This window comes from Drosophila arizonae, chromosome 3 (genome assembly GCF_054131065.1).
Source record: "Drosophila arizonae isolate 15081-1271.41 chromosome 3, UAZ_ARI_1.0, whole genome shotgun sequence".
Lineage (NCBI taxonomy): Eukaryota > Metazoa > Arthropoda > Insecta > Diptera > Drosophilidae > Drosophila > Drosophila arizonae.
This window is the reverse complement of record NC_142923.1, coordinates 1336565-1459170: the sequence shown is the minus strand read 5'-3', so window position 1 is coordinate 1459170 and position 122606 is coordinate 1336565. Positions and strand designations below refer to the sequence as shown.

The 122606-nt window shown below is 37.6% G+C and overlaps 3 protein-coding genes, 1 long non-coding RNA gene and 3 other non-coding genes across 9 annotated transcripts; 4 read left to right on the top strand and 3 right to left on the bottom strand.

Moving 5' to 3' along the window:
- The first annotated feature begins 7572 nt into the window (after positions 1-7572).
- Positions 7573-58760, top strand: dpp (decapentaplegic morphogen). Of its 3 annotated transcripts, none has more exons than XM_018004752.2 (3): positions 7573-8563; positions 52502-53386; positions 56701-58760. In XM_018004752.2, exons 2-3 carry the CDS (start codon positions 52516-52518, stop codon positions 57585-57587), a joined length of 1758 nt encoding a protein of 585 aa, XP_017860241.1. In that variant the 5' UTR covers positions 7573-8563; positions 52502-52515; the 3' UTR covers positions 57588-58760. The 3 variants fall into 3 exon arrangements, with proteins under 3 accessions (XP_017860241.1, XP_017860240.1, XP_089319554.1); XM_018004751.2 differs by lacking the exon at positions 7573-8563 and adding an exon at positions 47079-48952; XM_089463428.1 differs by lacking the exon at positions 7573-8563 and adding an exon at positions 51863-52394.
- Positions 58761-58886: 126 nt separating this feature from the next.
- Positions 58887-58979, top strand: TRNAY-GUA (transfer RNA tyrosine (anticodon GUA)). The gene is made up of 2 exons: positions 58887-58923; positions 58944-58979. It is a non-coding gene; the product is annotated as a tRNA-Tyr (tRNA).
- A 435-nt stretch (positions 58980-59414) lies between these two features.
- Positions 59415-59514, bottom strand: TRNAY-GUA (transfer RNA tyrosine (anticodon GUA)). The gene is made up of 2 exons: positions 59478-59514; positions 59415-59450 (listed from the first exon to the last, which is right to left on the bottom strand). It is a non-coding gene; the product is annotated as a tRNA-Tyr (tRNA).
- Positions 59515-60256: 742 nt separating this feature from the next.
- On the bottom strand, positions 60257-63132 carry LOC149269576 (uncharacterized). Its single transcript, XR_016269012.1, has 4 exons — positions 61836-63132; positions 61114-61474; positions 60740-61032; positions 60257-60657 (listed from the first exon to the last, which is right to left on the bottom strand). It is a non-coding gene; the product is annotated as an uncharacterized LOC149269576 (long non-coding RNA).
- A 255-nt stretch (positions 63133-63387) lies between these two features.
- Positions 63388-63484, top strand: TRNAY-GUA (transfer RNA tyrosine (anticodon GUA)). Its single transcript has 2 exons — positions 63388-63424; positions 63449-63484. It is a non-coding gene; the product is annotated as a tRNA-Tyr (tRNA).
- A 46128-nt stretch (positions 63485-109612) lies between these two features.
- Positions 109613-112146, bottom strand: Slh (sec1 family domain containing Slh). The gene is made up of 5 exons (XM_018004445.2): positions 111956-112146; positions 111729-111888; positions 110953-111644; positions 110181-110890; positions 109613-110101 (listed from the first exon to the last, which is right to left on the bottom strand). The coding sequence occupies exons 1-5, from the start codon at positions 111981-111983 to the stop codon at positions 109772-109774; spliced, it is 1920 nt and encodes a 639-aa protein (XP_017859934.1). The 5' UTR covers positions 111984-112146; the 3' UTR covers positions 109613-109771.
- A 172-nt stretch (positions 112147-112318) lies between these two features.
- On the top strand, positions 112319-121285 carry oaf (BRICHOS-like domain-containing protein out at first). Its single transcript, XM_018004446.2, has 4 exons — positions 112319-112826; positions 116398-116511; positions 116606-116924; positions 117967-121285. Exons 1-4 carry the CDS (start codon positions 112590-112592, stop codon positions 118263-118265), a joined length of 969 nt encoding a protein of 322 aa, XP_017859935.2. The 5' UTR covers positions 112319-112589; the 3' UTR covers positions 118266-121285.
- The last annotated feature ends 1321 nt before the right edge of the window (positions 121286-122606 follow it).

Genomic DNA, 122606 nt, shown 5'->3' with positions numbered 1-122606 from the left:
CTTTTTTTTCCTCTTTCGCCTCGCTTTTGAATACCCTCACTGAGAGTATGCGACATATGTGATGGCGTATGTGCATGTAGTATACAAAAAGGGACGAAATATAAGCAATAAAAAATATATATAATATATTACAAGTTAAAATGGGATTCAAATTCATAAAATAGATTAAAAAAAAAAAAAAAAAATGAATAAAATAAAAAAATATATATATATATATTTATAAAAAGAAATAATAAAAAAATAAAAGTAAATAGATTATTTTTTTATTTTATTCAAGATTCAGAATAGTTAACATAAGTATAACATATGTATAACATAGCAACTATAACCAGAATAGTGAACATATAAAATATAATTTTTTATATAATGTAATTTGTAAAGCTTTAGAGAAGTCTAAAAAAAGTCTATTAAATAGGCATATTAATATATTAATAGTATAATAAAATATTTCAAATCTAAAGTATATCAAACTGTTATCGAAAGTGAATCGCTAAATTTTTTTATGAATACTAAATCAAATACAAATATAATAGCAATCAATGAAATACTACATGTATTATAGCAACAATCGACAAAATTTAAATAACAGTTCTGTTTTTCACATTTGTCGCATGTTCTCAATTAGCAATTTATAGTTATTCGCTTAAGATTTGCTTCCTTATGGTTCGATCATGTGGAATACAATCGCAGCATATTATTTAGTTGGCATTCAAACGTTGTCTTTATGCACCACATTCGACATTCCACGTTCGTCTGCTGAGCAGTTAGAGTATTCACGCGTCGTTAACAACCAGACAGGCTGTTCGCTCTGTTGTTCTCTATTTTCTTTCCATTTCATTGTTTTATACACAATAGACACTATTTGTTGCTGCTGCTGCTGTTGCTGCTGCTGTTGTTGTTGTTGTTGTTGTTGCTATTGTTTATTATTGTTGTTACAATAATTATTTTGCCGCGCATTTGGCACAATTATTAAATAATCACATTCGCCTTTAGTATCTCAGTTTTGTGCTATTTTCATTTATTTTGCATTTGATTAACTTTGTTATTAACTATATAAATGCTTGTACAAAAATAAACAACAATTACAACTACAACAACAACAACTATGAATTGCAGCTGCTAAGTGATGACTAAGTCTGCAGTTCTTTCGAATAAAATATGACTTGATAAATCGCACTATCTAATTACAGTTCATTAAGACACATTTTTCATTCAAGCAAAACTATTTTTGCTTTTTTTATTACCTTTTTTTCTTTGTAATATTTAAGGAATGTGATGATGCTGATATAGCTTAGAATAGAGCTAAAAATAAAAATTATATCTATATATATGTATATATATATATATTTTTTTTATTTATTTATTTTTTTGTAATATAAGACTAAAGATGAGTAAAGATGAAAAGTGAGTAACAACTAAATATAGTTAAATAAATATAATTAAATTAATTTTTTTTTAAATGTACATATATTAATATAAATAGATTTAACTAATTATATGCAAAGCATTTTTATATTAATTATTGTAATTTTTAAATTATTATATTTAAGTTTCAATTCTTAGCCTTTTTATATATCTTAACCTATTTATTTATTATTTTACCTATTTATATATTTTTAAATATTTTATTTTTGCATTAAAAGAGCAAACGATATGTATAGAATATTCATTTATTATATTTTTGAATTATTCATCGAACAAATTTAAAGTTAAATAATGTGAATATCAATTGGCAACAGTTTTTCTTCTCTTGTATTTTCTTGATAATTATCCCCATATTAATGCTCATTAAGGCATTGCTTCGAAAGAAGCTGAATTGAAGCTAATCTGTTTTAAATGAGCGAGCGAGAATTAATGAAATTAAACGCCTGCCCGCAGCTTAGGGCCGGAGCCCACGCGCAGATCTATGAGCTGCGATTAGAAACGTTTCCGTTTCCGTCCTAGCTGTGGTCAGCTGCTATATTTAACACTAAACGAGAAGAGCGGTGGGGGAGGGGGTCGGAAGTGGCGCTTGGTCTGTCAACCCTCGCGTCGAGGCGAAGGCAAACTTTGACAGCAGCTGCTGTGGAATGTCGCGTCAATTTGTCTGCCTTGTTGGCAACAATCTCAGAGCGAGTTGAACATCTGCTTCGATGATGATGATGACGATGATCGCGATGATCGTGATGACTATGAAGATCGTGTTGAAGTGATTGTTGTTGTTGTTGTTGTTGTTGCTGTTGCCGTTGAGTGCAAGTGTCGCGTTGATTTATTAATTAAGCATTGGAGAGCTGCGCGTGGCAACTGCGTGGCTAATGAAGTACTCGGACTTGGTACTCGCATACGCTGGCAATTTTAATTAACGATCCGATCCGATCAGATCAGATCTTTGTGTGCACACACACACACACACACACGCATACGCACAGGCACACGCACATACACTCTTGTATTTATACATATATCAAATAGACTTTTGGGGCAGCTGAGTTGTTGACTTATGACATCACATCCATTTGGACAGCAGCTGTGCCCAGACAAGCTGACGACGCCACACACACAGACACACACACACATACCACATATTGCGTACACACACATTGCGCATACGCCACGTGGCCGGGCCAGCAGCTTGAGACATAAAATTCTGTGTAAATTGCGCTCGCTGCGCATCCCCACAATTTGTGAGGCTGTGCTTAATTTGTCTAGACAATGGCAAAGTTCATGCCGAGTGCCAAATGGAATCATATTCGTATCTATGAGCACATTGCCTAAGCAATCGCATCGCATCGCACTCGCACTCGCATTCTCACTCGCAAGTTCAATTAATGTTTTTTTTTTTTTTGTCACATGTCTCTTCTCTGCAATTTGCATACAATTATTGCTCTGGCTTGGCCATGATTCATGCCCGTTCCAAGATGTGCCAATGGAATGTCTTAATTTGAAGCATCTGTCGGGGGTTGGCAGCCCCTGTTTCCATATTTGGGAAATAAACGAAACCGAAAAAAAAGAAACCCCCATCGCATCAAGTGCACTGAACTGCTACCCAATTCCACTGAAAACTCCGATCAAATCGATGTGACAGACTCACAGTGGGCAGGAGCTGGCGCATATCAGAAGTGAGAAATCTGTGCTTAATCAAGTTTAAACATGCAATATGCTAAAGAGCGTTGCGCGGCTTTCCATGGACTCCAATTTCCTACACACCGAAGGCAGGGCTTAAAAGGATTCCTGGTTTCGGTATGTGGAAAATTTCAGTTGACGAATATTTTCAAACTCTATTTGCAGCTCAAATTACACTTTTATTATTTATCTAGCATTTTAAATAGTAAAAAAAAGCTTTAAATTATTTTAATTAAAAAAAATAAAAAATTAATAAATTTTTATCTCAGAAAAAGAGTTCTAAAAAACTTAATTTTATTTAACTTAAAATGATACATCTTGTTTTTTATTTTTATTTTATTTTATTTTTTTTTTAATATAAATTTTATCATAACTGTAATGGGTTTGTAAAATAAAAATGTATTTGTATTTTTTTATTTCATTTTTTACATTTTTTTTTTTTTTTTTTTTTTTTTTTAAATAGCTAAAGTAAATTTATTCTAATTAATACGTCATATATATCTTATTAGTTTATAAATTTTGAAGACTACCTTTGTATGCATATTTCAATTCATTTAAAAGAAATATTTAATGCAATAAAGCAGATTTTTTACGACCTTAAATTAACGCACAGAGGCACTTCAAGTTATGCAATAAAGTTTGAGCAGATGAATAACCATGAAATGTAATTGAAATTAATTTTTAGAAACCATACTTGCCTTTCTCCTCCATTTGTAATCAATTAAAGAGCCTTTTGCGCTGATTAGCGCAGCTGAGCTTCAAGAGCTTCAGATAGTAAGCGAAGAGCAAATGGAAATGGACGAGGCATGGGAATGGGATGGGGAGTAAATCATATGCATTTCATCTAACGCCATTTGGCAACGCACCAATTAACGATTTATGGATTATTAGCGTGGTACAGCTGGGGCAGTGTTAATGTGCAGTCTGCCATTTATCAAATGCATCTGCTTCATGGCCAGAGACAGAGCCGCAGTCGGAGCCAGAAGGCAGCTTAATGTCAATCTGTTGGCTTGAGCTGAGCTGCAATTGCTGCTGCTGTTGTTGCCTCTTGGCTATTAATGCATTACAAATAGGTGCGCCACAACAGCAGCAGCAGCAGCAGCAGCAGCAGCCGCAGCCGCAGCCGCAGCAGCAGCTCAGAGAAGAAGATGCAACCACAACTGGCAACATGGCCATAGACGCGTCGGTGCCGTTGACCAATGTGACTGAAGCTGTGGCAGCAACTCAGACATAGTCTCTGTGTGCGTGTGTGTGTGTGTGTGTGTGCCTAGCAGACGACCTCAAGTGTTGGCAACAATCGCGTTTGCCTGCTGCACGCTTGGCCGCAATACCCGCACTTAAGTGCAGCAGCAGCAGCAGCAGCAGCAGCAAGCGGCAGCAGAAGCAGTTCAAGTTTGCGTTGAGGAATTCCTTGCCGCTGAAATAATTAAGCATTGCAACATTGTTTATTGTGGTTGTTGTGGTTGTTGTTGTTGTTGCTGTTGCTGTTGCTGTTGTTGCTGCTGTTGTTGGGGTGTTGCAGGCTCGTTTAACAAGGCAGTCATCTTAACAAGTGCCTAGCCGAGCTGTTCTACAGCTTTTTTGCGCGCCTGCCTGCATTTTGTTTGCAATCTGCTCTTTGCCAAGGAATTTCCATTTTATTTACATTAAAAAAATCTACGGCAGCAGCAGCAGCAGCAGCAGCAGCAATGCGAAAAAAATGTGACGAACGAAGCGGCTTTCGATTTGGCCCATTTGCATGCCTAGCGCTAGCAACATTGTTGCCAGCAACATTGCTGCCAGCAGCATTTGATCTTTTTTTGTTTTAGTTCGACTTTTGCTGTTTATCAAATTGGTTAACACACTCAAAAAAGGAAAAAAAAAAAAAAATAGCCGAAAAGAAGAAGAAGTCTTGCTGCTGATTATGAAAACGCACAGGTTATAAGCCAGGCATAAAAACTTATAGTGCCAGCATAATAATTTAATTAAAGCAAAAAGTTGTTTTTCCGCTTTGTTTGTTTGTCTCTGCGCGTTGGAAGGCAAAGCAGCTCATAAAAAATTAATTTAAAAAAATAATAATAAATACATGTATATATAGAAAATATGTATATAGAAAAAGCGAACAAAATTCAAAATCGTTTTTGCCTTAATTTGCCAGATATATATAAATATATACATATACATAAAACTGTCTATATATATATATATATATATATATATATATATATATATATATATATATATATATATATAAATATATATATAAATTGCATAATTATAGGCAGTAAGCTCTAGTTGGTCGGCCGGCTTGCAATATTACTTCCTCGGAAGCATTGGCTGTCCGGAAATGCAATGCGTGAAAGTGTTGCAACTACTTGTTGTTGTTGCTGTTGCTGCTGCTGTTGCAGCTGCAATTACGTTGCTGCTGTCAACGGAAAAACTTTGCCATAATCTCAAAGTTGGCTTAAGGCAGAGTCTCTGCGCTGGCTGGCAGCTGTGTGCCACAGCCTGAGCACACCTGCCGCCCCTTTTGAGAGCATCTTCGCACCACCGCTGCCTCCCCCCTCTGTGCAGTGAAACAGCAGCAACAACACAATGTGTTGTCCGCGTTTATTGATTTATTAGAAAATTCCAATGAACAAGTTTTAATACAAGACACAGCGTTCAGTTTGGATGTTTTTGTGCTGTGGCTAAAACAAAAACTACAAAAACAATGCATCGGAAAGAGCATGGCAAGACTACAGCATCATGCAACAGCAACAACAGCAACAGCTGCAGCTACAGCAGCAACGACAAGCGCAACACGCAGCACTGGCGCTGGCAGAAGTAACAAGTGCAATATTTTAATTATGCTGCCAACAGCAACGGCAGCAGCAACAGCAGCAACAAAGACAACTATTTCGGCCAACAGCGTTGCCAGATGGCCAACAGTGCTTGCCTGCCAACAGGGCGTATGGACAATGCTTGAGTGGAAATCGCATATAATAAATTTATGTCGAATATAAATTATCAAAAGTCTAAAAAGAATATATTTTATTTATGTTATGTCAATAATATGAAAAAAAAAAAACACATAGGAAATATATAACTAAAGTTATTTAATTAGGCAAACATTTAAAAAGTAAATTATTCACATTAAAGAAATGGTTTATAAAAATAAATAATAATAAATAAAATTTAAAATAAAAACATTAATAATTAATAAACATGAACATATGGTATCAATCAATAAAATTATAAAATTTGCTAAAAATATTATTTATTAAAATTATTATATTTTTATGGATAAATTTGTCATTAAAATTAAATATTTATATATTCATAATAAATGTTTTTAGACTTATTTTTCTATATATAAAATATTAAATTAATATTTTTAATTATTATTATTAAATTATATAAGCATTAATAAATATTATTCATACAAATATAAATATTTATTACATTTTAAATCAATTAGATTTATTATTATATTAAAGACAGAAATAAATAAAAAAAAATAATAATAGATAAAGAATTAATAAACATTTTCAGAATATGGATATATGTATAACAATTTAAGCACATTTTATATATACTTTTTCTTAGAATTGTGAAATATTTTATGAATGTTCCTTATTTATTATTTGTATTTTTATACCCTGCTTTTTTTTATATATACATATATTTTTAATTTAACTCGGCCATTTTTAAATTTCTGACAAGCTTCCCTTCGCTTTTCAGAAAACGCTTAAAATTGTCACATTGTATTTAAAAAAGAAAACACAGTCTGGCAACGCTGTTCGCTTCAATTCACATGGCGTATAATGAATACGCTCGGTCTTAAGCATTTTGCAATCAATTTAGATTTACATTTGCTGCACTGCGCCGTGAATGCGGAGACTCAGACCAGTTGAGATGCCGATTTCGGTAACCAAATCAACAAAAACAACAACAACAGCGGCAGCAGCTAGCAACAGCAAGAAGAAGAAGAAGCAGAGGGAGAAGTCAAGCGGAGAGCTCTGGCAAAGAAAGTCGCGCAGCTGAGCTCAGCCATGCTGAGAGAGTTGAATATTTGTAATTGTCGTATGGCTGGACAGTCGGACTTGTTTGTTTGTTTATTGTTGTTGTTGCTTTTTGGGCTTTATTAATAATTAATCGCACAGGCACAGCCACAGACACAGACACAGGCACAGGCACACGCACAGACACACAGCTACATACATAGTAGAGGCAGAGCCGCACACACATGCAAATCGCTGCTTGGTTTTAATTACTCAACTTAAATGGCGCTTGAGCTTGAGCGATTTAAACAAGTTGTATGTGTGTGTGTGTGTGTGTGTTTGTGTGTGTCGATCGACTCTCACTACTACGCGCTCAAACTAAGTAACTAACTAGCTCGACACAGCTGCTGCTGCTGTCGCCGCCGCTGCTGCTGCTGCTGCTGCTGCTGCTGCTGTCTCTGTGACTCTGCGGCTCTGTGCCGCCTGTTTGCCTTGCCCGGCCGCTTTGGACGCTCATTCAGTTTTTTGCGCTCAGCGCTCGTTGTACGGAACCGAAAGATTCGTCGTTGTCGCCAACTCGAAAGCTCGATCAAAAAATAATTTATATATATATATATATATGTGTGTGTGTATATATGCATATGTATATATAAAAACATAAAAAAAATTTACAATTTACAACAAGCTGCGGCGGCAGCTTGTCATAACTTGATCTAACTCGTTAAGGCAGACCCAGCACATAAATCTGCATATCTGGCCAACGTCTATATAGATACACACACACACATGTGTACATAGATAGATGTGTGTGTATATAAATTTAAACCTCTTTTTTTTTGGGCTGTAATATTTCGCTTGCTGTAAATAAAGTTAAAGCTGTGCAGCAGCAACAACAACAACAACAACAACAACAGCAGCAGCAGCCGCAGTCACAGCCCCAGCAGCAGCAGCAGCAGCAGCAGCAGCTATTGTAGATAGCAGCTGAGCTCAAGAACTGTAAACAACTTCCAAGACTCGAAAGCTCCCTCGACCCCGACCACGCCCCACCAGCCCGCGCCTCCTCGCCTCGCCTCGTCGCCGCGTCGCGTTAGTTCCGCGATTGTGAGCGTCGCTCAATGCCGATACCGATAACGATAGCGCAATCGATTACTCTGCGCGTGTGTGTATTAATGTGTGTTTGTGTGTGTGTGTGCAGCCCTCTGCCATTAGCCATTTGAGCCAAAAAGCCCACTGTGCAGGCAACATGTGAAGTGCAAGTGTTGTAGAAATATTAAGCATGCATTGATAGCAGATATGTATATGTATATGTGTGCATCTATAGCATATATCTGCAGCAGTTTCGGAGCAGTTATCGATAACAGCATTCTATGCGCATGTGTGTCCAGCCGAATATAATGTATGCAACGTTCGTGAATTGCCAGAATTGGTTGTTGTTGCACTTGCAGCCAAAGGATTTGTGGATTTTGAAGCGTTTCTAAGACGTGCAGCAGGTGCACCAGGTAAGATCGCACTCTCTACATAGCTGTGTATTATATATTATTATCGTGCGGTATGTGTATATCATATATTTGTATTATATTGCCAAGCTGCTTGTATATCTGTATAATGCGCATACGACATGGTGGCTGCGTATCTAATTTGCATATCCATCTTACGTTAGGTGAAACCCTTGACTTTTCATTTCGTGAACAAAGAAACAGCTGTTGCAATGTTTAGCAAACGTTTTAATCTTTTACGGAGCATCAGCTCAGCGTAGAGCATTCGAAACGAGCTAAGAATTTTGCCAAAGCTTTGATTTATGCCAAAAAATCGGACTTCTTACCCACAGTGCAAAAGTCTGTAGGAAAAGTGTTTAACATTTGTTCCGATTTACTAAGATTTATTGTCAGTGCCTAGAACTGGTTTTCTGTTACTTTCTACAACAACTATATATGTGAATATATACAATCGTATTATATATATTCATATAAAATATTGCATATTATCATATATGCATGTATGGATGTACATATTTTTATTTGGTGTTTGATATATTTATTTTAGTTCTTAGGATTTCTATAAAGTCAGATTCAAGGCTGAGCATCATCATATTTTTTTGTTTGTTTGAATCTGCAATTATTTGAAAATCTAGTTGCTTGTCTTTTCTATATTAAATATTATGTATATTATGCAAGCAAGATACTAAAATATTTTTTTCCATTATTTATAAAGCAAAATAAAAAAACTTTTAGTTTTCTTTAAAATTGACATTTAATTTTTTTTTTTTTAATATATATATATTTTTTAAAATATTAAATTCTAAATTCCTTTTAAAAATAAAAAAAACTTTCTTTTCTTCACTATATGAAGGATAAAACTCTATTTCTATTTTAATTAATTCAATACCATTCGTATAAGTTCGTTTTCCTTGAGAGAGAGAGAGAGATAGAAACAGATATACGAAATGTGTCCAGAATTAATTTGTAATATTTAAATACAAATATTGCAAAGTTTATTGAAATAAATTTTTATAATTTCGAATTGGTATTTCAAGTTCCGGGCTTTGATTGATGTTCCGAAATATCATAAATTTGCAACTTGGATTTGTATATATAAATTAAATACGAAATCGGAATATACTTAAGAACTAGCAGCTCTCAGAAATGCTTTTAGCAGAAACTTGTATTGAGTATGTTGCTTAATTGTTTTTGGAATTCCGTTAAAAGGGATTTTATTTATTACTTAATCGCTTTGTGGTTTTGTAAATCAAGTGTCATAAGCGAGCTGCATATTCATAAAGTGCGACATTCCTCAATTGTCAATTGGCCAATTGTTAGTTGAGAGGGCGATTGCTAACTGGGCTGGGTCTATGTAGAGCTCTTACACTGGGGGACTGGGCACGTAGGTAACGATCGGCCCTAGCCAGATAGTGTCAGACGGTGTCGTAGTGTTCGATAGACGCGATAATTTATGACGCTATTTGGTTAATTGAATAATTGCATGTGACTGGCTGGCGTTTGGGCGTGTGTGTTTATTGGTTTATTGTAAATCGGTTTATTTATGGATTTGCCAACGCCTCGAGAGAGAGAGAGAGAGAGAGAGAGAGAGAGAGAGAGAGAGAGGGAGAGATCAAAGCCCCAACTGTCTCTCGATTAGCATTGCATAAGCCAGCTAGCCCAGCCAGCCCCGCTCCGCTCAGCTCCGACATCGGGCCATGGGCCATGCTCCACATTTTGTCGACTCACTGAATCGATGGCCCTATCGTATTACCCCGATATTTGCGATGCTAATCGCTGTACGCCTTTGACATTTATTAAGTGCTCTTTCATTTATAACTGTCATTATGCATAAAGAGAGACGGACAGAGACGCAGAGACAGAACGAGAGCGAGAGAGAGAGCGCGAGAGAATTTGTTTGCTGGCTTTGATTATTTGGCCAACAGAGATAGAGAGAGGGAGAAAAAATACGCACACATTTTTAGAAACTTGTTGGCTTAGGTGTGAAATTGATAGCCACAAATGAAGCTGACGCGTAGAAGAAGAAGGAGGAGGAGAAGCAGGAGGAGGAGGAGGTGGAGGAGGAGGCGGCAGCGACGTGAGGTGCTGGGAGGTAGGAAACTCCGCAAACCTGATAACAAACTAAGCAGCAACAACAAGTGGCAAGCGGCAACAACGAAGGTCTTCCACTTTCTGAAATTCGACAAAAACAACAACAACAACAGCCACGAAAACTAAAAAAAAGAAACAACAACAAAATTGTGAAGCGGGTTTCTCGCTCTGAATTGTGGCTCGAATTGTTGATGTGGCTCAGGCAAATCACAAGGCGATGCGATGCTATGCGATGCGATGTGGTGCGATGTGGTGCGGCTACTGCGAGTTACTCCGCTGCTGCGGCTGCTGCTGCCTCTGATAACAACAAGCCAGCAATGCGGCAATAATTTGCTGCAGCTGTAAGTGGCTACTGGTCATCAGCAACAGCAGCAGCAGCGGCAACAGCAGCAGCAGCGGCAGCAGCAGCAGCAGCAGCAGTAACTGGCTTAGGCCAGTCCAACATTTTATCAAAAGTGGAGGCATTAGCTGCCCCACACGCAAACTGGTCACACTGCACACACACACACACACACACCTGCTCACACATGCACACCTGTGACGAGCTAGAGAGACAGGCGCACAGCGGCAACAGCTTCCAATAGTTTCACTTATTTTTACACACATTTTCTTAACGATAAAATAAATTCCACAAGCAGATGCGGCTACCGCAGCCAACCAAGCCGAAACTGGCCTGCACCAACACCGACAACAGCAACAACAGCAACACCAGCAACAACAACAACAACAACAACTTTTGCTATCACGTTTCCATGCAATGCAAAAAAACAAAATAAGATTTTTGCAAGTTGCATGCCGCATGTACTTGAATTAAGCAAGCCTCGCCTGGCTTAGGGCTGAGCAGGCGCGGGTGTTGCCAGTGCGATTTCATTTATTGCTCCACATCTATATATAAATTGTATGTATGCATGTGTCACACAAGTGAACTGGCACTAGTTCCGGTTGAAAGTGCTGAGAAAATGGTCGAGTTCGACTGGAAATTGTGGGGCAGTGCATAAGGTGGCAACGCTACAGCAGCTTTTTATTTATCTTTGATAAAAATTCTCTCAGAGCGATTTAACTAAATTATACTACATGATAAACATAATATATACATAATATTTACTATATCATATTATTATCCATATAATTATTCAAAAAGTCGTATATGGAAAAATATTCCACAAAATTATTTCTTAAAGGACTACAGAATCGTTTAAGATATAAGGTGGCAACGCTCAAGCAATTATTATATTCTGTATATGTTTGCATATGTATGCATGAGGGTACAGCACTGTATTATTTCATTTTAGCTATTCATATATAAAATATACATATCTCATCGATTGATAAACTAAATGGTGATAATTCCCTTTAAAAGTATCGAAAAACACTTCAGTTTTAACGCACACATACATATGTATATCCCAGAATCATAGACCAAAGTATATGATACAAATGACATAAAGTGGCAACGCTGCCCCACAATTGGGTCACAATTGATAGGGACTAGTGCGAAAAGTGTTGTGAAACTCTTGAAGTGCTGTGAAACGTATCTCTGACAAGTGATTCACTTGCTGATTCACTCGGCTCGACAAGTCAAGTCATATCTGCTGTATTTCAACGACCTTCTGCATATAAGTAAATAGCACTGCTAATTAATGCAAAATTTACACACACGATAAACCTAAACTTAGATATAAGAATCGAATAGAATTTCGACTGAGTGAAGGTCGTTTGCCTCTAAGACATTTAGTTCCTCAAAAGCGTGATCTTTTAGCATCAAAACTTTCAAAGTTGAATTTGTGAACAAGTCGATATCTAGTTTTTTATAGAGAATATACGCATATGTATAAATAGTATAATGGATTTTCCATTTCTTAGTTACTCGGATTTATTATTAGAGAATTTCCCATATAAGTCGCCTTTGTTATTCGTGTCATAACATAACAACTCAGATATCAATTGTTTGTATGTAACTATGTAACTATGTTTCATAGAAATTAAGAGTCGTCTTCTTAAAATAACTATCATACTTGTATTTAAACTGAGACTCGGAATGTGGGATTGAGTAACTCGATATTTGATAAGTTCTTTTAAAAAAATTTGTTTAAAGAAGTTTCTAGATATCTATGATTAAGTGCAACGATCTCTGTGTTATTAGACGTTAGATTATACAAATGCCGTCAAAGAACTTTTTCGACAGTCTGTCCCACTGGAGGTTCTATAAGATTTATGACAACTTTTAGCATTACCAGCAGCCAAGTTATCATTTTATCATTATATAAAGTAGATCCTCATTCTCTCATAATTTGATATCTTAGAACTCATTCCTAACTTAATCGATTTTTAATTGATAATATATAATTAATTTCCATATACATATCTATATATTCTAATCTTAATCAAACTTCCGTAATTTTCCGCTCCCTTCTATAGATTATTGATTTGCTAGTTACCAGGTCATATAATGCACGCTAATCACACAGTTACAGTTACTATCTAAAATTGTGGCTGCACTAACGGTGCCAATGTTCTTCTTCATCATCATTATCGTCATCATCATCATCTTCTACTTAGCTAATAGCAGCTCAGATTCCAAACCTCAACCTCAAGCCAATGTGGCTGTAGCAAGCGAATGGCCTTCGAGTGTTTCACTCGCGCTCGCGTTCGTTTTCCTGTCGCCTGTCGATTATCATACTTATATATACATATATATTATATATAGATATAGTATATATGTATATGTAAGTAGTACAAACTACGCTGAACTAAATTCAGCCACGAAGAAAGAAATGTAACTGTGGCAACTGAGGTGCAGGGGGCAGAGGAGCAGCTGGACAGAGCAGACGGGGCATTGGAAACTTTGAGGGTCCACTGTGGAGGCTGTGCTGATTAAGTGTCGCCTGCTTCTAACTATTCAGAGAGTCAGCCAAAGAGCGAGAGAGAGCGAGAGAGAGAGACTAGGAGAGCGAGTGAGAGTTTAGTTTTTATCAATTTGCTGCGGTTTTTTATAAAGCGAATTTCAAGTTCGTTATACGAAATCGCAGTCAACAGCTGATTTTGATAGTTGTTCTAGCATAGCGTATAGATAGACTTTCAGCGTATACTGTGTGTATATATGTATGTGGTATAACAGTAAATGTAAATTGTGTCTCCATTTGAAGCTTATCGAAATGAACGCGCGCAAAAAATAATGCATAAATAAATAATTAATAAGAAGTATACAAATACATACATATGCATATACATAAAAATATATACATATGTGTATGCATGTATGCGTGTGTGCCAAGTGATTTGAACTTTGAAGGCAAGACAAGTTGAGTTTGAGTTATGAATTTATCTAAAATCACAGCATGTAGTCGCTATCGATGTTGTTGTTGTTGTTGTTGTTGTTGCTGTTGTTCCCATTGCCCCGGCTACATTTGACAAGTGGTTTGGCCCAAGTGTCAGACATGATAAATCATATTTGTATATATAATAGATGCAGACGTACACCAGTCTATCTGCATATCAATATGATCGCCATGGCGCGGAGAAATGGCACAAGCGAACGCAACGCCCAACTGACCCAAAACTATATCAAGTTCATATTAAGCATACGCAGCGTATACGTTCAAGAATTTATTCTAGATAAAATAAAAAGAACTAGTTTGCTTGACAACTGATGTTCTTATATATATTACATTCTTTTTTATTTACTTTTAATTGACTGCCAAATAATTTGTCACCTTGAGCTGAGTTCATTCAGCCGCAGTGACAAAATATGTGAGCACATCATTAAAGCCATTAAATGTGAACAAAAGCACTTAACAGCTTTTATCGTTGTTATTATATAATTGTTCGCGAGACACAACACATTCTTCAATTCAAATCTAAGTATATATATATATATTTTATTTTTTTCATTTTTATGTGAGTTTATAAATATATTTAACAATAATTTAAAATTTCTATTAGTTACGTATGTTTAAAAAAAATAAGTTAATTTTTAAATATTTATTTTTTAGTATTATTTCTATTTTTATTGGTTGCTAAATTATTTACATGTATACATATTTTTTTTTAATTTTTAAATATGTTTTATGTTGATTATAAAAGTTTTTAATATTTATGAATCTATTAAAATTTAGATCATTAATTTAAAAATTTACCTTTCAAAAAAATTCTGATGCTTTCATTTTATTTATTAAATATACATAGAATTTTTTTAAGACAGCTATAAAAAAATACCTAAAAATAAATAATATTTTAGAACGTAAAGGAAATACATTAAAATAAATTAGTAAAAAACGAAAAAGTGTTTAAAACCAATTTTAAAACATTTGTTCATATTAAAAATATATTAGCATATTTATAGCACAAATCAATGTTAATTTCTTCAGCTGCGCTGCTAGACAGCTTTTCAGTTTCATTCTATTACAATTTTTAACATCTCTCGATAAATAATCAATAACATGCCTTAGACAATTAGCACAAAAACTCAAAAAAAAAAAAAAAAAAAAAAAAAGAAAAAAAAAAATCAAAAATAAATAAATAGAAAGAAAAACGAGCTCTTCATTTGCTTCATATATTGGATTACAAGAAATCGACTTTGAAAACACGTTTACAAGCAGCTTGAGTTGTTGTTGTTGTTGTTGTTATTGTAAGTGACAGCGTTACAGTTTATAAAGCGTAACCCTCACAGTTAGTTAGATACGCCAGTTCGAACCACTTTCGGTTGGATTTAAAGAGTTGAAACTAGGTTTTCGGAAATGAGAAAATGACAGTCATATTTATTTTCAATGCGACCACAAATAAATAAATCAAATATCATGTTTTTGCTATAAAATTGAAACTAAAATAATATATTTTATGGAAACTATTAAATGGAATATGCAGAAAGAGTTTCAGTATAAGAAGCTGCAGCATGAATTTCATTATTGTAATTATCATAATTACCAGCCCCTCTCCATCTCTCTGTCTTACTCACTCACGCATATACAATGTGAGTGTGAGTGCGAGTGCGAGTGTGAGTGTGAGTGTGCGTGACAAGTCAACATCCTTTGGTGCATTCACTCATCGAGAGGAGAGCAAAGCTCTAAAACGTTCCATTTTCGTTGATGCAAATCGCTTATCAAGACAAGAAAGTGCCACGCACAGCCTCCACTCCACTACGTGTGTGTGTGTGTGTGCGTGTGTATGTATGTGTGTGAGTGACTAAGTTAGTGACACACGTTGCAGCCACTGAGAGCTATCACTGCAGTTGAGTTCAGCGCCAGCCTCGCAGTCTCCCGCCGGCGACGAAGACGAAACTGCAACTTGGCCCCTGATAAGATGCCGATGCCAGCGTCGCTGCCGGCGACGCTGCTGCAGTCGACGTCAGCGTTGTCGCTGCAAAAGGTCTTCTTTGTTGCCCAGCGAGATGAAAAAGCAGCACGAGGTTTGTTGAGGCGGCGCCGTTTGCAGCAGCAATTTACAAAAACAACTGCGACCACTATGCATATAGCAACAACAACAACAACGAGCGGCATCGACAACGACAACGACTACTCCACAACAACAACAACAGCAACAACAACGACGTTGATTGCCCCGGAATGCCGTCAAACAGGTTAAAAATGTAGGTAGAAATTCAATTAAAAATTGGTTATTTATTTATTTAGCTTGCAACGAGTAGTAGAGCTACCCGCTCCCCAGCTCCCCAGCTACCCAGCTCCCCAGCTCTCGCCTCGTCTCCCTAACCCACCCTGCTCAAGCTCCTTCCTTTAGCATAATCTAACTAATTTAATTAAATTTCATTTATGTGTCGCCTGTCAAAAACAAAACGCTAAACTCACGACTGTCAATCAAATGGCGAATTTGAAAGTGAAAACTTCGTCCACCCCAAGTCAACCCCTGCCCCTGCCCCTACCCCCACCTCTGTCTCACGGCGTGTGCTAAACTGTATATGAATGTTGACTACGAATATGAATATTCATAGTGCCTGTAGAGTGCAGTCGAGTTGGGCTGCAACTGCAGTCAACAGTTCGTTTTGCCAAAGAAAATGCAATAAAAACTAATGTGGCAGCAAATTTGCATGGAAATCAATCAAAGTGTGTGGCGGGGCGAATGCGAGGGAGGAGTCGACTGACAAGTACCCTGTAATAGGAAAGACATTTATATGACAATAGCTAGCTAATATGAAAGTCATAAAATGGCAACAAATACTATATGTTAGTTAACATTATAGAGACATGTTAATAACAGCATTTTGCAGCTGAATAACATTTATAGAGTAAATCCGCAGCTGATAGGTATTTAATTGCTAAAAAAAATATTCATTACTTATTTTATACATTTTAAAAATATATAAATAATAATATGAAAAATAAAAATAATATTTAATATAATAATTTATGAAATGAAAAAATTATCTTTTATTTATTTTAGTATATTTCTAAAAATAAATGCTAGATTTTGCGCTTTTTAAATATATACTCAAATATAAATAAATAGCTCGAAATATTTGAAGAGTATTCAAGTATGCAATAAATTTAAATATTTACATAAATCAATAAAATTTAAAATGAATAAAGAATTTTTATTATATTACTCGCTCGAGCGACAGCTTTGAAGAATGTCGTTTAGGAATCTTTATGGATATAAACAAGTTGAGTGAGCGCAGCTACCCCATGGACTGGATTATAAAAAAATAAATGTGAACAATTTATAAGCACTTGCACCAGTTAAATCCGATTGCATTTGCTTCTATATTAATGCACATTTTGCTGGTGAACCGCAAAAAGTTAATTTTAGCATTGCTATAAATAAAATACCTTTGCGTCCCACTAACAAATGATCAAGCGATCGAGCAAATGAGCGAGCGAGTGAGCGAGCGAGCCTTATACGATACGATACGATACGATACGTAAGCCCAGATATAGTTACCACCCAGACCCGACTGGCTGGCTAACTGGTTGCCATCTCCCTCGCTCTATCGGTCTGTCCCTCTCGCTTGCCAACTGATATTTATTTGATGGATCGTTGCAATTTGTGGCCGTGACATGCATGATAAAGATACTAATACGATCGATTTGAAGATCAGCTAAAGCGGCTGCCGTTCATCAGCCCGAAGGAAGCTGTCAGCCAACTTCTGTGCAGAAGAACCTTGTTCCACAAATCGAAGAAGAAGAAGAAGAAGCAGCAACAGCAGCAGAAGAAGAGAGTGTGTGCTCAGTGAAAACGAAAATAAAAATTCCTACTCACAATTTCAGCTGAAAATCATTTGTGTTTATCCATTCGGCAAATACAATATTGTATTATGGCCAATTGCAAGAGAAATTTGCCTTCCAGGAAGCCATTCATACTATCTTGATGGAAAACTTTTAGAGTACATCTAGCTGGCGAATTTTACGATATGCGGGGTTTTCTTTCCAATTCGCAAAATGAAAATATTGATTAAATGTACGAAATCCAATTCAATGAACTACGATGACAAGCACTTTTCCTTAGCGGTAAAAATTGTGAAATCAAAAGTACTTTGAAAATATGGCAATAAATATGTGGATGAAGGCATGAAACTCTACGATTTATAGCAAAAATCTGTTGATTTTATAGCACATTCTAGAAGCGAAAAATTATTAATTTAAGATGAAATTTTTGAAGTTGGAAATATAATAATTCTCTATATTTTCTGGTAAATTTATATGTTATTAAAATTGAGCTGAAGGTTGATATTAATAATAGAATTAAACAAATAAAAATTCTTGAATATATAATTACATAAATTAAATCTATGGTTAAACAGAAAAACATGAAATAATATCTGAAAAAACCAAGCCAACTAAGTATAGAACACTTTTTATAGCTATTATATCGACACACCATCTACATGGTTCAGTGAAGGTTTTTCGCCCAGGTAAATGAACTTTTGGCCAGCTGTGCCGCGTGCTCCAGCCATGACCACCAAATGGAACTATTATATCGGGCGAACCAAAAGTTCACCTTGGAATTTTCATGCAACTTTCAGGTGTAAATTAATTGAGTCATAAAAGTCAATTTCGAGCCAAACAAAATAAAACGCAGCACAAGAAACTTAAACTGAATTTATATATTTACATACATATCTATAAATATATTTTTGATGAATAAATAATTTTATTCTTTTCTCTTATCACTCGAAATAAAAATAAAAAATAAAGTGGCCCATATAAATAAATAAAAATAAATATATTATAGCTGATTTCTGATTTTCTTATCACTCGAAATAAGAAGAAGAAGAATTATTAAATATTATTATTAAATATTCGACTGTGCTTTCGGGCAGTGTATTGGAAATGTGGCAAATCGTTTATGACCTTATAGCTGGATGCTGGCTCTCTCAGTTGGCTGGCCATTAAAAACTTATCGATGGCCAAATTCACGGATAAATTATAATAATTGAAATATGTACTTTGAAATGTTAATTGCGCTATGCGATTTGCGCTTGTTAATGCTAATCGCCAAACATAAATTCAGGCCATAAAACACGCAGCTTCCCAAACCAGATCGATCGATATAACTATATATGCATACATATGTAGAATATATATAAGAAAGCTTTTGCCGGCCGGCAAGGCGCGCATATGTATGCAATATGTTTTTTCTTTTTTTTTTCTTTTTTGCTTTTTGGTCAAGGTTAGTGTCGAAGCGAGAAGCGAGAAGCGAGAGCAAACAGCTTTTAATTTCCATGAGCGCGTTTTCGGTGGGGCAACAAATCAAAAAACAGAATACGAAAAGTTTGCATTTAGAGGAGCTAAATATTTAGACAGAGAACCGTTTACAGGTGGCCAAGTGGCCAAGTGGCAAGTGGCAAGTGGCAAGTGGCTGGCAAACTTGCAACATCATCATTATGTAGACACATACAGACACAAGTGTGTGTCTCTGCCTCTGCCTCTGGCCGTCCAGCTGGGCAGTGGTCAAGGTTAAGCAAACGAGCCACAGCAGCTGTATCTTTGTATCTGTATCTGTATCTGTTGCTGTGGATGTATCTGCATCTGTATCTGCTCGCTGCGCCGCAGGACATCATCAACGAGCCGCTGTTCGACAGGCGCGCGCACTTTTAACGATTTCGACACAAAAATTATTTTGCTTTCTGCGCTGCTCATTAATTCGTTTCGATTAAAAATTGATTTTTTCTCGACTTTTGCTTTTTTTTTTTTGTTTGTTTTTTTTTTTTTTGCATCATTCTGCAGCTTGTTGTGCATAAAAATCACAGCAAGAGCTCAGCGCTATATAGCTATATAGACAGACGTACTTACATATCAATTTATACATATATATTTATATTGTTTTATCTACATATATATATACATGTGTCTGTGTGTGTGTCTGTGTGTTTGTGCCTGGCGTTTTTGTCTAGCGGTAGAAAAACAAGTTGCTGTTGATTCGAGTAGCTCTGAAATTTTTATGGCTGCCCTCCCCTCCGCCTCCTCGCCACTCCACACACTGCCTGCCCCGTCCTGCCCACCCCGCCGCGCCCCCTGTTGGCTTCGCTTTGTTTATGTTTTAAGTACGCTATGTGCAATTCTTTTGGCAGTTCGGTTTGTTTATTGGAAGACCGCCGCAGACTTCCCTGTTTGCCACTTGTTCGAACGATTTTGACTTTATTACATATTCTTATTTTCATTTTCATTTTTTTTTCGCTCAGTCTGCTTCCACTTATGTTTTCCCTTTTGTTGTTTGCCGTTTGCTTGTAATTGTATATGTATGTACAATTCGAAAAAGATATACATATATATGCTCATAATATGGCAACACACTTATCCATTACTGCAGCTAATTAGTTTATAATTTGGACTAAATATAGTCATGTAGACTATCAACGACTAAAAATATTCACACAGTAGATACATATGTCTATGCCTCAAAGGCGGCATGGCAAATCGAAAATATACAACAATATATTTTACACTGTTTTCGAGTCTTCGGACATTGAATAGTATTTTGATCTTAGAGTTCTGTAGGCTTATTAGGTTTTGTTTTTTGTAGACTTATAAATTATATGATAATATATTTAATATATTTAACAGTGTTTGGAACCTAAGAAACTCTCGCATTTTGTATTTCTTTCTAAAATTTGCGGTCAGATCTTTAAATAATTTTCTAGACTAATTTTGGGATTCCGAATAAAATAAATACTAAATTTTAGACAGCTAAATTTATAAACAAAACTTAATATGATATTATAAACATGATTTTGGATTTTCTTTTCACTTTGTATATATAGAAAATTAAGATGAGCAAGATATAATTTCAAATTAGTATATACGATATGTGTGATTATATTACATCGAAACCGATGTTATCGATAAGTTATGAGAGTAGACCAAACAAGCTACACAAGTCAGGAATATGAAGGTATATCTGGTAAAATTCAAAGATTACAATGGAATAGAGGTAATTATTATACCCTGAACCCATTGAAAATGGGAAATCAGGGTATAATGGTTTTGTGAAAAGTATGTAACAGGCAGAAGGAATCATCGCAGACCCCATAAAGTATATATATTCTTGATCAGGACGACGAGCTGAGTCGATATAGCCCTGTCCGTCTGTCCGTCCGTCCGTCCGTCCGTCCGTCCGTCCGTCCGTCCGTATGAGCAAAAGGATCTCAGAAGATATAAGAGCTAGAGAGCTGAAATTTGGCAAGCATACTCGTGTATACCATAGGCAGTACAAGTTTGCTTTATTTTTTCGATAACTCATCCGATAACTTTTTTATCGAGAATAATCGAAAAATCGACAATGTTTTTTCAGCTTATTTTGAACACTTTTAGACCTGGAGACTTCAAATTTGCGTTGTATATAAAGTTAATGGATACAAAGATTTTGTAATTTACAGATTTTGGATACCACGCCCCCTTCGCCCCCAATTTGTAAAAAACGCATTTCAAGTACTAGAGACTTGTGCTTTGAAATGTACACACATTTAAGCCATATGATTACGCTCTAAAAGTTTCATTAAGATCGTATGTCTACAAAAGAAATTATTCAACAAATAAATTCTCGTTATATTGCCCACACTGCAGTGCAGCCCAAGCGCAGCCGCTGCTAGCTGCGCAGTTTGCAAAGCGCGTGCTTATACGTGCATGTGTATGTATGTGTGCATAAAAGAAGTCCAGAATGATTAGAATATCAGTTTGGAGGGTTCAGGGTATCTCCTAGTCGAGCAGTCTCGACTGGAGCCTTCTTACTTGTTTTTAACATTTTTTGTCGACATTTTATTTTATAAATTACAAATAAAACATACATACATAGAAATGGATCATGCAAATATTAAATATTTAAATACTTTTAAAAATAACTGAAAAAATTTATTAAAAAATTATATCTACAAGATTTACTCTAGACTTGACCTATAAAACAAAAATAATTTTAGATGCTTCTGGAGTCTATGAGTGAAATATTTATGCCGAAAGAAAATCTATGCAAACATAATAAATATTTGTTTAGTTGAGATCTTAAATTTCTAGAAGATTTAGATTTCTCAACAATTTTTTAAACCATTTTTTGTGTGTGTTTGTTTGTGGACTTCAGATTTTATTTTTTGGTCCGTGGAATTCTTAAACAAGATTTGGCAATGTGTGTAGCACACGCCTCTATCCAAGACTTCTGGGCACTCTCTCACGTAGGCATTGCAAAAATTTAGCAATGATTTTTTTTTTTTTTTTCTGTTTGTATTTAGATTTTTTTCTTCTTTTTTGATGTGAGGAAATTAATTTCACAAGTAGCTGTGAGTATGCAAAATTGAGTGCGATTTGTAGGTGGGTGTAGCTGCTGCTCTTCTTTTTTATTTTCGGGTGTGCTTTGCGGAAAAACTGGCAATGCGTTAATATAATTAATATTGCCTGTTCTCAGAACCTGCTCAGTAAACAAACAGCGTTGTCTACGTGTCCCAGTCTAAGAATTTAGAATTTTGAATGTTTCAAATATTTTGGTTGCTTTTCAGGCGAAGTTGTCGAGTGAATTGATGTTTTGTATTCACTAGAAATCGATCAAGTGGGCAACAAGACGTGGGTGGAGCACTTCAGAACTATTTATTTGACAGATATGAGCGATAAAGATTATTTGGAGCTGCCTTAGCTATGCATAAATTAATATCGAAATGAGGCAGATAGAATCGTAGAACTAACAAGTTGAGTGCCTGTTGAGAATTCCACACAAAGTTCAAAGTTCAGATTCATTCATGATTTTTCTCTGTTAAAAAAGTGTTGCGAATTTTGATTTGCGATTATTATAATATTTAATTCAATTTATCAATTTAACTGTAGCCTTATATGTTTTGAATATATTATTATTTTATATTTTATAATTTAAATTGAATTCGATATTGTCTAAGCTGAAGCAGAATGAGCTACTATTGCCCATTTCTATCAATCGGAAGTCAACTTATCACTCTGTCATTTCAAAATCTTCCTCATTATACCCTGAACCCATTGAAAATGGGAAATCAGGGTATAATGGTTTTGTTAAAAGTATGTAACAGGCAGAAGGAGGCGTGGCAGACCCCACAAAGTATATATATTCTTGATCAGGGCGACGAGCTGAGTCGATTTGGCCCTGTCCGTCTGTCTGTCCGTCCGTCCGTCCGTCCGTCCGTCCGTCCGTCCGTCCGTCCGTCCGTCCGTCCGTCCGTCCGTATGTATGAACGCGTCGATTTCAGAAGATATAAGAGCTAGAGACTTCAAATTTTTTTTAAAATGTCCGTAATTACAGCGCGCATATCAAGTTTATCATTAAAAATCGATAACTCATCCCGATCTTTTTTTATCGATAAAAAACCTTATCGAAAACCAGTTATAAAATTATATCTTCTACACCCTTATTGCTAGAGTCTCCAAATTTTTAATGTATGCTTATATGCAATTTATACAATTTCGGTTTTTGTTAAAATTTACCCGCCACCCTTAAATTCACCCCCTCACCCTCACTTTTGTAAAAAGCGTATTTCAAATACTAGAGACTTGGGCTTTGGAATATACACACATATTCACCATATGATTACGCTCTAAAAGTTTCATTAAGATCGTATGTCTACAAAAGAAATTATTTAACAAATAAATTATCATAATATTGCCCACACTGCAGCGCAGCCCAAGCGCAGTCGCTGCTTACTGCGCAGTTAGCAGAGCGCAGGCTTATGCGTGCGTGTGGATGCATGTATATGTATGTGTGCATAAAAGAAGTGCAGAATGATTAGAATATCAGCTTGGAGGGTTCAGGGTATCTCGTAGTCGAGCAGTCTCGACTGGAGCTATCTTACTTGTTTTGAAATCAATTCAGTCGGACAACTATCATGGCCAAGTTGTTTGTACAAAGTCCATTGATGACAGAAACCCTCTTCTCACCACGAAAAGAAAGTCAAAAGCCAAAGTGTTGGCCACTTACTTAGAGCCGTCGATCCGCACTCAAAGGCCGATCGATTGGCATAACAAATATCACGCATACGCCGCATCTGCCGGCACACACACTTTCGACAAACACACGGCCCAAATGCATTTAAAAGCTCATTACCAATGCTAATTGAGTGGAGGCTGCAGCCAAAACTGATGCATTTTTTACACACTTCTTCTCGAGTTCATTTCGCCTTGCTCGAACGGGCCCCGCTCAGTGTTTGTTATTATCCAAGTGGCCACACGTTAGCCGGCCGCGTCTTACATAAATTATTAACAGCTAAAAGCAAATAAATAAACAAACAACGACCAGAAGCAGCAGCAGCAGCAGCAGCAGCGGCAGTCGCACTTCTGGGCCATCGTTGCTCATTGGCAACGGCAGCTAAAGCTGTCATCATTCATAAGCGAACGTGGCCAAAGTTCGGGCACTGGCCCTGGCATTGGCCAGCACAGAGATTATTGCTATGGCTGCCAATGCAATGCAATGCTCCTCCACGACTTAACAGCAAATCACTAAACATTCTCAAATATTTTGCTGCGGCAAAACTACAAAACATACGCACGTCTCCAGCACCAGAGCCTTGACAAAAGAAATGAACTGTTTTAAAGTGCTCCCATAGCAGCAGCAGCAGCAGCAGCAGCACCAACAGCAACAACAGCAACAGCAACAACAAACAATAAAACCAGCGGAAAACTACAAAACCCAAATTGAAAAATCATCAACCTCATCAGCTTCAGCTGCCCTCGGGCGCTACTGCCTTCTGGCTACTACCTTCTGGGCAGCAGCTTCTGGCCGGGTCAATATTTGGCTAAGAAATTTTTCACATTACCAGCAAGGCGAGAGGAGTTGAGCGTCTTGTTGAATATACCCTATCGCTGGTGTATGCATGACGGGGTATATTAACTGATCGATGAGGCCGACAACACTTTGAAATGAGCAGAATGAGGAATGTTTTATTGGCATGAAATGAAACATTGTTATAATTAAATATTGTTTTAATTATATAAATCACTTTGAATTATTATTGATGTACTAAATCCATTGAAAATGGGAAAAACATCTGTCCGTCTGTCCATCTCTATTTATGAATGAATGTATTTATGAATGAATGTGAGTTAGAGGCTTGAAATATTTTAGAAAAAGTTGTAATAAAATCTAATGTAAATTATTTAATCATTATTTTAATTATGTTGTTAAATTTATTATGTTCTACCTACCATTTATAGATCATGCTCTTAGAGTCTCATAGTTGCGCATTTAATTTCAGGTATATTTAATAAATTTCTTCATATTTTTTGTACAGTTGAGTCGTTCTACATACAAAATCACAAAATCGAAAAAAAAGCGATCCTCTTGAAAAAAAAATCGTTCTCGATAATTCTCTCTAATTGGAATTTCTGTGTAAATCGAAAATTAAAAAAATGATCTCCTTGTCCCTTCGAATTATCGGGACACGACTGTACTACAGTTTTCTCCCTGCAAATTTCGGAGATCTTGATATAATATGCTTCGAAAATATGTTTCTTCCATTTTAAGAAATTTTAATTTTTAATACAATTCTTTGTACAGAGACAAATTTGCAATTTTCTCATATTTTCAAGGGCTGCCTGAACATAGATAAAAAAAAAATTGAAAAATGATTAAATATTATAAATAAAATATATAAATATTTACCACAAACTTGTCATATGAATTGGAAGCTTCTTTATTTCTTCATATATCATCCTCTCTTACATACATGCATATATTCCAGGGTATTTGTTGATCGAGCTTGCTTGGAGTTCTGCTGCGCTCTTGTTAGGCTGCGCCTTGGTGTGTCTCGCATGTTGAGTGAAATGTTAGCAATACACACACATGTACACACGCATTACTTGCTCACACACACACACATACACGCATACACGCATACATGCACACTTGCCTTGTAGCCTAGCATTGTTTGCATAGCATCGAGCTCGACTCCGTTGCCCCGATCTTGGACAGCCTCTGGTCAACGTTTTGTTTGATGTCGGCCTCGTTAAGAGCCAACGAAGCCAACGAGTTGTGGCCATGTTAAATGTTGTTGTTGCTGTTGTTGTAGCTGTTGCCTGCGCTGTTTGCTCGATGAACAGTTGAACGCTGTTGTTGCTTGTTGACGTTGTTGTTGTTGCCGTTGTTGTTGTTGTTGCCTTTGCTGCCGCTTACTTTGCATTAAGTTATTTTCATTTTCAATAGGCCATGGCTAGGAGGCTGACGGGCGGCAACTCCTCCAGTAGCAGCAGCAGCTCCTCTCTCGATTTGCTCCTCTTTCCTTTCTGCTATTCTACTCCTATCTAAAACGAAAAACGAAAAAAAAAGAAACCAAAACATAACTAAAACTCCGTAAGCCTCCTGGCATGGAGTGTTTTCTTTCGTTGGCGCATTCGAGTGCTCTCCAAACTGTTGAACTTCACTTGTTTTCTCCAGCTATTAAGCCACTTGAGCGTTCCATCTTTCTCACAAATAGTTGCCTTGGGCCTATAAGACAAATTTTTCTCTTTCCTGTAAATTTTTACATATAAATTTTTTTTTTTTTTTGTAATCTTTTCGGGCACGACCAACAGCGTTTTCACGGGAATTATGCAAATTTGGTCTGGTCGGCGGGTCGATGAGCGTGTGATTTATGCCTATAAATCGCTCTATCTGCTACTTCTGATTGCATAATTAATGATTCAGGCTCAAGAGCGAGCAGCAGCAGCAGCATCTCCAGACGCTGCTCTGTGTGGGAAAAGTCTCTCTCAAGTATCGAGCACTTCTTGTGTGAGAGTGTGCGTGTGTGTGTGTGTGTGTGTGTGCGTGTGTGTGTGTATCTAGAAGTTGCCCGCACTCGCATTTGTTTATTTATCTTTGGCTAAGCGCTCTCATCATGTAGCAAAGTTGCAAAAATTGATTTGGCCAAAGGCACACACACACACACACACACACGCACAACAAATCAGCGCAATTATCAAAAATTTTCTATCAGCTGCTGCTGGCCAAACCATAAATTACCAATTAAATGAGCTTGTGCTGAGAAAAAAAAAAAACACACACACACACACACACACACACAAAAAAAACACCAAATTTTCTAACTAAATATTGAAACGCAAAAAGCCAAATTAACCAAAAGAATACAAATGCGTTTTTGGCTGGAGCAAACACATAAACACACACATACAGTAACACAGCGTTACAGTGGGTCAGAAAAATATACATACGTCGCAATTGAGAAATGCGCATTTTATGTTTGATGCATCGCGTTTAAATTGGCTCTCATTAGCTCTCGCTCAGATCGTTAAGAGAGATTATATAGGTTTCAGGCTGATGGAAATTGATTTATGTTCCAATAATTATTAAATGCAAATACCCTGGAAATATTCATATGTGCATGCTGATCGATTTATATAGTATAAGTCGATTTAACAAAATTCATTATGCATTAATGATGGTATAATAAAAATTCGATATTCGATAGAGAGCTTAGTTTCTAGGGGTAAATAGAATAGAATAATTATACTGAGAATGTTCAATTGAAATATTGGACGTAAATACTTCAAGATTAACAGTTGACGTAAGTTGACCCACAAAGAATTCAGCATCTAATTGGGGAAAGTTATTTTGTAATGTATGTGCAGTCACTGTCTTCATAGTACTCCGTTTTCTTTATTCTCTATTTGCCTTTATCATTCTTACGATATCTATCTTCTTCTTCAATCTACCTATTTGCCTATATCTCTGACTTTTGCGCGCTTTCTCTCTTAATCTGTCTCCTTCCCTAGACTTACTTGAATTTTCTTCTCTCTTTCTTTCGCTGTGTCACTCTCTCTTCTTTCTCTCTCTCTTCTTTCTCTCTCTCTCTCTCGCTCTCTCTCTCTCTCTCTCTCTCTCTCTCTCTCTCTCTCTCTCTCTCTCTCTCTCTCTCTTGACATTCTCTGGCCTCCGTCTCTCTAAATCTCTCTCTAGTTTCCTGTCTCAATCTCTTCCACTCTCTCCCTCTCGCTCATTCACTTTGGTTCTATTGTCTATTGTCATTCTCCAGCCACCTTCACTCTGTCTTTCTCTCTTTCTCGTTGCCACTGTATCTCTATCTCTTGCTATATATTTACATATATTCTTCTTCTCTCTCTTGAGCTTTCCTGCTTCTGTATCTCTCACTATATCAGTTCAATTTTTCTCAAATATATACTACCGATCTCTATGTTTACTTATATATTTAGCCTCTTCATCGATATTATTGATTTATATATAAATGAAATATTTATGTTTAGCATATTGAAAATTCGCCTAGCAACCACTATGCAACGCACGTCTGTTCATGATATCTACATACGAGCTAATGAATACCTTTGCCAGTGAGTCTCTTGCTCATTATGATCTCTCTCTCTCTTCTCTCTCTGTCTGTCTCCCTCACTCCCTCAAGAAAAACTGTGGCTAACAGAAGAGGGCTAGGTCAGAAGCTAGCTCGAGGTATATACACCTATAGCTGCAGGTTGATAGTTGAAAAGGTTGCTGTACACTTGCGGTAGGGGTGGCGGTGCTGATCGAGAGCTACGCGGCGCATTGGCAATTGCGCGAATCTTTTTTGGCGCGTTTGCGCTTTGCGATTAATGCGCTTGTGTAAATAAACAATAAATATTAAGTGCGCGAATACGCCATGGCGAACAGCTTCCCAGAAGCGAAGTAGTGCTGCTCGAAGGGGGTGCCAGGGTAGGGCTGCGAGTCGGGAGTGGCAAGCTGCCTAGTTATAGAGTCGCGCAATTAAATTTAGCGCTTTATGCTGGACCAAAACGCCAATGCCACTCGCTGCCTCCCAACGATTGCGTGCGGCATTTGTCTTTTGTCATTGGCGACCTTAGACCGAGTCGTCGTCGTCTCCATGCGGCCCCGCCGCCTGCTGGCCGGGCAGGAGGCTGCGCACGAGCGCCACTCGGCAAACTTTTGGCTGCAAATGTTGCTGTAATGCCCAATCGAGCATGGCCGCTGCTCAGTCTGACGCTGCGCCGTCTAAAGGTGTTGCGAGTCTGTTGCCGAGGCGGTGCTGGGGCGGTGCTGAGGTGGCGATGAGTTGGCGCTGAGGTGGTGCTGAGGCGGTGCTGTCTGGAGCGCTGCGCGCTCAGGCGTAACGCACAAATTGTATTGATAATGCCATCCAGGCAGACGCCGAGCCGAGCACCGCCTTTTGTATTTTTTCTCATGGCCCGTAAATTGCATTGATTTGCGTGGCAATCTGCTTGCTCTGTAATAAATTAATGCACTTGGTTTGATTTCAACGCTCCACTGTTAATGGTCAGCCAGAACTGACTAACTAAACCAGACCAAGCCATTCCGTTCCGCTCCGATCGGCGATTCTCAACTTTTGCATTTCATCGGCTAAATGTCAAGAATGAATGAGCTAAAATTGCATAAAATATGGTTGAACTTTAAAATAATTAAGTCTTATATATATTGTGTATTATTTCAGCACGTCATGATGATATAAAGTTGTTCAATCTTCAATCTTCAGATTTCAATTTTTATTTCTTAGCATTTTTCTTATATAGAGAGCTCTCCATGTCTTTATGTCTCTGAATCTTTAATAGTCGATTCAGTCTTCAATCTTCAGCACATACTTTGACTTATGTTTTCTCTCCACAATTTCTAACTTTCAGTCTTCAATCTTAAATATACAATACTCCATGTTCAATCTATACCTTTTCAACTTCAACTGTTTGCTTCAATCTAGAACTTAAGAAAGTTAGATCAAGTCTATTCATACTTTCACCTCAAGATATTTAATTAAATATCTACTTTTAAGATCATTACAGATTTTTATGTAAATCCTAGTAGTCTTCTGTTTTTTTTGTTTTTTTTTTTCGATAGAAGAAATCTTTCTTATATGTTAAACTAATACTATACCAGGCAATACTTTATATCAGTCCGAAATTCGATTGCAAAATCGTTTCATAAGTGATTAAGCAATTCGAAAATTTATGCCTTTATGTTTCGGGGCAAAGTAACTTCAGGCTAGTTTCTTGCGTTTGGTTTGGTAATGGAGCCATGGACTCTATATATCGTATATATGTTGGCAATATCGTAAGTTCTAACATGAAACACTTCTTGGGTAACCTTCGGCACTCGGCGCTCTACGCGGAGCAAACATAAATAATCTAAGTGAAAATAAACATGAGAAGCTCTGGCCATAATTCAGATCAGACTACATTGTGCTAGACAGAATCTCTGGCAAGCGGACAAGGTTGATTGAATACTCGTAAATTTCGTGAAAATCTCTTCGCAAATGTATTCACAAAATATTCATTCGAATCGCGATTCCGATAATAATTTAAATGTACTTGAAAGCCACAGGCCATTGCTTATATAACAATATAGACTGAGGCAATACCTGGAACGGGAATCGAAAGCGAAGCGAACGAAATCAAAGGTCACAATCAAGCACCAAACTACAAACGATTTTCCACGGAAAATGCCCAAAATGAATACGCGTGGCAGCAACTTGTTGGCCATATTTAATTGTTGTTGCTTTTAAGTTCTGGCTATACGAGTTGGCCAAAACAAAAGGGGTATATTTGCTTTCGTTCGCTGTGAAGTTACTCGAATTATTATCACTTGATTTAGACTGAAATTCGGAAGTTAAGTCTTATAAAGGCTTCAGATTCTCTTTCTATACTCCTAGAATCGATCTAGAATTAATATATCTCTGCTATCAATTGCTCATTTGTAAGCTCAATGTGGGCGTGGCATAACTAATCCAGAAGAATGAAGATAGATGTGATCTACTCTATAGATCGAGTCAAATATATGTATATATTCCTAGGGATATATAACTGACTATATGCATCTATTCATCTTTGATTCACTTCAGCTGTGAGCGAGTATGGCGCACAGTCGGTTACACCCGAATGCTCCAAGTTGTTTTGCCTGTTGCTAATTGTATCTGTGTATCTATCAGATACGAATTGGGCTCTAGATATAGCCATTAGCTGTAGCTACTTATAACAAGATTCGCTGTGTATATTTTGGGGTCTGCCGAGCGAGCTGGGACCTGTTGCCGCCTTTTGATGTTGATTAATTGCAAATGCTGCTGATTGATTTTTATTGCAAATATTGATAAAAAGTTTTGTATTAATTAACGTGAAAAACACGCGTTTTGTGTTAATTAGAAAATGGTTATTGAAACTAAACAGAAACCGAAAAGACTAAGAGACAGAGAGAGAGGGAGATAGAGAGAGAGAGAGATAGAAAAGCCACAGTGAACGTAGGCCCAGCTACAACGTGAACAAACAAACAGAAACGCCAGCAGCTACTACAGCTACAGATACAAATACTGATACAGATACAACAAACAAACAAACAGACCGTGAGATACAAGATACAAGTTGCATTTTGTGGAGCGTACAAATTAACGCAGCCGAAAATTAAAAAGTTTAGAGAACAACAACAAATGCAAGAACAACAAGCTCTGGCTGTATCTACATACAGATATGTACCTGTAGCTGTAGCTGTATCTGTACCTGTATCTATACCTGTAGCTGTATCTCTAGCTATAGCTATAGCTATGGCTGTATCTGGAATTTGATTTATGCTCAACTTTGATATTTACCGCCTAATAAACAAAAAATTAACGCAAACGCAGCAACAACAACAACGACAACGACAAGGAGAACAACAACTACTATAAGTATCTGCATCTGCTGCTGCTGTATCTTGTCTCTTATTTCTCGTCTCTTGTATCTATTTGCGGGCCGCCTGCAATATTCGCTTTGATTCTGTGGCACTCGCCTGACATGCGTGCGTCTGTCAGCCAGGCAATTAAACAACATCAGCGGAGCTGAGTGGCTCCGAGCGATCCTTCAGCTCGCTCGCCCAGATCGATAGGTCGGCCAGCTCGCTGGGATCTATCGATCGGCGAGAACTTAGCGCCGGGCGACAAGCGCGTTGAAATGCGCTGCGTTAATATTTGGTATTTGTTTGGGCGTCCAGCGCACAATAACTCATCGAGCGGCTCGCCGCGTTGCCAGCCCACCGACGTTGTTGCTGCCACACACACACACACGCACACACCCAAATATAAACACACACACACACAAACAGAGTTGAGTGTGTGCTAAAAGTCACATGCTAATTACAAATTTATCGGGAAACCTGAAGGAATCAGCCAATCGTCACTAATTAATTGTTGCGGCTCATTTGCTGGCAGGCGAGCTATCGATTAACTATCGATAACAAGCGATTTAAATATTTGTGCAAGGCTTGTTGTCGCACAAATACTACAGTAGTAAATAAAGTAATAGGTAATAGAGTAAAAAAATAATAAATAAAAATAAATAACAAAATTTTAACAAAAAGTTAATAAATAAATTATATCACTAAGATAGAAATTTATCGATATATATAAATTTACTTTTTTATTTATATCAGGAGAGCATGCTATATAATTTGTAAATGAATTGCTCTATTTACTAATGTGTATTATAAATGATTTATTGATTAATTGGCTTACACACATAGATATATCATTTTAGAGTTAACATTGTTAAAGCTTGGGCAATTAATACATACAACAAGTTTTTAGCTTTGTAAATCTATATATATAAAAGAAAGTTGTGTAAAAGTGAAGACTGCTTATAACTTGATTTGGGCTGAACCAATTTTCATGGTTTTTGATTTGTTGGATTTGTCTCCGCAACGAGTTTAGTATAGGGTCTTAAAAATACTGAAAAAATTTGCCGAATACTTGAAAAACGCGGTTTTTTCCCCAAATGTTCAAATTTTTTTTATACCCAGTAGGCTTGGTAACAGTGACAGTTTTGACAATAGTGTAGAAGTAAATAAACAAATGTAGTCAGTCAGTCTACGGCACAGCCTCAGGCGAACCTGACTATTCATAAAAAAGCACATTTGTTAAAAAAAAAAATTTTGAAAAACAATACGCATACGGACAAAAGCAAAATATCTCGAAAGTTCAGGTAGGTATTGTTGAATTTGTTTTTCTCAGACATTATTTTTGTAAATAATTTATATTTGTATTTCTCGACATTATTTTTGTAAATAATTTTTATTTATATTTCTCGATTTCTCGATATTTTATGTGGTTTTGTGCGATTGTGCATATTCAGTATTACTATTAATGAAAATGCCGCGTCCTAGAAGATCTAATCTTTCCCAGCGGACCCATAATGCAATTAGGCTACGGAATACCGCGAGTCAATTATCTGACGAAGAACGAGAAAGGCGCCGCGTTAGTACCCAGCAAAGAAGGGCCTTAATTCGTGCTTCTCAAAGAGAGGCAGCCCGTGAAACGGCAATAAGAAATGGTTCAAGGATTGATTTGAATCGAGCAGCGTTTCGATATGATTGTACCATTGACTACAGCTTGAATCGTTTAGTTTGCATTGGTCCAATGGACGTTGTTTGCCAGCATTGTGGCGCATTGAAGTTTGCTGGTGAAACGCCCGGTTTGTGCTGCCTTAGTGGTAAAGTGACATTGCCATTAGTGGTCCCGCCACCAGAGCCATTGCGTTCCCTGCTTTATGGCGAAACACTACAATCACAACATTTTCTAGCGAACACTCAAAGATACAATGCCTGTTTCCAAATGACATTTGGGGTGGAAATTATTGGATACGGATATAATCCGACATTTAAGGTAATTTACGTTAAAAATTTTATTTTCTATGACTGACAAAAAAAAAAAAAAAAAAAAAAAAAATGTTTGGAATAATGTAGTTTGTTAGATTTCTGTAAAAAGTGTTTGTAAATCTAACTATAACTATGGCTTTGAATTTAAAGATTCAAGGCCAGAGTGGCCATCGCATTGGATCATTGCAACCTATTGAAGATGCACAGCACAAATTCTTGCAAATATACTTCATGGGCAATATGGAAGAACAACTTGACCGGCGTCAAGAAATGAACACAGCTATGAAAAGAGCAATTCTCCAAGATTGGCATGCTTAGAAATTTAAACCAACCAAAACTGTGCAATGGAACGCGTTTGGTGATAAGAAAACTGATGAGCAATGTGATTCACGTGTCGATACTCAAAGGAAAATTTAAAGATGAAGTTCTTATTACTAGGATTCCGATGATCCCAACAGATATGCCCTTTGAGTTTAAACGAATTCAATTCCCGCTTCGTCTTGCCTTCGCCATGACGATCAACAAGTCACAGGGCCAATCTTTGACTATTTGTGGCCTCAATCTAGAAAATGCGTGTTTTTCTCATGGTCAATTGTACGAAGAATGTCGTTTACCACAAGGTGCTTAAATGAAAATCCGATTAATAAATTAATCAGAGCGTATCCCAACCTGAACAACATAGCTTTCAACAATTTTATACCTAGAAATAATGGATAGGGCAATGCAACGTTTGCCGGGCCAGCTAGTAATTAAATAAAAATAAAAACCCCAAGGTGTGCACACGCCAAAAGAAATGGATAATGGCCATATATAATTATTATATTCGAGTAATTAATATTTTAGGATAACTATATTTTTTATTAATTGATATTTATATTAAGGATTTACTTAATGAATAGGTAATATATGAATAAAAAAAAAAGTTAATAAATCTGTATATTTATGTTTACTCAATATTTACTAATGAATCGAATATATTAAAATTAAATATATTTATATTTATATTTAAATATTCATTAATGAATCCATATTATTAATCATGAATTCTTGAGGATTTTAATTGTATCTAAAAGCGAGTGGTCATACTTTCATAATTGCAAATCAGTATTAATATTAAGAATTAGGCAAACTTTGTATTTACTATTCTATGCTTAGTCGCTGTTATCGACTGATTACTGTGGAGTTAGTCTAGCTAGTCTAGCACTTTTGTAGCCACAAAAATAGGGGTTCGTTTCATTGTTTAGTCAAAGTAATTAGTCAACTGTCGTGGCCGAAGGGCGCATCACTCAGCTGCAGTTGTCGGCGCTGCTTGAAGTGCGTGTGCGACTGTGTGTGTGTGTGTTTGTGTGTGTGTGGCAGGACTTGGCCTTTAGCCTAGAGAGAACGAGGCGACGCCTGCGCGTCTATGCGGCTGAGCTGTAGTTGTGGCATGCCACAGCAGCAACAAGTCATAAATCAAGGGCTGAGTGGCAGCTGGCAGCAGTTGGCCGCAGTTGTTGGCCAGTCAATTGGCATGGCTAATGCGATGGCAACTCATAAATTTATTAATTTTTAATTAAAACCAACAATGATTTGTAATTCCACAGCCAGCACAGCCAGCACAGGCAACAGGCAGCGCCTCAGAGCCTTTTATGGAGCTTGGGCTGCTGCTGCTGCTGGAGTCTAGTCAATGGAGCTGCAGTGCGTCTGTTGATGTTGGCCCGGAAACAACTCATTATCCTAATTAAAACGTGCGCCATGCGCGCCCGTTTGCCATATATGTGCAATGCACGCGATCTGGCAATGAGGCGAAGCTGCGCGACTGCGCATGCGAAATTAGAGGAGCAGATGACGTTGACTCGCGACTCGCGACTCGCGACTCGAGACTCGTCCATTCATACGCACTGTGGGCACAGAGAATTGCAATTGGTATTGGCATTGGTATTGGTATTGGCATTGGTATTGGAATTGGAGCCATGGGCCAGTCAGCCACTCAGCCACTCAGGCAGTCAGCCAGCTAGCCATTCACTGTAAAAGCCACGTTCATTGTGATGCGTTGCATTACAAGATGCCAGCTGGCAACATCTTGTAGCAGCAGCAGCAGCAGCAGCAGCAACAATTGCTTTGGCCACATTGTTGCGGCAACATTGCGGCTGCTCAAGCATGTTGCATACTGATCAATCAGGCGGCTTCTTTGGCCAACAGCTTCTGTCGTCGTCGTCGTCGTCGTCGTCAATGAATGGCTTTAACCATTTTTGGTCTACAGTTAAATGCTGTGCAACATCTGCTGCAACGCAATTGCATTCATAATGAGCCACAGTGGGCAATAGAGTATGGAGGCGTGGCAGGGGCAGGCACTTCATAAATTGTGCTGTGCAAAAGTTTATAAATTACTTTCAATGTCAAACATGCGCTTATAAATAAACAGCCGCACAACTGGCTGCCACAACATTTGCAGATTTTCGTGCCCCAACTATAAATAGCAACAAAAAAACATCTCTAGACCGCATAAGTATCTCAACCAACAGCAACAGCAGCGGCAGCGGCAGCAGCAGCAGCAACAACAACAACAACAACAACAGCAGCGAGTTAAACAAACAAACAAAATTGCAAATTGAATTTCAGTTTTGCGGTTTGCACTTAATTTGGCAATCGCTGCAATAATTTTGTTTACAAATTACGACTACCGAGTTCTATGTAAACTATTTCTCAACATTTTCCCAAGATTTCTCTAGCGCAGAGCTCCCTGCATTCCCCTGTCTCTCCCTCTCTCTCTCTCTTTATCTCTATCGGACTTCTGGTTTTTTGTGGTTGGGCGTGAATTTATGGCGACAAGTTGACAGATTCTCAAATGATTTTATCATCTTGGCAACAGCCAATTGGCAACAATGTTGGCACTCCACCTGTGTCTCCCTCCCCCCGCTCTCTAGATCTGTTCTCCTACTTAATGGATATGCTGCAAGATTTGTTTGGATTTTGCGCGAGTTTAGCTTTTTATGAGCTGACTGCAGCATCTCTTCAATTCGCCACTAAAGTTGGCGGATCTATTGCATCTGCCTGGTCTGGCTTAAACAGATGCGTGCTGCATCCGTAACTTACTTTATTGACTGCTAACTCAGCCCGAAGACGCCTCATGGCAACTACTTCCTGTCTAATGGGGTCTGGTATGTGCCAGCCATGAAGAAGAAGAAGACGAAAAAGGCTTCAACAGTTTGCAGCACGTTTCATTGTGATTGGAAATAAATAATCTTAAATAAATAATATTATATATAGATATATACAATTTGCTGACCGTCCTATGGATAGATAGGAAACGAAAATAATGAGTAAAGAAAATAAAATAAATATATAAATATAAATGAAAATATATTTATATATTTTAATTTTATTTTTAATATTTTTTTTTTTTAATTTTTATTTTTTTTTATTTTTTATTTTATTTTTACAATTTTGTTTTTTAAGTTTTAGTTTACCTAAAAGGTTAATTAAATCTTAAAAATAAGTACTTTTTATATGAGAATAGATCAATAAAGTGGCAAAAATAAAAATTTATTAATTTATTATATATAATTAATTATACTTATAATTTTAGTTTTCCTGAAAGGTTAATTAAATCTAAAAAATTAACCATTTTTATTTGAGAATAAATCAATAAAGTGGCAAAAATTAAAATTAATTAATTAATTATATAAAGTTAAATATAATTATAATTATAATTAATATAATTTTATTATAATTAATTAAATAATAAAAATAAAATTTATTTTAAATGTGGAAGTAATATAAACTTTATACATTTCAAAACTTATTTCTATTTAAATATTTATTATATGTCTCTCTTCTGATCTATTCTGACTGCCATACAAAATACTATAGAAAAATCCAAATCTTATTCCAATCCTAGCCTTATTCATAGGAATGAATGCCAAACCCTCAGTGGCACTTGCAACACTGGCACTGAATTCTTAGCACCGCATTTGCAACACTGCGCAATGCATTGGCACAGACATTTGGGCAATGTCTATGAATGCCAATTCGAATGAAAATTGAACTTAAAACGCACTTGATTAATTTTTACAGCCAGATGGCTGCAATGGACTTGAGGCGCACACGTGAACGAAACTAAAGGAGCTATACGAACTACAATATATATATATGCGCGTGTGTGTGTGTGTGTCTATATATGTGAATGCTCACACAATAAGCGGGCAATTAAATTAATAAAGCAGAAGAAATCAAAATATCGACAATAAATATTGAGCAACATTGATGTAAGTGTCGATAATTGCGCCAACGATTACAACGAGAATGTACAGAGAGTGAGTGAGAGGGGCAGAGGGCAGTGGCAGAGAGAGATGGAGATAGAGGGGGTGTATTTACAGTGGCTGCAAGCATGTTTACGCTTGTGCGAAGACAATGTAAATTAATGTGCTGCGTGTTCTTTGGAAAGTTTATATAAACAACATTGCAACATTCACTTGATGATGATGCTGATGATAATGTTGATGATGATGTTAATGTTGCCGATGGCAGGCGCCAAATATTTATGAAATCATAAAATTTGATGTTTCCCCTGTGGCACTTGACATTCTGAGTTGCCGTTGCAGTTGCCGTTACAATTGCCGTTGCCGTTGCAGTTGCAGTTGCAGTGCTAATGATGATTTTGATGTGCAGCTAACAGCCCACCAAACAAATGAGATGAAATGAAATGAGATGAGATGAGAAGAGATGAGCATGAAATGGTTAAACAAGAGCTGAAACTATACTGAATGGCCGATTACATAAAGTGCTGTCTGTCTCTCTACGATTTGTTTGTTTTATGCTCCCGATTTTCGGTTGTTGTTGTTTCTGTTGTTGTTGTTGGGCTAACAATTGCCGTAAATAAATAGTGAATAGCGAGTGAGCGTGAGCTGGCCTCAGATCAAAGGCCTATCAATTAGCACCCGTTTCGATTATGTTGCATGCTGCACTCACAGCCAACAACGGCAGCAGCAGCAGCAGCAGCAGCAGCAGCAACAACAACAACAACAACAGCAACTAGCAGCAGCAACAACCATTTGCCGCCAATTCGCACCCAATTAGTAATAAATTTGAATGTCTTGAATGCGGCAATTGCCGAATCTCGAAGTCGAAACCGAAATCGAAATCACAAATCTGTATTTCAATCTGCATTCGAATCAGGTATGGGTGCACTGAGAGAAATTTTGGGAGAGAGTTTGAATTTTTATCAATGAAAAATTTTTAAAATTTCATTTAAATAATAAATGTGGAGTAATTAATCTATTAAATGTATCTACAAAATATTTTTTTTTTAGATTTGAGCTAATTTATTTTACATTTATTACTATTACTATTTATTTATTACATTTCATCTTAATTCAGTAAACATCAAGAAATCATAGATATAACATTATAATAATATAATAAACTGACCCATAAGAAGGAAGTCTCTGATTTCCTGGCTCCAGGCCCAATATAGTAAATGATGTTAACATAACATACAATAATAATTCTAAAGAATCTTAAATGTAAATAAAATAAACAATCAAATTATTTAAAATATGAAAACAGATTAGAACGAAAGTGAGAGTAAACAGAAGAAAGGAATTGGGAAATCCCTAACATAATGGGGTAAAATATTTTGGCCAGTCCAGCAGATGATCTGAAAAGGAAATCGAATTCATATTTTTCTTTCCAATGAATTCCTATTCATTTTTTTCTAATATACTCTGATATCATCAAGTGTGTACAAATGTTGAAGAAAATGAGAATTCAAGTGGTAAATATTTTATATCGATATAAAGCATTAAAGCATATTAACAAATACAAATGAGAAAAAATAATAAATATTAAAAATTCAATGATTAAATTATTCAATAAGGGATTCAGTTGTATTATGAAAAATATCAATACTAAATGTTGCATCAATTTTGAATCGATTAAAACAATATTCTTCGTCAACTAGAAAAAATGTCGTTAAAGTGTTTTTCTTCAACTCCAGCTGAAGTATTCAGATTATCATTTAAGATTGTCTCCTTTAATATTTCTTCAGGTCTGCCTTTGATTCACTTGAAGTGAGCGCAATTTCTCTCAGTGCACGGCCGTGTAACTGCACTCCATTAGGACTAACAGTTATGGCGGCCATTAAGTTTTATCGATGGCGCTAGCCCAGCGAACACAATTTGATTTGTAACCACTTGAACTGTGGTGGCCGCAGTCAAGATCCACCTTTGATATTTTCACACATGCATAGGAGAGAGGGAGAGAGAGAGCGAGAGAGAGGCTGCAGCTAGAATGGAGGAGGCGGAGGCATCGAAGGAGCCGAACGAATGAAATAAAACTTAATTGCAATTGACTTTTAATGCACATGCGGGCCGCTCCCGCTGTGTTAATTCGAATCCAAACTGTTTCCCATCGGTGAATTGCCCAGATGGCCAAAGACTTCAAACTTGGACTTGAACTGTGCAGTGGGTTGGGGGGGAGCCACCCGCTGGCCCTCCTCCCCCGGCTCTCACTGTCTCTCCCCATAGAGAACAATTACCAAGTGGCGCTAATAAAAAAGGCCAAGACATATATTTTGGTAACATTTATATGGGTTATCTCTATTGATATTATATGGGGTTGGCTGTATTGAGTTACGCGCTCCGTTCGCTCTGTTCTCGAATGCATAAATCAACGCATTACACGCATTGTCCGGCTCTAATGGCTGGCTCTTTGGGCATAAACAAACAACAAACAAAACCGTTTTCAGACAGACGCACAGACGGAACAACAATGACAACAAGATGCGGACGAGGCGGGTACGTGCATCAGCATCAAATTACATTGAAAGAACTGCGTTCGGGCTAACAAAACGTTTTTCCAGCCCAGGATCAGCTTTCACAAAACGCAGACTTAGACTTTGAGTCCCCAGTTGCCCGCTGCCAGTTGCCAGTTGCCAGTTGCAAGTTGCCAGTTGCCAACGTCGTCAGACAGCCAGTCAGTCAGTCAGTCAGCCAGTCAGCCAGTCAGTCAATCAGTCAATCAACACAATAATAACGTTTTAATTGAACAAAAGCCAAGCCACAATCGATCCAGTCGAACAACAATTGCCCTCGTCTTCATCTCAAACTCGATCGCCTCCTGCTCCTGGCTGCTCTTGCGGCTGCTTTTGTTCCTCTTCTTATGTTTTCTGCGTCGAGAGACGCAGGCGAGCCTCTGTCTCAGCCTCTGACTGTCACCTTTCCATCAAGCGGTGGCAGTGAAAGGCGCTGTCGCTGTGTTGTCCACGTGCCAGTCGCATTGTTTGCCAACTTTTGTTCTTCGGCTGCTGCGATAATTGATTAGCTGGCGACTTTACAGTAAACCAGATGCAGATACATTTGGTCTGGCTAAAAAGATATAGATACAAGCATATACAGTCTGGCTAAATATTGAGATACATCTTACAGTTACACAGGCTGATATATATATATAAATATCTAGTTTATATTTGCGTTTGTGTGAGTAAAGATAAAGAGCAAAGATAATTCCTGTATGGATACAATTCGTCTAGTTAGATACAGAAGCAGCTTGTGCGATATATATATATATAGATATATATATATTTGGAATAACTTACATATAGAGTTTGAATACAGATACTTTATGTATAGCTCTAGAAATATTTATATCATGTCTAGCTGACATCTTAAATCACATTGTAGTTGCTTGGAAAAGTGATGTAGTGCCTGACAGTTTTCTGTATAGTTGGATAGATATAGATACATTTTCAGTGCCTATGATATACGGATACTATATACTACCTGCATTGCTTTATTTTTTATCCGGCAGCAGAGAAAGAGCAACCAACCAAAAAGATGAACTTTTTTTAACCATTCGACACATATTCATTTAATCTGGCAAATCAATGTATCTAATTACATTTTCCTTGAGAGAAAGATATACAATTTATCTTGTCAAGCAAACAGATTGTTCTTGGTACAGATACTTTCAGCAAAGCAAAGGCATGCAGATGCATTTTTGCCTTATAAAAGAAATCTGTATATTCTCTACATCAATAAGATAGATTTCGTGTGACCTTCAGATAAAGATACCTTTAGCATATAAAAATAAGTATAGATTTATTTGTCTTGACACAAGGATTCAGTTGTATAACTGTAGTATACTTAGTTTAGGATTTATAAGATAATACGATTCATTAGTAACCCCATTAATAAAGAATGAATGTAAAGAGCGAAAATATATGGATAAAGGAAAAAGATAAATACATCTCAAATTACAATGAGATATAGACACAGATAAGTTTTGCATATTTCCAACTCATCACATAGTTAGAGCTAATACAGCTACATTTGGCATGATGGCAATGAGACAGATAGATTAGTGAATGTAAAACCGTTTGGAACTTAGACTTATAGAGTGGGTTTCGTTCCATATAAATAGTTGAACAGGTGCACAAAAATATAATTCTGGAAATTTCTACAGCTGTACAGCTGCAGACGTTGATTCTCAATAGTTTTATTGGCTATATTATATCGCACTTAATTCAATATTTTATAGAGAAACAAGGGTATTAGGTTGTGCACTTGAACAGGCCGCGATGAGAAACTCATAATAATGAATAATAAAAATTTATTGAAACCTTGATACAGTTATATCATATCTAAGTTATTAGAGCTTGGAGCTGAAATAATAATCACATATGACAAATTTTCGTTCTGCCTATAAGTGAGTGCTCAGCCTACCTCTCTCTCTCACTTTCTGTCCTTTTCTTCACTTAGTCAACTTTAGACTAATCCTATTGTCGGTTGTCTCCAATTCAATCTATCTCTCTCTATCTCTCTTTCTCTTGCATTCTCTCTGTGTTCTGGCCTGAGAGCAATTATCGCACGCCCCCGTTGCGTTGGCAAAAAATAGAAAAGGATCAGAAACTGTCTGAAAGTCCTGCTGTGCGCCAAGCCAAGCCAAACTGTGTCAAGTCCTTTTCCTAATTTTCCGTTTTCCATTTTCCATTTGCCCAGGCCTCTGCTTAGCCTGCCAAGGATACTTTATAAATGACACACGCGTCCGGGTCGGCACTTGATAAATGAAGCTGCGACTGTGAAGCCAAAGCCGAATCCTTCAGCCTTCGTCCTGCAGCCTGATAATGTATCCCTTTAGTTGCCGCTGTTGTTGCAACAGTTGTTGCTCTAACTGCAACAGTTGTCGGGTTTTTGGGAGTGAAAGTAGCGCCGGCGCTTCGATCCGTGTGGGCCAAGAGCCGGGCTGCAGCGAATTTCCGATGGTATCTGCAGATAGGCCGAGGGTACGAAATGTTTAATGAGAATTTTTTGGTACGGGCCGCGCTGTTGTGACTGGACCTCAGTTTCAGGTGGTCCAATACCACGTAAGGGCGTGAGATAGGCAAAAAGTAAAGCGAGTTAAGTGTGCAGCGGAAGAGACTGATGCAGCGAAAGATACCCTGTTAGGATTTGATCAGACAGCTATATCACATAATAGTAACTGCTCAACATCGATAACTATCGATTATTGCTCCAGGTCTTTGCTATGGATAACTTATGCTTACTGTAGTTGATAGCAAAAACTAGATATAGGCAGCTATCTAAGGAAGTTTGTGTAATATCGATTTACATGAGTAGCTGAAATAAATCGATAGTTTAAAGAAAATAGTATGGATATGTATATACCATTTGGTATGTGTATGATATGCTAAAAATTAAATCAAAGAATGCCGATATATCGATCAACTGAAATAAAAATTAATTTAGCTTAGGAATATGTGAAAACAAAAAACGTTTGGAAGTTGATTAATATCGATTCACGACCTGTAAATCAAGCCCGCTCTTTAGAAACGTTTACAGGGTATCAAAGAACATACACCAGGCAAAAGGTAATTAAATGCCATTAAAAGTTGAGCGCCGACAATGCGAGACAGAAGAACGAAGTCAGCAGAAGGAAGATCGACAGGCAAAGTATCTGTTTATCTGTCGAATGCAGTGAGAGTGGACTGGCACAGAGGCACAGAGAGAGGCATAACAAGTTGAAACGAAGCAGTAACACAAAAAACGAGGAGGAGCAGCGAAACACACACACACACACTCTCACACACACACTCACTCAGTTGTGGCAAGGGCGTCTACGTGTTGGCTGCGATTAACATACAAAAGGATCTCGCGCGTTTTTGGAGCCGCCTTCTGCGCGTGCTTCTTCTTGCTGGCTCATCCGCCAATCGGCATGAATCACACCAGCACCAGCAGCGCTGCCGGCACCATCAGCACCACCAACACCACCAGCACCACTGGCACCACTCAGCCAACGCGCTGCAGCCAACGCGTCGTCATTTCAACACAGCCAGCGTCGGCTTTTTCTTTTTTGTTGTCTTTCTCTCGTTATTTTTCTTGCCTTTGCCTTTCGTCTCGATTTGTGAGCGCTGCATTGTCATCTCTTCCGGCTTGGTCATAGATCTGTCTGCGGAAATTTGATGCTCGCCCGGCTGACCACAGACAACGTCAAGTGCAGCCAGGACAATAGCGCGAACAATGCCCAGCAGCTACTTAAGCAGCCTTTGGCGCCAGACGCCCCGAGAGAGCCTCGAAGCAACACCAGCAGCAGCAGCAGCAGCAGAAGCAGCAAAGCCAGAATGTCTGGCAACGCTTAAGTTGCCAGACGTCGCGATCATTAGCGACGCCAATGGACACTGGACACTGGACCCTGGACACGTAGTCAGCTTTGCAGTTGCAGCATATGTACAGGAAAAAGATGCAACAAAAGATATAAAACAAGACACGAGGCTGAAAAAGATTTACAAGACACAAAGCGAGTGCCTCACACACACACAGAGAAAGAAACTGCATGTGTGTGTAAGTAATGCACTTAAGCAGATCAATGTTACTGCGCTAGATATAGCTACAATTTAGGGAGGTTAGCTTCATAAATTCTAAATAGATAACGCTCCTAGGATTGCATAAACCTAGTTGCCAATGACAATGACAATGACAATAACAATGACAATGACAATAACAATGACAATGACAATGACAATGACAATGACAATGACAATGACAATGACAATGACAATGACAATGACAATGACAATGACAATGACAATGACAATGACAATGACAATGACAATGACAATGACAATGACAATGACAATGACAATGACAATGACAATGCAATGACAATGACAATGACAATGACAATGACAATGACAATGACAATGACAATGACAATGACAATGACAATGACAATGACAATGACAATGACAATGACAATGACAATGACAATGACAATGACAATGACAATGACAATGACAATGACAATGACAATGACAATGACAATGACAATGACAATGACAATGACAATGACAATGACAATACAATGACAATGACAATGACAATGACAATGACAATGACAATGACAATGACAATGACAATGACAATGACAATGACAATGACAATATCTATGATTTTGATAACCATAATAGTAATGACAATATCAATTATGTTCAATTATCATTGCTAATCAACCACTCAGTCCCCTTCTTGACTTCATTACTCAACAACAACAATTTAGATACGTCAAAGATAATGGGATATAAAAAGCAACATAAATACATGAAGAGCTTGTAGGATTACATGCACAGAAAATAGTAAATATTTATTAGTTGTCCGTTTTCCAACTCTGAAATCCATTAAGAAACCGCATTTGCTGTGGCCAAAAGAGAGAAAAAGCAGCCAAGACAAAAAGTAGTCGACGGCTCAGTTCAAGGCAAAGGCAAGGCAAAGGCACAGGCGGCTCCACCTACCCAGGGCCAAGTTGGCCAGCGTCGTTTTGGCTGGCTTGCAGCACCTGCTGGCCAACAACAACAATAATAACAACAACAACAACGACGACGATGGCAAACGAGGTCTGCTGCAACCTTTTGTGGCAGTCACTTTGGCTGCCTCGAGTCGCGGGTGTGTCAAGTCATCTCCACAAACAACGGGCGAAAGGCAAAGCCGGAGGCAGAGGCAGAGGCAGAGGCAGTGGCCGAGGCGGAGGCAGAGGCAGAAGGGAAGGGCAAAAGGCAGTTGAAATGCATTTAACTGTTTGCATTTGTATTGGTAGCTAGCTCCATTCAGCCGTGTGAGTGGGAGCGAGATGGCCAGTGTCATTCCATTTCGGCCCTGCTGCTTTTACCTCTTGCCAACCAATAAAATTATACTAATTCTTGACTTTTTGATTTCATTTTGTGTTTGTTGTTAAGGATTTCGTTACCTAAACACACACACGCACACACACTCAAGTGCTTCTCTCTGCATGTGTGTGTGTGTGTGTGCGTGTGTGTGTGCACTAAAAAGTGTTCATTGCCTCTCGCTCGCACCTGGTGCCGTGTCGTATCGGCAACGATCACGATCTGGCATGGGCCCTCCCTGGCTGGCCCTGGCCCCAGGAATTCTGTGCGCCTCGCATTGCGAGACAGTTTGGTTTTATACTCGGCTCATTGCGCGCGTGCAACTCCCCGAGCGAAGAGTATTTCCAATTTCATTTCACTTCGATTAATTTTTTTGTTCTTTCGCTTTATTACCTTGTTCGATGTTCACCTGTGCAACACGGCATTGGCTTGCGATACGCTTTGTTTATTGTTAAAGCTTCAAATTTACCGGCAAAGTAAGTAGAGAATAAAACAAACGCTTCAAAGTAAAATAGAAATAAATCATAAAATAAATATAAGCTTGAATAATTCAGAGGCAAATAAAAAGTTAAAAAATATAACTAGCAAAATAGAAAATAAAATAGAAATTAATAAATAAATAATATAAAAAAAAAATTTAAAAAATATATATAAAAATAAATGAAAAACTAATATAAAAAATATTTTTTACTTCTTTATTGCACTAAGAAACAGTTTCAATAACTTTTTAAAAGAATATAAAAAGATTTCGTAAAAATAAAATAAATAAATATAAATATATAAACAATTTTATGCTCTGTCAATTTTCTCCCACATTTCGGAAATGTATAAAATAAATATTTGGATTTTTTAAACATAATACAATTATAAATAAAAAATAAAATAAATAAAAATAAACTATAAATATACAAAAATAAATCAACCAAATTATGACAAATAATATAAAAATAAATACATATATTATATTTCCTATTCAAACTAAATATTTCGCAGTAATTTGGAATAGTATATAATTTTTAAATATTTAATTAAATTTATATCAAGCTGTGAAGCAATAAAAATAACTTTATTGCTCTTATTGTTTATATAGCTAAATATTTTTAATGAATTATTTATAGTTTAAGCTATAAACAGAATTCATTTTAAAGGCACTCAACTAAATAAGAATATTTCATTTAAATTTAAACTTTATATATATTTTATTATCTTCAATACAAGCTTTTAAGTAAATATTTATTTTATTCTGTCTCCGCATAGTTGAAATCCTTAGCTTAAGTTTCTCAAAACATCGCAGAAATTCTTGAGGTGTCCATTTTCTTATAAGTCACCCTTCGAAAAAAGCTCAGATTCAAGCTCAAAGAGCTGAGCCAGCCATTGACTCAATTATTGTGAGAGTGCGCGAATGCGAGTGCGTGAGAGTGTGAACGTGAGTGTGAGTGAGACGCTCTCTGCTTAGTTTTCAGCTCAATTGACAAAAAAAAAAGAATGAAAAGAAAAGAACTCGTTCGGCGCACGAAAGCAAAAACTGACGACGCGCTGGCTGCCAGTGGCAAAGGGAACTTCAGGCGAGATGGATGCGCGATCAAATAATGATCATTGGCAACAGCAACAGTAAAACTTGCAGAGAGCCAAAAGCGCACAGCCGAAAGAGAATAGCACAGAGAGGGAGCGAACTGCTGCGTGTGCGACCGTGTGTGTGTGAGTGTAAGCATGAGTGAGAGCATGAGTGAGCGCGCGGCGCGCTCGTTTTCACTCAGCGAGACGAGACGAGGCGAAGCGAAGCGAGTCGACTGAGAGCCGAAGAATGCATTCGGCTCGGCGCTCGTGTGCGCGTCTTACCTGTAACTCGAATCAGGTAGAGCCAGACAGTGAGGCGTTAGTCGTTCCACAGCGCTGATCGAGTCGAAAACAATATTGATACTTTGGTCCCGACGCCAAAAGCCGAAGAAAATGAAGCAGCAAAAAAAACTGTGAACAAGAAATTGGCGTAAAAATTTGATCAAACAAAAGAAAATTACAATTTGCCGTGCGTGTGTGCGAGTGTACGAGTGGGTGTGTGTGCCAGAGTGTGCGTTTGTGTGTGTGTCGGAATGTCCATAGCATCAAAACAAAGATACAGCTGCAGATAAAGATATAGCTATAGATAAAGATAAAGCTAAAGTATCTCAAATGTGAAGTGCAACAGCAAAGTTTTCGTTTCTCACTTTGCATAAATTTGTTTGTTATAATTTTGTATTATACTATTCTTGAAATATGTGCTTAACTGTGCCGTCAGCAGAAACTACAACAACAACAACAACAGCAACAGCAATGCGCTGTAAAGCCAAAGCGCAAATTGAATGTAAAAAAGTTTGAAACAATTACAAAAGCAAACACAACAACAAGAAAGTGCCAATGCTTAAAGTATCTTACAGATACTTAGCTGCAGTGTCATGTGCTCTGGCAACAACAACGACAACGACAACGACAACAACAACAACAACAATAAACACACACAATCAGTGGACTCAGCGGCTGCGCCTGCGCCTCGAATGCGGCAATAAAATTTTCAACAAGAATTTCATCTATTTCATCTACAATTATCGCAAGCGAAAAGCAGACAGCACAGACTGAGATTTACAAAGAGACAAACAAGCATACATACATGCATACATACATACCTATATGTATCACCCATGTATATTTATCAAAGATCTATCAAATATTGACGCAAGCGTGATTTATACATAAAAATTGTGTTGGTTACCTTCGACTGCTGCAACGGTAGCCAAAGTGGAAGAAGCAGCAAATAAAACAGCTGTAAATTGTGCAAATATCCATAAAAGAGAGAAACCAAAGCAACTACAACAACAGCAACAGCAACAGCAACAATTGCAGCTGCGATAAGACGCGCTCTCGTAAATCTATCAAGTGTCAAAAGCGGAACTGACTCGCAGGGGGATTGAGTGCCGAGGCAATCAATCCATCAAAATACGCGGCTTACTTAAATTAATACAGAGCTCAAGAAATCAAAGAAAAACTAAATCAATAAACATATACAACACTATATATGTATATATGAATGCACATCGATATATCTATCGAGAAAGGGAAACACACTCCAAGCTAGATTTCGACTTATCCGAAAACATAGGAAACTTTATAAGACTGAGGTGAGTTTGACATTTGGTTCACACACGGAGCTCAGTGCAGCTAGTGCGCGCTCTCACTCCCTCTCGCTATCTCTCCCTCTCACTCGCACACACGCCCTCGCTCTGTGTCTGCCCCGTCGCTATTTGCCTTTAAGCTTAGGTCAAACTTCACTTAACTTTGCCAACTGTGAGAACTGCACACTCACACATACACACACACACACATGTATATACCCTCTCTTTCTCACATTGATCCCTTGTGCCAATATGCATAATCGCTGGGTTACATTTTCATATGATACCAAAATATTCGGTTCGAGCTGCATTTGATATGGGAAAATAAGAAAATACAAAGAAAAGAAAAAAAAAAAAAAAAAAGAATTTAACTTTGGTTAGGGCAAATGTTTTACATAACTCTTACAGGTGTTCGATTATTGAGGGCATTACACTCATATTCAGCAGGCATACGAAAGAGTTAGTATTAATAAAATACCAAGTAAATTGCATGCATAGAATTGATTGATGTATAGCTTGTTTTTGACTAGGAGAGTTTATCAAGAGTAGATCAAATTTAGCTCATTTCAGATTCTTATGAGAAACTGAAATTCACATAAATCTCTATATATTTATATACATATTAATATTTATGTTATTAAATATATATATATTTCTATAGCAGGGATAACTAATTAAGCTTCTAAATGAAAACAAATAAACCGTTTATTACTAAAAATTATATTTAATTGAATAAATTGTACCACAAAGCGAAGTCTTTATTTCTAAATTTCAATTTCTTCATTATATATCATATATAGATGACATATATGATTTACATTAAATATACACTTTTTATCAGTATATAACTTTTCTTGACAATTATTAACTCAGTATTATAATCTCTGTAAAGGCAGCTTCATTTGTTCCGAGTAAATGTACATATATGAAATATAATAAATACTTCAAGATATTCCAATTGCTTCATTGTTTGATGTATTATATCATTTTAGCTTAATTCTTCATAATTAAATTAATTAGTGATAACTATAGCTGTATATTTTCATAAACAGCTAAATTAAGTTTTCAAACAGTTTTTTTTTTTTAATATATATATATATGTTATAGATGTTATTAATTTAGTTTTTCTTTTATCATATACTTACATTGATTATATATATAGAAATATATTCGTTTAAATACTTCTATTTTCTTTGTTTTACCACTCATATGAGCATACACATACATACATACGATATGTATATGCACTAGAAAAAGCTATTGCAATTAAGCACGTTCTCTTAAGTTTCTTTAAACACTTTTTATTAAGTAAATGCAATTATCAAAAAAAAAAAAAATGACAACTATCAAAAACGTTTGTGTTTTTATATCTAGTTTTTTTTTTAGTTATATGTATTTGATATAAGTAATATAGAGTTGAACATGATAGATGAAGGCTTATAAATATTTTTAATTATGTATATTGCAAAGCTATATCTAAATTCTTTGTCTCAGATTCTCAGTTTCCACTTGAATTCCCATATATTTTATGACTCCAAACATCCTTTCATATCAAATAATTTTACAACTTAGTGGAATTCCCTCGGCATATCGCCAGTTCGATCAAAATATTTTCACGCTGGCTACTCTCATAATATATCATAATCGTAATAGACGCCCGAACGGGATTCTGGGAAACTGGCAACAAAGTGCCGTAGTGTCCCGAGTGCGTGTCGGCAAATGCCCACAAAGGACACGTCGAATGTCCTTTGGCACATAAATTATCGGCCAAAAGACATAATATGAATTGTATTTGGCTCTGGCCTCATTGTAACTGTTTCTGTTTGTATCTGTGTATCTTTGTATCTTTGAGTGCATATTGTGCTGACTCGTCGAGTGAGTGTGTGAGTGTGACACAGTTATGGTCTACTATATATGGTCTGCCATATCATCTATTGCCCAACCGGAAAACATTAAAAAAATTTGTCAGTTGGCAAAAATGCTGGAAAACTAAAATAAAAGTGGTAAAAAATTATATAAACTTGATGAAATTTGAGTCAAATGCTTAGCCGAGTTATTTCATTTTCGCTTTTTGCGCTCTTGAATGACAGCTGGGAAAAGCCCAGCCCAGCATTGCGCTCAATAGCGGAAAACCCCCCGGAAATGCCAGCAGGTATGCGACTGCTGCTCCGACTCCTCCTTCTCCCTTCCTCCTCTCGCCCAGCTCATCTCACTCCTTTTCTCAGTTGTTCTGGGAAGATATTAAAAACTGAGAGACTAGAGAAAACAAATTATGAAAATTTCATAATGCATTTCGATAAGTCAAACGTCTAATGCATTATTATGAAAATTTTCATTCAGCCTCGGGCGCCCTTTTCTCTCTTATCGAAGATCTTCGACGAGGTACAAAATAAAAGACACCCCCCAGCGTGTGCCAACTAATTCGAATCGAAATGTTCTTCTTCTTCTACGATATATACATATATATTTTTTGTTTTTTGAAAATTCCTTTGCCGCCTCGTTTTAGATAAGATTTTAATCTTTATGTGAAAAACAACATGTAATTTGTTGTTCGTGTGCGCATGTGTGTGTGCGTGTATGTGTGTGTGTGAGGGCCACGTAGACCTGCTTAAGGTGCGCCTAGGCAGGCTACGGGACTCATCTTTGAGATAGAAATCTGAACAAATTTATAGCCCATAAGAAGAAACTAGAAATCTATATAGAAAATACTTTTAATAAATAATTTTCATAAATTTTCCCCAAGAACTCAGATAGTGACAATGTTGGAAATTGTCCGATTGAACTCGATTGAAATGCCGCCCTGTGTATAAATCAAAAAAGGGCCGATAAGTTCGTCTTACATGAAATATTGAAAAATGACGAAAAATTATGACGGCCCCGTTGGCTTCTCTTATTTCTACGCCAAACACCCCACTCTCGAACAGGTGTGTGTGTGTGTGTGCGTGTATGTGTATGTATGTTTGATTTGTATTGAATTTCTAAGCGTAGACACAAATCGCTGCTGCATAGCTGAGATCGTGTGTCAGCCCGAAAAGGTGCAATGTCCGCCGCGATTGCAACACCACACAGAAAACACTCAAAACTGAGTGGTTCGCTCTCTCTCCCATTTACTCACACTCTCGCTCTGTGTGTGTGTGTGCGTCAGCCAATGAGCCACAGCTCAGTTTGTTCGCATTGTTGCCGGCAGGACGCATGCACGCACCTTTCGCTGGTCATAAAACTGTGCTTAAGGAAGCTGCTACCTGACCATCTCGCACACACACTCACACACTTACATCAAGCAGCAACAACAACGAAAGTCACTCAATGCGCGCTCTCACACTCAAAACGGCGCTACGCTGCGCTCAGAGCGCGCAGCCGCAAACGCATTGTGCGAGTGTGTGTGTGTGCGGTGCGCACGGTATAGTCATCTCGCTCTGGCACAGGGCGCACGCGCTACACAAGTTGAGTGAGTTGAGTTCGAGTGGCTGGCGCTGCCGGCTGCGCTGCCGGCGTCGTTTTTAACCCTATCGACAAATGCTAAATGAAATTTCCTATGTTTTTGTATCGTTTCAGAGTTGCAAGCGACCATGCGCGCATGGCTTCTACTCCTCGCAGTGCTGGCGACTTTTCAAACGATCGTTCAAGTTGCTAGCACCGAGGATATATCGACCAGATTTATCGCAGCGATAGCGCCAACAACAACAACAACAACGACGACTAAGGCCATAATTAATACTAAAACAGCAACAGCAGCAGCAACAACAACAACAGCATTAGCTAAAGCATTTAATCCATTCAATGAGTTGCTACTCAATAATAACAACAACAAGAGTGATAGTGATATAAATATGAAACAGCAACAGCAAACAAGCGCCGTTGCATTAAAACAATATAACGAAGTGCATAAATCAAGAACAGACCAATTAGAATATTCCAAAAATTCCAAAAATAAGCATAAGCAGCATAAGCATACTAAATCAACTAACAAAATGGCCAAAAACCAGCCAAAACAACAACAAACACACACAAAAACAACAACTACTACTACAACAACAACAACAACAGCAGCGCCGCATATACAAGTGTTTGGCCCCGCCCCCGCTTCAGTTGACGCCGCCCCATTCGAGAGCACGGACAGCATACTGGGGAAGTACGAAGTGCCGGGCATCGCGGACGCAATCATCGCCGAGGACGAGCCAGCCACCTACAGCAGCAAGGAGATCATCAAGGACAAGGTCAAGCCGGATCCATCCACTCTAGTCGAAATCGAGAACAGCCTGCTCTCGCTGTTCAACATGAAGCGGCCGCCGAAGATCGACAGATCCAAAATCATCATACCGGAGGCCATGAAGAATCTCTACGCCCAGATCATGGGACACGAAATCGATTCCGTGAATATACCCAAGCCGGGACTCCTGACCAAATCAGCGAACACTGTCCGAAGTTTTACACATAAAGGTGAGTGCATGAAACTTGATTCAGTTCTAGATTATCCATATGAATGCTCTATATAATATATACACCAATTACCATATATATCACTTGAGTGGGAGAGAGAGAGGGAGAGGCAGTGTAGAAAGAGCTTTGGCTAGGCTTAGCTAATCTGCATATTCTATATGCAATAGTTCACCTGATATTCAGAACTGTATCTAGAGCTAGTTGAGGCATCTCGTATTTGATATATTCACAAACATTTTAGTTATTTTCCAGTTTCATCGTAATGTTTCCGCATAAACCATTTTGATGGAATAATTTTGATCTCGAATTTGATAACTTTTTCCCTAAATACCTTTTAACATAGTATATTATATTTTTATAATCTAAAAAGTAGAGATTCCTTAAGATGCCAAATTCTTGAATAGAACATAAATAATAAATATATAAAGTAGAATATATAAATCAGTAAATAAATTCCTTTTATTTGAACGATTTCTAATGGAATTATTAAAAAACTAATAATAATATTTTTAGATACTCAATTATTCAATTAATATTTATTACTATACATTTATGTTTAAACAACATTTAATTTTATGTAAATGTTCATTAAACAATATTAATTGATTAAAACAAATATATGTAGCTGTTTTTTTTTTTGTTTTTTTTTTTTATAAAATGAGTTAAATTTATTAATATTCAATATTATTTTTTTTTTTAATATTTTAATGCTTTTTTAATTTATATATAATTTTCTGAAAACAATATAAATAAAATATAAAATCCATATAACAAATATAGAGATAGTTTATGTTTTCCAGCAACATTAAATGCTAGGCTTATTAACTATTAAATTTGATCAAAACTTGAAGACGAAATATTTTTAAAATTCTGAAATGTAAAATAAATTTATTTATGCTATTTTGAAAGCTGATAACAGACTAAATTAAAGACTTCTAGTCATAACAGATAGTGAAGAATTACTCAAGAGGTAGAGGAGAAGGAGGAGGCGGAACTACAAACTTTATGTTTCTAGAAGTACAACTTTCAAAAACTAGAATATAATATATATTGACAAATAGAGTAGCTTAAAAGTCTAACAGCAAATATGAATTTAGAATTTGTAGTAAGAATTCAAAATTTCCGTATGAATTATTTTTAAAATTTTAGTCAGCATTATATAGAATACATCCCAAAGAATTACTTAAGACCTAGACATTAGAATATACAATATATATTATAGATTTTCTATAGAAAGTCTTGGTGCAAGTAAAAAGTTCTGCAGCTAAATAAAATTAGGATATGGGAATTGCGTGCACTATGGCCCTAGGGCCACCTATTTGCACCTGCCCGCCGTGTGGCAGTGGCAGTTGGCTCGCACTGGCGGCCGCACTTAAAATCTGAATTTGAGCAACGCGTACTTTCCGCTAGTGAAACGCGAATGAAGCGACGGCCAGGATTTTCCCTCGAAATTGCAGTTCATCTAAGCGATTTGCATACCTGCCCCGAGCCGACAGAGCCACCTTTACAGGTATCTGCGCATACGTTTCATCATTCACGCAAGCGTTGAGGAATCACGCGGAAATTCCGCAGCTTCAAATGAAAGGACAGCAGAAAGGAGCACAGGTAACGCTAGCACGCTCTCTCTCTCTCTCTCTCTCTCGCGCAGTGTCCTGGATTACCTGCGCTGTTGGCCGCAAACTCTTAACCCAAATGTGACCTTGAAATTTTTCTAGAGAATTACACCCGGAACGTTTAGCGCATGCGCCAAATGGCTTTTATATTGTGTTTGTAAAAATAACAATTATTATTAAAGCGTATTTCGCATTATTTTCCACAGGATTAGAGGGGATGAACAATAAAGCAGTTAGGCCAGATAGCACAGAGTGGGAGAGGGAGAGGGAGAGAGTGTGTGTGTGTGTGTGTGTGTAAGAGAGGCACAAACACACACATCTATACATATAATAAATCAGGTAGCACTGCCAAGTGTTTAAAGCCAAGTGTCTAAGCCGTGCTCGAGTCTCGAGTTTTGGTCCTTGCTCAACGCTCGCCGCTCGCCGCTCGCCGCTCGCCGCTCACCGCTCGTCGCTCGTCCTGCGGCTCACAGCGTTTACGACTCCTTTTCGTTCGCCTCCTTTTGTTTCGTGGTACTTGAGATAGTTTTGTTACTCGGCTTCTTCCACCTACGTCGCATCACGATTCAAATTAAGATTTGCGCCTTGCACCTTGCACCTTGGCGGTGCGCAAGAGCCGCTGCGGCGCGCTCTCGGTGGGTGGGTCAGGTCTTTTGCAGCAGGCGCCAGTCGTAAAAGTCGGCTGCGACAAAGGTAGGCGACAGACGACGAGCCAACGTGCACGGGAGGGAGCGAGAGAGGGAGAGATCGACAGAGAGCGTGAGCCCGAGAGGGAGGGAGAGCAGATCCTAAGCTAAATCGCCCTGCCGTGCCATGGGAATGTGCCATTTTTTGTAGCCCACATTTGCTTAGTATTTATTACAGTATATTTGGTATATACTTTTGGTGTATTTATATTTTATTCTAATCCATTAACTGCATATTTAATATACTTTTTTTTTTTAATATTTATATATTCATCAAGAGTTTCTTTCAACTGCTTTCTGTTATATTTATTCCGCAATACAAGATTAAAGACATATACAAATATGTTCCTGTTTCTAAAACTGGTTTTTATGATTTCTCTGAGTAGGGCAAATTCTGAAGTTTTGTTATATTATCATATGTCTACACACATATTTTCATATATGTATCGAATATCTATCAAGTATAAATATCGTCATAATTATATTATATATCTCTCAATTTTTAATAGTTCCTCTTCTTCTTTCTTCTAAACATAAATACTTTTCATATATTTCAATCTAATTTGTTATCATGTCTTATTTTATTCTCTCTTTTCGATTTTCGTTTCTTTGTTGTACTTTTCTATATATCTTAAGATTTTTCTGATTTATTACTGAAGTATTATAATAATAAATGTATGCTTCACGTACTTTTGTGAAACTCTTCCTCTTAGCTACATAAATAATTCCTAATATTAGATATATGAAAATATATTATAATATTATATATATAATTATATTCTATGAAATGTAGCTCTACCCTTTTCTTCTTTAAGATTCAGTTTCTAACCTCTTCTAGCTTTTTCAGTTCTTTTCTTTACTATATCGAATTTCCATTCTATTCCTACTTCAATTCTAGTAAATTTTCATGTCATTTTATCTTATATATTATATTATTTATATGTCTTAATTTATACCTATATCTCTTAACTACAGTTTGCTAATGTTCCATCATCTCGTTCTTCCCTATTTGCAGATAGTAAAATCGACGATAGATTTCCACATCATCATCGGTTTCGGCTGCACTTCGATGTGAAGAGCATTCCCGCCGAGGAGAAGCTGAAGGCCGCCGAGCTGCAGCTGCAGCGATCAGCGCTGAGCGTTAGCCAGGCGGTGAACCGGACGCGCTACCAGGTGCTCGTCTACGACATAACGCGGGTGGGCGTGCGGGGCCACCGGGAGCCGAGCTACTTGCTGTTGGACACGAAGACCGTGCGCCTGAACAGCACAGAGACGGTGAGTCTCGATGTCCAACCGGCCGTTGATCGGTGGCTGGCAACACCTCAGAAGAACTTCGGGCTGCTGGTGGAGGTGCGCACGATGCGCTCCCTGAAGCCGGCGCCGCACCACCACGTGCGCCTACGCCGCAGTGCGGACGAGGCGCACGAGGAGTGGCAGCACAAGCAGCCGCTGCTCTTCACCTACACGGACGACGGGCGGCACAAGTCGCGCTCGATCCGGGACGTGGGCGCGCGGGAGGGCGGCGGCGGCAACGGCGGCGGCCGCAACCGGCGCCACCAGCGGCGCTCGCGCCGCAAGAACCACGAGGAGACCTGCAGACGGCATTCGCTCTACGTGGACTTCCAGGACGTGGGCTGGAGCGACTGGATTGTCGCGCCGCCCGGCTACGACGCGTACTACTGCCACGGCAAGTGTCCGTTTCCGCTGGCCGACCACCTGAACTCCACAAACCACGCGGTCGTCCAGACCTTAGTCAATAATATCAATCCAGGGAAGGTACCAAAGGCGTGCTGCGTGCCCACGCAGCTGGAGGGCATCTCGATGCTCTATCTCAATGACCAAAGGACAGTTGTGCTCAAGAACTATCAGGATATGACAGTTGTGGGCTGTGGCTGTCGATAAGCCGCAGAGCAGCACAAACTGAAAGCAGAAGCAGAAGCAGCGAGAGAGAGAGAGAGAGAGAAAGTGAGTGAGCAAGTGAGAGAGAGAGAGAGAGAGCATCTAATGCTGTTTGGTTCCAAGCCGTCAATGCTTTAAACACAACGCAAACAAAATGGACTGAATATTTGAATTTTAAGTGTAAATCGTAGACTTTAATTGTATGTAGAGCGAAATGCAGCCACCACAAGCGACCGACCAGCCCCAGCCTCCTGGCCTACCAGGACTCCCAGGACTCCAGGCTCTCAAGGGTCCGCCGCCGCCGTCTCTGTCACTTTCCACAGCCAGGCTTTGGAAATGTTGCACAGAGCCAAACGCCGAGACGCAAGCAACAACTGTAAATAGCCGCCCCACCATGCCCCCACGCCCCACGCCATCACGCCCCAACCCCCCAGCAGTCAACAAACAAAATGCCATAGACCGCACTCTGAGATACTTTTGTATCTCGCTGAATTGAACAAATTGTATAGAAAAGCTAATGCTAAGCTATGTAAAAATCGAATCAGGCTAACGAGAATGTCCTGCAAAGAGTAGAAAACTTGAAATTATTATAAATATATATATATTTATATATATAGCTATATTGATTTACCTTGCAGAGGTATTCAAGTTCGTTCCCCAAAACTAAGAGTAAAATGTATCATAAATCAAAGCTAAAAACTTATTAACTAAATGAAAGGTTAAAACTAAAGTTAAACTACAACTAAAAACTAAATTAAATATAAACAAAAACAAAAATTGAAAGAAAAAAAAAACAACAAAAAAACTATCGTTTATTGTTATGCGTTTTAAGCTAAACTCGAATATAATAATCGTATGTTAAATATACATAAATTAATCTAGCATTTAATTTATTACATTTAAGCAGCATGTTGGAAAAAATTAGTAAAAAGTAAAAAAAAAAAGAAACAAAAACAGAAGAAAAGAAAGTACTCGAAAAGCAAATGTCGAAACGTAACTGCGCCTGGCATAGAGGAGCGCGCCATTTTATTTTGTAATTTTCTTATAAATTTTTATTATTTTATTTATTTAAAAACAATGCTGATGATGATGATGAAGATGGTGATCATGATGAAGAAAGTTGAAAAAATATAAATGAAAAAATCGTATTAAAAAAACATATAAAAACAATTTAAACGCTCTGCCTTTTTATTTACTATAAATAGATTTTTTTCGAGTTGCTGTTCAGCGTTGTCGAAAAATTTTCGTTGCGCGTCGAGGTGAGTAGCTTAACAATAGCCGAAAATCCCCCGTCTCTATGTACCTTCGATAGCTCAGTTGGTAGAGCGGTGGACTGTAGACGGTGAAATACGAGTAGATATCCATAGGTCGCTGGTTCAAATCCGGCTCGAAGGATTTCAATTTTTTTATTTTTTTATTTTTATTTATTGCATTTTATCTTAAATTTGGTTGCGTATTTCGAAAATTTCGTATATATCATACAGAAAACTAGAAAATGACTTTTATAAATATTTACTTATTTATATATATTACTTTACTTTTTTAATTAAATTTAATAGTACAATTTGAATACACATATTTAATTGATAATAAACATCAATAAAAAATATAATATATATTTCTATATCTTAAGGTAAGCTGTAAAAAAATTATTTTAAAATCATCTATAATAATACTATATATCTGTTAACTATGTGTATTTAGTTACACCTGTTTAAATGTCTTGCATTTTTCTCATTACTTAATCTACTTAATTAATAATAACCTTATACTTTAATTCCAAATTCTCTTTTTTATTAAAAAAAAAAAAAAAAAAAAAAATTACCATGATCCTTCGAGCCGGATTTGAACCAGCGACCTATGGATATCTACACTACACTTGTGTTTCACTGTCTACAGTCCACCGCTCTACCAACTGAGCTATCGAAGGTCTATATATGGCGTCGCCCCAATTCGGTTTAAAAATAGCTTTCGAAGACAATTTTGAAGACCAATCAGAGCAAGACAACAACAATTTCGATCGCATTAAACAAAAGTGAATGCAAATGCTTATCGCAGCATAAAAGCTAAGCGCTGCCCGCTGCCCGCTGCCCGCTTATCCGCTTACCGGAGCAGCGGGCATTACGTGTGCTGTCGATAAGATGATAGCGAGTGCACGCGAACTTAAGTGCTCGCAGGCATTCCAGATAAACGCAATAAAAACAAACTATTGTGAATGTACAAAAATCACCCAATGTTCGCACTGATATTTAGATTCGGATGAAAAACGTAACGCGTGGCGCTTAATCGCGAACATTTGCCAAGAAGCATGCTCGCTTCCCTGCGGAAAACTAAAGAGCGAGCATAATAGATAGATAGTTAATAATAGCAATTTACTAATGTCTATTTTAGTATATTACAATCAATAATGAATATAAGTAATATATTTTTTTGATAATCAACATAAATATTTATTTAAGTATTTTATATTTGTATTTATTTTGATTTTCTTAATACAATAATTGAAAAGTTTTCTAATTTGTTAAAAAATAAAATGACACAAAATTTCTGGAAATGTTCGCATATTGAAAAAAAAAGTATCCTGAATAAAATACATGTTTAAAGTTCATTTAAATAGTTTTCCGTTTCATATAATTTTTATATATATCATAAAGTAATATTTTGGACCAAACTCTATTTGTAACAAAAATTAACTTTTCCTTTTCTTTTTTTTTTTAATACATTCCGATTAATATTAAATGTATATTAGTATATCAATTACAATTTAAATATTTTTGATATATAAAAACAAATATTAACAACATAAATAAAATTGTTTTGAAATAATATTATATATTAAATTTACATGTTTACTTTCTCATTTTCAATTTTTGAACTTGGAATTCTATATTTAGTATCCATAAGTTAATTATAGATCACACGCATGGTTCACATGCACAGTGCAGTTGGTTAAGCTCAAAGCTCGCCTCGTAAACAATGAAAGCTCTCAATTGAAAAACGCACCAATACAAACGCAGTCACCAATACACAAAGAGGCATCAAGGCAAATGGCGCGAATCAATCAGCTGGCGATCTAAATATGATGCAACATTTGTTATAGAAAAGAACGCGATTATTATATGTTTGTACTCGATTATTTATATGCACATACATACATATATGGCCAGCTGATAAGGAGGATTGTGCCAGACAAGTAAATTGAGGTTTTTGTCACATATATGTATGTATAGAAAGGAAAACGACTTGAGGCTATTTATAGAATATCTCAGAACAACAAGTACAAATGTCTATGCCGGGTGTTAACAGCTGTACAATACTTGCTCACGGTATAAATGCGGTGCATTCACGTTTCGATATACCTCAAGGATATATGTATAACTCATTGGTCTTGCTGTGGAAAGTAGAGGCTAGAGGAGTTCCTCCTGCAATTTCTCGATTTCCTACGACCCTGTAGAATACCAATATAAAGTGAAGTTATAATTCTTTTGTTCTACCTCTAACACCACGCCTCTTAGGGGTATTTACTTACCTCTACTTGACTTGCCAGTCGGTCGAACGTAGAGCAGGAGGGTTAGACAGTCGGAAGGACGGACAGACGGACATATGGACATGTATCCAGATGGACCACGCACAAAGCTAATATACTTTTCTCTTTTTATAAAAGAGCATCAAGATTCTGAGTTCGAGTCGACTAGAGACGAGCCAAGACAAGTTTCGAATCCGTGTGAGTCATGATTGGATTTTATTTATTTACTGCGTCTGCTCTTCTTCTTCTTCTGCTTCTTCGTTTTTATCAAGGTTCGGTAAATTAATTTATCCCGGTTCTGTAGTGCACTACAAAGTCAATTTTCGGCTCAATTAAATGACTCATCCGAGCGGCTAAAAAGATGCTGCAAACGGAGCAAGGGGCGCAGCAGTCGGAATTTCAGATTAGTTGCTAAATAAAATAAAACTAAGTACAAAATGTTGTCAAAAATTGAGAGAGCAGAAGGAAAGGTGTTTGAAAATTTCCCGGAACTTGGCAATTTTTTCTTTGTAGATTTTGACCAAGCGATAAGACGCCCACATACCAAAAACGACGAAGAAGAAAAACTAAAGATTCATTCAATCATCGCAGGAAATTGATACCAACATCAAGAGAGCTAAACCGAAAGGAAAACTAGAGAAACTCTTTAGATCGTTCCATCGTGATAAGCCGAGGGCAAAACTATTTGAGTCATTCTTAAAAAAATTATGAACATAACTAGTTACCTGACCGAAATTATGCTCTCCTCTGGCGATGCGCTGGACGCGCCCCCCGCCGGGCACGCTCACCCTCGGCCCGAAAGGGCCCATCATTTTCTTATCTAACAAGACAGTTTGGGCAATCGATCCAATATGCTGTATATATATATATGTATATGTATATACGTACATACATATCTATATAGAATTTCCTTCATTTTTAGCTCTCATACGTTGCTCAATGGATCACACAAATTGCCGCAAGGCGCTCCTTATATATATTTATGTGTGTGTGTGTGTGTGTGTACCCGTGAGTGTGTGTGTTTTTGTCAGTAATTAACCGTAAGCTGTCAGTTTTTTCGCTCTGCTAGCCATACTTCTATATACAATATATATTGTATACATATATAGATTAACTGATATTTCCACAAATGCACGCTTAGTTACTTGATACCCTGTATTTACTGATGGTAGGAAGATCTGAGTTGCTGTAAATTATATATCCGAGTGTAGTCACTCACATACAGGGTATCTTTATCTCGAGCTACAAATAAATATTAACATCTATATACAGGGTATATTCTGGTCTCTATCAAATATCAATATATTAAGTGATTTTCAATTACCATTAATCTGACGAATATTACAGACCAACAGTATGTATTAATATAGATTAACTTAGTAACGTTATATAGAGTATAATAGCTATATTGACCAAAAACATATATTCAAATTGCAGTTCCTTGTCTTTGTGCACTCTCATACAGGGTATCTGGCGGTCAGTCACATTCACACACAGCTCACGCCTACTTGTTCTTTGTTTTATGACTTGCTGCCTTCCCTTTTTGTGTTTTTGGCATCCTAATTGGTTTGTTAAGTATACCGCTCCGTTCTGCTATCCTCTGCTGGCCTGGGCCTCGTGTGTGAGCCGTCTCACTTATCAGCAAACACTTTGCGAGGCGCCGCCGCTGCCGTTGCTGTTGCCGCTGTAGCCCCTGTCGCTGCGGTAGTTTGTTCTAGGCCAGGCCAAGAAGCCAAGTGCGTGCCCACCTGCCTCTTGCTTGCTGATAAGGCACAGCTCTAAAGATTTAGTTTCTTGTTGCTTTGGGCGCGTGTTTGCTGCATGATTCACTTTTTGGCTTGGCCACAGGCGAAGTCCCTCAGCCTGCCGCAGAGGCGGATGAGTCATGGACAGCGTTTTTCTAGGTGGCCCCGTTAATTGTTGCCGTGATAGCAATGCAGCACCCCTCTTTGTTTACACGTCTAAGCGCCGTTGTTTGATCCACCGAAATAACAGACGAAAATCCAATTCGAAAACAACAACAGCAGCAGCAGCAACAACAATAACATCGCTACGTTCATTGCTTGCGCAGCAAAGCTCTTATCTCTCGCTCGCACACTCACACGCTTGGCACAGCTTTCGCTCAAGAGCGCACGCACACATACAAGCATACACTGACTGGCAAACGTTTTGATTTATTCAACGTTCGCTCGCTTGCTCACTCGCTCACTTGCTCGCTGATAAACACCATTCGCGTCGTTTGCTCATTTATGCGTTTTGGCGCACGTTGCTCATCGACCTTCGATAGCTCAGTTGGTAGAGCGGTGGACTGTAGAGTGAAGATATTGAAAGTGTAGACATCCATAGGTCGCTGGTTCAAATCCGGCTCGAAGGATCTTGTAAAATTTTTTTCTTTTATTTATTTTTAAAAATTGTAATTATTAAAATGAGTAATATAAATATAGAAAAAAATATATTTTATGCGATTTACATAACAAATTAGTTTTATTATTATTATTTTCTATATATTTTTAGTGCATTAAATGAGTAAGGGACACAAATTGAAATTCTAGTTTTCTCGAGACTGAAATATGCATATTGTATATATATGTACATATCTCTGATATAGCAATATTTAATAATAGTTGAGCTTGCACAAGTGAATTATTGTCTGATTAATTTATTCGCATTTAACATTGATCGCTTTAAAGTTGAATTTAATTTATATGGGCTACCCAGAGAAAGGCAACAATTGTATGCAGCCCAATTTGCATGGCCAGACGCTGTGCCGCTTCGTGGCTGCGACTCATCGTCTCCCCAAGGGGCAACCGGCAGACGTGCAACAAAGCCAACCAGAAAATGTCTGTCAAAAGTTGTTGCAGACGTCCTGCCGCTGTTTCGGCTGATGGTTTTGCTGACTGGTGGCTGCTTCTGCTTCTGCTGCAGCTTCTGCTTCTGCTTGTGCTCCCAAACAGATGCTATCAATACATCATTTGCCTTTGTGCTGCTGTCACAAATTCATTCACCTGTTCTCGGGCAGCGGCTGAAAATGAAGCCGCAAACCTGGCCGCCACACAATTATACTGCGTTGATCTCCAATTAGGCTGTCGAAACTCCATTTACACTGCAACGGGCGTCCCATAAAATATGAGACTTGGCCTTTCATACTCATACACACACACACACACATTAACAGAAAGCTGAAGAAGAAGGGAATAATAATAATAATATATGTGAAAAAAAAAACTCTTGCTGTGCTGCGCGAGTTGCAAGTCATCAAGGCATCTCCAGGCAACATCATCATCATCGGCAGGTTAAGTAAATACAAATATGAATGAATTGCTGCGCATCTGACTGCGGATAGATGTGGATATGAATGTGAAGATCTGGATCTTGGCGAATCATTGTTGGAGTGGAGCACAGCTTGAGTGCAGGCGCTTCGCCTCTTCTGACTCTGCCCCCCTCGCGCAGTTGCAGCTTTTTGGCCTTTGTCTCGTTTCAACAACTGTTTTACGAAAAGCAATTCGTGTAATTTGCTGCTCCTCAATGGGGAATAGGGCATGGAGCATGGGACATGTGGTAAGTGGTAAGTGGTATGTGGAAGCCCTAGGCATGCCTCGAGCTGCGCATTAATTAGTTCAGCACTCGTCGCTAGAAACATTCTGCAAGCTAGCCACAGGCATTTCATTGGTATTTGCCAATCTAACGACGACAGAACTTAATACCCACAACTCTCTTTCACTGCATTCTTGAAATTCCAGAGAGAAATGAGAAAGTTGTTGACTTAACTGCACACTCTACTATGATGCATCAATATATTAGTTTATAACGTATGATTAAAGTGAAAGAAGATTGTAAAAGCTAAAAGATTTGCATGGAAAATATGTGTGAAAAGCTTTTCGATTATGTTTGGACTTAGCATCTAACTGAAGAAGCAATGACAATGACAATGACAATGACAATGACAATGACAATGACAATGACAATGACAATGACAATGACAATGACAATGACAATGACAATGACAATGACAATGACAATCACTATGACTATGACTATGACTATGACTATGACAATTGGACTCCGAGTTTGAGTATCCATTAGATATGGAATTTTTATTAACAGTACGCACATTCAGTTAGATGCGAATGAGTGATGCTGCCACCAGTTTGTGGCATGAAGCAAAAGTCGCGTCGCCTTGTCTGCAGCTGCGAAACTCGCGAGCATTGCTTTCGCCAGAGACTGCCTCTCAGCAGGCGCTGCTGTTGCAGTTGCTGCTGGAAAAAATCTATAAAAAGGTAAATCTTATTAAAGCGTAACTAAATGCCTCGGATTAGTGTCTAACAGGCGGAGCGTGGCTGCCCCAACAGGTGCTGTGCAAATGCCACTTAAACAGGTAGCCTGACAGCTGGGCGGCGCAGCTAGCTGGGTGCATGGCTAACCAGCTGGACCCCACAGGATCCGGCCAGGGTATTAGCATATAAGCTGCGCCGCCTAATGAAGCAGCTGATGCTGCAGCCCGTTCGCTGCCTAAGTCTTTGTCGAACACGAAACGGAAGCAAGCTGCACTCAATGCAAATTCTTTTAATAAAATAAAAAATCAGAATTCAAATCAAAATCCAAATGAAAACAAAAACACAAACAAAGCAATTAATCAGCATTTGCAGCGAAACTAAAGTCGATTCAGATCGTTTGCAATTGAGATTTGTCTATTTGTCGATTAATTGATAATCGCATTTAATGCTGATTGAAGGGCTCTCCTGGGGGGTTTTGTCTCTCATTTCCTGCAAATGGGGTCGTTGAATCGCAGTTAATCGCAATAGCTTACAGATAGAGTACAATCTGATTAGAGCTCTTATGAATATTTATAGATACGATAAATATTTAAATATTTCTTTGTAAGAGAATAAATAGAACTAATATTCGTTTATTGATCTAGTTTATTATATAACAAATAGCTGCAACTAAAAGTGCAAATCACTATTGATGCAGAGATCTGCAGAGATATCAATAAAATAACATTACAAATATCTGGAATATCTAAAGGTTCGTTTGGAGAAATTCATGTTCAACAAACTTTTGCTTTGTTGATTTAATTTATTAGAGGATCTTAAGCGATTAGAATGGATATTTTTTTTGTAATATTAAAAAAATAAATAAAATATATGATATAACTATATGATATATTAGGAATTTAATAATTAGAATAATCAATATTATCTCTGAAATAAATTTAATTACCAATTATTTTCCAGGGTATTCTAATCCCAATATTCAAATTATGAATGCAACTTGGTAAGCAGTAGCTAAGAGCGTTGGCTACCCCTGAGTCTCGTAATGCTGCAATTAATTAAACCAGAGACTGGAAATTGAAATTGAAAATTGAAAATTGACACAGAGGTTGACTGGGCTGCGACTGGACTTGGTGTTAGTTTGATTTATCATTTGCTAATTGAAAAATTATACTGCAAGTGCATTTGACAGCCAGTTAAGTCTCAAATGTTGTCATTTATTGTCGATAGAGGCGAGGAGGGCGGGGCTGGGAACGGCGGGCTGGGGGTTGACTAATACGAGGCTGGATGGAAGGGTCGATGCGAAGTGGCTGACAGTGCCAATTTATTGAATGATCGAGCCAAGTGCTTGGAGCTGCTTTGTAAATGATACAACTTTGGAATTTTTCCTAGGAATTTTGATTGAGTTGAATAAACAATTGACGTTCATTGATTTGCAGTTGTTGTTGTTGCTGTTGTTGCTGTTCGTATTTAATATGTAAACGAATTGTGTAAGTGGTTGGGCGCTAAAAATAGCTCAGGCGTATGCGAAATCGAACTGCGAATTGCGAGTGCGATTCTGTGCAGGCGATTCGCAAATAAAGCAATGCAAACACAAACGAAAGACTTAGGCAGCGAACTGGCCGCATAACAGCAACAACAACAACAGCTACAGCAACGACTGCTCATTGTTTGGCCAGCGAAAATTTATAAGCTACCAGGCAAATCAATGCACATAAATAAACAAAATGTGACGTTGAGCGAAAGACAAGCACTTGAAGTATTTTAATTGTCTAAATGCCACCACTGATGATCGCCACCGATCCACCGATCCGGCGATCTACACATCTGCCCATCTACCGTTCCACAGATCTCCTTGGCCTGGCACACCCGATTGCCACAAGCATTGACAAACAGCAGCAACAACAACAACAACAACTACAGCGGCCGCCGCAGCAATAACAATTGCGTTTCACTGCACAACAAAGTTTAATAAGCACTTGTCACTGTTAGCATGAGTTCTTAAGGGCATTAACAGCTACTTAATATATTATACTTATACTGTGAAATTCATGTATGTATATTCAGTCACTTAACATTGTACTCAATGTTCTTAACATAGCTAATCAAGGTTAAAAAATTTGTTTTATATATTTTAAATTTAATTATATGTAGAAACTAAAAGTAAAATATTAAACGTTAAATTAAATTCCTATTTAATCTTTTTTATTTATTTATTTAAATATTATTGCGAAGAATAAAATAAAATTCATATTGAGTAATTTTTTTAATTATTTGTTTTTAATTGTAATATTACAGAAAATTCAACTTGAATTTGTTTGATATTAATATTGCATCTTCAACTAATTCTTGTAAACATATTTTTAATTCTGACCATTTCTATTTTATAAAATGCTATTTTTGAATTTTTTGTTGTCATAATTATTAATTCTATTTAATTTAATTTTGTTTTATTTATTTTATTTTTTTTTATGTATATATTTAGCATTTACTTACTTTAATATTGTTAAATATGTAAATATGTATTTTTTACTTCGCTTATACTTAATTAATTGGTATTAAATATCCAGAAAACTATTAAATATTTAATAAAATTTTAAATCAATTTAATTATTTTATTGAAATTAAATTTTACTATCTAAAATTGATTTATCATTAGTTTTCAATTTTTTACATCGGTCTATTGGATTTTCAATATTTATATTTTAATTTTTGTGCTGATATATATTTATGTCAATTCCGATTCTTTTGTCGCACAGTGTTTTTGCAGCGAGCTTTGAGCGTTGTTCAGCACTGTTCGTTCAGCTGGGCTGCACAACTGAGAGGATCTGGGGGAGAGTTAAGAGCTGGTGTAGCTGGTGTTTAGCTGCAGCCGCTTGCGCCTACGACAATTTATGTGTTGGCTTGAAATTTCTCACAGAAAACAAAGGAAATTCCAATCGAACGAACGGAATGTTAAGGCGAGTAGCGCTGCGAGTCGCAGCTGAAGTCCTCCGACTTGAGTTTCGCTTAGTCGATTGGCTCGACGCCGACGACGCTGCAGCCGCTGCTGACATTTTGCATTTCGTGCAACGCATTCCTTGGGGCGCTGCTGGGCGCATGCGTACCACACACCAAGGCAGGAGTAGGCGAGCCAGCAATGGACAACCGACTCGAGCTCGAACTCGGACTCCGACTCGGACTCGCCTGTTGCCCAAGCATTGACACTGATGAGCCGCCGATGTTAGCCAGAGGCGCTCTCCCTCTCTCTCTCTCTCTCGCTCTGTCACTCTCTGTGTGTGTGTGTGTGTGTGTGTGCAGTCAAGGTGGTCACCCCAAATGCAACACGCAACAACTACAACAACAACCACAACCACAACAACAACACGAACTGCGGCGTGATTGTTATGGCTGCGTTGCCAGTTGGGCAGTTGGGAAGTTGGCAGTCACCTTGTTCCCCAGTTGCATTGTAAATTCGTAAAACAATAAAGAAATAAATTACTTTCGGCCGCAGTGCAAGTCGAAACATTCAACAACTCCAGCTTCAGGTCCAGCTCCAGCTCCAGCTCCAGCTCCAGCCTCAAGTCCAAGCTCAAGAACTCTTGTACTTGTGCTCGTGTGAGCCAAGAGGAACAGGCAAAAGCGGACAGACAAACGGACGGACATGCGGACAGACAGTTGGCACAAAGAACACGACAAAGCGTTGAAATCGTCGTGCCTTTTGTCTGCCACGGCAAATGGCCAAAATGGCCGTTCTCGCTGGACCAGCCAACGCGGCAGCCACAACAGTCAACAGCAGCAGGAAGAAGAAGAAGAAGCTCAGCAAGCAGCAGAGCTACAGTGAATACCCGACGTGTACCTCCTACAATTCTTTGCCTGGGCTACCCAAACATAATGTCTGACATGAACTTTGCGCGCTGCCTGAAATTGCAATTTTAATGCAATTCGTGAGCAACCGCAGCCGACTTCTCCAGCCAATCGTTCAAGTCCAAGTACAATTGGACCACCCCGACAGCAAATGCAACTGCAGAAACAGCCAAGACTTCGATTCAGACATCGACAGCGACTGCGACTCGAATAGCCATAGGGGCTGCCAAGGCTGCTGCAAAACTGGGGCTGGCCAAGGAGAGTTACAAAAGAATAAAAATATATACATAAATATACATAGATATGTGGAAGTACATGCATATGTATATAGAGATATAGATATCTGTATGAGTGCTACACCCGCGCAGCCGAGACTTGCTAAGAAAACTAGTCTAGTGGGCGGCTTGAAAAGTACTCGAATGAGTTCGTTTGGGCTAAAATGAAGATTGTTCTGAAACAGAAATATTCTTAAGGCAGAGCTACTTGTAAAGTTTTAAGAAGAAGATTAATGTGGAGGATCATATTTCGCTTGACTGCTAATAGATTCCTTAGAGATTGACAGACTTTGACATGAGGCTTATGATTTGTAATAGAGATATTGTATTGTATTACTATGATTAAATACTACTATGTTTATATGCAACATTAATAAACAACAACAATTATAGACTATAATTTGGATGATTTGATTTCAGGTACTTTTTTCTAGGTCCTACAAGTTCTTACCCTCAACCCAAATTTATGTAAATTAATAATGTCGATAAGCCTTAAAAAACATTTTAATATTTAAATTTAGAATAGCTTTCAATTATATAAAAATGTTGTTTATTGTAGTATTTAATTTTTATAAATTTATTTTTTATTTTTATTAATTAATTAATTTTGTTATTTTTATTAATTTTTCGCTTATTTGATATGTTATTTTATAGAAAATTTTTCATGTTTCTTTTTTTTATGAGAATTTCACTTATTTCATATACATATCCCACAATTTTCATAAAAGACTCAAGAGACAAAATAAATTGGATCTAATAATAAGCTGCTTAACAGCATAAAATTTTCATTGCTTTAAAGATGACAAATTTTTGTACATAGTTCTAAAATTTAATCATACAAAAAATGTAAATAAAATTTTCTTTTAACCTCAAACAGTTTTTTATTGTCTAAATTATGGTTAAATTGTTTGCACCATGACAAACATATTTTTTAAAAATAATAATAAGAATACAAATATTATCTGAATTCCTTATCCACATTTCTTTGTATATAAAATTTCTTCAGTTGCTATTATTTGCCATACCAAATAGTTGTTAAATATTTCTAGAAATCTTGTTATTCGCTTGTTAGCTTTGTATATTATCAGCAAATAAATTGTAATTACGCGCTCGAAGCTTAAGTTCGTTTAAGACAATCTTTATAATTATTGATAAATCGCGGCAATTTAATAATAACCAAAATTAATAGACGAATGCAAGACAACAAGAGCTGCCTGTCTGTCTCTCTGTCTGTCCGTCTTTTCGTCTGTCTGTCTGCTGGCCTCATAATTGCCCCACACAGAGCGCGCTTTATCGCTGATCATCAACATTTTTATAGAAACTCAGATATAAGTATATATAAATATATAAATATATATGTGTGTGGGTATATAAAGACAATAGCTCTTCGATCGTACCTCGTGTACATCTTTTTATTTATTCTTTTTTTTTTTTCTTTTTTTTTTGTGCTCGAGGCAGAACACAGAAAAACATTTGGCGTTGCCAACATGTCTGCCATGACAAAAGCCAGAGCCAGAGCCACAGCCCAGAGTCTTCTTGTGAGTCTTGTGAGTCTTCAGAGCGTGTTCGAGTCTGAAGACTTGAATCTCCGTGTCTGGGCTATCGACTCGAGCTGTGGCTCGACTGACAATGAGACTCTCATGAAATGCCAAAATGTCTAGCTGCGAATGCTACACGAACAGCAGCCAAAAAAACCTAAAAAAAAAAAAAACAACAACAATGATTTCAATAATGAACTGTATTTTTGTATGTTTTTTGTGTAATTTTTTGTTTTCTGTTCTGTTTTTTTTTTTTTTTTTTTTTTGGCCGCGAGGGCTTAATCTAGATAAACACACAAGCTGTTGCTTGTTGTTGGCAGACATCGTGTGTTGTTCATTTGCTGCTGCCACGCCCACTTTACCCTTAGCGGCCCCTGAACACGGCTCAATACGTTTTGCGCCTTTAATGGAATTCAATTCAATTCTTATCGTGCGGCAAATTATTGTTATTAATTATTTGAAAATGAGGCAGAGAGCAGAGAGCGGGGGCTGAAAGGGGAGCGAAGCGGCTTAGAGGCTCAGAGTAGTGTGAGGGGGGAGCAGGGGGGTCGGAGCACAACAACAATTGCTCAAGGGCTGGGAGCGACACGCTGTCTGTGACTGACTGCGGGCTCGAGCTGCCTGATTGAAGCATAAATAATTTCATTATTATTATTTATTAGTTGTTGTTGTTATTGTTGTTGCTGCTGTTGTTGTCTGTTGTTGAGGCGCACCTTTAGCAAATTAGAAATCGCCGCATTCGCGTTGATTGCGGATTAGCCCCCAACTTGACTGGCTGCCTGCCTGATTGACTGATTGACTGAGTGACTGGCTGACGGATTGACTGACTAACTGAACTCACACTGAACTTCTGAGCAGCATTCATATTTCATCAGCTCTTTACACTGGATTTCTGCTTACAGAAAAAATATCCAACAATATTTATCTGCCTTAACTATTGTGCTCAAGCGAGTATTGAAGTCGGTTAAAAAAACAGAAAAAAAAAACAATATTGAACAGTCAAAGATTTTGTAACAATTGAAGCTGTCAGATTGAGTCTTCAAAATTGCTTAATAGTTTCACTAGACTGGATGGCAATAAGTAGATTATATTCGAGAAATTTTTTATTGAAAGGAAATATATTTACTTTACTCTGAGCTGATCGTAGAGCTCGCAAAGCTGTAAAATGTTTAAGTACATTCTAGAGTGAGCTAGTGAACAAGAAAGAAATAGAATTGAGCGAGAGAGAGACAGAGAGAGAAAGAGAGGGAGAGAAAGAGAGAGAGAGAGAGAGAGAGAAACAAAGAATGATGCCGAATGACACTTTCTGGACGAGTGCAAAAGGGAGTGGCAAGAAAAGGGGCGAAAGAGAGATAGCGAGAGCATGAACTAGAGGCAGAGATAGTGCGAACATAGGTGAAAGAGAGAGAGTAAGAGTGTTAAAAATATAGACGAGAGAGAACATGAAAAATGCAGATCTCGTGAGAGAGGCACTATTAGAAAGAGAGCAAGAATGGATGATAGAGCTACAGATAGAGACACAAGAGCATAAAGTTACCCATAAGCTTAAAAATGTAACTGAATACATTCTCAGTTTACAGTGGTCTCAGATTATATAAAGCTGACTCTTCTGAGTATATATTTGATTTAATGATATTAATAGAAATCAAGGTATATTTTGTAAAATGATTTATTTGGAAACTATAAGTGAGCATGGAAGTTTTTGTGTGCTAAAAATAATTTTACTAGTTCAAGTTCTATAATGTTAACTTAATAATAAACAAATATTCTTAGGGAGAATTTTTTATTTGTATTATTTATTTCTTTCTATTTTTCTGTGTTTTTCTGCTTGACCGAACTAAGGCTTAAATTATTATATAGATTATTTTTAAAAATTCAAATCTTTTTTTTTTTAATATATAAAATATGCTTAACTGATTTGTATTTAAATTGGAGCTTCTTTTCATTTAGTTTTTATAGGCATATTAAATATTCTTACTGACTGACTGTTTATTTACCATATCGGCACGATTGCTGACTAAGGAGCTCGAAGTGAAGTACACTTGAAGAAAACTTGAAGTAGTTCAATGTCTCGGCTGGTGTATATTGGCTTTGTTGCCCTTTTCGACAGTTTCTTCACTTGTTTATATAATCTATAGATGTGTGTTTTTTCTGCTTCTTCTTCTGCTTCAGATCGTTTATTTTTCTTTCGCCGTATAGCTGGAAACAACAATGTGATCTATTCATGGTGCGACGCTGTCAGCTTTTTGACATTTGCGCCGCGGCGTGCCAAAAAGTAGCGAAGCGTGTGGCGATCGCCGTGATCTCAGAGATCTCGAGACTCGCAGATCGCAGATCACAGATCACGGCAGAAACTGAGATCTCAGTTGGCAGTTGTGAGTTTTGTGGCTGAATACAAATTGGTAAAGCCAACAGAGGCAACAGCCAACAGCCAACAGTTTACAGGATGAGCTGAACCTGAGTCTGAAGCTGAAGATGAAGATGAAGTGATCGCACACAGCTCAGCACAGCGGGCAGATCATATAATGATCATTCATCATCATAATAATGGCAGGGTAGTCGGGGCTTGTGCCCAGCTTTCATTGGGCATTGCGTGCCCAACAAATAACAAATAAAAATGTCTGCATCTTGGCCACATGACAGGCCCGAAAAGGCCATAAATGTGTTATACTCGTACGCAAGACGAAAATGAGCTTTCATATGCATTTTTAATGATTCGTAATGGCTGTCAGTTCGCTCTCTATATATGTGCATATATGCCTCAAGAGTCGATCAAGTGATCCATATTGAGGCGAATTTCGCTTAAGATCGCTCTTTAAGCGAATCAGCTCAAGTATTTGCTCATATATGGAGTGATTTTATTTGCGCTTGCGATCAACTTCACTGTAGGCGGAATACATGTCAAGGCATTCATTCTTTCAGTCTTTAAACTTATTCCAAAGCCTTTTGAATTTTAATTACAACTTTTTTTAATAACAAAAATGAGATTTTATTTACTGAAGTCAATGAACAAGAAATTTAAAAATTAATGTTTTTTTTTTTTTTTATAAATGTAATGGAAGTAAATCTTAAGATTTAAAATTTCAGTACTTGGTATTTACTCCAAATGATCTCCGACGCATGAAATATACCCATATATATAAACATATATTCTAATATGAATGAGCAGTAATATTATTCAATTATTAGATCAATAGTATACGGCTATATTTATAGCTATATCTCAAACTCATCCAACCAAATGCTCAAGTACAAAATATTTCCATATTTTAAGGGGAGCAGATCTATGACGATAAAACATGGAAACATGATTGATATATGATATTATTAAAAAGTATTTGGGAGCAACTCCTAAGTACAAAATATGTTCATATATGATCTAATAGTATTCTCCGAATTAGAACTAAATTATTGGAACCAATAATCAACCCTCCCAGCGCCCTTCTACTCGATTTTCATTTATGTAAATACGCCTCAGAAGCAAATCGTCTTAGTAATTCAAAAGATCGTAGAGCTCTTTATGTCCAGGCCCAATGAAATTTACTTTATGATTTTTGGCTCTCAAAATGATGAGATTAAAGATTTGAGTTAAGCTTTAATGTCTTACTGTTCTTATGCTAATCAACAACGGTATTCTGTGCTTCTCAGGCTTATCGAATTACACACTTAAAATTGAAGTGCCCTAAACGCTTTGTTTCAATCAAAATCAAAATCAAATTCAAGTTTGTGGCTTAAGTCTTTTGTGCTTGTTGACTCAAACCTATTTAGCTTTCAACAGCAAATTGATGTGTGTATGTGTGAGTGTGCGTGTGTGTGGTCTACATCCTGACCACAAATTGCTAATCAGCCCATCAACCACACACAGAGAGCCAGAGCGAGGGAGAGAGAGAGAGACTGAAATTTATGCGTCTTATTAGCGCGTCTCAAATATTTTCGCAGCAAACAAATTAGCTCCACTTAGGCGGCGCAGATCTTTCATTGGAAACCCAATTGGCAAAAATTATTTCATCAAATATGAGGACTGACAAAAAACATAAAAAAAGAACAAAAACAAAAGTGAAGGCGATAAAACCGAAACGCTGTTAGCTGCGTTTTTACTTTTGTCTTTTTTCTTCTTCTTCTTCATTTAGCTGGCCAACACCCAAAGTGTCTATGCGCACACCTTCTTGACTATGCCGCGCGAGTTTAAGAAATATAAATGAAAAAACACAAATTGAGAAAAAAAAAATCCCAAAAAGCCGAAACGAGACATAAAAAAATCGTTAATAAATTTCACATATATATATAAACATATATATATGTATATATACCTATATACACGGTGTAGGAGCAGCAGCAGCTGGTATGAAATGATCACAGCTGCAGTCGAAAGGGAGCTAACCTTTTATGTGGACCCGGGACCCGGGACCCGGGACCTGGGACCTGGGACTTGGGCATGGGTAGGCCAAGCGAGATAATCTAAAGTAAAACTCGTGGAGCATAAATAAAAAAGAAATTACTTAATTTCTTAATAATGTTGTGCTGTTGTTGTTGTTGTTGTTTGCTGTTCGCCAATGGCTTGTTTCGACAACTTTTTTATAATCCTTTTAGGCCCCGCGGCCCTTGGCTGCACTGTGAGAAATGCTGCAGCGCTACAGCAAGCTGTTGTTGTTGCTTTTTGCTGTTGTTGTTGCTTTTTGCTGTAGTCGGCTTGTGCGGGCCTTTTGCATTCTGTTGAAATGAAATCTTTATTTCCTTTCGTGACTATAATTAATAATTTTTGGTTTTGCTTGTTTTTGGTTTTTTTTTTCTGTTTTCTGTTTGCTGTTTGCTGTGCTCGGTGTTCTGTGTGGCTAGTAGAGTTAACAGCATGCAGGAGCAGCCAACTGGCCACTGATCACACCACACACGCAGCTAATGATGATCATCTTCATAATGATGTTGATGATGCGGCCGAGGCGGAGGCGCAGGCGGAGGTTGTGGCTCACTCTGGAGCTGCGGCTGCTGCCTTTTGCCTTATCACAGAAAGCAAAAGAAACAACAAAATGTTTTATGCCTGAAAATTGTTGGTTGTTTGCTGCTGTTGTTGTAGTTGTTGTTGTTGTAGTTGTTGCTGTTATTGCTGTTGCCTTTTTGGCCGCCTTTTTTGCATGGTGGCCAACATGTCTCCCGCGGTTTGTTTTGGCCTTTTCGGTCTTTTTGGGTGGTTACGGGCACTTATACTCCTTCGCCTGTGTGTGTGTGTGTGCTTGTGTGTGTGTGTGGCATAAAGCAAATGCCCGCGTAGTAAATCATTTCCTAATTAGCGGTCAGTCGAAGCTTTTGAAATGCTGCCACAGCCGCCACAAGACGAGCCACGGCTGGGGCATCGGCCCTCCCTCTCTCTCTCTCTCTCTCTCTCTGAATCTGGGTGCAAGGTCTTCTTCTTCTTCTTTTCTTCTTTGTGGCACGCCATGGCAATTGGGTGGGCAGGTACCGCTAATTTGAATATAATTACAGGCCTATTTGCATGTGGGCTGCGCCCTTGGAATAAAACTGCCCCAAACGGCGGAGTCTACGAAGACGGATTATTGGCATAGTTCTCGCCCTGGAGACTTGTAAGCGATCTGCCATTGTAGCTGCTGCTAATGGTTGCCTTTGAGAGAAAGATTTAATGATTGTTTGGCCTCTTTGCTAGTGTTCACAATTGTAGAATTTAAATATTAACAATATAACTAAGAACAGTTGCTGCTATTGAAGCCTTCAGTTATCAGTTGCTTAGAATCAATTGCAATTGAGCATATCCTAAAGATGTAATAATAATGATAAGGTGAGGAAGTAATGAAGAGTATGCTTGTTAGCATATATCTCATCATGAATTCTTTGTACATTGCAATGAAATCACTTTGAAAATTAATTCTAGAGGTTTTTTTTTTTTTTTTTTTTTTTTTTTTTTTAATGGCAATAAAAAGATTTCTTTGCTTGTAAAATTTACTAACATCAGTGATGTAGTTAAAGAACAAGAAATAGTGAAAACAATAGAGAATATATTATAGCCATAGCTGATATAGTCGACTAAGTGAATAATCAATGGAATCACTTTGAGTAAGGGCACTCTTTACTCTCATTTTGCTTTCTATATATGTCACAAACTCACAGAACAATCGAACTATCCGAGTTCAACCAAAAGTAATGGGCAGGCTTGGACTTATACATATATTAAATAAATTACTTCTGCATTTTAAAATAACCTACTATCTTTATTTTTAATATTTTTTGCTCATTATAATATTTTGTAATATATTTAAAAAATTGCTTTACCAAAAGAAAAGACCACGCTCAATATGTTTCACAATGGGCTGTCAGGTGCGCTGGCTCTTTACTAATATGCCCATTGCCCGCTTTAATAGTTGTCCATTAATTGAACATTATTTCAATTATAAGCTTAAGTAGTTTGAGTTAATATTGAGAACGATGCGCTGCGAAGGCCAAGCCGTCGATATCCAGACGATATCCGGCAGAGAGTTGCCTTGCTCAGTCTCTGTCTGCCCAGTTGCCAAGTTGTTCAGTTGGGCCCACGCTGCGTATGCGCATTGCAAGATTGGCAGCTTAATTAACAAAAGTCTCGAGAGAGAGAGGACGAGAGAGAGCGAAAGAACGAGAGGGAGAAGATGAAGACGGAGGAGAAATTAAGTGCAAATGGGCAATTAAGTGAGTAATTTATGAAACGAAATGTTTTCAGCAGTTAACGGCTTATGGGCAAAGGATCAGACGACCGGTTAAACAAATTGACTGCGCCCCCAACAGGCACACACAGACACACACATATATATATATATATAGGTACATTTATAAATCGATATATAATCGGTGCGAGTTCGTCGAGTATTTTTGTCTGCTTTTTGCATTGTATTAACTCATAAATTCGAAGTTCGTTAAGAATGTCGAAATAATAAATGCCGCTGCCACATTAAGCCACCAGTGCAACAACAGCAACAACAACAACAACTACTACTACTACTACTGCAAGCCATCAACAAAACAATGAACAATCGATTAAACACAAAAAGCAACAGCAGCCAACAACAGAACAAAGACAAAAATGCCGACAAAATGCCGAAGAGAGCTCAACGCATCCCATTGGATGAGCAGATGCAGCCACAACAACAACAACAACAACAGCGAGCAGCAGCAGCAACAGCGAACACCAACCACAATAGCAACAAAAGAGAAAATTATAATAAAATTTATTAAATATTTGTTTACTTGCTGTGATATGCAGAAACGTTTAAGAGCTGTAAGAAGTTTATACATATGCATAAGTATATAGTATATTTTGTATATATATGTTGGTTTAATTCTTTCGTGGTTTAATTTTCCATCAGCAAATTGAAGATTGCTAAGTGAAATAAACAAACAAATTTTATATTTTGTATATTCAAAAAGTATTTATTTAGATCAGTTTCTGCCAATATTTTTCTATTTTTCTATAATGAAATAAATAAATAAGCAAATAAATTAGTAAAAAAATTTTTTTTAAAATAAATATGTATAGAAATAGAAAATAAGCAATTAAATAACAAATTAATAAAAAAAATAAAAAAACAAATTTATAAATATAAATAAATATTTTAAACGAATTCAGAATTCATTTATAATTCGGCTGCTAGCCATATTTAGTTTAAATTAGATATAAAACTCAGTCTCAGGTCTTTATATTTGTTTTCTATAGCTCAACGACCCAAGCTCGCCGCACTTTTTACAGGGTATCCGGCAACGTCAGCCAACACAAAGGGCATTGCAATTTGTAGCGTAGCGTCCATTAACATAAATTAAGGGAAATGCCCCAGCGACAATGTCGCTCTGCCACTAGTTGGCAGTCACAGAGAGTGAGAGAGTGTGAGCGGGAGTGAGAGAGAGAGAGACACACACACACACACACATTGGGTTGAGATGGATGCAGTGCAGCAAGTGGCGCGGGGCAATTTCATGTGGAATTTATTAAGAGATGGGCTAACAAAACAATTTATGCCTTTTTAATGGCTTATTAGCCATTATTAGTCGCGCTTATCGCGCCCGTCTTCAAAACACACACAACAACAACAACAACAGCAGCAACACAGACACACACACATACACATACACAGTGTCTCTGGCTCAGTGTCAATTTCAGTCAGCTGCGTCCTCGAACTTGGCCAGCGCTCAAATTTCAGCAACGAATGCGACGGCTGCTGCTGCTCTTGCTGTTGTTGTTGTTGTTGTTGCCGTTGACAAAAATGAAAAATTATCGTAATAAATTAAATTTGCTATCGCAAGGCATTAATTCTGCTCACAAGAAAAAAAAAGACAAGCAAACAACAACAACAGCAACAACAGCAGCCAATGAAAGGAATTTCTGTTCTGAGTGTTTGTTCAATTTGTGTTCTCTTTTTGTCAGTTTCTTCGTTTCGTTTTTTCTTTTTTGTTTGTTTTTTTTTTTTTTTTTTTTTTTGCTGCCAATTTTAGAAACAGTTGAAAGTGAAGCTTAGCGAAGCTTGTTGTTGTTGTTGTCACCATTTATTTGCTTATAGCTTTTTTGTCGTGGGGTTTTTTCAGTTGCAGCTGTGCAAGCATGATGACATACAAAAGACTTAGGCAACGAACTCGTTGGCTGCTATGCTTCCACTTTCAAATCAGCTGCATTGAAAGCAAATTTAGACAATTTAAATTATAATTGAATTCGAATCAAATGGCAAAAGTATTTCGTATAAAACATATCTCAAAATATTTTTGCTAAAGGTATTTTATAAAATATTTATATATGGGAATATAAATTTATGATAAAATATCTGAAAGTAAATGTTAAAATATAATGTAAAAAAAAAAAAAAAAATGAATAAAAATAAATAAATAGGTTTTTATTTATTTTTATTTTTTTATTCGTTTTTTTTTTTTCACTTAGTTATAATTAACCGAAATTCAAGAGCATACCTTAATATTCATCTCTTTTTATATTACAATCTATTTGACAGGTCTAGGAAGTTTATATTATTTTCTTTAAAGTAAATTATTTTAATTAATATTATAAAATCTTTCTGTCGACATCAGTCTCAATGGAACATAGAAAAAACCGAGATGGGGTATACGCCACAGCAAGGTTTACACGTTCATCAATTTCTGGATTATTTGCTCCTCCGGATCATCCCTGTGCACAGTATCTGTACTCTGTAAGTGACTGCCGTACTTCTTATAGAAATTTCCAGTCGAAGACCTCAGTAGCTGTATGAGTAAAATGTCTATTTATACTCGATTTCGTATTGCCTGGCTTCGAGCTTGTGCCAAATCCTAGTCCATAAATCGCTGTAGCCAATTTGTCTGGTCTCAGCCAGAGGCTTTCGGGCACTCCTCATGGCTTCATATGCTATCGATATTTATAAGTAAAGCGCAAATAGTTAAACAAATTCAGATGGACTGTGGGCACTGTGACTGTGGCAGCAAGTGGTGCCAGTTTGGCTGTTTTGTCGCTGGCATGGAAACCTGTATGGAATTTTTGACAAATGCTTAACATGCGACAGCTGTTTACCCAATAAATCCATTAGCTGTACAAACAACAACAATAAATTGTACTATTGACAAAACAATGTGCTGGCCTCTGGGTGTGACAGTAATCACTAATTGTGGCTTTTAATTTATCATTAGCGAAAAGCAAAGAAGAAGGAAATCGCAAAGCCAGCCAGCGTATGGGCTAAGTCAACTATGAATGTGCCCATACTTTCCCAGCTATATGTGTGTACATATGTGCATCTATAGCCAATTGATTCATCAGGAAAGTTGTTTACTATCAACTAGTTGAGTTATGCCCAGAGTGCGGAGCAGCTGACGTCGCAGACAGCGCAGCGCCAGCTACGTTGGCAACAAAAGACTCAGGCAACAAACTCGAAACACGCTCTCTGATAACTCAAGTGTGTGAGTGTGTGTAGCGAAGCGTAGCTGCATCTTATCTGGCCAATCAATCTTTGTTGTTTGTTTAAACACGTTTCATAAAAATTAATTTTTTTATTTATTAAGCAAAAGCATTTTATGGCGTGCTGTGCGATCAGAGCCCAAGCCCAGGCCCAAGCCCAAGCCCATGCCCAAGCCCAAGTCCCAGACCCAGACCCAAAGTCCCAATACACCTTTCGTATTCCCAGTCTCAATCAGTGAGAGAGAAACACCTGCTGCGTTGCCCAGCAAACGTTTTCTCTCGCTCAGCTGCGGCTGCTGTTATTGTTCTTATTGTTGTTGCTGTTGTTGCTGTTGTTGTTGTTGCGTTATTACCATATGATATCATCACCCGAAATTCCTCGCTCGCAAATAAATCCAACAACTAAATGAATTTCAAATTCTTCTGCCCAACGTCCCACTGCTTTGTTTGCAGAGCATCAGGCAGCGGCATCATAAAATATTAATTAATTAGTCGAGACTCGGTTAGAAAGCGTGCTTCAACAAACACACACACACACACACACACATGGACAGCTCGATAATCGCTTTGATAGTAAAATTAGATAAGCTTGACCATCAATTTCTATTGTATTTGCTTAACAAATCCAATCAAGTTCAAGTTTATGGCGTCAGCCACAGCTCTCTCCCTCTCTCTCTCTCTCGCTATATACTCCTCTCTTTCATTGTCTCTCCATCTCCGTCTAGTTTTGGGCCAACAGTGTCGCTGACGTTGAAGAAGTTGTTAAAGTTCATTTATTGTACTGAAAGACGATGAGAAAATCATCGAAAAAAGAATTCAGACTGATCTCGGGCGATAAGCTGTTTTTATTTTTATGCCATGATTTAATGAGTTTTATGTGCCTCACAAAAATACATTTGTAAACTTGTTTCAAAACACACACATTTAACCCATTAAGACATTATTAATTATAACATGACCCACAGCTTGCAATCAATTCAAGAACGAGGGCCAAACATTTCCAGGAAATTTAACATAAGCTAAGACTTCTTTAAAATGAGGCTGTTCTAACAATTATGAATAAATATGATTAAAGCAAGAGAATAATATTGAGTAAAATTAGTTAGTATAGCATAAAGTATGAGTTAAACGGAACAAGAAATATTTATTCTATTATTATTATTATTATTATTATTATTATTATTATTATTATTATTATTATTATTATTATTATTATTATTATTATTAATATTACTATTTTTTTCCTATCCCTGAAACATTGGCTTTCATTATAAAATTTTATATATTTATTTTTTCAAGTGCAAAAATATTTTTCCAAAAAATTATTAATTAATTATTAATTATTATATTAAAAAAATTATTTAGCTAATTTAATTATTTTTAATATAAACAAATATTGTTTAATTTCTTAATTTGATTAATTTCTATATCATTAATAAAAATAATACAAATATACATTTTTTTCCTGTTCAACCTTACAGAATACAATTTTTAAAGATTCAGTTTTTGATTTTTTTGCAAAATTATATTAATTTTTTTGTTTATTTATTAATTCATTTTTTAAACTTTATATTTCAATTAATATTTCTATATTTAATTCAGTTAAATAAATTTATTTATTTTTTTTTTAAATTTATATTTTCATTATTACTATTATATTTAATTCAGTTCAAGTAATTTTTTTTTTTTTAATTTTTTTATTCTAGAGTAAATAGCTTATAGCGCACAAAATAACATAAGCGTAAAATGCAATACATTTTAAACTCAATATTGCAATTAACCTAGCATAATTTAAATTTTAATTTATGCTCAGTTTTAATGATGTTGAAATTGTCATAAAATTGAATTAGTTTTTATTAGTGCATTTCTTGCTGTTGTTTTTGTTTAGCAATTGTTGTCAATTTCATGGGTTAAGCGCAAAGTGAGCGCTGTACCACACGGCGTATGAGCAATAAGGAAATGCGCACCAGAACGTTGACGACGCCCACGCGATGCAATTTGAAGTGCATAACACAAATGCATAGAGACAAAGAGAGAGCAAGAGAGACAAGCAGAGACCGAGAGAGAGAGAGATGGATATCTTTTATGAGCTTGCCTGAGCACTAAATCAATGTGCAACAATTAATGTTAATGTGTGATGTTAAATAAAATGCTGAATATATATGACAGAGTCGCGCTCTGGCTGTCGCTGTGGCAATCGTACTTGGACCTGTTCCTATTCAGATTTGCGTGCCGCGCTTTATAGCGTGCACGTTTCAGTAATATGTCAAAATCAAAATAGTCGCGCGCCTCGCTGCATTTGCAATTAGTCAACGTCAGCGTCAAAGTCAACGTTAACGTTAACGTTAAACTTAACAAACAGCAACAACTACAGCAACAACAACGGCAAATAGCTCGCATTGCAGTCGCAAATTAATTGGCTAACAAATTACAAAACAATTAGAAGGCATTCCTGAAATGGCAACAGCCACCCCTCCCCTCTTCCTCTCCTCCTCCCACACACATGCATCAAGCAACTGCAAAAGATGCGCTCAGGCATTCCAAATATGCAATTCAGATGCAGTCCAACAAGTGCTGTGGGCATACGCGACTCACTAAGTGCACTACCAAGCGGATGGATATGAGTAGGTCTTTAAAGCATATAGATCTTTAATTTTATTTGTTTTTATAAAGAGTTTTTACAACTTATTCAATCATATACAATCTAAATTTCTTTCTTTTATATTTTAACATGCAGTTTACAATGAACATGCTTTACTTTACCAATCAGATAGTAGAGCTAGCAAATGCTTGGACAGATCTTTAATCTATATCTCTAATATATACCTTTAATGTATGTATATTCAGAGTTACGACAACTCATTTTGTCATTTACAATTTATATTAATTTCTTTAATATTTTAACATTCAGTTTACAATTAACTTGCATTATATAAAGAAAATTCCTTCCCTAATAGCAGAATTTTTCATTCAATAAACTCCTCTTGCTTAGTCACATATCTAATTCATCTATTCTAACTACGCTAAATGCAATTTTAAACAACCTAACTGACCTCGCTAATATGCCCTGCTTTAGCCTACAGCTCATACAGAAATATTTGCTAACAAGCTTTCAATTTTGTAAACAATTTCTGTGATTTGACAGATGCGATTTCAATTGCCGCTAAAACTAAATGCAATCGGCGCCCAAATCGTTGAAGCGGCGCTACCAAAATTGGCGCCCCCAACAGACCAAAATGGGCAAGAAAGATATCGAGATAGAGAGAGAGAGAGAGAAGGTGAGTGAGAGGGGAAGCAATAGTAACTGCCCGATCGAAACACTTGGCCAAAACAGGTTGCACAGTTAGCTTTACCTTGGTGGTCCATTGGCAATTGTCGGCTCACGATTTTTGAGGCTCGCATAGATCAAGTGGAGGGGCGCTGCTGATCGCGTGGAAATATTTCAAATACTTTTCTAATAGCCGTTCGCATGAATGAATTGTTTTCTGACTCTCTCTCTTTGGCTTTATGACTGGGCAATTGGGCCGTAATAAAAATGCATTTCATGCCATAAGTGATCAAGGCAGCGCTCGCTGCTGTAATTTAGTGAGAAGAGAATGGGGGGAGGGGAAGTAGTATGGGTAGCACTGATTCAGATAATTATGCAAGAATTTTTCAATATATTTAATCAGCGCTAGACAAGTGGAAAATCATGTTAAAATTGAAGTACTTAAGTTTATGATGAACATGATATGTGGGTAGGGTGAGTGAGTTGAGAGTGGAGGAAGACAGGAGAATATGAAGAAGAGAAGATTTCGTAATGAATACTATGAATAATGATAATTAATTATTATTTAATTTCGAATAAATAACAGGTATTTAAACTAAACAATCTCGGCTAGGAATCTCACTGATTGCGAATAATGAGTAATATGAGAAATATCAAAATATTATTATATTCAAGCTTGTAGCATAAACTGTTGAAGAAACCTAAGCAGAGTTTGTATAGCCATTGAAAATGGCACATCAGGGTAGCAAGATTTTGTATGTAACAGGCTGAAGGAGGCGTGGCCGACCCCATAAAGCATATGTATTCTTGAGCTGAGTCGATTAAGCTATGTTGCTCTATGCGTCTTTCCATAAGCTTGAACGCATTGATCTCTGGGGATATAAAAGCTAGTGACTTAAAATTTTTATTTGTTGCTATCGATTAAAATTCGAAAATCAGCCAACCAATTTTTTTCCCACATCTTTGGAGTCTCAATGAATTTCGTTTTTGTTTTATTAATATGCGTTTATGTGTTTTCCTTATTACGAAAAATTGCAGTGAATTGATAGAGGGTGTGCTCAAAAGTCAATAAATAGGTAGATCATAAACAAATGTCAGCTTTGAGTCTTGTGAAATTCAACGAATTCAAATATTTATCTATTAAATTGTAATATGAACGCATGAAGGGCTGCTCACTGAGTTCCAGTTCCACAAATGCTCGAAGTCGGCATGTGCAGACTTTATTTATAAAACTTCAATCTCTCTCTCACTCTCTTTATATACATATTTTTTTTACCGCTTCGAATATCAAACGCTAAAAGCGAATTTCAACAGCTTCGATTCCGAGCTGTGCGCATAAACAAAGTCTCGAGTCGCAAATCTTTTCTCAAGGGAAGAAATCGCAGACAAATTGTCTCCGAAAAAAAGAGAAGCAGCAAAACATATGTAAACAAAGCAATTGATGTTGTGCGTGTGTGTGGTCGGCTATCGATTACAATTGCACTCGATTATTTATACAATTGGGAGCTAATGGCCAATGGCCAATGGCTAATGGCTAATGGCTAATGGCACGGCCTGTTCAAGAGGCGGCCCCACAGCGTCTGCCATAAATTTCCAAATGTCAAAACAATAAAAGCTTAGAAAATAAATTTAGCACATGGCAACAGCAGGGCGCGCGGATTGCGGGGCAGGGGGTGTGCGAGAGCTGCTTGAGAGGTTTTGCTTATGATAAAAATAAAGCAGAATTTATTGAGTACAGTAAATTGAAAATCAGAAATTAAATACAAAAGCATAAAAAAAAAATATGAAATGTATGAAATTTCATGATGCCAAACATATAGAAATATATATAAATAACTTTAAAAAATATGTATAAAATATATAAATAATATGCAAAGTAGATCAAACCAACATGTAATAACTGAATATGCAAAAATAAATAAATGAAATGAATAAAAAAATTAACACAATTTATATTATATGAAATAAATATCATAAAATTAATAGTATATGTTTAAACATATGTAAATACAAATTTTAAGTGTTAAAAAATATTTAAAAATATTATAAGAAATAAAAAAATATACAAACTAAAAAAATTGAGCTTAACAAATTTTATGACGAACTTTTCGAGCAACTCAAAAAATTAAATAAAATAAATAATAAAAAAAAGAGAAAATTTGCACACAAGAAAAAAAGTTAAATTTTGTTGTTCAGTGTTATTAATGAATAAAGCTTAATTTTGCTTACTTTTGCTGTTGTTGTTGCTGTTGTGGTTGCTGCCGCTCAGTCTGCTCATATTTTATTTTATGGCACGTTATTGCTGCTGTTGTTGTTGTTGTTGTTGGGCTGCTGCTGCTGCTAAATAAACAAAAGGCGTGTGTCGACGTCGACGTCGACGCTGATGGTGACGCTGACGCTGCCGTCGCCGCTGCCCCAAGGCTTTGACTTTGAAAAGCGTTTAAGCGGCTTAAGCGTTTGGCTAACTGCCAGCACAGAGAGAGATAAAGAGAAGGATGGTGAGAGAGGGAGGAGGGGAGAGAGATCTGCGATCTTTACGGCACAGCAGCAACAGCAACAGCAACAGCAACAGCTCGGGTTCTGGCTGTGGGTCTCCGAGTCTGGGTGCCACAGCGGCTGCGGCGCTCGACGCTGCTGTCATCGCATAACAATTTCGCCAGCTTTGTTGTTGTTGTTGTCTTTTTTCTTATTTGTTATTATTATTATTAAGTTTTTTCTTGTGTTTTTGTCTTTTTGTTTTTTGGTGCTGCAGGGTGTGACAAATGATCAGGCAGAGGCAGCAGCAGCAGCAGCAGCAGCAGCGGCAGCCGCAACGCGCGACTTGTGGAGCCAAATTGTCTGGTTGGTTGTTTATTCAAGTTGATTTGTTGTTATTGCTGCCTTTGCTGTTGCTGTTGTTGTTGTTGTTGCTTTCAGCTGGCATTTACGCACATTACTTTTGATTGCAAACATCTCTTTCTCTCTCCAAGTGTATGTATGTGTGTGTGTGTGTGTGTGTGTTATCATGCACAACAATTTGTATGCATAGAAAGCTAAAGCTTAATGCGCTGTGCTTTATAAGTCGTAACATTTAAATATTAACATATTCTGAGAATTTGTTTTTGCACTTCCCTGAAAACAAAATAGTTATATATACTATATGTATATATGTATATGCTAAGCAAATATGGCTCGACAATATGTGAAAACTGATTTACGATAAAAACTATCAATAAAATTTTATATGAATCTACTATATAGTATAAAGTATTTGTAGAATATGCCTAACAAGGCAGCCACGGCTGGCCTATACGACATTTCAGATAATCATAAAAAAACGAACAAGTTGCTGGAATGTATATAAATATATCGATGAGAACTATAAATAAACTTTTATAGCGTGCGGATTGGGGAAGTGAAATCAAATAAAAATCGTATTTGATTTATTTGAAAATGAGAAAATATCTCAAAATTGTGGCTAGTGTTGATGGGTTAAAATAGGAAATAGTGTGGCTGGGTTAAAATTTAATAGTAAGCAAGAGCTGGCTATAATACTATATATAATACTCTTGTATTTGATCTGACTATTTTTCGAAAATAGTAAAGTGGAAAGGTAAATTCGAGTATAATATATTGTATTTATTTTTAGAGTGGGAATTATATACATATTCATATTTAATTATTATGAGTTTTTTTCGTTACAAAGAAGTAGGACTATGAATCGAAATAACATAATCCACACTTTAGGTCTTCATTTCTTGTTTGATTAACCACAATTTGAATCGAGCCACTGCAGCACAATATCTTCAGCTAAACAGTCCGTGTTAGGGTATTTGCTTTTGCGTCAACAAGTTTAGCAAATTGTGTGTATTTCTTTTTACGATCTTGCATAAATATTTGCCTGGCTATGCAGAGTGCCTATAGGTGTGCGTGCGTGTGTGTGTGTGTGTGCGTGCTTTTGGCCATAGCCAAAGAGCCGTTTAAAGCAAGTCAAAGTCAAGTTTTACGATATGCGCAAACATAAATAACGAACTGCTTATGGGTTTGTCGATTTCAGATTTTGAGAGACTCGCCGTCGTCGTCATCGCCGTCGTCGCACAGCTGCCCCTTTTGTCTATGGGCTAATTTATTGGAATTTTATTTATAAATGCGCAGTTTAATGCTGAATCGATAGACGCTGCTGAGCTGCCAAAATGGGTCACTAAGCGTGACAGTTATGGAGCAATATTGCGGTCAAAGAGTGCGTTTCCAATTGGAAAAAAATACAACAAAAAAAAAAAAATAAAAATAATATAAATCAAAATAAAATATTGCTCGAGAACAAAAGACTTAGGCGACAAACTTGGCACAGCACCTACCGGCAACTGTGGGCGTGTGCCGTAGTGGGCGTGGGCGTTAGCAACCGTTGACAATTACGCATGCTAATCGTGTTGCTTGTCAACGTAATTAAAATGTAATCGCGCGCCGGTCAGCTAATGAGCGACTTGTCATAAACCATATACAGGGGATTGGTTCCATATGGAAATGGTGGAGTGCTAAGGTGTGAGAGGGGATGGCGTGCAGGAAAGGCGAATTGAGATGGATAGGTGAAACGGGCGCAGTTATAGTAAATAATATCTTAATGGTGAATTAAAGCCACAAACGCGTTTTAACACCTAGATCGGTTAGCATTTGCAGCCACGCCCCCCAGCAGGCAACCTCAGTACGCCCATGTTTTCTATTTTCGTATTTTGCGGCTTTGCGGTTAACACTCTTTTTTCTGTTTCCCGCTGTTGTTCGCACTATTTTGTATCTTACGGTTATTTATGGCACAGTTTCGCTGTGTGGCCCAAGTGCGAGTCGAGTGCCTAGCGCGTGGGCACTAAGTGAATGCTATGGCACTACAAGTGACATTTGAATGGAAGCCAAGTTGAAAGGCTCTTGACACGACTCAAAGGCCAAACAGTTTGCCGTCGGTCACACACACACACACACACACACTCACACACAATAAATGTGTTAATCGGCCGATCAGCGTATGTGGACGCGATATCAGCTCTCAAGATCATGTTCCTCGCTAATCTCTGGCAGCTAATCAATCTGGCTAAGTAGCTGCTGTTGAGATTTGCATACAAAAGTTGGCTGAAGTGCAGCAAATATGATCTTTGAGCAGCAATAGATTTGATGTGGAGATGGTAATAATATTGGAGTAGTTGAATTAAAATAGATTCCTATAGAGAAGATCATTTAGAGAATCATTTCTGATAGATATTTAAAATATTTAATTAATGTGAGCAGTCAAAGGCTTGGTTTGGATCTGGTTATTAAATTGGGATCATTTAGAGAAAAATTTTTGATGGTCATTTAAAATTTGTAAAATATTCTGTTTATGCTCGAGATCATGTTAAATATTTTTATTGAATTATATATTAATATAGCATAAATATTTTATATTATATTAATATTTTATTTATATTATATATTTTTATTGTATACAAATTTGGCAGAAACTTGTTTAATATATAATTTTTTATACACATTTATATATAATATTATATATGTGTATTTCAATATTAATGAAGTATATTTAATATTTTAAATATTTTATAATATATTATAAAATTTATTTTAATGACTATAGAATTATTAATATTAATTATTACAAAAATATTATATATGATGATCTTTTCATATACTGTATATTTAATGTATATTTAAATATATTTGATTTCCATGCATTATTTATTATTTTTAGTATATAATGTTTAGCCTAATTTATTGCCAACTAATCAATAATCTTGGCCATATCTAGATGCTCTAAAGTTATCTATGTATCCTCGTTGCTTAGTCAGCATTGCTTCTGAGCTTTTGCTCCAACGACTTCTTCAGCTTCAGCTGCAGCAGGCGGCAGCACTTGACGTCAGATGTCTTAAAATCCAGATTAGTTTATATAAATAACAGGATTTTATGTCGCACAGCTTGGCTGCAGTTGATGGCGACAATTTGGCTTCTGCAATGCGCAAAATTGCTGTAGCTGTTGTTGTTGTTGTTGTAGCTGCTGTTAGTCGTATTCATTAGCGTTTGGTCGTTTGGGTCTAAAGCGTCGATTTTTCATTATTAAAAATGAAAAGTGTTGGCATTAAGTGGGAATCAAGAGAGGGCCAGCCAGAGGCAGGCCAAGCCGGTCAGGCTGATTACTCATACGCCGCATTGCACCTGTTCGGTGAGCGTGTCCGAACGACAACAACAACAGCCGGCGGCTGCTGCTGCTACTGCTGCTATGGTGACGGGGGCAAAACTTAATTACTAAGCAGGAAATATTAGCGCACATAGTTAAAGCAAATAAAACTAATGAACAAGGAATATTAATTTGGCAAAATAGAAACACGCAACAGTAGGAAAACCCCTTCAAAGCCAAAGCCAAAGGCAGCAGCCGGCAGCCGCCAGAAAGAGAGATAGAGTCAGAGCAACGAAATGATACGAAACACAAAGCAACTTTCAATTGAAGTGCCACGACGGACACTTTTGCCACGAAAAAACTTGAACATGCATTTTAATTGCAGCCCAGCCGCCTCTCAGTGCCGAATGCAAGGCAAACAAAACTTCAGACACAATTTGTACAAACACACCGAGGCAAGAAAGCAAAAGTTGTGCCCAAATGAAATCAAAGACAAGTTTCATACATACACTAACTGAGCCTTATTTAGGTCAATCGCATGTTAAATCACATTTACATATGAGAGAGAGAGGGGTAGAAAGAGAAAGAGAGAGATAGATTCTTACCCACATGATCACATGAGACTTCAGGCTAGGATCTCTGCAGTAGTTATGCCTTTTAAATTTCTATAGAAAGAAAATATTTTGACTAGAATATTACAATCATGCTCTTCAATGACTTTTGACATATCTGTATATATAGCTGAAGTTATACAAATATTTGATATTATTAGATTTAAAAAAAAAAAAAAAAGCCCTCAATATAAACATCTAAGTAAATTACTATATTCAATATTGAATGTGAATTTTAATTCGTTTCAAACAATTTTTAATATATTGAGTTTATTCGTAATACATGTTATTCACTATCTCACCTATTTTTATGACCGATGCTGTATGTTTATACATACATATTTATATACATATTTACATATACCTATTTACACTATATCAGTTTCTACTTGGAATTTCCGGGACTCTGAATCTTTCTGAACGCCGTCTGTTTTTGCAATTGTTGTTAATTAGACTTTAATATTGCAATTAACATGTAGCATGAATTATATTATAAATTTTTATAAAATAATTACAAAATGTTTTTAAACAATTAGTTGATTTAATAATAATGATATATTCATAATCATAATATGATATTATTTATATTTGATTAATAATTAATTTAGTACATATTAATATACAATTCACAAAAAAAAAAAAAAAAAAACTCTGCACAAATAACAACCAATTATTTTGTATTTACTTATCACATTACATAAAAAAGTTCAGTTTGCATTCACATTTGCATATGCCCCATTTGAGAAGAGTATGAATAATTGCACAAGCAATTGTCTGCAGCATGTCTGGTTGCAAGTCGTCATCGGCTGCAGTTGCTGTTATTGTTGTTGCAGTTGTTGCAGTTGCGGCTGCTGCAGTTGCAAACGTCTCGCACGAGGCTTCAGCTCGAAAAGCTCTGATGCTAACGATGTTGTTGGCTCGTTGAAGTCTGCTGCAACCAGCCGAATGTTGAGCAATCAAATCAAAAATACAAAAACAAAAACTGTAAAAATAAACACACACAAAAAAAAAAAAAAAAACATTGTCACGTCAAATTCATGTCATTTAATTAATTTTGTTTACTTGCCGCAACGATAATTTGTTGCTGTTGTTGCTAGTTGTTGTTGTTGTTGCTGGCGACTTGTTGTCTTTGAAAAAATTTTCCATTGCCGCATGGAAAACGCCGCTGTTTATCATATTCATATATGCTTAGATATATATATATATATATATATACACACACATACACACATACAGACACATTGATCACATGGCATGCCGAAAAAATAATTTTCCCACATGGCTGCACTTTATGCAAAGCACAATTCGCATGAAATCAAACAAAGTTGTTTTTGCTTTAGTCTTATACACACACACACACACACACACATGCATGCATATATACAGCAGCTCAACATTTGAATTTTGATTTTTTTTATAGTTTGCCGACAGACTCTTGACGGCCTGTCAAATAAATGTCGCTTTATTCAAATTTCGCTTCGCACTAATTGTCTGGGGTCTTTAGCTTAAGACAAAGGCCGCTGCTGCTGCTGCTGCTGCCGCTGCTGCTGCCGCTGCTGCTGCTGCTGCTGCTGCTGCTGCTGCTGCTGTGGATGCTAACAAGCCTCCAAGCTTCGAGCCCAAGTGCAGATTAGCCGTGTTGGTCCACGGCTTGGGCAGACTTTGTGTCGCAGACTGGCTCCTCAATCAACTTTCGATCAAAACGCGCCGCACGGCTTTTGTCTTCGCTTTGTTTGGGTTGGGCGCAGGAGCCGCAGGAGGAGGAGGAGGCGGTTAGCTGAGAGAAAAGGTTAAAGCAAAGATCCTTGAGTGGAACCTTTTGGCGGCATTTTGCATGGCTCATTTGATATTTGTTTTAGATGCGTTACGATAGATCACAAAAAAAAAAAATTAAGGAAAATAACCAAACAATTGGTAACGATTACCGCACAGTGGGGCCAAGCTGTTGATTGAGCTCTCAAAATAATAATTAACAAAAGAAGATAATACAGGAAAGAAATAAAAGACTTATTAATAGTTGGCGTATTAAATATATTTTTATCGTCTATCGATTATCGTTAAACATATCGATATACAACAAATTTATATGCTGTTTATATATATTCAACTAAAATTTTTGATAAATAAAGCTTGGGGTCCGATGAAATTATTAATGAAGATATTGATCGATAAATAGTTCAATCGATAAATATTGTGAATACCATAAATCGAAATTAGTTCGTTATCATACAGTTCTCGATAAGTACAGTAAATATCTAAGTTCTAAGTGAGCCGCATTTCATTAACGTTAATCGATATATTAATCGATATTTGTGTGTGATCGATGCCCACTGTGCAGCGGCATCTCATACGGCGGTTCATTCAAGTTGAAAAACGGAAATTATCAAACGAAAGAGATACGAGTGCGAGCAACATACGACACCGGATGTCTGTCCGGGCTAAGGGCATACACACAAATATACATATATATATTCATATATACATAAATATGTATTCTATATGTATGAAAGGAGCAACAGGCAAAAAAGGATAACTTGGCTAACAGCAACAGCGGACTACAAAATGTCTGCTTAAGCTGCGGATGAGTTAATTAAATCTGTCAATACTCCAATACACACACACACACACACACAGACACACGCGCTGAGCTGGGGGCGGGGAGGAGAGCGAGCGAGTGGCATCAAACGACCATGTCCATGTCCATGTCGTCGTCCATTCAAGCGCCCATCATCAACGGCAGCAGCAGCGGCAATAAAAAATGTAGCGCAACATGTGCGGGCCACGAAGCGCAGGAGCAGAAGGAGCAGCAGCAGGAGGAGCAGCCGCAGCAACAGCAGCAGCAGCACCAGCAGGAGTAGGCTTACGGGCAGGGACCGTGCAGCGAGCTGCTTGCCTGGAATGTAACTCGATTCCTATTAACTCATCAAGTTGGGCGCTGGGGCGTTGTTTTTTCTCTTATTTTTTTTTCTTTTTGGGTGCCTGTGGCCCGTCCTGGCCCTGGCTTGGCTCTGGCTCTGGCTACAACTCTGGCCAAGAGTGGATTGAAAGCCGAGGCAAAAATTAAATCAGTTTCGGTTAAGCAAAATGCAACAAAACCAGAAAAAGAGAAAAAAGCTGCCAAAAAAACGGGGCTTACGGCAATTTGTAGCCCTGTGCGGTCTTTCTGCGTGTGTGTGTGAGTGTGTATAGGTGTGTGTTTGGGTGTGTGTGTGTATAGGTGTGTGTGTGCTTTTATAGAAGCAAATGTGTTCACACAGTTTACTAATAGCTCCATAAATAATAACCAAAGAGGTCAAAATGTTGGCCCAAATACACTGAGAAAAAATAGGATTAGAGAAATGAAGAATCAGAGTTTGAGAGATAAAGCTTAGAATTTATTTTAAAGTTAGAGAGTGGAAGAAACTAGAATTAAAAAATAAACAAAAATTAAATATAAAATATTTTAGTTTTTTTCTGTCTGTTAACCATTCGGTTAAACTTTCTTTTATTCTACTAGCCAAAAATAAATAAATAGAATAGCCTATAAGAACAAAAAAATTTATCTGGTAAAAAAATGTAAAAAAAATAAGTTAAATATAAAAAAACGACATTCTTAATTACCGTTTTTAATTATCTATAAAGTTGCTTCGGAGATGCCATTCTTGTCTTTACAATTCTGATAACACTGATCCTCTCATAAGCCTCTTTAAGTTAGGGAAGAGTATATAACAAAATGTGGCTTAATCAGCGAAAGGCTAGAATCGAAGTTAGTTTGTTATTTCTTTAGCAGACCTCACACTATGCCTGTTGTACTAATATATTTTATAATTAATTTGTAACTCTGCAAAAACATTTATCTGCTCGTCTCACATCAAGGTGCTCCAAAAATAATTTGAACTGTAGACATTAGCAGTGATCAACGGGCAGCAGGCAGAGGCAGAGGCAGCGGCAGAGGCAGCAGGCAGCGAGCAGGAGGCGGCCAGCACGTTGTGGCTATCTGCTGCTTGTGCCATGCCCCACACAGAGAGGGCCGTAGATGTGTGTGTGTGTCTGTGTGTGTCTTGGCTGTGTCTCAAGTTTTCAACAACAAGCTATAAGCCAATAAAGAAGAAACAAGACCAAACAGCAAGGATGGCCCAACAACAACAAAAAGAAAGCGCAGGCAAAAGAATACCTTAATTACGGTTAATGGAGCGTTCGAAAACCCGCTCCTTACTATCTCACTCAGAGTGTGTGTGTGTGTGTGTGTGTGTGTGTGTGTGTGTGTGTGTGTGTGTATGCGAAAGCCACAAAATAACTTAATCACATTTCAGGGACCACAAAAATTTGCGGGCCATGTTCGTAATTTTGTATATAAATGAGAGGCCACCTAATGAGCCTGATTAACCATAGACCGTCAGGCGAAAAGCGAGTGTGCGAGTGGGACAGCGATACAATGCGAAAGAGATGGGCAGCGGCATAACGCGGGCGGTCGACAATTTAGCGGTGTTTCATTTAACTGCTTTCATGCCACAGATCGCGTCGAATGGGACGCGTCCTTTTGACCTCGACCAGAAGGCTGCAGAGCGAGAACGAGAGAGAGAGAGAGAGAGAGAGAGAGATCCAAAGGGAGACAGAGACTCGATTTCTTCTTCTTCTTTTTTTTAGGTTTTTTATGATGCGAGACGAAGATGCTTTTAATTTGCGTACGATGTGTCAATGATGTTGGAGGACCATGTCGTCGCGTGTGGCTTTCCTTATTGTTGTTGTTGTTGTTGCAGTTGTTGTTGTTGGTAATAAAAATCAGCTTTGCTTTAAATGCCATAAACAAAACGCCTGAAACATTTTCGCTGACAGATGTCTTCATTGAAAATTATGCAGGCAGTCTGAGGTCGTTTTTGGGAACCAAGCTCCGATATCGCAGGCCCAGACTCCGGGCCGACTCAGGCTCAAGATTGGAGCTCTGGCTCTGGCTCTGGCTCTGGCTCTGGCTCTGGCTCTGGCTCTGGCTCTGGCTCTGGCCTGGCTCAGGCTCAGGCGTCAGGTGGCATCAACCGTGAGAAAGTTTGCAGCTCGCTCAGCTTGATATGATGTTCGTTGATTTTTGCTTTTTTTTGTTGTTGTCTTAACTCTTAAGCTGTACTTGTTAATGTTGCTTCGTTGTTGTGCTTAGCTTGTTTATCCCTCGCGGCTTAAGCTAAGAATGGACAAAGCAATCGAGCCGAAACATTAAGATTGTATATGCAAGGTTCTTATTGAGCTAAATAAACAATTTTTAATGATAATTAGTTGATGAATGGGTTTTTAATGGAAGAAAATTAAAAGCTATTATATGGCATATCTAGGTAGCCAACTGCCCATAGATGGCGCCACTGCAAAATCTAATAAAAGTTTAAAAAGAGATACAAATGAAGTTGTATATGAGAGCGAGCGAGAGATAGAGAAAGAGACCGGGACTGAGACAGAGACAGAGGCAGAGACAGAGACAAAGAGATACAGAGACAGACAGAGAGGGAAAGAAACAGAGACAGAGCGAGAGATAGTGAGATGGAAAGTGAGAGAGAGATGGAGAAAGACAGATAGAGCGAAAGATGGAGAGTGAGAAAGAGATGAGGAAATACAGATAGAACGAGAGAGAGAGGGAAAGAATAATTCTCTGCCAAACTCTTAATAAATATTGTATATTTAAATACATTTTTGGTTAAAAATCTATGGTAAATGAACAATAACTTAGATTCTATTAGATTCGATTTGCCACTCGATTTCAATATCGATTAACTGTCTTCAGCGTTGCCAGAGAGCCAATCGCCAGCTAATCGGGAATAACCACGGCTCTACTTAATTGTAGTTTAAGAAAACTTCACTACATACATTTTTAATATACATATATATATCCTTTGTAAGCCTGATCTCTGAAATTATCAATAATCGAATATTTTTCGTTATCGTCAATATAGATCATACATAGGTCATAGTTATCAATTCTAGCTACAATCATATTGTATATATTACTACATATAATTAATTAGGACATTCATAAACATACGTACATATATGCATATATTCTGATAATCTAATGTTATCGATGCCGCAACTGAGATTAGCCTACATTATTTACATTTATATTAATTTGACCATAATTAGGCAATTCTCTTCTGGTATCTTTATTAAGCATAACAAGTTGTGATCCCAAATATGTTTAGTTTTATCTTTATTATTATGTGTGCTCCCCCTGCCCGTCATTTGGGTTGTGCTTAGTCATGTTTTGGCTATTTGCGAAGAGCAGCCGAACAGCATAACTTAATCATAACTTTTTGGGTGGCCCCAGCAGCAATGGCCAAAACAATGCTGAATTGTTCTCCAGCCACACACACACACACATACACACACACACTCGCTTTGATTTCAATCTGAAACTGAGCGCCTGGCCGAGCATAATAATATTGTATCATTGTATCTGAAGGAGTTGCCGACATCGTGAAGTTTGTGTGATTGTTGGCCTAAGAATTGGCCTGGTCTGGAGTCTCTGGTCCAGCAGCAGCATCCACAGCAGCAGCAGCAGCAGCAGCAGCAGCCGAGGCCCATCATCATCTTCATCATCAATGGCAGCTTTGGGCCTACCGTACAGAAAAAGAGAGACATAAGAAGAAGAAGAAGTAAGGGAGCCTCGCCACAAACTCTTTTTGGGCGTCGTTTTTGGCTTTGGCACGCTGAAAATTTTATGACTTCATTTGCTGACCACCAAGCGAGAGCAGTCAAAAAAAAAAAAAAAGAAAAGAGAGAAGAAGAAGAAGCAAACTACAAGCAGAGAGTAAATAACCAAACAGTCGAGAGGATTGCTTTATAATAGGTTGTTGTTCTTCCTCTTGTTCTTGTTGTTGTTGTTGTTGGTCTGGGCATGCAATACTTGGAATTTCATGCAGCGGCAACAATGCTCTCAGCACAAAGGATTCTTTGAATTTTGATCAACATTTCGATTGGGTGGCACACACCGAGCACTAACTAGTTGTCTAAGTAGCCCCAACAATCAAAAGAACTACAAACACCGAAGAGAACCCAGCGACAGCCCACCTATAAAGCTAATCAGCAATTTCATTTAGCCGAAAGATCGGAGCGAAGCGAAGTTCTCGAAAAAGTAGAGTACGTTTTGGGAGCTATTGAAGTTAATAGATTAGGTAAAATTTCTTCTTCTTCTATTGACATGTAAATATGTTAAGAGGAGATGACGGTCTACATTGACCCATTTATTGATTGGACAGATAAGTAAACAATTTGTCTATTCCCTTAATAGCTTATTCTTATGATATTTTTAGCAATAGATACCTGTACGCATATATTAATTGCCTATTTGCCTTTTTAGCAAGCTTTTCTTTAATTTTTACTTCTTTGTATAATTCTATTGACTTATGTTGTCGCCAATCCAAAATTAATATTATCTGACAATCTCTTGATCCAATGGTCTTATGTTCTTCTGATCTCAGAGGCATTCGCTTTTGCAAGCTTGTGGGATCAGAATGGTTCGATTTTTCTATCTTTATATACATTGTGGGCAGAGTGGGGACTACAAGTCGATTTTTGTATCTATTCTCATTCTCATTCCTTTTAATTTCCTTAAGTATTTTTGATCTACCAATGAATCTGGTAATCAATCCATGGCAACTCCACTTTTAATATTCTTCGGCTCAGTTCATCTATCGATAATTCATAATAATAATCAATCGACCTATATACCGATATACCGATCTATAGTTCGATCATAGCTAATTATCTATATAGATAGCAGCGTACCCTATAATTATCGATCTATAAATTGAATGATGCATGTATCGAGTTGATCTCTATCTATGATCCCATATATATATATTTTTTCTTGTTTATCCCATACTTATATACATACATATACATATATCTACTCGCTTTCGACTATTTGTCTTTAGTGAACTTCTCCTTTTCTAGATGCTGCACTCTGGTATTCTGCGACTCTCGCTTTTCTCAGCTTCCTCCCCATTCCTTACTCTCCTCCCCCCTATTCAACCCCCTCCACTCACTCCCTCAGTCACTCGCCAATCGCAAACACGTATCGTTATCTGTAATTTATGCACTTGTACTTTGAATCACTTAGTTGATCTCGTTTCTCTTCTGCTCTTTTCTTATTTTTTTCTTTTTATATCCTGCTGCTGCAGCTCCTGTGCCACTGACAGTGACTGCTTTTTGTTGTGCACACAGAGCGGGAGAGCGAGAGAGAGGGAGAGTGAGGCAGATAGAGACGACAATAAGGCGCTGCGATTGCGATCTTATCAACAATGCGCAACGATCAACGGCAACCGCAACAACCAGAGCAACAAAACTTGGGACACACACGCAGCAGTAGCAGGAGGAGCAGCAGCAGCAGGAGGAGCAGCAGCAGCAGGAGCAGGAGCAGTGGAAAAGGGCAACTGCTGCAGGAGAGGATTGAGGGTAGATCTGTGGCAGCTCGAGTGGATAGCTGTTGGCTTAGCACAGACACAGATAGAGAGAGAGAGAGAGGGAGATAGAGAGGGGGGAGGGAGAGGGAGAGAGAAAGACTCTGGGCTGGGTGCGTGCGTAGAACAGCTTCATAAATGTAAATTAGAGCTCGTTTAGCATTGACTATGGGCTCGTAAATAAATGCCAAATGACATCATTATCAACGTGCAACAGTTGCTGCCAACGGGCAACAGTTGCTGCCACCAGTTGTTGCTCTCGTTTTTGTTTTTGTTTGTCTCGTTTGCCTCGTTATCGTTTTTATGCTGGCTTTGATGTTGTCGATGCCAGCGCTGATAGTGACAGAGTGAGGTAGAGAGAGAGCAGGAGCAGGAGCGGGAGTGAGGGAGAGGGAGATACAGGGACAGTGGCAGCATTGGCTTATCAGTGAATGGAGATCGTATGAAGCTGGTGATAATGACTTGTAAGTACAAAATGCCTTGTCAGCGGATGTTTCTCGATTTAGTTGTTGTTGTTGCTGTTGCTGTTGCAGCAACTGTTGCTGCTGCTGCTGCTGTTGCTGTTGCTGCTGCTGCTGTTGGTGATTTTATGCCTGCGCATCACTTCAATTAATTTGGCTGGCTTAATTTGCGTTTTGTTGCCTGTGTCGACGTCTTTTGCCTTTTACAAGCAAATCGTGCGCCTCGGCGTCCGTTTGTCTATGCCAGCTTCATTATTTTCCTTTTCCATATCCATTTCCAGCCTGGCTGTGGCTGTGGCCGTGGCTGTTGCAGTTGCTGCTGCTGTTGCTGTTGCTGTTGCAACTTGTAACGCCGCAGCAACAGCAGCAACAACATCATGAAAAATGCATTTTCAATTCAACAACGACAACAACGTTGAGGAGGATGAGCAACAACAACAGCGACAACAACAACAACAACAACAACGACAAGCTCTCAAAAACACTGCAGACTGGCAGACGCGTTCGCAGTCGCAACTCACTTAAAATTCTTGTGCCTTGTATCGGGCTGGGCATCGGCGGGCGGGCGGGCGGTCGGGGGTGCCGCGGGGCCGCGGGGCAGGGCTAGGCATAGGTGGACACTGCTGCACTTACAGCGATTGCCGCAGAACTTTTGTCAAGTATTGTAAAATTGTTTTGGCAGGCCAAAGGCGGCAGGCGGCGCTACGAGCATAAAAACAAAAGACGCTGATGAGTCTTAAGCCCGGCAACAGGCTTGTCCCCCACACTCCGAAAAGAATTATCCAACAGCGCGCAACACTGCCCAACAGAGTTAAGGGCAGACGTTAAAAAGAGTTGAAATGTATATTTGATGTGATATATTGGAGGATACGATCTAGAGAAAAGTAAATTACCAATATCTTGGATAGATTTACTCTTTACTTTAATCTCTTTAGCTCTGATTTTTCTCTGACCTGAACTTTAAGAAACTCTCTTTGAGTCTAAATTAACAGTAGTGACTTATTGATGGTCCGCTCTATGGCTCACGATTGTCCTAAAGATATATAATATATGAGTATTTGTGAATATATAATGTGGTATATATTATAATCTTTATTTGTATACTATTTTCTTTTTTTTTTTCTTTATATGTATATATATGTACTTATATGTGTTAGTGTGTTTCTCTGTTTCTTTCTTCCTCTCTCTCGCTATCTGTCTCTGTTTCTTTACCTCCTTATGCCTCTCTCTCTCTATCTCTCTATCTATCTCGCTTTAGTTTTTATTTTTACTTTTTTCATCTCTCTGTTCCTATATGAATATATTTATTTATTAAAGTTTATCCTTTTGCCTTTCTCCATATGTCTCCCTTTCTCTATTTAAGACGAAAGCTCTCAAATGCTCTCAAAATCTTCCACAGACTTATACCATTTCAGAACCATAGTGGATCATTATTACACTCTCTCACTCCACAATACTCGACATTTTTGATACAGTTAACATTAAAGATAACTCAGAAAGCTCGCTTTTCTGCCTTAATTTCTAGCTAGCCTCATGCTGTCCAGTGTAATCGAAGTTCAAGTTAATGGCTTTGACTTGGCCCCATGCTCAACATGGTCAAGAGTCACAGTCCAAGTCCAACTGCAACTCGAACTCCAACTCCGAAGTCAGAGTCGAAGTTTTGTGTTTTGTGCGTGTTTTTTCCTGGAAAATCGTCGCCCACATAATTTTCAATTTTGAGTTAGTGAGTGACCGGATGTTGGCGATTGCCGTGCAGTGCCTTCTAATTGTTGTGCCTGCCTGCGGGGGCAGGAGACGGGGTCAAAGTGCACTCGAGTGTGAGGCAGTGGCAGCAGCAGCAGCGGCAGCAGCAGCAGCTGTTGCAGCAACAAATAATTTTCAAGGCAATTAGTGAAAATGTTTCAATTTACAAAACATCCAAATGATAAGCGGGAAATTAGTAAATAAAGACATCAAAGCGCGCATCAGGTGGAGGCAAATTATAGAACTAGAAACGAGCCCAAAAGGAAAGCCGGCGCTAATGGCGCTACACACACACAGAGAAAGGGAGAGGGTGAGGGAAAGGGAGTAGGAGTGAGCGAGAGGTGGGGGGATCGACGACTGCATACAACAGGTGATTAATTATAAACACTGACAAAACATAAAAATACAATTTTTATACCGCGCACCCAAACAAAGAAGACGAAGGGAAGCCAAAGGGCCAAAGGCGGTTAACAAATTGGTTAGAACATTTTTATGAGAGCAAAGGCAATGCACACACACACACACATAGAGAAAGAGAGAGAGAAAGGTCATTCCGTGTGTGTGTGTGTGTGTGCCCATTAATCGCGGGTTAATTGCCTCACAAAGCGGTTAGCTAATTGCCCATAGGCAAAAAGGTTGAACAGGTAAGAGAAACGAATATAAATAGAAAGGGAGTGTGTGTGCGAGAGAGAGCGTGTGAGCGAGCGGGGGCGTGGCTAATTCTGAAGGGGCGACATTTGAAGAGACAGAATCTGGGGGCGTGTCTCTCTGCCAGAATATTTCATGCGAGCGAATGTTGTTCGAGTTTGATCTAGAACAAAACTGAGCTCAAATCGATTTCGTTAGGGAATCTATGTTTTTAATGGAATGTAAAAGTCTATACAAATTATTTTTATTGGACATCAACTTTCAACGAGGGTGGCCATTAGATTAGTGCTAATGGCCATATAAAAGGAATATAAATATAGCTTCGAGTGCTCGAATGAGAGATATTATGGCAGAAATCGGGCGTACCTAACTCCACTTTCTATGTGTTTAAGTAGAGAGAGAGAGAGAGAGAGAGAGAGAGAGAGAGAGATAATAGTAGATAGATTGAGTTCCCTCAGCCCCGAAATCCTATTGAAATGTTGATTCTATTGCAATAAGCAAACGGAATATGGTTCTACTATATTCAAAATTATTTTAAGGACCTTAGCATATCTATATTTCATATCTATTAATAATTCCCGCCTTCAAATTGTTTATTCAAGTCAAGCCAAATTAAACTAATAGCTTTAACTAAGTCGGAGCTGAACTACAAATGTTGAGCTACTATGTTAATCATTTCAAGCGTAACCCAATTACAGTCTGAACTTAATATGTGTGTGCAAGTGTGTGTGTGTGTGCGTGTGTGTGAAGTAACTGCATGTAAGCTCAACATGATTATGCACGAAAATGAAACGAGCAAGAAATTGAGGCAACCAAAATTACTTATGGAGGCAGCGAGCGAGGATGAAGCTGAAAGGCTGCCACAGCCAGGTACACTCTCCATGTGTATGTGTGTGTGTGTGTGCGGACTGCACATGTGGCATAAATGCGAATGAATCTCCTAGCGTTGACGACTGGCAGACAAAGCGGTGCGTGCAATCGCAGCCAGAACAGCGTCAGCGTTGGCCCGAGCCCAACCTGAGCCTCGGCGAGACAGATGAGGCTGAGTGGAGCCGAGCGGAGTGGAGACAGCGGCGACAGAGGATACGGAGCGAGGCCGGCAGAGATGCTGTCCGAACGGAGATGGTGGCTGGGACCACGCGGCATAAATTGCGCATAAAACATGGAAAATGAAGCGATAAACTTGAGATACGCGATCGTAAAGCAAAGCAACCTCGTCGTCATCGTCGTTGTGGGTTTTAAATGCAGTCCAGGCCCAAGCACAGTGTGGCAAACAGGGTCGAAAATTGATCAAAATATTGTGAAATTCTTTAGTGAAAGAGCACCATTGATATATACTTTTTTTATGTCTCAGTGCAAAAAAAAAAAAAAAAAAATAAATAAATAAAATAAAAAAAATAAAAAAATATAAAATAAATTTATAATAGATAAATTTAAAAAATATACGATATTTTTGTAATTTTTGTATATTATTATTTACTTAAAATTTTATTTTTAATTTGATTATTTTTTTATTTATATACATATATTGTATTTTTTTAATATATTTTATTTATATATATATATATATATATATATATATATATATATATATATATATAGAATAATTTCAGATTTTATTTTTATCTTTATTAAAGTAAAAATTTAGTTTCTTTACTTGGTTATAAAATTTGAAAAAAAGAAATATCATATATAGTTTAAAATTATAGTTGTTAGCTTAAATTTTTATAATCGAAATTCGCATGATATTTACTTTTAACTTGATCATAGATATGGGTCATACTTCTTGATTTCTTTCAATAGAATTAAATCCCAGAAAATGTACATTTCAGAAAGCTAGAAAATAAAGATAAAAATTAAATTTTGTTTATCTATTTTTAAGTTTATATAGTAATGTAGTATATATGTATCTATGCACCTAAAAGTATGCAATATATAATATCCATATATGCCATATATGCTTAACTTTCTATGAAATAGATTTATTGAAAACTATATTTTATTTAAAGAAAAATGTATAATAAATTTTAAGCTCTTTATATTGCAATAATTTGTTTAGTTTCGCTTTGATCAGCTACGCCCCACTGTGCTCGCCCGCCGTTGTTGGGGAGTTGCCGGGGCAGCATTGGTCAGTCGGACGATGTCAGTGTGTTTGTTTATGTTTGATGAAGCTGTTTTCGGGGAGCGGCAGCTGCTGCTGTCGTGCGGTTGTTGTTGTTGTTGTTGCTGGCCATTAGGCGCGGCCTGTGGAAAGCCTGCGGCAACAACAGCAACAACATCAGCAACTGCGACTGCGGCAGGATAATGACAACCCAAAGCCGAGAGCTGGAATATCTGTTGATCCAGCTCCAGCACAGTTATGTATTATGTAGTATTGCTGCATTGCTGAGCTGCATTTTAATGATGCGAGCTTTGGCTTGCGATGGGCGTGGCCAAGCCATGCTGATGCGTCACGCAACGCGTTGCGGCTATGTGTGTGTGCTTCATCTTCTTCTTCTGCTTCTTCATCTTCTTCTTTTTCGTTTGTTTTTTTTTTATGATTTCAGGAAATGGCCAAAAGCCATGAAGCATCATCTTTTCAATTTGTATATATATAGAGAGAAGATATATGTACATATTGTTGTTGTTGTTGTTGTTGCTAACAAGCCGCTAACAAAGGCAAACAGGCCACAGCAGCAACAGCAGCAGCAGCAGCCGCCGCAGCTCCTTCCAGCTCCTGCTGACAGTTCTTTGAGTCTTCAGCCGGCAAATATTTGGCCTGCTTTAGTTTTTCTTTTCTCCGTTTCGGCTCGTTTGGACGTCTCTGTTATTATTTGTTTGATTAATTAACATGCCACAGCGGACCACCAAAGGTGGCAACGAGCCAAACGGCAGCAGCAGCAGCAGCAGCAGCAGCAGCGGATCCAGCTAACAACTAAATGCTGACAAGGATAACACACAAAAGTCAACAACAACAACAACAACAACAACAACATCGACAACAGCAACAGCAAATAGTATGTGAATGATTCACAGCTCGATGATGTCTCAGCGCGACAGTTTGAGAGTCAAAACAGTTTGAGCAGCATTTATTAGCAGCAACTGACCTAGAAGCCAAGCTGTCTATATATACATATTTTGGCTAGATTAAAAATATTATTACTATTTTTTTTTTTTTCTTAACTTAAAATTACAAACTATAAATTCATTTCAATATTTTATTTGTTTCAATTATTTTTTAAGCTTTTATATCGCATGTATTTTAAATTTTGTGCATAATACTTGCAGTTTTTCCTTTATTGGTAAGTTTGAGCGCAACATATGAGGCCTTTTTCCTTATTATTTTAAATTATTAAGAAATATATGACAACTTCAGAAATTAATATTTTATTAAGCCATATTTAAAAAACTTTTTTTTATATTATTTATTTTTTTTTTTTTTTTTTATTTTATTTTTGTTGTTGAGTGCTATATAGCTAGGAATGCAATGAACTCCACATTCACTCTAATAATTCTCTCAAAAATAAATAAAATAAAATATTTTGATAATTTTTTTAAAAAGAAATTAAATGAAATATTATTATTTGAAAATAAAAATATGTATATTACTAAACTTATAATATGTACATCAATAACGGTTTATTAATGAAGCGTATGTTAATAAAATAAATAAAAAAAAGTAATTTAATTTCCAATCCAAAATTATTTTTATCACTCATTATATGGGGACAATTAAAAATAATAAAAAAATTTCCAAGAAATTGAATAAATTACATGAATCACATGAAATATGACTATTCGAATATAATTAAATTATTGACCTTACTGTTAACTTTATTAATATAGTAATATGATCAATAGCAATATATGTATTATAAAATAAAATAGTAATTATATTGCATTAAACTTTTAATATTATATAAGCTTCTTTAGAGCTATGCTCAAGTTCTTCTCTTCGAGCAGTTCGACAATCTGCGCCCGACTCCAAAATCGAACTCAAGAGTCAAAAGTTTGAGCCAAAGAGCTAAAAGGTTTATGGCTGCTGCACTTGGACTCCATTCATGCGCCTCTCACTTCAGCTGCGTGTGTGTGCGTGTGTGTGTGTGTGTGTGCATCCACTTCATTTTGTAGTCTTTGTGGCGTTTGCCGTTCTTCTGTTGCTGGACGTCTGACTGGCTGTGCTTTTTGTTCATGTTGTTGTTGTTGTTGTTGTTGGGGGCTCGCTGACGAGGCTCTTCGAATTTTGGAATTTGTTCAGCCTTGTTAAGAGTTGTTAAGATTATGATATATGTACGTACATATGTAAGACTCCCCATATATACATATATACACACTTGTGCTTGTGTGTGTGTGTGTGTGTGTGTGTGTGTGGCTTACTGAAGACGACGACAGGCGGCGGCCATTATGTTTCGCAGCAGGAATGTGGGAATCGTTTGGCTCTGACCATTTTTCAGCTACCTTCGCGCTGTGCTGCTTCAACAATATTTACACACACACACACATACAAATATCTATACATATGTATATAGTGAGATATATACATACAGTGGCCACATAATCGATTCATGGCTGGTACGAGTAGCATTTCTTCTTTCATGTTGCGTTGTTAGTTTCTGTAGACTTTTTTTATATACTTTTTTTTTTATTTTTTTTTTTGCTTTATACGATTTTATGATTTGTTTGAGCGCATCTTTTTGGACCACCCGTGAAATCAGTTTTTTTTTTTTTTTTTTTTTTTTGGTGTTCATCTTCTGTTTGGGATTTGGGGCCGTTGCTTTTGTTAAATTGCTCTTGTTTATGTTAACATTTAAATTGTAGCCACGGGTAGCCACCGCCGCCGCCGTCGCAGTAACCCAAAACCCAACCCAGATCAGCTCAGCTCGGATCGACTCAACCCAGCCAAAACCAATATTTAAACGTAGCGCTCCATGAATTATCATCGCCATCAACCACATCGTCATCATCATCATCTTTAGCATTACCATTAGCATCATCATGGTGATCATCGTCATCTCTTTTTTGGGCCGCTTTCAACATGGCCATCAATTCTGATTTACGTAAAGTGTTAATTAGCCAACTGAAATGTTGAGAACGAAAAAAAAAAAAATGGCTTGATATATTTATATTCCCGACAATATTTTCTTTTCTTATGATTCGTCTTTTCTGCTTTAAGCAATAATTCTTGGGGATAAGAGAAAAAAAAAAATAAAAAACGAATTGACTTAACAAGATTCAAATTAACTAATTGATTGAAGTTTCGCTTGGTTAGCAAAATGTGATAAGGTCTATAAATAGAAGAGGACTTCAGCATCACTTGCCATTGGTCTCTTCTCCTTTCTAGTGTTTTTGAATTGTCATAAATAAGGTTCGTGATGTCTATATATAGGTTTCTGTTGCAATCGAATTTCTTTTAAGAGACACACTCCCGGATTTGAATTTCATGAATTCAAAGCATAATAAATTTCAATTGTTCATAATAAGAAGATTTATCGATTCATTTGAGCGATATACATACATTATATACAAAGAAATATTTACAAATTCTATGTTTAGAAATGTACTGTTGTATAATTGCTCTATCCATAGAGGAAGTCCATAACGATGATCCTTAATAAATGCCTGCAAATTCCATATAAAGAAATATATGTATAATGTCACTCTACATCTACAGAGGACTCCAATAAAAACGATCCTCTTGATTCTCTTGTTCTAAGCTTTTAGAAGATATGCCCATAAATCTATATAAAATAAACCATATGCCATTTATTTTTCCCAGTTGCCCAATCATACGATGGGAGCTCATGTGCTCAAGCTGACACGAGGAAAAGTCGAATCCTTGAAGGAGAATACAAAATATAAGGTGAGTAAATTTCAATTTAGGAAGGCAATAATATAAAGAAATTGATCTATATTTATTATTTATAGTTTAACATATTTTGAGTCAGATTCATTGAAGAAAATCAAAGAAAAATATTTATTTAAAAGTTTATTTATTTTAATTTTGGTATTTTCCTTAAATTTTTAAATACAAATCTTTAATTTATTAAGAATGTGTTAAATAAAATAAAGAAAATTGTAGGCGAAACTTTTTAATTTTAATAATTACTATATTCATTTCTTAAATTTGACTTTAATATTAAATATGGAACAATGAAATTATATTTTATGTAAAGAAAAATAAATAAAAATGTTTTGTTGGAGAAAAGAATTTTTTAATATATTTCTTATCAATATATCTTTACATATAAATAATTTCAAATAATTTTAGATACTAAAAATGATTTTTAATTTACTATATAGCAGTATATTATATATTTCAAGTATGCAAATGATACAAAGCTTAACAATGGTATATGTATATGTGTGTGTATATATTTCTTTAAGAGTTTGAATACATAACAATGGTATATGTATATGTGTGTGTGTATATTTCTTTAAGAGTTTGAATACATATATACCTAATCTTGCGTATTAATTTGAACGCAAAGCATATATTTTTTTAATAATAATTTTTTTGGAATATAGTTTAATTTTAAATTTGCATTCAAAATTCGTAAATAAAATTCAGAACAATTATCCAATAAACAATTAGGGAAAAACATCAATATGTTCATAAACATAACGTATATTTTAATTATTGGATAAATCTATAAATATTTAGTTTCATGTAGCAATTTATATATAGCTAAAATGAATAATTTAGTAATTACATTTTAATTAATTACTAATTGTAATTGTCGAAAATCTCTTACGTAGATACATTTTTTTTTTTTCACAAACGTAAAATATTATTAGACAAATATAAAATGTAAAAAAATCAATATTAGAATATTTTTTTAACAAGTTTTTGTCGATATTTAACACAGTTATATATGTAGCATATAGCCTCTAACTCTAATATACCCATTGATTAAAAGTTATTCATGCAACTATCTGAAGTTAGCCTTTCCTTGGACTGTTTTCAAGCTTGCTCAAGTTGCTGCCGTTGGAAGTAGTTTTGGAGGCACTGTGGCTGTCCATTCATAGTTCGAGCGGCGGTGTTAATTGCTAAGGGCTCAGTCCCCGAAGTGCCGCAGTGCCACAGTGCTGCAGTGCTGCAGTGGTGCAGTGGTGCAGTGTCGCGCATAGCATTGTTGTCGCCCCATAATTGTTGTCGTCAGCCGTCGCTGACTGCTGCTGACTGCTGTCTGTCAGCTGTCCATCAAAGCGTTGCCAAGTTGGTGTTAATGGGCGCCTAGAATGCAATTGCGCAGCTCCCCATCTCTTTCTCTCCCGCGATCTCTCTGTCGAACTGTCCAGCATCTGGTGCAGCTTGTTGAACACGCTGTGCTACGCATGTTTTTGCTTGTTTTTTGTTGTCCTTCGGGGATTACGCGTCAAGTTTCGAGTAATTGCCCACGTTCACTTTGTTTTTATTATTGTAGCTTGGTTTTTTGCCTTGCATTTCATTTATTTTTGGATATGCTTAAATATAAGTATATATATATATTTATATAAGAAGCCACACACCGACAGCCAAGTCCAAGTCCTCCTCTCAGCAGCAGTGAAAGCTAAGCAGTCGCTCCTAACTCGTTCCCGGCGCCTGTATCTCATTGCCCAGCGCCGAGAGCTCCTTGAGGAACTGCCGCGCATTGGTCAGCGTGGAAGCGCCGTAGATGATGCGCCTGTGCACATTGGACGTTTGCTTCTGCTTGATGAAGTCGACCAGATTCTGATACTCGATGTAATTGCCGCCGCCAACCATGAAGACGACTGCGTCCTGGAATGGTGCGCGATTCTTGGGCAGCACATCGCCGCCCTTCAGCAGCTTGGGATCCAAGTAGAGGTAGTCGTCGGTCTCTGCATTGCTGCGACATTCCATCACTTGCTCCGTGATCTTGGTAACAGGTAAGTTCTGAACGGGAAAGCAAAGTATTTATATTTCTCCTAGTTAATCCCTTCTCTCTCTCTCTCTCCTTTATATAGATACTTACATGCCGCTTGACCACCAGGTTCTTGACGCCCTCCATGACAAAGGAGCTGCCCTGCGAGACGAGCTTGGTGAACATGGAAACGGTGCGCGTGCCGCCGCCCTCGTACTGCGTCGCCTGGCTAATGCTCGGCGACCGATTCATTATGGACTTCCAGCGCTGCACGTACGCCAAGGCAGTCAGGTCACAGCCAGCGGCTTGGAGTGCTTCGCGCAGGCGTTCCGCCTCCGACTCGGGCAGCTGCTGTGCGCATATATAGTAGATAATGTACAGCCGCAACTTGTCCTCCGGCTGGCCAAACTCGCTGTCTCGCAACAGCTCGAGCAGCGGCTTGTCGAGCGTCTGCTTCGACATGATCTTCTCCTCGATCTCGAAATAGGAATCCAGGCGGCGCGCTTTGATGCAGTTCAGAATTGCTGTGGCGATCTTCGTGTGCATGTCGATCAGACGCTTCTTCTCCATCAGCTGCGGCAGCGAATTGACGGCGCTCGTCAGCAGCGCAGTTGTGTCATTGACCAGCGAGAAGGCAATCTCCGATTCGCCCTCGATGCCCATTGAGGTCTTGAGTCGTTTGATCTCCTCCTCGGAGTTGCGATAGGACTCCAGTTCCTCCTGTATGGCCTCGGCCACAGTGGGGAACGGGCTGCCCTTGTGCGTGACCCAGAAGCGATCGTTGCGATCCAGATCGCAGGCCTTGGGCTTCTTGCGAGCTCCTAAAAGGGAAATGGAGAAGCAATTGGTAAGAGCTCCCGGCAAAGATTAGATGAGTACTTGCCCGCACTGGCGGCCGAATCGTCCTCCACATAAACTAAATTCAAGCCAAGATCAAGCACATCGTGCACCAGTGCCTGGTATGACCAAGTGTGATGCAGAGGCGTGGCCAGATCCATATTCCTGTCGAGCAGCAGCAGCACGGGACGCTGAAAGCTGAACACTCCGCCGCCGGCTTGGGTGGCATCCATGTGAAACAGATTGGCACGCGCATCCCAGAGATTCTCGCGCAGCTTCTTCTCCAACTTACGAGCGACCATCTCGGCGGCGCTGTTCCTCGGACACCGGATGATCGGCACGTTGCCCAGCGTGACAAACAGCGCAAAGAGCGAGTCCACAATTGAGTCCATCAGCGCCTCCATCTCCTCGTCGCGCGTGTTGGCTCGATTGATGGCATAGTAGGAGAGCTGGTCGCTCTGCTGATGCTTCAGTATGAAGAAGTCGTCCTCCAGGCTGATGAAGTTCACGTACTGATCGTAGACCCGATGGATGTTGGCCACGCAGCCGGCGTGCAATGCGGCTGCAGCTAGGTTCTCGATTTTACTGCGTGTGATGGGCGCCAGGAAATTCAGGTGATAGATGTCGTAGAGGCCATTGGAAAAGTCCTGCTGAATCCGGTCCAGATTCTCGTCCGTGGGCAGGCAGAAGTACACGGCAGGCACATCCGGTATAGAGTCGCGATCCGAGTGAAGTTGCCTGCAAGTGAAATAAGTCATTTAGTGTGTCATCTATTTTGCCATGCCCCCTTGACCCCTGACCCATTTCAGACCGCTTACTCACACATGCAAAGTCACGCCCAGTTCTCGCAGCTCCTTTATAGATATAATTGGCGATATTATGTCCTGGCCCACTCGATCGTAGATGAGTATCTTCCACACGGGCTCCGCGGCCAAGACTTTCGGCTGCTGCGAATTTAAATTAAGCATTTGCTTAATTGCATCTGTGAAAACGAAGACTGAAAAGTGAAAACGAGTGCGTTGGCTCTGTTTATAAGTCGAATTACGTACTTATTTGCCGCTCTCGCAGGGTCAGCATGTTATTTGTGTTTAGAAAGATAAATGCCCACGTATAAAATATAATTTAATTAAGTAAATTATGTTTAAATAACATAATTTACAAAATACAACACGTCACAAGCGTTTAAAACGCGTTTTTGGACTAATTTAGTGCATTACAATGAAAACAGCTGTTGACTGAGAAATTGTGGCGGTCGCACAATAAATATCAAAAGCAGCGCTTCACAAACAAAGTTCTTCTGAATCAGCTGTTTGGGCCAATCATATATAAATGAGAAGAGCACCGCTGAGTTATTTCTTTATAACTAAATTCATCTTTAGCAATCCTATAAATTGCGAAAATAGCAATAAGAACCAATAATTCAGCGAAATATATTCGCTCTCACTATGTTAAAGCAGTGGTTTTAACAGTACTGTTAACTAGTTCGCTCACATTCGGAACTACTCTCATGTTATGTTATTGTCGGCTGAGCTGTTGTTATTTTGCGTCGAACTTCGGAAGTGAGCGGACGTGTGTCGGCGGCGTGAGAAGGCAATCGTCGCGTATTTAGCACCAACGAAAACAATAATCAAAGTGAATCCGACTGTGAGTGGGTGTGTTTTTTAGTGTTAAGTGCTAGCCGCAATGATTGTGTCAAAGAAATCGAGAGGTCGGCATTTGAAACCCACGAAATGGCAGATGGCGCATCGAAACGTGCTCAACATTTGCCGCCTAACGGGCCGTCGTCGCTGCGGCAGACGTGCAGTCAGTTGTTATCATTTCTTCAGGCACAGCCGCGGCTTCTTCTGGTTCATTCTCTGCAATTTGTTGCTCACAGCAAACAACAGTGATGCCCAACTGCTGATAAATGTGCAAAATCAGGTATGATATATATGTGTGCTCTTGAATTGCTTAAATGTCTCTTTTTAATTTGCTTAAATGCAATGTGAATGTCAAAAATGGCGCTGACTGCGCTGCTAGCGCTGCTGCTGTTTTTCGAACACTCAAATTCGAAATTGAGCGCGTCAAAACAAGAGAACGGCAATGGGAGAGAGAGGAAGCGAGAGCGAGAGCACGTTGGCAAACATTTGTTTTTATTCATCAGCTGCGAGTTGTGTGCGCTTTGCTTTTTTCGTTTTTGCTTTATTTTTTTGTCTGATGAACTAATTAAAACTGCTAATTAATGACAGTCGATGCTCGTCCCACCCATTTGTTAAATACGCACAGCTGCCCTTGAACTTATTTTCTCTTCCTCTTTCTGATTTAATATGGCTGTCATTAGCGCAGCTCGCTTTGACAGTTTTTCACTTTTCGTTTTGGTTTATTTTCGTAGTATTTGTGTTTGCACGTGGCTTACATGGCATCATAATATTGACATTTGCTTTAGCTTTTCTATAAATTTTATATTACCTTTGCCAAAAACTCGCGTACAACAGAGCCTCTACATGTGTGTGCGTGTGTGTATGAAAGAGAGCGCGCTCTTGTGCTTTATTTTTTTTGTTTATATGTGACATCCTTTAACATTGCTGGCTGCTGGCTGCTGGCGTGTTTTTGTTGTTGCTGTCCCTGGCCCCAAAATGTCCGACTCTGTCGACGTCGCTGCTAACGTCGCTGTTACAGCTACTGCTCTCAGTGTGAGCTTTGTTTACATTCGCTTTGTTCAAACTCACAAAGGCAATGCACACACAAACAGACCACAGTACACACATACAGACAAACACTCACAACAGTGCTTACAATCTCTGCCTCATGTGTATATGTATGTATGCACGTGCAGACCCAGCTGAACTTTTCGGCATTCGCAATTTGAATGTTATTTGCATTATTTTCGGTGTGTAAATGTCAGATATAGTAGAAATAAAGTTGAATGAGAATAAAAGAGCGTCTATCTTTATAGATGCAGTGTAAACAAATTAATATTGAATGTTGACAAAGATATAGCAATTAACAATTAAAAAGTTTCTAAATGGATTGTCAGTTCATTAGATATTAATTTGACATTTAGCTTGTCAGTTTTACTTCACAACAAAATGGCTTTGACAACTCGTTTTTAAGCAAAATTCTGACAGATTGACAGAATTTGTAATAGGTTAAGGATAAAGCCAACACTAATACTTAAGTCCGTACTTAGTTTAAATTTATTTAATTTTTTAGCAATAAAAGTATTACTATAAATATTAATATAAATACATATACAGTACCGAGCAAAAATGAGTGAATGTTTCACAACTTTGACTTTCATCACGCATAAAAATTAAACCATACAAGCAAATTAAGATTTTGTTTTTTATACTTGTTTATTAGTTTGTTCTTCACAAATAGAAAAAGTTGCAACGCTAAATCAGCTAAACTCAATTAATGAAAAATAAAAAACCAAAAAAATCCACATAAACTCAATTTTGCACGTTTCATAATTGCCAATACTTTGGCTCTTCTACTTCTCTTCTCAGCCGAAATCATCCAGATTTCCCCATAACTTAGCTCCTTGGGTATTCTTCTTAGTCGTAGATTGAGCATGTAGATTTACCGTTATCTTAGTCTTTTTAATATTCTTATTTGTAAAGCGATTTGAAGCACATTTTCTTTTCGCAACAAATTTAAAATAATTGGTGAAATATAATTTTAAAATGTGGAAAATTTCAGTCGACATTGAAAATAGTGGTGTGTGCCTGACCGGGAAGGGATTTCCTTCGCTTATTATTGCCGAAAAGCTTTGAATCAGCCGAAATTTGACTCCGAAAACTCAAATCAAAGGTTGCAAAAAACTGTTCTCGGGCTCTAATGCTCGCCTAATGATGTCGAAAATTAAGAAAAACAAGCTGCTAGCACCAAAGGGTGTTTCTCTAGTAATTAATAAAAATGTTAGCAAATGGACTGCTAGAAGAGAAATTCGTGGCTTCGGATATGTATCATTCGTTAAAAAACAAACCTGCATTGTCCGAAAAAAATTTGAAAAGGCGTTTGAAATTTGCAAGGGATCACAAAAACTGGAGCATTTATGATTGGAAACGAGTTTTTTGGTCAGATGAATAAAAATTTATCGTTTCCAATCATATGGAAAGCAATATTGCTGGTGCAGACCTGGGGAACGCATTCACAGACATCATGTAAAGGAAATCGTCAAACATGGCTGCGGCAGCATTATGGTTTGGGGATGCTTCTCTTGGTAGAACGTTGATCCTCTACATAGAGGAAGGATTATATGAATATTCTTCAAACCCATCTTCCCAAATTCACTGATAAATGTGCGTGTCCCCACAGAGAAAGGGTTTTCAACAAGATGGCGATCCAAAAGATACTGTAAAGATTATTTAGGAATGGATAGGAAAGCAGAATTTTAAGCTAATTTTCGCTCCATACATATAGAGTCTATATATAAATCCTATCCAGACTTCAATCCTATTGAAAATCTGTGCTCAATAGTGAAAAGACGGCTGGGACAGTATGATGCAGCCCCAACGAACATTGACAGCTTATGGGAGCGCGTAGAAGCGGAGTGGAGCCAATTTCCGAAAGAAATGATTCAAAGTTTGGCTGAGAGCATGCCAAAAATAGTCAACAAAATTATTGCTAATAAGGGTTTTGGACTAAATATTAAAAATGTTTAGTTTTTTTTAGTTTTTAGTAGTTTTTTTTAAACGTGCAAAATTGAGTTTATGTGGATTTTTTCGGTTTTTTATTTCTAATTTTTTTAATTTTGCTAATTTAGCCTTGCAACTTTTTTGTATTTGTTAAGAATACACTAATAAACAAACACACAAAAAAATTTGTTGATTTGCTGGTATGGTTTAATTTTTATGCGTGATGAAAGTCAAAGTTCTGTAACATTCACTCATTTTTGCTCGGTACTGTATATAATTTTTTTTTAAAATCAAGAATACTCATATAGGGGAAGAAAAAGAGAGAAATTTAATAGTAGCTTATCATTTTTGCTTTGCCATGACATTTGCTAGAAACAGAAAACATAAATGTTTCGGTTGGTTTAGCTGGGGTGCGCGACTGTAAGGACGATTCTGTCGTGTATGAATTGTAGCTGTAGCTGTTGCTGTTGCTGTTGTTGTTGTAGCTGTACTAGTTGTTGTTTATTCTAGTTGTCATGTTGTTGAACTACATTTGGTGACGAGCGGCCGCCTCTAGAGTCGCATTCACAACAATTCCTCATCTCGCCTTGCATTTTCACTATATTTTCTGCTCAACTCTCTTGACTCTAATTTGGTTCAGGGACGCGGCTCAGATGCTGCTGCTGCTGCTGCTGCTGCTACTTTGGCTTGCAGTTAATTTGACTTCTGGCAGCAATGTCTTGGGTTTCCCTTCTGTGCTCTCACTCTCTATTTGCCTTTTCTCTTTCGCTCTATTAATATTCTAGTTTCGTGTCTAGAGTCTAGTTAACATCTAGTTGCCATTGCACTTGTTGCTTCTTTGACTGAGTCGCCTTTGTCTTCTCCTCTTGCAGGGTGGCGAAGTGATACAGGAGAGCATTACGTCCAATATTGGCGAGGATTTGATTACCCTGGAGTTTCAGAAGACAGACGGCACTCTCATCACGCAGCTCATCGACTTTCGCAATGTAAGTAGCAGAAGTGAAAGAGAAAATGAAAATGGAAATGGAAATCGAAATGGACAACAATGACAACAACAACAACTACGTTCTCTATTTGCAGGAGGTTCAAATCCTCAAGGCTTTGGTGCTGGGCGAGGAGGAGCGCGGCCAGAGCCAGTATCAGGTGATGTGCTTTGCCACCAAATTCAACAAGGGCGACTTCATCTCCTCGGACGCCATGGCGAAGCTGCGTCAGAAGAATCCACACACGATTCGCACGCCCGAGGAGGACAAAGGTCGCGAGACTTACACGATGAGCGGCTGGGTCCAGCTGAACCGCTCGCTGCCCATCACACGGCACCTGCAGACGCTGTGCGCCGAGGCCACCGACGCCACCTACGTGCGGGACGTGGACCTGAAGGCGTGGGCGGAGCTGCCAGGTGAGCGGAAGTCGAGATAATTATTATTTGATTAGCAGAAATATGAAAAGCAAAGCAAATCTCGCGCTTGTGCAAGTTTTCAATTATTTCTTGATTAACTCTGCACGAGTGGAGCCACAGAATTTGTAGCATTTAAAAGTACAGTGAAGATTCATTGAGGTGTAACGGGGTGGTTAAACAGAGTTTAAGCTGCCTTTACTCAAAAGGATAATTCAATATGTATTCCCTATTTTAGATATTCCTGACCTCTTAAACCTATGGGATTTAGGAAAATATTCCCTTTTAGTCTGCTTTTACTGTATATAGGAAACTTTTCACCTGCATGGTGAAAAGTTGTTTTAAATTGCATGCAAATGTTGCTAACGAGAATTTTTTGTTTTTCAGTTGCGAATTTAGGATATCAAGATACACTCATTGAAAATGAGGAATTCGGGGTATAGTTTTTTGTAAGAATTTATGTAACAATGTAACAGATAGAATGAGGCGTAGCAGATAGCATTGATGCTTATAGTGAAGGTATATCCATCTCTTTAGGGATCATAAGAATCTATTTAGTATATTTGGAATCTCCAATCTTTGTGGTATTCAAGAAACGCTTTAAAGAAACATATATTGGTATTTATTTATCGATAAAATGAGTTATTGAAAAAACGAAAATAAACTCGCAGTGGGTAGGGTTTACAGAAATATATAGATAACATTTCAAGTCCCTAGCTTTTGTGGTTTATAAGATTGCTGCCGTCTCGTCAAATTGAATGATATAATTATTGGATTTTGTATGCCTTTAAAATATTTCAATTAGTGCAGACTTGTGCTTGACAAAAAGCTTTGATTAGAAATGTTTTATTATTATAATATAAAGGAATCATAGAATGATTCAAAGAGTAGCTCCGCTCAGTGTTCAGGGTATCTCCTAGTCGGGCACCTCCGAACGGAGCACTCCTGCCAATTTGAACTTGTTTTCGCCGTTAACCAATTTTTCGTTTTGCTTATTTTTTGTTTCAATTTTGTCTGCTGTTGTCGTGTCGCGTCTCGTCGTTAGGCTCCTCGATTTCGAGCCTGGAGGCAGCGACCGAAAAATTCCCGGACGCCCTCTCCACGCGCTGCAACGAGGTGAGCAGCCTGTGGGCGCCCTGCCTCTGTACGCTGGAGACCTGCATCGGCTGGTATCCGTGCGGGCTGAAGTACTGCAAGGGCAAGAGTCTGGGCAGCGACACATCCGGCGCCCAGGCGCAGCAGCAGCAGCAAACGAATTATCGCTGCGGCATCAAGACCTGCCGCAAGTGCACACAGTTCACCTATTATGTGCGACAGAAACAGCAGTGCCTCTGGGATGAATGACGACGCGGCGAGCTGCAGATGCTGCAGATGCAGATGCAGATGCGCTGCGCCCGGCAGGCTGCGACAGCGGCGGCGGCGTGCGATGCGGCAGCAACAGAAACAACAGCAAAGACAATAACAGCAGCAACAGTAACAGCAACAGCAACAAAAACTAAAGCAACAGCAACAGCAACTGCAACAACAACGACGAGCAGAGTGACAACGACCAACAAATTACGCCAACTGCTATTGTTGGTGCAACAGCAGATGCCTTTTGCACTGTGGAGCTTTCCGGTCCATCACATTTCCCATCATCCAGCACACACACAGACAGATACACATACACTTACTCAGGCTCATGCTCATGCTCGGAGCCACACTCAGGGGCATCAACAGGAGCCGCTGTCATCTCATCGTCCATCCACAATGGCCGCCAATGTGGCGTGATAATGCGCCAGCAACTCGGACAGAGATATCCATTAAACACATATTCACCCATCTGCCCCAGGAACTCATCCCACTTGACATTCGTTTCTCTTACTTTGCATTGTTTTCTACTCATGTATGGACTGTATATATGTAACTATATGATTAGAAATATTGCCAAGCTACACTACGCTTAATGCCGCTTAGGTTAGATACAACATTTATGATAATACGCAGGGCAAAACCTTGGTTGAGCTGCAAAAGACAACAAACTAAAAAAAAAAAAAATATATAAAAAAAAATAAATGAAATAAGAAACATTGCATTTTTTTGCAAAATTAGATTATTATAAAAAGTTTGTATTCATATATAAATTTGTTCATTTTCATAATTTTTAACATTCATCCATTTTCTTTGCTGCTCTCTCGATTTGTTTCCTCAACAATTCTTGGTCTTAGCTCTTATCTTACTTTACGCCAGAAGTTTCGACATTTGATAAATCTATTCATATATTATATGTTTATATATTTTTATCATCCTTAAGGCTCTTCGAATATCTTAACTTTCTTCTTTACATATTTGCTAAGTGGAATTTCTATTCAATTTCCCCAAAACCAATTGCTATTCATGGAATTTGTCTTCCATAGATTCAACAATCAATCTAAACACATTTTAAACAAGTTTTCTTTTGCCTGCGACTCACATTTTTCACTCCAAATAAGTTTCAAGTGCTGAAGCAAAGAAATAGAAAATGAGAGTGGAAAATGTGAAGTTTGCCCAACTATTTGAGTGCCCAGTAAAAGTTGCATTTTATTAAAAAATCTTGTTAAAACTTCAACTTTGATTCCATATTTTTCTCCATATTCTTAAAACTTTGATCCCATAATTTTCACCCTCAGCTCGAACTCAGCTTTGAGCTTGAGTTGAAAAATTTCTCTACAAATTTCTCCTTCTTAAACATTTCTCTACATTTTGCTTATGAATTTTGCTAATAAGATTTTGATATATTCTTAAATGTTATATTCTCTAGTATACATATGAAATGTGTTTAGAAAGGTTTTTTTTTTTTTCGATTTTACATTTTACATCAGGTTGATTTAATTTTTAAATTTAAATATTAACCTAATCTTCTCGACATGTTGCACTTAACATATTCACGACATTCTATCATCATTGTTCATCTTTAGTGGCCAATGCTGTTATTAACATTCTTATTGGAAGTTTCGCGTTAATTTAACATTTCTCTCAGCTCCGCTGCTGACTGTGCTTTACATTACCTCCATTACATTTATCATTCACAACTTTTACAACTACCTCATTGTAGAATCTCTCTCTCCCTCTCTTTTCAGTATTATATCATATTATATATATATATTATATCATATTATATATATTTGATCTTAACTCTTTAATCATTTTCCTTTTTCCACTTCGCCTTCTGCCTTTCATTTGCGTACACACCTGCCTTTTTCCGCTGTTTATCTTTGCGGTCTATGTTAAATAATGGCTCATTAACTTTATTTACACAGTTCGACAAATTTGCATTGTCCTTTTCGCCCAATCTCTCGCTCTCTTCCTCTTTGTACTACCCACTCGTTTGTCATAATTAATGTGTACATAATACAAATGGTTTGTCGCTTCATTAAATGTTCGCTTTACGCATTTTCCAACTCAATCATATTATCATTTTCCCTTCTTCCAGTAAACAAAAACACGCAGCTCAAGAAATACATTTAGAGTTATATATATATATATATATATATATATATATATATATATATATATATATATATAAAATAATAATAATAATAAAAATATAAATTAAATGTGGCCTTAGCATATTTTATGAGCGCAAAAAAAAAAGTTTGTAAAATTCTAGGATTTGAAAATAAACACACTTACAAACACACACACATACACACACACATACACATACACATACATACATACGAGTTGTACTGTCTGAATTGTGCTCATAATAGAAAAGAAACGTTTACTTTCTATATAAGTTTAGTTTATAACTGATCTATATACTATATATATAGGAATACTAACCACAACGACTGCCGCAAATGCTTTTTATATAGTATAACGAAAAGAAAAATTAAATGAAATGAAAACCCCAATTAAATGGCTGTTCAAAATCTAAAATTTTCTAATTGATTCTTTTCTCCTCTAGACTTTTTCCATATACATATACGCCCTGCCTTTAACTCGAAAAATTTATTCATATTAATTTCGTATTAAAAAAAAATAAAAACCTAAATAATTAATATACCTAAACAAAATTACAAACAATACCAAGAACAATAATCTATTGTAAAATTTCCAAAAACTAGTCTACTTAGAAATGTTAGAATGGCTATTTTCCTAAAAGCATACTATAAAAACAAATTTGAAAATATATTGAAACATTGTACACAGAATTTAAAAAAAAAAAAAAAAAATTCCAGTTTCGGCAAAATAAAAAAAATAAAGCGAAAAGAAATGGTGATAATAATTTTTTCTATGTAAACGAAAAAACTTTCTCAACTGAAATGTAAAAAAGAAGAAACCAAACTATAAATGTAAATAATAAAATAATTAGTTCTAATAAATAGTTTATATGAAACAAATCAATGCTGATTCTTATAAATAACTAAAAGAATGCAAGGGAGGAGATTAAATAATCGATTAAACGATCTAGTGCTAAGGACAAGCATTAATTTAGTCATAAATAAAGCAGCTGACAAATTCTACATTTTATACAAAATCAAAACAACTTTTGCATTGTTTTTAATTGAAATTTCTTTAACAGTCGCTGGTAAGTGCGCTTGAACCAATTGAGAATTACAAGCACTCGCTCGATTTGCTTAGTTTTTACATTCATCGATCTTAACAGCTGAGGTTCTCAACAAGGCGCAAGGAGTTCGTCTTCCAGTGCTGTCAACTGTTGAAAAGGAAAAGCTAAAAGTAGTTTCTACAAAAAAAGGCTAGAATAATATGTGAGAGAAAAGTTGACAAAGAGACTGTGAATGTCAAATGGTAAGAGTTGTTTATAATTTATAAATTTGTGTAATTTACAAATATATTTGTATACGTATATGAGCAAGCCGAAGGCCTCAGTTGTCTAAACTATAAAAATAAATGAACGATAGCAGTTTAACTTGGTCCTCAGATCTCAAGACCTGAGAGTATCAAAGTGTTTGTCTGAATCTTAACATCCTTCTATCTTGTTTTATAGCCGATAAAGGAAAAAAGTAAAATAAATAGTTAAGCAATATACCTCAGATTCAGTTATTTATATAAATATCCATAAAATTTTTTTCAGGTGCTGAAATATCTTGAAAAAAGTCTGAATTTGCCTTTGGTAGAAATCTCAGCATTGACTCAAATTGGCAACGCAGTTCAGTTTCATTGTAATTCCCAGCTTCAAGCGCTGCCACGGCATATCCTGCGCAGGCTCTGCGGCCTGTACGCCCGTACAAACAAGATGCATCCTGCTGTGGTTGTTGTTGTTGTTGCTGCTGCAGTGGAGTCGTCCTCTTGAGCCAGTGGCAAATCCTTTATGCGATTTGTAATTCATGAGCAGCGCGCACACAGATTCTTATCATTTATTTTGCAGCGCAAATCGGTATCGAGTGCCACACACACACACACATACACATGCACACAGATATATAAATATATATGTAGTCCTGACTATAACTATATTCATGGCAGCGCTGGGAGGTCGTCGCGACGATAGCTTAAGACGTGCGGAAACCAAATCGGCGTCGTAGAAAATTGAATTTGCTGCCAGCAGGGAGTCCGAGAGGCAGCAGTGCTAAGGGGGTGGCAGGAGAGCACACCCATCTCTTCTGGCAGGGGGCGGGCTGTGCTGGTACTGGCTCGGCCGAGCGTATTGGGCATTTGTGCTCTTGACGCGGCCTGCAAACGTATGTGCAAGCCTAATGA

Coding starts and splice junctions, on each gene's coding strand:
- dpp (XM_089463428.1), top strand. CDS start 52,253: ATGCGCGCTCTCACACTCAAAACGGCGCTACGCTGCGCTCAGAGCGCG. Junction 52,395..52,501: donor GCACGCGCTACACAAGTTGA/GTGAGTTGAGTT, acceptor GTATCGTTTCAG/AGTTGCAAGCGACCATGCGC. Junction 53,387..56,700: donor CCGAAGTTTTACACATAAAG/GTGAGTGCATGA, acceptor CCCTATTTGCAG/ATAGTAAAATCGACGATAGA.
- oaf (XM_018004446.2), top strand. CDS start 112,590: ATGATTGTGTCAAAGAAATCGAGAGGTCGGCATTTGAAACCCACGAAA. Junction 116,512..116,605: donor AGCTCATCGACTTTCGCAAT/GTAAGTAGCAGA, acceptor CTCTATTTGCAG/GAGGTTCAAATCCTCAAGGC. Junction 116,925..117,966: donor GGCGTGGGCGGAGCTGCCAG/GTGAGCGGAAGT, acceptor TCTCGTCGTTAG/GCTCCTCGATTTCGAGCCTG.
- Slh (XM_018004445.2), bottom strand. CDS start 111,983: ATGCTGACCCTGCGAGAGCGGCAAATAA. Junction 111,889..111,955: donor CCTGCGAGAGCGGCAAATAA/GTACGTAATTCG, acceptor TCGTTTTCACAG/ATGCAATTAAGCAAATGCTT. Junction 110,102..110,180: donor ACCTGGTGGTCAAGCGGCAT/GTAAGTATCTAT, acceptor TTTCCCGTTCAG/AACTTACCTGTTACCAAGAT.